Source organism: Molothrus ater, chromosome Z (assembly GCF_012460135.2).
Source record: "Molothrus ater isolate BHLD 08-10-18 breed brown headed cowbird chromosome Z, BPBGC_Mater_1.1, whole genome shotgun sequence".
Classification (NCBI taxonomy): Eukaryota; Metazoa; Chordata; class Aves; order Passeriformes; family Icteridae; genus Molothrus; species Molothrus ater.
Window position 1 is genome coordinate 36,070,513 of NC_050511.2, and position 144,179 is coordinate 36,214,691.

At 38.3% G+C, this 144,179-nt stretch overlaps 1 protein-coding gene across 2 annotated transcripts; it reads right to left on the reverse strand.

The window, feature by feature from the left end:
- Positions 1-12,675: 12,675 nt before the first annotated feature.
- LOC118699114 (transducin-like enhancer protein 1) lies at positions 12,676-94,512 on the reverse strand. Of its 2 annotated transcripts, none has more exons than XM_036402840.2 (20): positions 93,210-94,512; positions 92,511-92,611; positions 90,910-90,973; positions 90,771-90,815; positions 72,527-72,589; positions 71,648-71,722; positions 52,518-52,722; positions 51,754-51,770; positions 43,716-43,832; positions 41,062-41,115; positions 39,317-39,469; positions 38,324-38,468; positions 37,436-37,626; positions 35,931-36,007; positions 27,946-28,195; positions 26,334-26,581; positions 24,472-24,619; positions 23,922-24,072; positions 23,423-23,499; positions 12,676-23,238 (listed from the first exon to the last, which is right to left on the reverse strand). In XM_036402840.2, exons 1-20 carry the CDS (start codon positions 93,231-93,233, stop codon positions 23,131-23,133), a joined length of 2,313 nt encoding a protein of 770 aa, XP_036258733.1. In that variant the 5' UTR covers positions 93,234-94,512; the 3' UTR covers positions 12,676-23,130. The 2 variants fall into 2 exon arrangements, with proteins under 2 accessions (XP_036258733.1, XP_036258732.1); XM_036402839.2 differs by having other exon boundaries at positions 71,618-71,722.
- Between the last annotated feature and the right edge of the window lie 49,667 nt (positions 94,513-144,179).

Genomic DNA, 144,179 nt, shown 5'->3' on the forward strand with positions numbered 1-144,179 from the left:
ACCTCTTTATGTCTGACATGTTTTAAGACTACTCAGAAGACTCAGTCCTCTCAGAGAGGACTGCAGCACTAACACTGTTTACACCTGTGTGTGCCTCAGCACCACATACTCTGTCTCAGTGACAACTAAACATTTGCCAGCGTTGGCAAAGGGATCGGTGTTACACACCATAAGTTTTCTGCTGTTTATCCTCTCTTTGTGGATCTTTTTCAACACTTTGAAGAGCGGATTCATGCTACTTCAGCTATATTATATGGTTTAAAAGCAACCAGAATGAGAATAAATTGTAATTTGTGTACCTTGAGTGCAGGACTCAAAACAGAATGAAAAGCACTTTGAGACCTACTTTTGAATTGTTAGACTTGCATGGCAACTTCAAGCTTCAAGAGAGGACTTAGGTTTCCCATTTGATATTATCCAAAGTATTATGAAGAAAGGGGCAAGATGGAGATAAACTTTCAAGGGACAAAAGCAAAGTTTTAAAAATATATTTTATAATCATATTACATGGGGCTCTAATTTGAAGATATCATGTCCATATTTTTCTCATACATAAATCTGCCCAGTTAACCCATGTTTTCTTGGGATGCATTAGTTGTATTCAGAGTGGTTGTATTTCCTCCAGAATTCCCACAATGAAACCTGGTCAGGAATGTTAAGCACTAGGAGAAAGAGGAACCTCAGGACAAAGAAGACTGCAGCATCTAACAACAGAAGGAATTATATTTTCAACAACAAAAATAGATTTTCTATGGAAAAGATAACATGATTCTTGAAAAGAAATCAAATTTTCAATTAGCCTTCATTACAAACAGCAACCCCCCTTTTGATTGGTAGAAGGGCTGCAGATATTTTAACTGAATTTCTGTAGTTAGTCATTACAACAACAAATAAATAATCTCATTAGATAGTGATATAGAAATAATACACACTTCTAAAGGAATTACTTCTCAAATGAGCTGATTAATATTTTTCTTGTACTACAATTTTGAATTTGCTGGCCTCACAAATACTTCACACTGAGAGAAAATGATGAATTTTAATTTCCAAGCAATTCTGTCACAACCTTGATATTTAGTGTATATACACACAAGGGCATGGATGAAATGGAGTCATTCACTAAATCACACTTATATTTGTAGACAGTGCATTATATTAACCAGTAGTTGTAAAAATAGTAAAGATACCTATTCATATTTCTATCTGTGCATTGGTAAGTTTATTCATTTGTTCCTGGGTGAAGGGCTTTTTTGTTTTGATTTAATAATGTAATTTATTTTTTTCAAAATGAAGAAACTGGCAATAATGCTATAGTTTTTGGTTAAGAAAGGAACTCTGTATTGTTTAGAGGAAGAGCTGAAAATAAACTAAAGATAAAAACAAGAATGTGATATTTGAAACCTTTAATGGTAGTTAAGGGGGTACTCAAACCATCCCACTAAACTTTATTTTTTTTTTAAGGGAATGGAAAAAACAACAAAAGTATTCACAAGGACAGTGTAGGATTATTTATTTCAGCAAACATGGGCATTCACAGCCATCTTATTCCCTGAGCCATATTTGGAAAACACTGTATTCTAGAAGCAGTTTCTAAAGCCTCCTGCATCTCAGCAACACAGAAGAGGGTAAGGAAATTTCAGTCAGTATTATGACCTATATAAAAGAAACACAGTAAGTAAAATTACTAAAATGATATCCCAGGGATTACTATACTGAATAGGTGTTAGATTTTTTTGTCTTAGAGGATGATGGTTAAGAAAAAGTGGATTCAAGCTCACAAGGTAGCATTCAAGCTACTCTCTGTTACAAGCTCCATTTTTGTTTCTGTGCCCTAAATCTTGTTCTATAGATATGCTCAATTTCTCATTCCTACTTTCTTCTTTGTAATGTCTAAGCTGCTTTCTTCCTTCTCAATTTTTTTTACCTATCAGGTTCTTCAGATCTTATTACAAATCATCAGAAAGAAATTATTTTTCTGCTGAACTGAAAGTTGGAAACATTGTTCCATAGAGAAATGACAAATTTACTCTTCAACACAAAATTTAAAAAATTAAATTAAAACATAATTATATGCATTTTGGTTGACACAATTAGCTTTTTTCCTCTGCTTTCTTTAAAAAAAAAAATAGTGCATGCTTTCCATTGAAGTCTAGCCTTTCAAAAAATTCAGAAATTTTCTACCAATCCTAAAAATTCTCAATGCACAAGAGACTAAGAAGTTTCAATGCACAAAAGACTAAAAAAAGAGGATAACACAAATCCCACCAAAAAACCCACATGAATCAAAAACTTGCCTTCATGACAACATAACCATCTACAAGAGCAAAGTGGCCAACATCACTCTCCTTCAGTTTCTCCCCACTGCCTGCATAAAGAAACCTAGTCCTCTGCCTAGTGTCTTTCTTCTTCTCTGGCTCTCTTCCCATAGTCTTTCTTGTCCAATGCCATTCAGTTCTAGTTCAACCTGTTTAACCAAAGCTTGGGGCAGGCTGCAGGGAGTCACATCAGGGGTTCACTGCCTCCAGAAACATAGATAAAATAAGGTAACCCTCTTTCATCTTCAAAATTATTTTCAATACTGTAACTTTAAGATGGAAGTGAGGATGGCTGGCAACAATAGGGTGGGTGACCCTTTATTCATATTTTCTCCCTTTTTAAGCCCTTACCTAACCTTGGGAAAGGATGCATATGGGTAAGGAAGCATTGTGGCATTTGCGACACGCCTATGCTCTCTGTGTAGGCAGTGGCTCAAAACCAACACAATCACCAAAGGAAGAAGACATTGTATTTTGGTTTCCTGGCCTCTGGGAAAGGGTGCTCGGCAGGACTCCGGTAATTTCCATGTCACCTACTCCTTGGTCATTTTCAGGCAAGGAGTAGGGGACATGGAAATGTCGCATTTTCCTGTTTGCAGAAGAGCACTTTCTAGATCTGGGAACTCCCTCCTGTTCCTTCATCTCCCACTGTAGCAGTAGTTACATATTGAGTATATTAAAAACAATTTTCAGATTAGGAAGAGTTAATCAAAGTATTTACACAGTCCACACTCCTGTTGATGTGGCACCCTCCTAACTGGCTTTCACATATTACTAAATACAACCCATCAGGTCATTTCTTCATTTGTTGTACCAATGAAATTTTAACATGCATTCTCATTATCTAAAAAGCTTATGTATTTCTGGTGTTGCTTAGCCTTGGTTTTGTCAAATGCACCTAAAATAACATACACAATCCCTATCACATCCTTGTTCCCTAATTATCACACATTTAATTCACAATAACAGTTCTTGCCTTTTGCCTTATGTTATCTTCAAAGAGCAGTAGAGTTGCAATTAGCAAAATCTTGTGAAAGCAGAGCCATAGCCATTCAGCTTTGGAAAAACAGTGCTAAAGTTGTACTGATGTGATTCAGCTTCCATTCTGGAAGCTGACAGCTGTGTAAGATGCCTTTCAGCACAAGGATTTCCCCTCCTCACTTGTACTGGGTAACCTGGAGATGTAATTTATGATGAATTCACACACAAAATGGTCAGTGGTTCAGTACAAATCAAACATAAGCAGACACATTTCTAAACCCATCCATCATACTGCTTACACAATCTGTTGATCCATTGAACAAATATATGTTGAAAGATTAGGCGGGAGTTGACTGCCATTCAGTAAAATAAATGTGGACTGGACTAATTTTCTGCCTGACTTGACACTTAAGGATTTGTATTGAAGGGGAGGTGGAGGGAATTCCAGCCACCTAGATTTTTGGAATGAGATTACCCTTCCAAGAACCTCACACAGAGGTCCCTACCAGCCCTCTTTCACATACCAAATCGTCTGGTTTTTTTTGATTAAAATTGCTAGGCAAGCAATGAAGTGGTACTAAAGGAGCACTAATTCTGGCTATTCAGGTTTTTTTCCTTGGCAGAAGAGAAAAAAAGCAGAGGGATGAAGTTGTATGGTGTACAGCTGTAAGTTAAAAGCGCTAGCTGTGCTGTCATGGTCTTGTGGTCATGGTTCTGTTTTTTCACAATAGAATTGCAGAAAACTGAAGATCATTAACTGAGGAAAAGCACTCATGCTGCCTAGGGCCATCCCCTACCATGCACTAAACCTAGTACTTACTCAGCTTCTTTTTGGTGACAGTTCCTCTAAAAGAAGCAGCTTTCCTAGAGGAGGACTCATTGGGTTTTGTCAGAAAAATCCATCACCAAAAGACATACTGATTTTTGGAAATTGTGTCCAAAAACTGCATTTAAATCATGATTTGTTGAGATTAGAAGTAGTGCCTAGAGGGAAATAAGCTTGTTTTATGATTCAGGTATCCCAGGAAATACTGGCATCCCCAGCAAAAAGGGCTACTGAAAGTTTAGGTGGGTGAGCTGACAAGAGCTCCAACAGGCATAAACCACCTCAGGTAATTCATCATCACAAAGCATTATCTTTTTGAAAAACAAACAAACAAACAAAAGGAAATCCAACAAAAGAAGGAAGTTTCTCATGTGTTTTTATACCACTCTGAAATGCAATTATGAATATTTCCACTAGGTCTTCAACAGACCCCTGAAGAAATATTGAAAATAAAATAGATATAGCTGTTTTGTCAGGCAGACCAGGCTCTTAGAAACATGGCACAGAAAAATGTCATAAAATTCCAGATTCACTGCAATGACAGCATTTCTACAAGCTTAAATGACTGTATATTTTCAAAAGCTTACCCCAAAACCCCTCCATCTTTCCATTGTGAGCCCTAAGTTTGAATCCCACATGCTTCTGGGAATATGTCTTACTGTAATGATTCCAGTAACTTGTACTAGGTGTCTGTCTTGCGGTCCTAAGTCTCCTTGTAGCATCTCAGAATCTTCTATCCCATGATACCTGAAATGCATTTGTAAAGATTTTGGAACGGGTGACAATTTTCTAAGCATCTTGATTCCACCTCTAACTCTTTCTGCATTCTCGCACAAGACAAAATTTGCCAGGCTGGATATGAATATCATTGCACAACGCCTTGTTGTGCAGTACTGTCTTGGACCAACACTGAATGTGTTGTTCCCTTGAATGTTTTGCTACTTCACAAATAAAAACACCTTGCAAGCATCAGTGCTTGTTTCTCTTGTGTTATAAAAAAGCTACCCCTTCCATTTATTTCTTTTGTTTTCCAGTAAAAAACCTCAAAACCTTACAGTGCTTAACATGGTCTACCACTCCACTTTTTCTGCCAGTTTGTTTAGTTTACTCTAAAGCAGACCCTATAGTCTTTAGCACAAGATGCCTTTTTGGTTTGCTTGTTTCAATGAGTGGAACCTAATGAAATGCTGATTTCAACTGGACAATACTTCAATACTGAAAGCAGCATTTCAGCAAAATAAGTAAGCCCCTTGTTCCAGGTACAGCAAACACTGTCCAAACATTACTATGGTTGATTGCATCTCACTGGCTCATGTGCAAGCACCGGTCTCTGAATATTAAAGATCAAGTTCACTGCAGGGATGGAAGCATCTTAGAAAACAGAAGAGGCTTCACTTGAAAATTACCTAATACATATGATGAAAACCCCAGGCATACTCATTCATTGGTGCTAGTAGTTTGGTATTTTCTTGGGGTCTTTTATTCAGATGGAATTTTTTCCCTCCACTAGTAACAGGTATTAGAGTGTCTTTAAAGATTTAATTCTACCAGAATCAATTCACATAAAAACATTTTATTTAGTTTCTCAGAATTACTTCAGCTTTAGCCTTCTTTAATTAAACAAGATTAAATAGGATTAAATTTAAATTGAATTATTAAATAAGAGCCTCTGTCCCAAATTTTGGGTATTTCTGGGAAATCTTTGAAATAAGTTAAGAAGAAAATCCAAAATAACAAAAAATTATAGGAAGAAGAGTCTGGAAGCATGGGTAAAGACATCTATCTTATTTAGGACCAATGATTCTTATTCCATAAACTGATCCAGACATAGGTAGGAACAAGGCAGAAGAATTGGCTGAATACATTACAATTACCACTCCACAGTATTCAAACATCTACATTAATTCCAGACAAAACACAATGTATTAGCTATCTCTAGATACCCTAAGTCAATAATTCAGTGTTGTACCCTGGTGTACTTAAAAAAAAAAATAGAAAAGGGAAAGAAAAACTAGATGAGAAAAAGTGGGGGGGGGGGGGAAAGAGGGGGAAAGAAAAAGATTAGTTGAATAGTTTAAATCCTTCAAAAATAAAATAATTGGGCACTTGAGATTAGTTTGGCAGACCAAGGCTTTTTAACCTAGCTGCTAAAATTATACTAGAAAAGAAAGCTACAATATGGTTCTAATGAATTCACTGGAGACAGTTTGCATTTTAAAGAAAACATAAACTTGACCATCTGGATTAAGTTATGGCAGATTGCTGAGTATTTTTCTTCCTCCAGTCCTACGTATATGACTAGCAACATCATATTTGGCACAGCAGTAATCTGTGATAGGCTCCATGGCTCTTTTGAAAGCCTGCTGGTACCTGCTCCAAAATTATGTAATTGAATAGGAATCATCATGACAAATGACAAATAAGGAAAACCTCATTTGATAGCTTCTTTTCCTTCAGACAGCCACTATTATTGCTCTTCCTTTTCAGCAAGTACTATCTACAGACACCCAAGTCAATGTATGAGGCCATTAGTGTCTAAAATGAGTATTTTGCACACACATGAGCACACACACACAAGATTAGCACCTGCCCATAAGATATATGTTATTTATGAGCTCCTAGGAGAGTGCAAAATGTGCCTAGTTCAGAATAACTTCTTTGAATTTATCACTCTTTCTCCATTCTCCTCAAGAGAGATGGATGTTCCACTTTTTCTCCCTACTCAACTGAAAGGAGGAACACACAAGCTATACTTGTTATATTAGGGTTAGCAAACAACAATGCAGAAACCAACAATTAAAGTACACAGACAGCTCGTATGAAATCCTGAACTAGGAGAAAGTGTTCAACAGCTACTGAAGCAGCCCAGTTCTCCATTTAGCACAATATACTTGCCCTTCACAAAGCACAACAAAATTATATACAACTGATACCCAGGTCATGCTCATCTCTAAAAACTTTTAAACTTTCTTCCCTGGAGATGAATTTGCTGGCTGCTAAAACCAAGAATTTTACAACCCTTTTCTTAAACAAAGATTGAAGTTTCAAACACACTTAAATTAAAATTTGCAAGGATAACAAAATGAAATCCTGTTTGAAAGACAGGAAGTTGAGCCTTGGAGTTTTTCTCAAAGAGAAAAATCCCATAGCGTATTAAAATACCTGACCCTGCAAAAGGTAAGCAGTGGCAAGAAGGATGTATTTACTATGTCTTGAGAACACAGAACAGGTCGCCCCTGATTTCTGTTTGCACTGCAGTGTACCTTGAATCTCCTGGAGCAATTTTTTCACCTGTGGCTGCAAGCTACATTATTCACTGTGTTTCATCTTGTAGGGCACATTTTGCATTAGCACCAATATCCTCACACAGTTTTTGTTCTGTGCTTATTACACTGGGAAAACAGTATTTCTGCATCACAGGAACTTTAGCTTACACTTGGCAACTAGCAAACACAATCTGTACAGCTCAATGCCATTGTAGAGTACATAGTGTCTAAGTGGACAAGAACACAATGGATTTTAGAAAAGCTGAAGCTACAAATAGCTGAATAAGGAACAGAAAAGATCTCTTAGTATCTCCTCTGGTCCATCATACTGTGTCCTGAATACATGTGCATATCTGAGCACCAACAGGAGTGCTGAGTACTCCCAGCCCATCTCCATTAAGCATGCCCAGAGGAAGATCACCATGAAAAGACTGCTGTCCTTTTGAATCCACAGTTTGCATTAGTATCACTAGCCAAGCTCATTCCAGTGTTCCACGTTAATTTTAATGTTCCTGTGACTGCTCAAGTTATACAAAGATCTTTTGTGACAAATTGAGCACAATAAGAGCTTTCTAGTGCTTTTGCAGTTCACCTGCAAAAGAATAAGTCTTTCTCCATAAAGTCAATGCCGCATGAAAGTGCTGCATTTGAAGTTAAGGTAGAGTCATCTCAGATGCTTCATGGGAGGGAGTGATTTAGAAACAGAAGAGTTTTAACAGTTCTCAAGGATGGAAACCACAATGGCATTTTTAAGATAAAAATTCCTTCTTCATATAACGAAAGGGGAAAAAAACACGACATAATTTTACAGCCCACTCAAGATTGAATCACAACCATGGAGGAGTTAAAAATTACCGTTTTTTCCCCTACTCAAGAGAAAGAATGATCCACAAATCATTTTTCTCATCAAGCTATTTCTGCCGGACAGGATAAGGCACATCTCTTTGATCTGCACAGCAAATGGAAAAGAGGCAGCAGTCCTTACTCCCAATAGCATTTTGAAAAAATCCCAAAAAAACCCCAAGCAAAAAATCCTCCCCAAAAAGCAGAGAAGCCATAATGTGAATATGTAGGCACTGAAACACGTTGTCCAGAAAACATTTGGTATCTCTATTCTCATAATTAAGCAAAATCCAACTGGACAAGTCTTAAGCATCTCAGCTTTGAAAAGGAGCTGGCAGAAGGTGAGAAGTCTTTAAGACAGACATCAGCATAAGAATTATCTTTCCTCCTTGGTTTTATTCAAGTAATGAATAGATACTAGGGAGCAAGAACAATATATGGAGATAGGGGCCTACACTAAGTAAATGAAGTTGTTTTATGGGACAAAAACAAGAGAATTGGCTGAAAATTAACTACATTTTAGCAAAGACTGGCATTGATGTATAATATAGGAGACCTACAGTGGCTGTGAAACGTGTCATTCTCCCCTTGGTGGAGCAAGTAGGTCTAGGGAGAAAGGCTTTTTTTCGAGTCAGTTGTTTGGTTTGGCTGTGGTGGTTTTGTTGTGGTTTTTTCCCAACAAATTTCCTGCTGGATGCCTGAATTGTTAGTTATGAGACAACCTCCCTCCACCCACAGCAGGAAATAAACCACATATTGATTGCGCAAAATGACATTCATTGCAAAGCGAGCAGAAATGACAAGAAAGCTCCTTCGGCCTGTACAAGCAGATACTACCCACTGTTGCCTCCCAAGTTGCCAACATCCAGCAGACTGAGATTTAAAACCATTTTTAACTAGTTTCATCTAAAGAGGTTAGTCCTAATTTACCCATTCATGCAGAATAGTCCAGCAGCCCAACCCAACACACTCACCACATGTATTCCTCAGAACTGGATATTTTGCTTATGTGCAACTCCAAGGCAAACAAACACCGAGGAGAAAAAAAGAGTAGAAGAGTTACAGATGTTAGAGAGATCCTTCAAATCTCCAATTAGAGACACTGGAAAAAGGAAACACTTCCTTTTAAAAGCTCAAAACTGAAGCAGAAAATAAATCAATGAAAGTAAGATCAAATTAAAGCTGTTCTTCTAGAAGGGAAAAGTTGATTGCTGTGGAATACTCAGAGAATTGCTCAGAGCTGAAGCTGCTCTTATTGTTTAATTTCTGTTTTCTTTCATTTTGCTTTTGTAATATGAATTTCTTCACAATGGTGTAGCAGCAAACTACCTCCCAAGGAGCTGGACAGACAGTCAAATAGCTGGCAATGTTTTCCTTTTGATTTAATGTCTTGCTCAAGGCATATTTTCAGACTTTGGATGAAAGCATGGGAAATTGCTATTATAAGTCTTTGACCTCTAAAAGCAGTGTAGTGGGGAAGACACTGCTATAGTACATATTGTGAAACATTCCAAAGCAACATGGCAGAACAGTATTCTGTCAGTACACATGAGCATAACAACTCACATAAATATAAAACCCACTTTCAAGGATTTCTATGGTAGCAGATCTAGAAAAGCTACAATAATTTTGAACAATACCTGTGGTTTTCTGTATTATTTGCCAGATTTCAAAAAGTTAAAGAGTAAAAAATTTTCAGTAAGATTACCAAAGGATTTTTTTTTTTTTTATTCTTGGAGGTAAATGGCATACAATGTTCAGCACCTAGTGACATGGGCCTGTATTACATCAAAACAGGAGCTTGTAATGTCATACTATAGTTATGTCATGCTAAAAAAGGCAGAGCCTTCATCTGGGCAAATACCTGATCTGTTTCTCACTGTATATATCCAGGTTTTACAGTCTCCAGCTTGACTGATCAAGAGTTAATAACCAACATACTTGTGCTGGGTGTTTTCAGTATTTTTTGGATATTGTGCTCCTGAACAGGAAGGTGAAATTCCTTACAAGTAAGATGCTTTCCTGGTAACAGAGAGGACCTCTGAGGGTACTTACCTACAGCTTGTTTTAATTAGAACAATTGCAAGCAAGCTGTCTCAATCAAGAATGCTGAAATCTCTGCCAAAAGCACACTATACTTTAACCTGGTTGGTAGCCATTACCTGGTTGGATAAGACCATTCTTCAGGAACTTATCAAACACACAGATAAACATTTGCTTGGTTATTTGCTCTTCCACTGCCTTCTTTCCTGAGGGTACTAAGAAAACCAATAGTGTGTTCCAGCTTTCCCGTACTTGGTTAAATGCAAACATAATAATCCACCTGAATATCTTTAATCAAGTAAAAAGTCTTGGCTTACCTTCTTGATGTTGCATCTTCATTGCTGCTCAAGTGTGCTATTTCTAATGTATCTCCATTTCTTCTGTTAATGGAAGTCTTCCCTGCTGGCAGAAAAACAATGTTTTTTTCCAATCCAGTCCACAGTTACCTTCTTTTCCAGTAAACAAGGCCCAGATAAAGGCCTTTTCCCTGGCTGGAGAAATGCAGCAGAGCCAGGGTGTGCAATTCCTTCCCCCTCAGGTGCTTCAAATCTACTGCACAGCAGCTTGCTGCAGGGAGGTGAGGGAGATGAGAAGTTCACTATTAAATTAGTGGACATGCCCCAGGTGGAAGTTGCCATGACCAACCAAAGACGGTGTCACCGCACAAACCCCTTCACTCCTGGGCTTTTTCTTCACTTGTCCCTGGATCATCTTGGACAAACCCAGACCCCCCAAAATACTTGATGATGGGACTGTAAATTATTTATTTAGATATTTTGGGGCTTATCCTCATCCAAGAGATTTATGCACAGTCTTTTTATCCCAATTTCCCACTGCTGACAGTCTCCTCCCTTTTTTCTCCCAGCAGCCCTTCTCCCAGCAGTCCTCAACAATTGGTTCCTCTCCAGCGCCTCCCGATTCCTCAGTTTCTTGCCCAGCATTTCAGCCCCAGCCCTATCTCTAACAGCACTGGGGCTGCCTGAGCAAAACTGAGGCCAAAATACAGATACCACTCTGCATGCACACTGTTGTTTACATTTCTCTGTGACCAACTTTATGAGGGGTCCACCAGAACATGGCACCTCTGCTCCTCCAAACCTTTGCTAGCTCTATCTTGGAGGCCACTGGTATCTCCCAGCTTATGGTCCAGTTGATTCAAAAGGGGGGCTTTGCTCTTCATCTTCATTCCCTCCACCCTATTTCAACTACCCCCACACCATCCCAGCATGAAAAGCCTTTAGAAGGGCTGTAGTTATGCTATATGATTTCTTAGTGCCTTTTTATAGCAGAAAATTTAATCTTTGACAGAATATAAAATAAAAATGTTGGGAGAGTTCAAAGAAATAAAAGCTTTTTTGCTAAATGGACCAAGCAATTTTGGATTTTTTTTCACAGTGTCAGATTCTTCAGAGAAAATGGAATTAAACACCCAATAAATGCCATTGATAAAGAACTTGAAAAAAAATCTGAATTGTTTCAATGAATAACCATGAATATGATGTCTTGGTACAATGAAAAGTTGCAAAACAAACAGGTAAAAATTTCTGCTGAGGCTAGAAAAAAATGACACTAGCAAAAAAAAAAAAAGTTCACCAGCATACAGCAGTAAATTAGGACCATTCCATGGTTCTGCACTTGGAATATTGGAAATTTGAACAGAGATGGTTAAGAAAAAGCTACATTTCCATACTGTGGCAAGTGAGAAGCATTACGTAGGAAGGCATTATTTAAAAAGTAAAATCAGACTAATTAAAGAACTTGGATTTTGTTTTTCTGATGTGTTATTGGTTGTAATAATGCATTCTGAAAAACACGGTCTGACAAAAGTTGGACTGATCAGAACTTAGACTGGCAACAAACTCTCTTTGAACTAAGTTTAGTGTGCTGTCTTTTGCTGGAGCTCATCAACTGTTACAGGATAAAGGGTGCTATTTATGGTTTGCACATCTTTTCCAGTCATTAAGTGTTGGCCAAGAACTGGTTTGTCAGGAGCTGGTTTTTCCCCTCTGCCAGTCCTCTTTTATACCAACCAAGTGTCCAGAGCAGCTTTTGGTGCACTCCAAATTCCTCACAGCCCAGTCTAATTTTGGTTCTTTCCATAGGAAAGTAAGAGCTTGCAGCTTTGAATTTATGGAAAGAAAGCTTCTGCCTTTCATACAGAATGATTAGTTCTCTTTGCTCTGTGTAGAATAGCACGCTTGGCCTCAGAGTATGCATGCAGGTATCAGTGTGCATAGTGCAGCCAGAAGAAATGAAATCCTGAATACTGTATCACCCAATTTATTTTGTCTGCTTGTTACAAGAAAAGGCAAATTCAGTGATTAGCCAGGAAAGATTTTCTGTGTCCTTGAAATGTTCTTTGCTCATCCAATATATGTATTGAACTATACAAAAAACCCAGTTTGTTACTAAATGGCAAGGTTTATTTTGAGAATGCAATTAATATGTAATACCTTGGAAGATGAACAGCTATTGTAAATACAGAATAAAGGCTCAAGCACCACAGCTCTTCTGTTTCTGTATTTGTGTTTTACAAGAAAAGACACACAGCACTAAACTGCATAACTTACTTCCATAAAAGGTGCTATAACTAATTTAGAAAATCAATGCCTCAACGAATTAGCATTTCAGACTGACATATGTGTGCATTCATGATCATAAGAATTCAAAGCAGCAGTCCAGAGAGCCCCATGACATGAAGTTCTCTTGATCCCCTTCAGCTGTGCTTTGAACTATGTGCAATACCTTTTTTACCCTGCTGCCTCTGCCTCAGCTCCATAAGGCAGGCCACTAATTTTCTCTAATCAGCAGTGTGAGTGTTTGTAAGCCCTGCTAGCTCATTTACAACAGTGGACACTAATACAACAGGAAATGAACCCACTGGTTTCACTTAGATCCCTGTGCAGCTGCCAGTTACCAAGAGATCTCGTCTGAGTTTGAAAACAGCAATGCTCTTGATTGCAAAATGATTTTTTCCCTGCTGCTGCTGCCCTCCTCATATTCGCTTCTGATCAATACACCATTCTGATTTACAACCACATCTTCCTCAGGAGGCTTTGAATCAACTAAGTACAATTGCAAGCTCAAAGAAAATACTGACATTTATTTTTATGTTGCAAAAAAACCTAACTGTACATACCCCCTCTCTCAGAATTCACAGAAAAGTTGAGTCTTTTATTGAAAGGCCCTATAAAACTGAGGTAAAGTACAAAATTAGAAAGGTAGCTGTAGTAGAAATGACAGAGGATGAAACTCATTGTATATTACACCATAAAGAACACATGGGAATTGGTTTAAACATAACAGAAGTGAGCTTCCTAGCAGCAAGGAATTTAATGCTAAAATCGTTGATAAGTAATGTGTATTCCATGGCTTTTTACAGTTCACAGTTACAGGACAAATCAGTTCCTTTTCATTGTAACTGCTCCAAAATCAAATGTATATTATGTATATACAAATAGAATTAAATAGCCAAAAAATTGTTCCTAGTCTGACCAAGACTCACCTGAGCAGAGATACCTATTAATATTTTTGCAATTAGCTTCATAAATTACCTTTTAGCTTTGCCACTAAACCTTTGAATTTGATATGTACTAACATAATTTAAATACATAATGGGTTTTTTTCCCATCTGTACAATGAAATTTGTGTATAAGGCTGCAAAATGTCCTCTTCCACCTTCCAATGGGAATGAGAGGCAGCAGAACCTGCTGCTCATACTTAAGCTTCCTGGAACAGGCTGACTACAAGCATAGCTAGGATAATAATTCCTTCCCTCCTTCAACCACACATAATACAGTCTTTATTCAGCAAAGTCGTTTCACGCCATGCCAAAGGTCAGCTTTTGCTGTATTAATAGCTGCTCTGGGAGGATCAGTGTTGTGCTATCCTACATTTTTTCCCAGGTCTGGAGATGCAATTTCCTACAATCTGCAGGCAATTTCCCACCAATTTTCTTGGGGAGCTAATAGGCTGTGACAGGAGATGGAGCTAGCTAGCAGCAGGCGGCTTCACAAAAGACAAATTGCATCTCTGCCACCTAACTGGGCAATCTAGAAAGACAGAGTTTATAGCTTTGTAGTGTTATTGGGCCCCATGCTAACAGTAAATTGTTCAAGCTGCTATCTGAATTTCATATTCTTTTCCTTCTGAGTTGTTACCACCACATATCACTTTGTAGCACTTTTTCTACAAATGACAGTTAGACACAGATCATGTGTGATTACTATTTTAACTGCCTTTTAACTAGACAGGCCCTGCTAAACAATATCCACATCAGAAACAGAGAAATAAACAGGCTCTCTATCAAATAGTGATATTTTGATTATTTTTATATTTGTTAAGGTTCAAAGCAGACACCTATGGGAAGGGATTAATTTTTAAGCTAAATTCAAAGGAAACAGATGGAGCAAACTATGGCAACATTAAAACTGAGCACACCTACAGTGGTAAGAAAGTCCCACTGATATATATAGTACAAAATGAAAGCAATAAAAAACCCCCAAATATAACTGGCAATTTCTCCCTCTACTCTAGCAGGTTTTGAAACCTAAGAAGTTAACCTGAACATTCAAATCAGTTCAAAACAATCCATACATTTACCGTCCAGATTTAAATTTAAGTAAGACTAGTAAAGCTCTAAGAATGTATTGTCATATCCACTTTGATAGAAATGAAACGGATTTAAAACTGCTCACCTCACCTAAGATTACAAGAAAATTTAATAACTAAAGAAAATGATTCAAAGGCACATTGCACTAGCAACTATTGCAAGTGGTATCTGTTACTGTACTTCCCCTTACTGTTATAGCTAACCCAGGGGATAAATACTGTAAACACATTCTGTTACAGAACCCTGTATATCTGTATGTTTTCTTCAAAATATAGAAGAATACATTTCTGAAGGCATGGACGTTATTAAAAACAATTAACAATAGCAATGAAATTATTATAATTAGCAAAATTTGCAAGGTTAATATTTTTCCCCTTCCCCCCTGCCCAAGAATAAATTAGGTAGAGTAAAAACAATCCGATCTAAATTATTGCTGTCCACTGGGAGACAAAATTAGTACTGAGATGTATAAAATTTTACTATAATTCAACCCTAAGGATTTTTTTTAATTACTTAAGTAATGAAAAAATGTAAAATTACAGTGAACAAAGTGTTGAAATATTCTAACATGCATTTTGAAACTCTCACATTTAAACCACTTGTCATTAATATCCCCATTTCATATTTGTGGTTTTTAATAAGTTACAGCTAGATAAGATACTGAAGAACCAGGAAGAATTATAAATAGAATACCAGGTCAATAACTTGTACTCAACAAAGAAGAGTATCTACATAAACAAATTAAAAAAGCAATGAAAACCATTCAAAATCCAGAAGTATTTCCTTTAACAGATTCACTGATAAAAATACAGGAGTATCAGGACTTGAAAATCTTGAATTTGACAAATGAAAATCAATGATTTATCTACACAAGTCTATAAATTTCTTGAAGTACACATTCAAAAATTCAATTATATCATATATTTGTGAATATTCACTCAACTGCTGTCAGAAATACACATCTCACATATCTAACAATCAGAAAGACAAAGAAAAATTAGAAGCATTATGTATGTATAACTCATTAAAACATCTCTAGAGATCTAATGTGTATCCAGGAGGAAACACAAAGGAGCACAGTAGTAAACTGATTTCTGTATGAAAAAGGAAACTTATTCCAGTAAGTAAACTTAATGTGGCCACAAAAGTTGAATCACTCCAAAGTTTTGTTGCATGCATGGCATGCTAAGCAAAAACCAGGCTGACATTAAGAACATTTACATACTTAACAGCAGTGTTTGGCTGATTCATCAACAAATAGAAAATACTTTGAATTTTCAAAACCATTAGATTGTATATTTATTTGAAAACCAATTTTAAAAAATTCATTTCCAACTGCAGAAAAACCCCAATAGCTGATTATGTTTTAAGAATAAAGGGCATCTTCACTGGTTTGCAAAACTTTTTGCTACAGCAAACCACAAAAAAAGAGTTATTAGCTTATCATAATTGCAGACAGGTTTTAAAGTAAGGGGGTAATCCACTGTGGATCGCTGAAGGAAGTGTGACAAAGACTGTGAAATGAGCAGATGGATTTTATTTTAAACAAATTAGGCTCACTACCAGGAAAGTAACAAGGATTTCTCAGTTTCCAACTGCTGTGGGTTAACTTTCATTTATGACCCCTTCATTCTGCTTGTTAACTTTTTTAAACTGCCATTAAAATCAGTGCTCAAAGGAAAAACAGCATTTATTGTTTGCAGTTACAGGCTATCATCTCCATTTTCTATGTTAATGACAGAGTATACAAAAGGGATAATGATAACAGTATGTTTGATTGCTTAGTCTCCAGACTATGTGTTATTTTACCTCAAACTCATTTTTGGCAGAAAACAGGGTTTTGAAACAGGGTTTGAGAGATACCTTTATGCTGTGAATATAGCAAAGGCAATCCTTGCCAAGCTGAACACAATAGAAATGTTGAGTTCCTTGCAGCATCTCTTCTATAAATCAACATAACCTTAAAAATATGGGCAAAATCACATGTGAAATTATAGGACAGGAAAAATCTCATAATTTTATGTTTTACCTCAGAAGCCATCACAGAATTTTTTCTATGAAGAGTCAACTATGCCAAACCAGGAATTCATAAACAATGAAAGTATGATTATAGAATAATGCAGCTATCCTATATCTGAGTGCTTCCTTTAGTAAGGGAAATCATTACAGCAGACATTGCCCAATATAATTATGCAGCTATCCACTAAAATATTCAATCAGATTTTCCTGTATACTGTATATCATTAACAGGCAACTAAATTCTTACTAATGCATAGTAGAGCATAGAGCCAGAAAGAACATGGACTGTTGTTCAGCTTCCCAGAGGGAACTGTGAGACCCAGATCTAATAAATATGGGGGGGGGGGGGGGGGGGGCAAACCCCAAACCCCACAAAAAACCCTGCTCAGATTTGAAAATGATAACTAACATTTGTCACCACAACAGACATTTTTTGGTATTCAGTTTTCTGAGCAGCACTTTTAGCCTCAAGGAAATAGAAATCCAGCTCTCCCAAGAATTAATGTACCATAGAAGCAGTAAGTTCTTGCACCTTCAACAACATTCTGCCCTCTGAAGACTATTATTCATTCTTCTGATTTCCCTTCATGTTTTCTTGTTATATTCAATTCATACTTTTTAAAGTAATGTCAGAAGAAAAAAAAAAAATCAATCAACAGAAAATAGTGAAAACCACAAACCAAACCAAAAAACCCCCAAGCCCACCCATGTGCTTATATATGTTCAAAACACACTTTTTACTGATTTAGAAAATGTTTCCGTGAGTGTTTGAGCTCTCCTATATAGCTAAGCAGAAATCCTGGGTAAATTTCTCAGAAATGTCAGTAAGATAGACCCATAGGACAGATTTTTCAAGCACCCAGTTCTCACATGTCTGATTTCCCTAGCAAAATCTACCACACAGCACTAAGCACTTAAGTTGCAGTGGGACATTTGGGAGCATGTTGCTGAAAATGGGATTATCAAGTGCTTGGAAGCGGATCTTGAGCTACAGAAATAAAAGGTAATGGTAAATTTTGAGAACTGGCTGGGAGTTAATTCCCTTTTCCTCTCAGGATGAGATGACTAGCTGTTTATGGATATCAAAAAAATGTCCACTTCCAGTTCAAACACACAACTGAAGGGTCCTTGAATAACTGCAGAAATATTTGAACAACTTTACACAGAAACAGATGTCAGTGAACTCTCTGACTGAAATCTCATTCTAGGTGAATTGCGTAGATTGCATGTTAGATTACACCTAAAATTATGTGCTTCTATGTTCTCATTTCCCCTTGTCCTGCAGTGTGACTAGGTGTCCAAGGTGACTAATGGCGTCCTCGTTTGTGTCAGCAATAGTGTGGCTAGCAGGACTAGGGCTGGGATTTTCCCTGTCCCTGGAAGGGCTTCACCTCAAATCCCATGTTCTGTTTTAGGCCACTCACGACAATGACATTGAGGTGTGTTCAGAGAAGGGCAAAGAAACTGGTGAAGGCTCTGGAGCACAAGTCTTTTAAGGAGTGGCCTAGGGAGCTGGGATTGTTTAGACTGGAGAAAAGGCTCAGGAGAGGCTTCATCACTCTACAGCTCTCTGAAATGAAGTTGTAGCAAGTTGGGTGTCACTTGGTCTCTTCTCTCAGCCATAGGACAAGAGGACAGCTTCAAGCTGAGCCAGGGGAGGTTCAGGTTGGACTTCAGAAAGAATTTTCTCATGGATGAAGTTGTCAAGCATTGGAGCAGGCTGCCCAGGGAGGTGGTAGAGTCATCCATCCCACAGGTATTCAAGAAATGACTGGATGCAGCACACAATGCTATGGTTTAGTTTACACATAATGTTCAGTCAGAGGTTGGACTAGATCATCTTGGAGGGCTTTTTTAACTGAAGTGGTTCTGTCCATGAATTTCTGTGCCATAACTCACCTGCATTCTGGTGTTTGTCAGGTTTAACTCTGAGTTACTTCACCTTCCCCATTATGTAATGATGTCTGTCTGGCCAGATAGAATGAATTGGCTGGACTCTTACATGAACCTACATTCTCAAATTCTTTCTGTGTGCTTGTGGTAAGAGAAAACCAAAATCCTTCAAAGAGACAGCAGAGTTGGAGTCAGTCCAGATTATCCAGTGAAGGGATTTAAGGAGTAAACACTTTATCAGTAGTGTGAAATCAGAAGTCTGTACTCCTCCTTAGCCAAAAAACTTCAAAATCCACCTTTCTTAATTAATAGAATGGTGGAATTTCCCCATCAACTCAAAATTGCACCAATATAATAGAAAATATGAAAGACTATTTTAACTAGACTACATAATCCCATGGGATCCTAAGTGGGCCAGCCATTCCACAAAATTACAAACAAACAAAAAACTTTATCAGGAATTAAACACCAAACAAAAAATCAGTTTGTCAATCCGAGTTAAAGCTACTTGAGTAACTTAGAAGCTTCTGAAATTCTACTTGTATCACCAATGCAAAAATGTGACCCAAAAATTATGGTCAATCATTCATACATAGATTCTACATTGATGTTTACATTAAAAAAATTACACTTGTTTTAACAGTCTGTGAAAATGATGCTCATTTAGTGGTCTCTCTTTCCTTTAAAAGAACAAAGGCCTTTGAAATGCCAAATGAGTTAGAAGGAACTAATGTAGATGAAAATTCTCTCTCAAGACACCAGTAGCATGTAGGCTAACATGGGGAACTACCATTGCTTGGATTTATAATCAAAAAGAAAATCTGACACACTGACAAATACATTGTGTGGAATGATATCATGACTTTCTGCGCAATTGATTTATGAAGGGTTATACCAAGTGTACATATACAAAATATACATATTAAAGCTGACAAAGGATTTTGTTCAGTTGAATTGGTATTACCACAAATCCCCTCTTCATCAGTTATTGTTTGCACTGACATCCAAAATGTCTTTTGTAAGGACTCACTGCTTCTATCCAGAACTGGCATTTGCCAGAGTGCCATTGAGACATCTCTGAATACTGAAGGCCACCCAGCACACAAAGACTGTCCCAAAAGGCGCTAACCAAAGGAATCTTTTAGGACTGTATTTAGGTTGACCCCCCACAAAAAAAAGGAATTACCTATACAATAGTTACTGGTGCACTTCTCTTCCCCACATGGTTTCCCCAGTGCCTTTTCTGTTACTGCTGATCTTGGTTAGACTGTTTCTTCATTCAAGGAGCAATTATTTCCACCCACTACTTTATACAGGGCTACAAGAACTTACAGAAGTTTTAAGCTTCACAAGTTTTACATCTTTTAGGTGATTGCGTAGACAGATATGCTAGAAGTTCAGCAAATATATCTTTTCATTAAAAATTACATCTGCAAGTAGAATATGCTTTACTCTCTGACAAATGAAAAGGCTCACAAGTTTATAAACATTAAGTGAAATCTGAAACAACAAATGGAGAGAACTATTCATCCACAAGTATGGATGATGCATCCAGAAGCTTTCAGATGTATCCACTAATTTTCAGACCCAAGGCTTATGATGGGGGGAAAAAAGGAATTAATTTCTTAATTACAATCAAGAAATACATGTTACAAATATGATTAAATTCATGTACATAAATTTCTGATTCCATAACTGCTCTGACACACTGTACATTCTAGAAGCCAAGAAAACAAGGTATTTTATGATTCTCCTGACACTATGATTTTGAACGTCCTGATTGACAAGTGTGATGTTGCCAGCAAGCCCTATGCCACAACATATAGCAGACCAATTACACTTGTGGGGTCTTTTTTAATTGATATAGATGCATAAGAATACTTGCATTCTTGGCTCCTCTGATGTTGACTTCAGAGAACAGCAAAAGGATACCTATAAAGTAAAAGCTAAGGTGACAGCAGTCTGGCAAAAATCCAAAAGATCCTAATTAAAGCAATTTGCCAGTGCTGCTAAAGTTAATGATCACTGCCAGAACCAGATGTTCAGAGAAATTTCAATATGAAAAGTGTAAAAATCAAGTAATCTTGTAAATACTCTTGTTTTAAAACTTTTCATTTTAAAATGGCATAGCACTTCCCAGTATTTCAGCGTAGCAAATACAGTTAATTCTCTGAAAAGCCTGATGATTCTGCTTTTTGCCCCACCATGTCTGAAAGCAACATGACCAGCATCTAAACTTGTCTATCATTTTCATACAGATACAAATTAACAACTAAACAATCAACAAAGAAATATATGGATACATATCGATACAATGCTAATTTTAAATTTCTAGGAGACAGGATTATCCTGAATGGGTAATATTTTACATTCTGGATGGAATGTTAATACGTTAAGGCTATTACAGTTTTAGATGCTATAATTTGGTTTCAATAGAATGGTCATGTAGATCAAAAGGAAAACCTGTGTCTATTCAGACTAGAAACTTAGATAAAATTTGCCCCCAGATGAAAAATTCTTTTTCCAATCAACGCACCTGTCAGTCAAGCTTGTTTCTTCCTAGCTACATGTCTTTGAAAGAGCAGGGACATAGGCCATCGTCAAATGCTAGCAAAATGAGAAAGCAGCTCTTCTTCTGTCTGCTGGTTTGTGTAATCTAAATTAATTGTTTAAAGATATCCTTCTGTTCATCTGTACTCTCCATTAGCAACAGAAATTATAAACAAATTACAGAATGTAGGAAATATATGGCTCCCACCAGTGCGACAGCAAAGTTTGTTGTCTAGCACGCAGTGGTAGAACACATTAGACTGAAAAAATAATAGTTAAATAAAGTGAACACATTCTCTCCTCATCCATTGCTCTTGAGTACACCAAGAAAACTTGAAGATGCATAGCTTTGGTAACTGGCTGCTTATCATGGCTCTTCACAGATGTCACACAGTGATGCAACAATGGAAAGGACTCACAGATTGCTCAGCATGAATACATAGAGCCTACAGGCCTGCATAACATGGGACACTCAGGAAAATTAATTCTAATTAATTTGTAGAGTGGATTAGTTAAAAATCAAAATATTCCTTTGTCAATATTCGCACAAGAAATTAAGAAGCGATTTTAACTTAGTTCAGATTAATTCACTTCACTTGCAACCCTGCAAGTATTTAACATCTTTAAGCAATCCCCTGTAAACTCACACTTTTGGTAATTTAGTTAAATTTACCTGAGTATCTAAGTATAGACAAAACTTTAAAAAGGAAATGGTCATTAACTACCACTTCTCTGTAACACATGAAGGATGCAACTTCTCTAATCACAGACATCCTCATATAACAAATAGAGGCTCTGATGTACTTAGTTGAAATGTAGTCTCACATGAATTCTGTTCAGCTGGGGGGGGGGGAAAAAAGGACAGGGAAGTCACTCCTCTTCAAGAGAAATGACCAAATGTATTATGATCAGGCACATATTACATGTATCTGCCAAAGAACATATATATGGGACATCAGAATAAACTTAAACTGCACAGCTTTATGAAATGTTCAATTTTTATATTTACACTATAATTAGTACAAAACTGCCTTTAAGTTTTCTTTAGAACAAGACAATATCTACTGGACTTGATATCCTAGTATGTCAAATCAACTACTTTGAAGTATGATAAAGGAATCTAAGAACAGTTATAAAGAATAAGACACCATTTTCAAACTATACATAGTGTTTGCTCTTGCTTCTAAAAAGGTACTTATATCCCCAAAAGGTTTTTAATTTTAAATAAGCAGGGCAAGCAGGGAGGGGGCAAGGGGGAAGACTGGTTGTTGGTACTAAAGCCTTTACTGTAGTAAACTAAATATATTTACAATTTATACAAATGTTTGACCTTCAACAAAAATACAAAAACATATCACAAGATGCAAAACCAGGAAACAAGTTCATCTGAGACACTGCTGCTCTACCCAGGACAGAATGCAACTTGAACTGCAAGGAACAGAAAGGTATTTATCCCCCATATTCAGGCAATGAGAAAAAATTGCATGAGGTCACAAAAAGAAAAAAATAAAAGGCTCCAACGTTCTTCAGTAGACTTGGCTTTTAAAAATTATGTCAAAAACCTAGGCTACATTTGTCCATCTTGCCTCTGTGTTCCATCTGGTCCACGTAGTCAATACTTAGTTGCTGGACGTTGCCTTCTATTTTGAAAAATCGGAGTAGTTTCATGGCAAGTTCTGGAACCTCAACACTTTTGTTCCTTTCAAAAATTCAAAACCTTTCTACTTCTACAAACAATTTTGGCCCAGTTCAACCTCTAAAAGAATATCCCCATCATATTTTTCAGTAGATAACTTCATAGACTGTAGCTTTTTTGTCTCCAGAGCCAGTGACTATATACTTATCATCCACAGAGATGTCACAGCTAAGCACTGATGAAGATTCTTTGGACTAGAAGAAAAATAGAAATATATCACATCATTAAAAAAAAGTCTGTGTACCCTTATTCCATCATCTCATTTTAGGTAGATCACATATGTGAAGATAATTGAATCCATTCCTAGAACTCTGCGTGTTTTTTTGTTTGGTTTTTTTTTTTTTTTTTTTTTTTTATTAAAAGCAACATCATCCTCACCTGGAAGATACTGGCTCCATATGGAGTTCTCCATGCATTAAGAAGGTTATCTTTCCCAGTACTCACAAACCATTTACCTAAAATATAAACCAGAAGGATTACAGAAACATGAAAGAGCCATGTGACAAATTTTAGGTTTTCAATTCACATCAATGAAATCTGTTAACTAACTGCCCTTATAAAAGCTCTTACTACAAATCAACGCAGTACTTTCGGTTACAATCAGTGTGGATGCTCAGCACGTTTGCAGTGTGTTACATACTAGGAAATCCCTAAACTTCACAACAGAAATAGCTTTTTACACATGAATCAATCCTCACAGCAGCCTCTAGACAAACAGATGGCTGTTTGTAGATAAGTGCATTTGAATTCATAGAGCAGAGCTATTTATGCATTACTTAAGAAACTGAGATGTAATAGCTAATGACTATGAAATAACTAATCAGCAAAACATGAATTAAGTGCCCTGACCTCCAGTTCTATGTTCAGGGCAACTTACCACAGTAAGCAAACTTGAGTGACAATACACAGCTCTCATGAAGGTGCAGTTGATACTTGTCTGGTTTATTTACATGTAGCACTTCGACATTGCTGCTCTCCATTCCCACAGCTAGCCATTCACCAGTAGGACAATAACCAAGGGAAAATATCTGAAAATTATATCATATTTACACCTTTTAATTATTTTCCTAGGGATAATTTTTTCTGCAGTTAAAATTATGTGGGAAAGGGGGGTGGGGAAGAGAGAGTGAGAGAGATAAGGTTAAATTTACATAGTTCAATATCAAAACTGCAGTTCAGAATTCAAGTAACTAAATAACCCGTTTTTACATATTAACTTAGAAAAATAGGAAAAGAGTAGTGTCAGTCTATCATTTTCTTCTGTAATCTAAGCACATAAAAAAGCTTCAAAATATTGAAGTTGAGTGCAGCCAAAAAGGAAGCGAGGGAGCAATCTGCTAGTTCTACTGGGCTCAGTCTTACCTTTGATCCTATGGGTTTCCTTCCCACCCCACGTATTGCCACAAGCTGTAGGAAAATCCAGTTACCTGTGATGTGAAGTCGTGCTGTTGTAGCTGTCTCCCTTCTCGCAAGTCCCAGGATCTGACAGTGTTATCCAAACCCCCTGTCCAGAGCTTGGTACCATCATTAGAAATGTCAATACAGCTGGCTCCATCTGTGTGGCCCTGGAATTGCCTGATAAAACAAACCAGATTGAATAATGATTTCCTGCCAGAGCTCAAGGTAAACACTGTTGTGGTGTTAGTTTTGGACTCTGTACATGTGTTATCTGTTCTGTGTCTGATGATGAGCAAGAAACAGCCTCTCACTGAGCATTAAATACCAGTATTAAAAAAAACATTTTCCATGTGCTAGAGAAATTATCTGCATCATAACTAGCTGAATAAAGTAAAATATTTCCTATCAGGTTTTGAAAAAAGAAAACACAACAACAAAACCCCCAAAAAGCCCATACCCACTTGTAAGAATATTAAAGTCCAGTAACTACAGTTAAAAACCATTTAGGATAACTCAGATAAAATTGAAGCAGTCAGACAATTAAACCTCCAATTTCAGAAAACAGCTTCTGTATTTTTCTTTGGCTGCAAGTCAAGAAGATAAATAACAAGCAGATATACTAATAGAAAGGGATCCAGATAGAGATTCAGATAGTTAAACACAAGCATTGCTGAGTCACAAAGTTGCATTCTCTGTGGCAGGAGATTAAAAAAATCTAAATGGAGCAGTTTTATAACCTTCTCATTAGCAAATCTCAGCTTTCAGCAACCAGAAGGTCATCTCAACTTTTTCTTAATCCTTTGGCAAAAGCATTCTGAAGCTCCTGCATTTTTCATCAGCAATTAGCTTTAGCAAAGTCCTGTGCCTCAGTGTGAAAGGTGGAGGGCGGGTGGGGAAAAGACAACTAGCTTGTGAAGGAAGGGTATGAATCACCAAGAGCTGCCACAGAAAGGTCACACGGCATGTTTTGTTTAGTAGCTCTGGTCTCAAAATTCCATGTGCTATCAACCAGCAAGATCAGCGTGCAAGTGGTGGGAACACATACAGCAAACATTTAAAAAGCAAGACATTCACAGATGTGTATAGATGTTGCACAGTGCAACGTTACAGGCACTAAGCATGCACATGATAAAGTGAAAACTTTATGTAACTAAAATTGTATTCATTGACCTAAAGTTCAACAGAAAGTAAAATTTACATGCACATTAACATGACTCTCTGTATGTAATTTTCAGCTAATTATGGATATACAGGAAGTTTAACTGAAACACAGCGGACTAAGCATATTCTTTAGTTTTTGTGTTCAGAGCTTTCAAGGTATCATGGCCTTTCCAAATTAGACTCACTCTTCTCAAAATATTGTAAGCCATCACTACTTTGATAAGCCTAAACTAAATTTATCTTATAATAAGCCCCTCTGCTTTCCTAAAGAACTGAGAGGATCCACCCTTTCAACCACTTTCGTAAGATTAATTTTACTACTTATCCTTGCTAAATAGGAATTGAAAATACTCTTTTTCTACTTAACATGGCTTAAGACAAAGGAAAAGAGCAAACCTCAAACCTTCCCTAGAAGGCATGTTCAGTCCATACCAGTAACAAACCAGCAAGAACGCTGCTTGTAGAAACCTGCAGACCAATCCCAAATAATAGAGACCTGCAGGAGCTTTTACATTGACTACAGCAGGTTATGGACAAACCCTAAAAGATATCTTCCGAGACTAGGCTGAAACTACCAAAACTAGTTTCTGCCTGACTTGGGTGTAAACCACTCCCCTGAATAAGAGACACTATTTACTTTGCTGTTATAAACTCTATTCAGGGAGATAAATACTTATGTAGCTGTCCAAAGAGTAACTTCTATTAAAATTTTCTGTAAACAACAACTCACCTGACCAATGTCTGGTTATGCAGATCCCACACTGCAATGTTCCCATCACTGCAGCAGGAAAAGCACACCTTGGAGTCAGGGCTGATAGCCAGAGCATAGCAGGCAGGTGCTGAGGATGTCAGCTCTGCTTTTATACGAGGAGTTGGAGCTGCCAGGTCCCATATGGATAATGTGCTGGCTTCCCCGCCAACGATGAGGGTGCATCCATCGGGCAGCAATTTACAGGAGCGGATGTAGTTATCTCTGTTCTGTACAACACAAATCACCTCAGTTATGTGCCTGCCAGTAATGACCACTAATATAATTCTGACTGCATCAAAGTTTCAAGCAGTGTGGTACTTTTTCCATTACCAAAGCACTGAAGAGGAGCCAGCAGATCTTAAAAGGTTGGAAACACCTACTTCTCATCACTAATTAGAAACTGCAGCTGCAGAAATTAAAACTGCAGACTCCTGTTGCCACAGTCTACTCTCTTTCAAACGTGACAAATGGCAAGTTTTCTATCTCATTACGCAAAAATAGAGCCAAAGTAAGCTTGCTTTTCTGCAAATGTACTCCATCAGTGAAGGTACCAACAATAGAAATATTAAAGCAAATGACCTTTCATCTGGCATTTAACAGCCCTATATGAAAATGTCGTTCTAGTCTCATGCGCTTCAGGTTTTTGAATTTTTCTTTCAAATACTATTTTTCATTCACAGTATTAAAGTTGAAAGATTAAGGATTCCTGTATTGGTCCTGTATTTATGTTGGTCCTTTGTTGTTCAACATTATTCTTATTGTACATATTGATCTCTCCTTCATGATGTTATTGTTAATTTGAGAGGTACTGTGGGGGAGTTAGTGACAGAAGACCTTTCTACCTTTCCTTATTACAGCCTTGCTTGACTGGCAACAGTTTTTTTACAAAATTGATGATAAAGATCTGTAACTCAAGACAGAAAAAAACACTGCAAGAATTAGTTAACAGAATTCCTACTATGATATATTGTTTTAATTTGCAGCAAAGGAGCAGGAAGTAGGGAAGTGAAAATGTTGACTTAATCAGTCATTACTGCTTCCCGACTTAAATGAAGGCTCTTCATCCAGACAGATATACATGCCACAGAACAGAATACCTATTCAACTTCACTATTACTACTCAGCAATTACAAAATGATAGCAGTAAAGAAAGGATAAAAGGTAAAAAACCCCACCACATTTAATTAGATCTACACTGAAGCTAGAATTTTCATTCACAATACATATTGCTGTGCTTGACAACATTGTCTTCTCAGTTAACACTGCACAGACCTCGATGCTGCTTCTAGTGAGAAGCATCTCTTATTGAGCCATTACTTTTTTTGAGTTACCTTTTCAGCTACCTATACTATTGCACCCAGTCCTTTTTGTACCCTGCACATGTGAAAATAACCATGCTATATATATATAACTAGTGGATCATGAACAAAAATCATAGCAAAACTTTAAGTGACCTTTGGTACTGTGTCACATTATTCCAGTATGTAGCTGCTGCCATCTTACAGAAATGAGGTTTTTGCTCCTTGCGTGCGCTTTTTTTTTGAGTCTCTGAGGAGAAGCTACCCTTGTGCATAAATTCCTGTTCACCTACCAGGCAGTCCAGCTGAGAGACAGGGCTCTTGTTGCCAGGCTGACTGATGTCCCAAACCTTGACACACCCCTTCCCACCCGTGTACACGTGTCTCGTGGGGTTGCTGATGGTAACTGCACACACAACTTCCCCGTGGTTCAGGGTGTTGATCTGACGGGCATGGCGAGGGATTCCTGGACCGATGAGGGCATCAGGAGGGAAAGGAACTGGCTGCATCTGACCATCTGCAGTAACGTGAAAGGAGTAGGCTCTTTTGGGGAAGGGAAAGAGAGAAGACAAAACAATTTTAAAAATCAGCCATTACAGAACTACAATGCAAGAAAAACACAGTATTTTTAATTTTAGTTCTTTGCCAATCATCTCGCAAAAATCAGAGCTACAGTGCCAAGTAATGCAGGCAGGTGAAACCTCAGATGGAGACAAAGATTCACAATAGAAATTTTCAGCTTGACTCAGCTGAAATATTTGTGTAATGGGAAAACAGGGTAAATTCCACCCTTAACTCTACAGACCAAGGTCATGGTTGCTATCCCTCAGCCACTTGGATAATAATCTAAAGACCTTTCAGCCCCTGGTTTCTAGCTAGCAGTTGCAAGTCTCATCACCACAAATACTACAGCAGCAGGCAGTAGTACCAGGCAGTACTCATCCTTCCATGAGGCTTGCACCTGTTGCCTTGTGGTACCACAAGACCAAGTTTTGCTTGATTCCTGCACCTCATTTGTAACATCACCACTGCCTGTGCTCATATACCCCTCTTTCCAGCTGGTAAGTAGTGCTTTAGAAAATAGAAACACTGAAAATAGAAACACAGAGTGGTTGCACACAGATTTCATCAGAAAGCTGGTATCATCTTCTCATAATTATGTTTTCTTGAATACGTACATTGAAAAACCTGAAAGGCTCAGTTTTCCAGATACTTTTGGCACTTCAGAAATACCTTTTATTTGTAGTCATTGCATGATTTCCAGTTTGTGAGGGTTGAGGACGTGACATTCTAGCACTGAATAAAAACACTCCTCAGGGAAAGTACATGAAATTATTTTTTCATGGTCACTGAAACGTAAGTCAGCTCTGCTCAAGGGCAAGGACACAAATCCCAAGTAATAAAGGTTTCACGTGCAGGGGGGGGTTTCTTTGTTTGCTTATTTTAACTACTAATGAAAATGCTACTGTAAAAGTCTGGCTTTTGCTGTACTAGTTAGTTCCTTTTCTGTTACTTTGATTGTAAGTGCATCTATAATGCATGCTTTTGATGCTGTTGTTACATCAACAACATCCTTCAAGAGGCCGAAGTGGATAAAAAACACTGAGAGATGAGTACTTTTTTTTTTGTTTTTCCACTAATAAGATGCCATCTCCCTACTGAAACATTTATTTTTCTAATATATTCTTTTGTTTAGAACTTCCTTTTATTTTCCAAATCTTCTTTCTTCCTCGGAAATCTTCAATCACTGTAATTCAACTATTAATACTCCATCCATCTTCCAAGAACCCAACAATAGATATTTCTATTAAATATTCTCTCTTGAATAATAAGCTAGTATTTTCAAGGTATTTTATTACATGTTCCCAAGTATCACATAGTTTGAAATGAAGGATCAAGGAAGAGGCCTGGTTCTCGAACAGACATCACAAAGCAACTGAATCTGCTCTGCTCCTGGGCATAAGATATTCCTTTGAAAAACCATGAGGAGAGATGAAGGAACTCGATAGCTCTTTCATACAGAAACTAAGACTGGAAACAGTCAATCTATGCAATATCCCAGTCTTTTCTTAAGTGAAGGGCAAAGAATGGTTAACAGTAACTGCTCTTTAACAGAGGAGAAATGAGTAGTACATATGTATGCAATTCCTGTACTCATTCATGTTTCATGGTTGGGCATATAAGCAGAAAGCTTACTAAGAGAGTACACAGAAATAGAGAACGGGCAAGTGCAAAAGATGACATCTTTTTTTGGCACAGAAATGACAGGAATGGGAAATGTAAGGTAAGACAGGAAGTGCAATGTTCACTCCCTTACATGTACACAAAGCGTACAGTATATCGAATGCATTTTGTCCCATAGGAACCTTTTTGTCTTTTTCTATGAAGAATTACAGTAATTATAAAGGCTTAACTGGAGACCCATTCCTTTCTGCAAAGAAGAAGAGAGACAAGATTGCAGGTAGGTCCTACAATAGGTCCTACAAATCCCTCCTTTGAATCCCAAAGTAGGTATTCACTAAACAGATCAGACACGGGACAGGAGAGAAAGCAGAACAGGAGTGGCAACAAGGCTGCTTGAGGCTGAACTGTGCAGGTTCATCTACAGAATCCAACAAAAGAGTCACAGCATTAAAACACTGAAAAGCTTTACCCTATCCTGGGCTCCAGATCAAAGTCAGTTGCAGAGTATTTATTAGCAGTAAGAGTACACAGAACCATATAACTTTGAAGTTTTAGCCCACCCTTGCTTTTATCATGGACTGAAGCAAAACAATTAAGCACGTATTAGGCAATTTTTTCCAGCATGTCCAAGATTAATAATCTACTTGTCCATGACTTTTTTTTTTTTTTTTAATTTGAAGGTTACAGCTTAAATGTTCTGTTCAATTCAAAATACCTAAATAGTGTTTTGAAATGCTTAGGTGCACACACAGAGCTCCTCAGTTCTTGCTGAGATGGTGTGTGAGGAAGACAATAGAAACATTTTTCAAGTACTTCCTGTTTACTGTAGAACTGTAGTGATTCTTATGCTTTGAAACATCAGAGGCCTACCTACTGTATTTTTTAATCATGTAGAATTTTACCACTATGTCTATTTTTAAAGAGGGGCTATACTAATCATAGAAGCAGTCCCTCTTTTTTAGCATTTGCTTAGTTTGATGGCCTAACAACCAGACCATTCCTTACAAGCCAAGACAGCTTTTTCTACTGTGCAACTTATCTGCAATCCACTGTAGAAAGAAATGGCTACACTTTGCCAAATTCCTCTGCCAAGACAAGCACAAAAAACAGTAAATGTTCCTGTTTGCTTTGAAATACGTCGCATGTAATGCTGACATCACCACTGCCAGCATACTTATGGTATGGTAGTCTAGTGACTCATCTCTGCTAGGTATTATGGTATAACTTTTGTTACACAATACCTTTTAACCTTGAAAAGGCTTGCATGGTTTGCCAGACTGACACTCCAGACACTCCTGGACAAGGAAAAGTGTCTGTCTCCAGAAGAACACAGGACTGGAGACAGCAGGAGTGCAAATGATTATTTGCAGCTCAAACACTGCAGTCTTTGGCTTCCTCTTCATCATGAAAGAGATCCTGCTACTTCTGGGGAGGACTGTACTTACAGGTCCACACCTACCGAAGATTCAATTTTTAGTGTGCGAGACATATTCACAGGCCTCAATTCCCAAAAATTACAAGAATTTTCATTATCTAACCTCATAGGAGTCAGCAACTAGCAAAATCTGGCAAATTCTTGAGTTCCCTAAATCTCAGGACTTAACGGGCATGACTCAACCACCCAATTTCTTTTAGAACTGACCATGTAAGCCAGAAACTGCTGTTTAGTCTCAAGACTAGCACAGTTTTCTGTCTCACTCAGAGCATTCTGTCTGTATGAAAGATGGCTATCCTATCATTTATTCCATGATTATCCCTCTTTGGTCAAAGGAGAGTCCTTCCTTGTGCTGGGCTAACAACAAACAAAGAAAATTATGTTCTAAAAATGCAATTAAAATATGCAATATAAAAATAAACTAAGTACATATCAACTAATACATATTAACAGAATATTACGACAAGAACAATTATAGGACAAACATCTGTGCCTTTTGCTTCGAAGAGTTCTGAGAAATAGTATACTTATATTATTTCTGAATAATGGAAATAGTCTTCTGAATTACTGCATCCAGGGACTTCTCTCACGTGTGGCAAAGCAGTACTGAGAACCCTCAGAATTCCTATGCACAGCAACATGGTTAAGTGATACTAATACAAACCAGTTTCTCAGCTTAACTTTCAAATTTCCAAATAAGTATACAGCAAGTAAGTATCATCTGACATACTGAGGAGAGTTCAGGATAATTAATTCACTACCCAAGAATATAGGAAATTAACTAAACCACCTGCCGGCTACTCTAAGTATTCAGATTGATGTACAAATGCACACAATTCCTGCCTACTAAAGTAAGGTCTTTAAAAAAACCCTCAAAAACTTCCACTTCATCCGTTCAATTCAAGCAGACTTCTTTTACTAGCAGAACAGTACCCCCCACAGCAAAACACAAAGGCAAAAAGTTCCTTCCATTCACAACTGCATTTTCCTTTCAGCTTTTCTTTGTACTCCAGCTCATTTTTAATTGTAGTTATTACAAAAAAACATGAATATCTGAGTGTGTTGTTTCATCATATAGAACAAAATGCCAAGAAACAAGGATAGACATGTTTGTACAGAAATGACTGAATTTTCATCTTCAAACGTCACCAAATGATTCTATTTAGAGATAAATGGCAGGGATGCACACAGCCCTTAATCTCCTATAATACAGTAAAATTAGCCGTCCTTTACAATATCCGTCATGGTACATTCACTGTAAAAGTATGAAGATCTGAAGAACAGAACAGAACTGAAATCATGCAATTCCAAAAGAGTATAGTATACCTCTCCACAAACACAGTGAAAAGTCAACTTATAAGTAGAAGGAGGAAGATTTAACATTTACCATGTAAAGTTTTCCTTTGCTACTAAAATTAGAAACATATATTTTCAGCTGCTTTCACTGCCCGGGAAAACATGCTGAGAAATACATTTGTTCTCAATACTAACATTAATTCAGAATTTTATACACCAAGGAAGCAGTACTGTGGACATAAATCTGACCACGAATCTTGAAACTCTGTATTTAGTCCAAAATCCAGCTATTAGAAGGCATGGTTCACATAGACCAGAAATCCATAAGAATGTTATTTCAGCAGCTATAGAATACTAAAAGCCTAGTATTTGTTAGAAAGACTATGCAAAGCAAAAAAAAAAAAAAAAAACAAAACAAAAAAAACTTACAGTCCAGGGCAAATTTAAAAGCATCAAAACAAAAGCATTCAGGACTTGGACACCACACGTTCATGTCCAAGTGGGTTTTTAACAGGCTACACATTTTTCTAACAAGAAGGTCATTAACAGACCTCAGAATATACAAGACTTAAAAAAACCTGGGTGCTATCAGAAGTGTCTGTCCTTTAGAAAGAAGGGAACACAATTTTCTCTTGGGTGAAAAAACAGTATAATCATCACCATTGATAAAAAATGTGCAGCCTAAAGCATACACATGAGTGGGGATTCAATAGTTCAATTCAAAAATTCTCTGTAGCACTTGCAACAAGACTCACTATAACTTCATATCTAATAAAAAAAATCCAATGTGTCAGCATATTGGCAATCAAGAAAAAGGCTGACTTTGAAAATAAACAAAGCATACTCCACCAGTTTGCATGATTATATCTGCTCTCTACAGAAACTACAGGAGAAAAACCTGAAGTAGGTGAGATACTTGCAAATGCTGCAGGTAGCAGACAGCATCTAGGCAATCAAGACTAGAACATGAGATTGTTTTATAGCTGTCAATGGAAAGACAATTCCACAAGTTTATAGAAATTTTAGACTTGCTTCACTAAGATAAGCAAAGAAGTAATTTTAGAAGAAATGTACAAGTAACATGACCACAAAAACCCCCAAACATTGCAGAACACATTAAATGAAGTTGTGACTAGGGAGTATGTATCAAAGTAGGCAATATATGAAGCAGTGTGAATAAAGTGGTAAAAACATTAAAAAAACCCAAGCAACCCCCACAGTTTCCCCCCACTCCTGATTAATTCAGCTAAATTACCAGCATACAAAGTAGAGCAGTATACATAGTGTTTTGAAATGGAAGTGCAATGTTCACTCCCTTACATGTACACAAAGCACACAGTATATCAAATGTATTTTGTCCCATGGGAACCTTTTTGTCTTTTTCTATGAAGAATTACAGTAATGATAAAGGCTTAACTAGAAACATTGCAGAACATATTAAATGAAGTGGTGACTAGGGAGTATGTATCAAAGTAGGCAATATATGAAGCAGTGTGAATAAAGTGGTAAAAACATTAATGTTTTTAACATGCTGTCCTTGAACAGTGTAACAAGTAGAACTCAGCCACAGAAAACTTCTGTGAACAAAATTTCTGAACAAAAATAGGTTTCACTAGATTACAATATAAAATATTGCAAGGCAATGAAATATGTTATTGAAAGCTTATGAACACACTTGTTTAGAAGTAAAAACATAGAGCCACTCAATTATGTGATTTTCAAAAGCATTTAAGTATGCCAAATTGTATGACAGTCAGCAAGACTATGTCTGAGTTTTAAATACAAAGCCTGATCCTTACTGCATTAAATTTAAATACACCACATTTGATACACAACACCAACTCATTGAGCCCTCACTTCACTAATCTTGTCAACACACCACCAACTCTAAGTACAACCAAGATTTAACAGGTTTCTCACACTGTCAACAGATAGCTAAGCCTGTTCCCAGAAGCATGGTGGATAACCACAAAAACACATTCAGGATGGCTTTCCAAACTAAGTCTGCTGCTTCCCTATTGTTATAGGAAAAAATCAGAAGAAAACATACTTTTGTTTTGGCCTGTTATCTGGTATTCTGTCAAGGATGTTTGCAAGACTGACATTAGAAGGTATCACTAGTCCAAAATCAAAGCAAACAGAAATGCGTGAGTATATAATTTTTACCGCAGCCTGTCTGACAACTTAGCATCCTAAAAGTAATAGTTTCTAAATGTTTCCTGAAACTGCAAAAGGAAAAATTAAATATAGATTGGTAAATAGACATTATGAAACATGAACATCCTGCACAGAAAGTCCAATGTGTTAAATAAGTTTCAAAATTATGTAAGTAGCTAGGTAGAGAAAAACTACTCTAATTGCAAGCTCCTGTTGAATGAGAAGTCAGGACTGACTGCCAAGTGTGAACAAAGAACAGGTTCTAAAAGAGTGCTGAAAAAACTGTTAGGAGTTCTCTCTGCCTCATTCTCTCCAGAAAAACAGCTGAGTCAAATTTGCTCTTTTAGTACCTACATAGACTACTTGTTCAGAAATATGTAAACATTAATTGTGTATTTTCAGAGGTCATACATGCTCATGAGTCTACTGCACTGGTTAAGTTCAGGGCCAATGGTCTAGCAAAGCCAAATTACTGAAACATTTCATGTATGCTGCTGAACTTATTTTATTGAGACACTAATAAGTCACAGCATCACAGAACCATTTAATTTAATAACTGCTTCACCAATAACCAAAACTTTTAAATAAAAATTCTTATTGTGGAACCTCTTCTACATCTATGCACCACCTGCTCCACAACTGCTTCATCATCCTTTTGCTCTCCAGCTGCACTCACACAAAAGTTCTAAATAGCTTGCTCCATTATGCAAAGTGTGTGTAATCTGTTGCTAAAGTAACTGCTCCAGATACCTCCTGTCATCAGTTGCAGACTCCCATGCCTGATAAAACAAGTGCCAGACAAGGAGTCTGCAAGTTTGCAATACACATTTATCCTGATGTAGTGCAAATTTTAGTTTCAACATATTTTTATCTAACACATTTTACCACTATTTACCATTTAGTTTGTCATCCCCTTAACTTCCCCCAGAAAGAATGAAATTAAAAAAAACTTAACATATACCTTCAACAACTTGGAAATAAGTATATACATACCTGTTTTGGGTATAAATAAGTATATACATACCTGTTTTGGGGTATGACAACTACCATTTGAGAACTTTTATGCTGCAGGTTTTACCTAGAGAAGTCTAAAACATCCTCTTAAAAACAACCAGACACCATCCCCTTTGAAAACCCTGTTCACTGACAAATATAACATTCCCTCTAAATATTGCAGAAGTTACCAAAATGTTAAAAGTTACTTACGGTTTTCCCCCAGGAATCCCTGCTAGATTTGGAGGGATTCCAGGTACTCTCATGTGAGGAGGAGGATCAAACCCAACCTGACAACAAAAAGTGAATTAATCTTACACTTGGAATTTCTCATCCATTTCTCAGCAAGCCTCTTTTCTCCACTCCCAAGATACTATGCATTTAACCAAAAGGTGGCTTTTACCCACAGTATCAGATAACTGCATGACCCTCAACTGGGGGGCAAAACCCTGACCTTTTCCCTGAGCATTCTTTTGATAGAAGCACTCATACGAAAGCAGAAAATAATTTATCATGCATTCACACACTGAGCGTTACCCAGCAGTCCGGGTTAGCAGGGAGAGTCCTGTGTTAGCCCTGGAATCAGAGTCCATGTCAGCAACAAGCTATGCCAGTGCTTTTCACTCCTGAGAGAGCCAGCACGTACTCAGGCTGGCACAGTGTGGTGCTGGAAAGTAGCTCTGGGCCCCAGCTACAATCTCAATGCCTCCACAGCATTCTGTGTGGGCACAGCAGCTGAGAGATCTCTCAGACACATTGTGGGGTGCAAACAAGCTCATCCACAGCTTAAAAAAAAACAACATTCTCTTTATATACTGCAATTTCACTGAATTTTTATATCTTGACTATGTTTATCAAATAATCCAAGCAGAAAAAGTTGACCAAAAAGACTTAGTTTTTCTTCTGAACATTATACTCAAATAAACATTGTTATTGCTTTAAAATGAGGGTGTAAACTATTTAGAATTTGTACATTTTCACACAAAAGCCCTGTTTACCAGTTTGAAAAAAATGGTCATAGAAACAGTAATGAGAAGTTGACAAGCATAAATCCAACTTTGCAAATTTACAAGTAGGTAAGTTTAGGCAACTTTCTGCATAGACAAAGCTCATGTTTACAGAGTCAGGACCCTAGGTTATTCTGTGTGACAGCCACCATAACTAGCTACCAGGTTCCATTTACTTACTACACCCACAACTGCAACTATTCTAAACACACCTGATCTCAGAGCTCCAAAATAGGTACTGACCAATTTCTCAGGTTGATTTCCACAAAAAAACCCAAAAAACAGGTACAGAGACCCAGATAAAAAAAACTTTTACATGCTTCAAGATTAATGTGTTATGTCTATATGGAATACAAATGTGGTTCAGCAACCAAAAAGCAGATGTTCCCAGCTACAGTGAAATACTTTGTGTGTACCAAAACTCCTTTTCCATTTACAGCAGCACAAAATAATTTTTCGGTCTTTATTCATCAGTTAAAGCCCTGATGAAGGTGAAGGACAAAGAAAACATACATTAATACACTGAAATTCTTTGTTTTCAAGGTGCAAATTTGTTTCTTCAGCCACACAGCAAAGTGAAGCATGCAGTGAAGCTGTCAAGCCTCTGGCACTGTTATGAGTTGGGAATTCTGCAGTGCTAAATGAAGCATGCATCTTTTCTTAGTGAACCACAACTCACAGGACTGAGATTGCATGCAACGTATGGCCTACCATAGGAGATCTTCCATAGGCAACCACGGCAGCTGCAGCAGCAGCAGCACTCATCTGGGGTGACATATTGTGCAGACTGGCATAGGCTGCCCCTGGACTGGTTAACTCTCCATTCATGCCAGCGTGAGGTACCATTCCAAATGGAGCAGGGTATGGTCCTGGTACTGCCAATGGTGTCCGCAAACCTGCAGCTACAGAATCATGAAATTAAGTGGGTTTATTTATGTATTCCTGCATACAGGAAAGAAGCTCCTTTTTTTTCTCCCCTAAAATACTTTACCTTCCTCCCTCACATGCTGTCAAGAAACATTGCCATAATTTGTCAGTACCACCAGCTCTTTTCAGTGTAAATAAGATCTACTGAAGTCTGAACTTGTTGATTACTTCTAGCAATCTCTTCTAGCATTACCTATTTCCATTTCTGTAATATTCCCCTGTTTACATTAATCTCTTCTTTGCCAAATTAAGCAGTAAAGCTGACAGACATGGTTTACACAGCTCATGTCTGAAGCAACTGTGTGTACCAGCCTGAATAACAAAAGTAAACTTCCCCCGGCATTTGTCAAGCTGTGCACTGCAGCAAATATTAGTAGATTCAGACAAAGACTGTAGAAGAGATTGCATGCAGAATAAGTACCAGAAACTTCTGAGAAGTCTTTTTATATTACATTCAGTCTCTGGATTATTTGCAAAAAAAGATAAAGACAAAAGTAAACAAAGAAGACTAAGAGACAGAAAGATATTCAAACTCCTGATAATCCAAACATCTGCTTCTCATCAAGCCCTCTCTTGATATCAAGAACAAAGCAATATATTTAGTTAGCAGTCACATGTGTAAAAAAAAGATTAATTCTGGAACCATAAAAAACCATGAGGTAATGCATTTACCAGCTTGGTTAACCAGAGGGTCCATTGTTGGAGGTTTGCCAAGGCCTGGACGGAGTCCTGGAGTTGCACTAGTGCCTGGGGTTGGCACATCACCTCGAGGAGTTGGTGTGCTGGATTTCAGAACAGGCGTGCTGGCTTTTTCATGCTGGTATCATTAAACAAATTAAATGAGTATTATTTTTAATCCAAGCCATATTATACAATTTATCACAACAGCAGCTGGGATGCTGGGCACCTACTACCTAGTCCCTCAGCCAATTTTCATAAATCCACACAATGCTGACAACATTAACTCGTGAGAGAGAAATGTTGACCTTTTTGATTGCTGCCAAAATTAAAATAAGAAACGTAGAAAGTTATTTTCCCTCTTCTACTGAGATATAAAAAGGAATGCCTGAGCTAATTTTTTTCTTCAGGAAAATACAGTATGCATTACCAAACCACTTTAGTTTGAAATCATTAATATCTCAATTATTATTTGACACAGAAAATCTAACTGCAAAAACCAAAATACCACCATAGTTGAGAGTATAAAAAAAAAAAAAACAAACATGACACAGAGAATCAGATCAAATTATTAGGGATACTACAAGAAAAAGTCTCCAAGGAATAACAGCCTATTTAGAAGAGTTTAACAAAAAAGCCTGAAGAATTCTTAGTGATTTTTACATGCCATGGTGGTTTTACGTGCCATGTAAAACCATAAGTTATTGCTTTCAAAAAAACCACCAAACCAATTCTTAAGCAACTCTTGCTTCTTGCAATAAATTTGCAACTCATTTGACAGAAATGTAGGAAATAGAAGAAATCAAAACAAGGCAGAAAACACTGCTGAGGAAGAAAGCTCAATAATACTTTAAAGATCGGGAAAAACAGAAGGCAATTGCAGCCTTAAATGTTTAATGAGGGGTAATTTGTGCCACAAGTAGTTGCAGAAAAGTGGAGAGTCAGATTTTACAAGAAAGACTAGCTGTACCACTGACTGCTACCTACCAGACCCATTTCCTTGGATTTGAGGGAAGTGGAACTTCCTGAAGAAGCTGTAGATGCTGGGCTGCTGGAGGCATCCTTCTTCAGTAGGCGGGCTTTATCGATACCGTTTTCACGTGGTGAATGAGTGGGACTTGCCCTTGGGGAAGAAGGATCCTAGAAACAATGGGAAGGGAAGAACAGCACAGTACTGTGTCATAAACTGGTACACAAACACCACTAAAGAGTCTATGGGAGAAAAAAAAACAAAAAAACTCCACCAAACTAGAAGAATTTAAACAGTAAGTGCAAATGACAAGACGTTTTGTTATCTTTGTAGAAAAAAAACTGAAATCCCTTCATCAACCTAGAGAAGTACATGAAGTCATATTATAAGCAATCTGTTTTTATTGTATGCTACATGTAATCATAAATTGTTTTCAAGCACAGAGCTTGCAAAGCGTACCTATGAACAAACTAAAGCAAGTGCAGCAAATGTGGTAAGAGTAAGGAAGACCAACATGAACTGCAGTAACTTGACACAGGTTTTATCATGTAGTTCTCCATGCTCTGCTAGTTGCAATAAACATTTCAAAAATCTCTTAGAGGTGATAAAGACCTTGCTTATCTCTACCTTCAGAAGAAGAGGCAGACTCATGCCTTCACAGATTTTCACAGAGTATTTTGAGTTGGAAGAGACCCACAAGGATCATTGAGTCCAGCTCTTAAGTGGAATGGCTCATACAAGGATCTTTATATGCCATAATAGCTGCCACATTTTTGCTAAACACCATCTGTAATTGCCTTGCCACTTACATCAACAGAAAATCTGAAATCACCTCTCAGGTGATTATTTTTCTCTGTTCCAGAGGCACTCTCTGCATTTACTTAAACTTGAAATAGCCAGCCCCATGAGTTACAATGCTATCAGAGCTCTGCAGGTTCTCCACGCTCCTCTGGCTCATAAGAATAGCACCAGGGAGAAATCACACCTCACAAAAGGGCAATAAGTCTACTGACTGATTATTAAGCAGTTTCATTGTAAGCCAACCTTCTGAAAGGATTACTAAAATCACTAGTTGGACACCCCTTTTTCTACTTGGCTGACATTGTTTGGGCACCTTGGGCTACTGAGGGCACTTCTCTCCCTACCAGCTTCTCTCAGTTTCATAGACCTGAAGAACCTCACTACCATATTCAGGCTTCCTAAATCTGTGTGTTATATGAAATAAAAGATGAAGAAAAGGGAGCACCCAGCCCTTTACCTTGATGCCATTACCAAATCTCAGCCCTAGATTAAAAAAAAGCGTCTATAATCTTGTAAAATAACTTCATTCTAGAAAAATGGCATTTCTGGAAAATGTCTTTAACATAGGAGATTAAAATACAAGCAATTTTTAAGGTAATCTTTTAAATAACAACCCTACTATGAAATACAACATTAGATAATGTCTTCCTTTTTCATTCAAAGACAGGAGTTTGAAAACCTCAGCCTTCCACATGCAGCTCACCACAACCCTCTACACTACAGGGCAGCTGTGAAGTGTCAGATTGTTAACTGCAGAGAGAATAGACCTGGACAAAGCAGCAGAAGAAAAAACTGAGAAGGCAACCAGATAAATCTCAGAGGAAGACATAGTACTAATAAAAAGGAGAAGTTGTGAATATTTCAACATATCCACAGAGGATTATTTTTCTTTTAACAACTAAATGTACTTTTCCTTTCAGCTTTGGGCAAACATCAAAACTACAAAAATGAAAAAAGTTACCTCATTGGATACATCTACAACCAAGTTATCGTCACTCTTGTCCCCATCACTGTCCTATTAAAAATAAATAAATATAGTGTTCATTTCAATTAGTACAATAAGAGTCCAGACAGAAACATTATGTATCTACTCAGACATTTTTTGTTTTTCCTAAACAAAAAACAAACAGCCTTTCATTAAGTTATTAGCAGTAGGGACAATAATTAAAAAAGAAACACAACACCTTATTTCTGCTATAATAGTAAAACCCAAGTAAGGTAGAACTAGTTGAAGAATGGGGATCTCATCATCAGTCAGCAAGATGGTCCAAAACCCCTCCTTTAATACCACCATAAAGAGTGTTATTACTCCTCCTAAAAGAGAAAGGTACTCTGTTCATACTCTAAACTTGTGTTAATTTAGAGAAAGTACTGTTTGTGCATGCCTGGAAAAACACAAAAAAAACCCCAGATCTCAGGAAAATAGAGCTTTTTGCCATGTTTGATGAATCATCTTCCTTAAAGTGATAGTACCATTTTCCCCCTTTTTTCAGAAAGGCAAGTTTTGAAATCAAATGTTCTGGGAAGAAAAAACTTCAGAAATTCAAAGGAATTTCAACATTTCTGCCCAAGAAAAGCAAAATACTTGGATGTTCCTAAACAGATATGTTCTACTGCAGCTTGTCAAACTGCATTTTGACTGTTTCACTTAGACTGATATTCACCTGAGCTGGTCTACTAATGATTGCTGTTACTGTAGTGCTTCCTGGTCCCTCTCTCCAACAGAGGCCAGGATGCCCCAGTAGACACATTCAGATACCGAGATCTAGTGATTTCCACAGCACCCTAGAGTGTTTCAGTCAGAAGGCAAGTCTTGACTCAAAATCAAACAAAGAAATGAAGCGAATGTCAAAACTTCAAATTTTTGTGGGAAGAAGTTTGACATTTCCAATAAAAGTACTTTTAGTTAAAAAGCTTCTACCCAAACAAACCAGACATACAAGATTGCTCAACTGTCCTCCATCTCTTGCTTTCAAAGTGTCTGAGCTTTCACACATAAAACTAAATACTTTCTCTCACTTCAGGCCACAATGCTTTAAAAAAACAAAACCAAGCCACCCAAAACCAACCAACCAACCAAAAGAAACACCCACAAAAACTGAACTGAAAAATGCTCCCTAATCAACAAGTAGTTTCAACACTTCCCTTCTGTTAACAGCTGAATCTTGCTCCAAGAAATAACATATGAGGGATATTAGGGATCCAAAAGCTACAGGTCCTATAACTCATTTATGTCCCTTTTGACAAAAGCAGTATTTCCTTGTCACTACAAGAGATTAATCTAAAATGAGCTCAAAATCAGCAGATCTGTATTTGCTTAATTGGTGGACCTTCAAAAAACACGTATCTTCAAGATTAGAATAAATCTGGAACTTTCCAATATCCTTGGATATTTTTTAACTTGATGCTGCCTTTAGCTGTAAAAATCCATTTCAAACGAACAGAGGGCAGAAACATTTAAAATGTGGATTAAAAACTGCTTCTACTGTGCAATAGCACCCTTCACATATCTTTATGGTAGAAACACAAGAAAAACAAGTAAGTTAAGCTTTTTTATATCAAGCATAGCTTAAGAATGCTTAGTCTCCAAATATTAAAAATGAAAAATGCCAATAGAGTATCAAACCCTTAAAGTTGAGGGAGTAAGATGGGGAAGTTTGCCAAACCCTTCTGTAATCAAAACATTGTTATTAGAAAGGAAATACAACTTGTAAAGCCATTAGCAGCACTAAAATATCTAATAGCTGCTCAAAGACATTATCCAAGTGGAGAGAAATTAAAATTGCCCTACCAAATACTGAGAAAATAAAATGGCACCTAATTTTCTCTTGGGTTTCAGTAACCAAGAACTAATTAGTGATCTGAATCACATAAACCAGACAATTTGCCACATTATTGCTGTATCAAAGTGAAGTATGTTCTAATAGATTTGAATTTTGCATTTCAGTACTCTCTCACACCAGTCCTAGTTTCTTAGGCCTGTTTAAGTACCATTCTGTGTTTTGGCTGAGAATTTAGACTTCAAGTCAAAAGCCTATGTGAACCTTCTGATGTTCACTCACATTGTTGCACTGAAGTGTCTCTTTAAAACCAAGCAACAAGCAAGCTAGTTAAAAATGCAGAACACAAAACTCTGAACTTTCAACATTTCCATTTGCTTTCTGCTGAAATTGCCTTATCAGCCAGAAGTAAAATTCAGTAAGTTGGTATAACTTGACAGCACATGCAATTTGTAATGGTAATTATAACTCAGCATGGTAATAACTACTTATCATTAAAATTTACCAACTCCTCTCAATAACAAAATTCTCCATTTCTTACAAACCTGAAGTTTCTAGTGGAGTCCAGAAAGAATGTCACTCAAACTCTGAAAAATGCCCCAGAGCATAGTGAATCCCAAACAGCTACTCCTATTGAGGACTATTACTTCACAATATCCTAAACTACTGAGTCACTACTCTTCCCAAGATTTGAATCTGTGCCTCTCTGGCACATATATTCATGTACTATTTAATCTATAGGAAAGTTGCCTTGGTCTTCACAGCTCTTTTTCTCCTCATACAAGCACAGTATGTGCAAGTAAATTAATCATTTCCTTGACACAGATTTGCTTACATAGTGGCTGGAATCCTTATCATCCACCTTTCTCTTTTTGATGTCATTGGCATATTCAGGGCCATTCCTGCGTTTATCTGTGCTTCGTAGACTGTCAGGGACCAACAGAGAATTACTCTGTAAAGACAAAAAACAAGGTCAATCAACGATTCCTTTTAGGATTCCTCCTTATATTCCTAAAAATTCAAATTGATGTGATAGAAGTTTTAGAAACATAGTACCCACTTAAGTCTTTTAATTCAATTTAATTCAAAACAGAGTCCTCCAGGCAAACATATACAGCTCCACACATTCTAAGAAGCTTGGCTTGTCATTGTTCAACTTATCAAAAGTTTAGTTCACTTGTCAGTCACCATCTATTTAACTAATTAATTCAACTGAATTTATTGTTTAGGAGAAGAAGAAGGCTTGCGGTTTATTCATGAGCAAGTAACAACAATTTTATTATATTTTTAATGTTCAGATTACATCTAATAAAAGAGATTTACTACACAAGATCAGTCACTTTTAGAACATCATAAATAGATGAGGCTTTGATACCTACACCTGCAGGTATGGACAGATAAACAGCAGCTTGCCTTTAATGCCTGAAATAACAACTATGCGCTGAATACGGTTATGCAGTAATCAATTGTTAGCTGGAGTTAACTCCAGTTTGATTCCTTCAACAAATGGATTGCAAACAAAGATCAAATATTTTTACTTCCAGCATAACATTCACTACTAGTGTGAAATTAAGGCTAAAGTGTTGCTTAATCAGACTTGATCTGAAAAACTGAGGCCAACACAGGCACACAAAAGACAAAAGCAAAGACTAATCTTTTCCTCAAACTACATAGACTGCTTTCATTCATGCTAAGTTATGCTAAGTACAAACTGTTGACCCAAAGAGCATTTTAGACATTTTTTAGTCACATGACAATTTGATATGCCTGTGATTCCCGATTCCCATCTCCATCTCAGTTCCAGCTAAAGCATTAAAATGTGTTACAATGAGTTCTTTTAAGTGCAGGATTAGCATATGCAAGAGGGCAATTTGTTCACTGATGTGTTAATGCTGTGAACAATACTGAATGGGTTGAGAAAAAAATCTCCTTTCACAAAGACCTGGTAAGCCTAGATCCTAAAAGCCAAGTACATGCTTAGATAAATAAATATAGGCTCACATAAATATATAAGTAAACAGGCGTTTACATCCATACACGTATCTCTCTCAAGAGAGAAGTCTAATACCAACATGAACTTCGGTGTAAGCCCTCAAAGGACATATTTAGATCTACCCAAGAGACAGAGATATTTACTTTAATATATCATCAACTTATACAAATAGCCAGTGAACTGTGCATTGAATAGCTTCCCCTCTAAAACTTGAAGACATCAAGATAGTTTTGCTCAGACACAAATGTTTAGCCCCAAGAAGAAGGACAAGGAAACAGGGTACATAAGGCAATCTGAATCGTCTTTTTCCTAATTCAGAAGCTGCACTTTAAAGCCAACTCTAAGCTCTTTTATTCATGACTATTCAAGCTAAACAAATGCCAAAGGGCTTACATAAAGCATATAGGAGGGTCTATTGAAATTCAGTATAAAGAAGCTCAAAATAATGTCTTTACCAAAATGTTTTGTGGCTAAAAGGTGGTCTTGTTGGATCATTGAACTAATTGCCTTGACAAATACATTCGGAATTTAACCCCTTATCTCCTCCCAGATGCACACTAACTCAGGGATTCACTAGTCTGAAAACCATTAAAACTAATTTTCAACATTTTAATGTTAAATCCATCATGCTTGTGGCAGTAGAAACATCTCAAGAAGCAGCAGAAACACCTTAAGAAGTAAAAACACCTTAAGAAGTTAAAATTTGACCAGAGGTATTTTCCTCTTAAGGAAGAAAGTCTTTTGGTTAAGAGATACTTTCCTTAATAAAAATAACAAAAATACCTATTTTTCTACTGAAGAATTTAGATTAAAACAATTAAAGCAAATGCAGTAAACAGAAAAAAGTCAGCTCCTCACTTTAATTTTAAAAAAATGTGTGAGTAGCAGAAAGGTGGCAAAGAGGCAACACTTGGAAAAAATTTAGCAAACCTGCCATTTGGAGTTACAGCTTGCAAAATGTGATAACCCATACGGATAACTACTATAGCTGATTTTCTTTTTTAATTTAGACTACCTAGACAATGCTGACAATATTTTATACTGTTTGTCTTGTAGAAATTCAAAATTGTGAAATATAACATAGGAAATCCCAGTTCCCACTGGGTCCTAAACACCAAACAAAGATTATTAGATTTGTTTTTTCTCCAAAAGACTGGTTTCTCACACTAACATACAATTATATCACAAGCTTATTCTGCAAAACATATCCCCTATGATCATAGTTACACCACTTTTCTATAACTTACATTAATTTAAACCACAGTTCTCTGTGATCAGAGCATCCATGATAGGAAGCTGTTGTAGAGCAGCTCATTTCCCAACAGCTACATCAGAAATTGCAAATAAGATTGTGCTCTTTTTATGGCAAAATTTATGAGTAAACTCAAAAATTAAAAATTCCTGCTTTTTTTCCCATAGAAGTTCAAGAAAGTTCTAACAACTTTGAGTAAAACCAGGTAAAGAAAAAACAGCTTGCTACTGTAAACTACCACTATAATTCAAACTACCAAATAGATAAGATTTCATTCAACAATGTGAAAATATGAATATTTTACAATAGTGTAAATAGTAAATCCAGAACACTGAAGAACAAATTAAAAAAATGAAAATACAGGAACTGGTAAAGAGATGATCATATATGCCTTGGGCTATTAATATCTCTTACCTTTGTAATGATAAGGTTCAGAGAACAGCGAGAACATACTAAAAGCCACCTTTCCTCATTTTAGCTCTGGTAGAGTTTATACTTGCTGTACGTCCACTGTCAAACAGGGCCAGCAGAAGGCAGCAGCAACAGCCTCACAACATTAGAGTTTCCTTATTTTCTCTTTTGAAGAGTGATCTGTTTAGTTCTCCTAACTAGTTGTCTACTAACTTAGTTGTCTACTAACAACTGAATTATTTTCAAAAGTGGGACAAGAATTTTTAATTTGGTTGTAATTTTTTAAAATAACTCTACAGAAATTTTCAGCTGGGATAGCTCTTCAATAATGATTCAGCTTATGCAAAAAGGACAATAATGTGTATATATATATACATATATATATATATATATATATATATATATATATATATATATATAAACACATGTAGTTTATATCCTAAAGAGAAACTGCATAGCATCAAATTTTATTTTGTCTTAATTTCAACAGATTAGATACATGACTGAGGATACTCCTTTCATACTTAAGAGTTCAGTTCATTAAGGATTACCAATGCAATATTTACAAATCATGAAGCTCAGATCAGAGGAAGTGGTCAAAATCAGTTTCATGTGTTTTCCTATCAGAATTACCAGATTGTATAAATGCTGTACAACAGGCAACTTGTGATCTGGAAGCAACTCTGCTGCCAGCAAAAGTTAAATACTGAAACCACCAGAAGGCAAATGTGAAACAAAAACCTAGTCCTGATGCACAGTAAGAATGTAGGTTCCCTACAAGGAATATAATGCACAGTATTCAAAGGCACCTCTTTGACTGCCACACTGCTCCCCACAGGAACCACTTCCCAACCTCAACTATGTGTGCCAGAGGTACAGGCAGAGAGTACCTCATTTATCCCATTACCCCACTTAAATACAGCACAGACAATTCATACAGAATAGCACATACAGAACTGACAAATGACTTCATGCTGATCATTACATCAATTAAATAACAGTATTTACATTACATCTGTGCACATGGTTCAACTGCACCTGATCCCAATTAAGATGTTCTCTAGTGCTGGGCTCCTCAGTCCTCTCGCTTCCCTTTTCCCCAAAGATGTGTGTGTGATGGCTTGCTCTGTGCCTGGCGATTCCCTGACTCACTGTACATCCATCAGCCATCACAGCCAGTTACCACAGCTAACAACTTGGCTTGCCTGCTGTGCTCACTAGAGCCTCTGTGTTTATTTTATTTAACCATGCATGGGACCTCTGCCCTGCCACTGCACCACACACAAGTGCTATCTACAGATATGCACAAATGGACAGGAACAGGTACAATTCCTTGCTGAGCAGGCAAAACAGGATCAAGTCTAACAACTACACCCAAAACGCCAATTGCTCCTTGTTAGGACTTACTGACAGGAATAGAGTAGATGCTGGAAGATGGACTTTAATATCCCCCAGACAGGCAAAAGAAGATTGCACTCAAAGCTATTCTGTTCCAGAATTATTAACTTCAATTTGTTCAATATGCTTACTGCAAACACGCATGTCAAAAACCCAAAAGCTGCCTTATGAAGTCAGTAAGTTTTTTGTCCAATTACTCCTGATGGAAAGCTACTTGACCTCTCCTTTTTTTCAAATACCATTTTAATTTATATTGAGTTCACAATCAGAAGACATTAACAAGGAATAAGTTGATTTCAGTATTTTCAAGCTATTGTTTGTCAAAATCAAGGTATCTATAAAAACTTTTACCAGACCATCTCAACCCCATTGCCCTTTGTCATCTACCTTATACTCCCTTCTATCAGCTACAAACTAAACTGCAACATAGCAACCCAGAGCTCTTATATATGAGCAATCTCTGGAGCCATTCTTTCTTCAAAAAGTCCAAGAAACATACTTGTGGTATGCTGATCAGTATGATAGACTTCCATATAACAACTTTTATGAATTTCTTTCCCCCATTAAAAGAATTAAAACACTAAACAAAACCAGCTTGCACATAATATCTTCAATAAAGGAGCACTCAGTTCTTCATGCCCGACTTCTCAAAGACTGGGAGATGAAGAATAGGATACAGAGCTCAGGGCACAGAATATTTTTCAACTGTAGGAAAAGAGCATTTGCTTTACAAAACAATAGCAATATTTACGCTTAACAATGAAGGCAAAAAAAAAATGTCTGGGAAAATTTATGAATATGTCCTAGGCCTTAGAAAATAAGCTCAGTATTTTTCATGAGGACAAAAGATAAATACCAACTAATGTAAATCCTAAGCACACAATGAAGTAAGATTTCACTGTCTGAAAATTACTACTGTTACAACAGAGTGCATCAAAACATTTGCATTTCTGTGCTGTCCAAACAGGATACTAGAATAGCGGGAAGACAAGTGATAAATGAAAACATGCAACGAGTTTGAAAACTGCTGCAAGCACGTTTCCTAAAGAAAAAATGTGGATATCGAAGTTCTTTTATATTGATATCTCCCAAAGCCTTCAGATTCAGCTGCAAAACTTGCTTCCTTTGTCTGGCTTCACTACCTGTAGCCAGAATTTGCCACATTAGAAGGGATGCCTGCATTTGCACAATAACACGACCCAGTTTGGGACAGTTAAGAGATAAATCAGCCAAAACCCACCAGCCATTACCCACCAAGGCACACAATTTAAACCTGACAACACAGTTTTAGCATTCATGTAGGAAGTATACTATTATTACTAACTTACATGTTACTCATTACACAAATGAGTGCAATTTACCAAAAAACTTTTCTTCATTTTACTTTCTGGAACTTGAGCTAATATATAAAATAAAAATGTCTTGCTAATTTAGATATAACAGAAGTAGTTAAAATGGTCAAAATAAAAAATAATGAAACCATGTCTGTATATTAATTTATAAATACAAGAATTTCACTCATTTTGGTGTATTTTTACGCATACAATACATAAAAGCTCGTTACTGCTTATCTAAGGAGACTTTAAAATAATAAATCCACATCTAATTTAAAAATTAATATGCTCCAATCTGTCACAGTACACATTAACCCAAAGTTATGTCACAAACCCTCAATTTAAAACCCCATAGACAGGACCTAAATTTTAACTTTTTGAACTGACATTTCAAGCTTTTAGCTTTTACTGATAGCACAGTAATACCAAACATCATGGTGGATTTAGGTAACTTACAAACTGCCTGGGGTTTGGTGTCTTGGATGATGAAAGCATGCCTGTCAGGATTTTTAGCAGCACCATTACTTTTAAAATGCTGTTCTGAAAATCAAATTGATTTTATCTTGATGATCGAGATGTTATAAAGTGATTTCAACCACACATAACAACCAAACACACCTGTTGCTATGCCTTGTGTGCTTGGGACCCATATTCTATTATCCTTAAAACTATATTGTACATTAAAAGAAAATTCCATTAAAAATATAAGATAATTAGAGAAGTTTGAAGAGCCCATAATTCCCAGCTGATCATTTTAGTCATAGAGTTGAACTTAACTATCTCTTGAGTTATTCTTTCTTTGAAGGTGTCCTTTACTGTTAAGATTTTGATGTAACAATGTATTTAAGCAATTTTAAATCTCAAGTTCACCTGTATCCAGCTACTAAAGTTTAAGTTAGCTATGCAGTATTATCCTCTACTGAGGCCAAAAAGAAACCAGAATGACCATAGTGTATTATCCAAAACTCAGTGTATCCACATGGCAAAATTCCTTTATGATATAAAGACTCAGATTATTTAAAAGTTAATTACTGATAAAACCAGCATAAAAACACTCTGCTTCAGGTAATAAGCAAGCAATCAATCATCAGTTAGACATATGGATACAGAAGCAACTGCAGCAACAATTTTACATAGTTTAAGTAAAATTTACATCTATAATAAACTAAGCAAGTGATCCTGCAACTCTCCCACAACCTAAAAGTGAGGTTTAATTTTTGACAGTTTTCCTTCCCTAGGCAAAAACTATTCTCAGCTACAAGATTAAGTCAGAGTCCAAATTTCACAATGCTAAGAACTTGATTTTAAATTCAAACCCTCGATCAAGATTACTTAAAATTAAAATTAATTAAACCAAACTACATGACGGACAGGGCAGGAAGCTGGAACCAGGGCAAGGACATGAAACATAACAATAAAATCAAAACATAGAGCCATCACTAGCTGGGGATTTCTGCAGTCAACTAACAGCACTCAAAGAAGTATGTCCCACATTGAGCAAAAAGCCCTGAATAAGTCAGAGACTTAATAAAAAGCCAGCTTAAAATTATTTCTGCAGATACACTGTCATTAATAACATTAAGAAAGCTGAAATGAATGGTTCTTGCTTAGTAATCTAAAACTAAAAGACTGCTGCACAAAGATATGCAGATAGTTTTCAGTAAATAATTGTCAAGCAAGCCTTTTATATATATTAAATAAGCAGCAATAAAAGTCAGAAGTTTAGTACTGTACAACTATCTGTCAAATAATTTTTCCTTGTTCTTGTCTTTTGTAATTGAGAAAAGGAACAAAATAGAGCCCAAATTCACCTCTGATGTGAACAAACAGAATGAGCTCTGTCACTTGAATTAAGTTGCACATGACCATCTCTAACAGATTAATACAGCAATAGCACTTAAAACAGCATGAAAAGCAGCAAGTAGTTCTTTAGAGGGATTTTCAGAGAAGGCCAAATCTATTACAGCTTCTGTCTATAGGGAAAAAAGTATCACTGTAGGAGTTATACCTGAAGCATAAATTAAACATCAGTGACATTAGTATGGCTTCAACAGATGCAGTTAAAAAACCTCCTAGGGCCAAACACCATCATGACACATTTAAAATTCTCACAATTAAATTTCTCACCTGTTCTCCAACTCTAATTCCTGAAAATCCTAGAGACTAAAAATCTTAACTCTGGACTAAAAATGCTGTATTTGCAATGTCCTTTTTGATTTGCAGCTTTGTGCCCCCTTTCTGCCTTCAACAAGCAAACTAAAGTTCAAGTTTACCTAAAAGCATTCTGCTCAGAAACAAGACTCCTTCATACAGTCCATCAAACAGATGATCTGGTGTTCCGCAAAACCAAGACATATCTTAACAGAAAATACATACACCTTGTATCATAAAAATAACTAAAAGGAAGACAAAACAGACAAACAGCACATGATCCGATTATCACATTATTGGAAATGGAAACATTAGCAGGAATGTTGGTACTTACTGTGCCTGGCTCTCTGTCTGCTCCCGCAGTAACCAAGAAATGGACAGACATGCCCGTTCAGACACAGAGGCAAGAACAGAAATAAAAAAGGGGGGAAAAAAATTAGAACACAAGCCACAAACAGTTTTAAAATGGCTTTTATTTATATAAGTCATTGCACATTCCTAATACAGTGATTTCCTGAAAATTACAGTATTTTGTAAACATGATTTACAGTTTAACCATACACAAAGCCTAGATTTATTTAATGACAGAATAAATTATTTTCTTTTCAAAAATTAGTCAAGTGCAATTTTGCCCAATATTTAACTGAGTACTAGAATTTAAGCTTATGAAACTAAAGTAACAGATGCAAGTATCTAAATCTTTTGTTTGAACACATTCACTTCAAAATTTAACTTCTTGTTCCCCCTACCTTCCCACCCACCCATTTAACAACATTACTTTGTTTGAAAAAAATCACCATTATGCAGTTTAACAATTTTCCACAATATGGTGCAGGCCACTGCTATTACAACTAAGCATTTACCAGGATGTCAAAAGGCCCTGCAAAGTATAGAGCAGGTGACACCTAGTGATCCCCTTTAAAATACTGAAAAATTCCAAGTTGAATTTTTCTTCAGTGGTTTATATGCAGACATTTTAAAGTTTGCCAACAGTTTTTTTTTTTCGTTCTATATAACTTGAATTCTTTAGAGATGCATATAATTTGCAGCAATGCGCAAATTTGACAATGTCCTAATCAGGCCTGCCATGCCTCTCACCTCTGTGGTGGTCTGCATCGTGATGCTTCTTGTCATCTTTTATTGCCAAGTGAGACTGCCCACCCAAAGCACTGGAGAGGGCAAGAAGGCCAGCACTGCTTCCAAGTGGAGGGATTCCTGGAGGCTGAAGTCCTGATGGATGCGGTGTTAGAGGCACTGGAGGTCCATGGCCATGGGAGAGATGCTGAGCCTGCAACTGCTGCTGCTGTTCCCAGTGGTATCATCATCCCCAGAAGAACAACGTACAGCAGACAGTTTGGGAAGGATAAGGCAGAAGTTTGGTTAATTATTGAGAATCTATAGTGAATTTTGACATTTATCTATTTCGTCTTAATCTAGCCCCTCCCCTTTAACCCACTGCACTATATACACTGCATTGTATCATGCTGTCTGAGGACAACTCTGCTCACATCCCAGAAAAACTTATTTTGCAGCCTGACGCATAAGTTCAGCAATTATAGGTTGTTTTGGGCAGCTGCTGCCCACCACAGCCTCTCTGACAACAAAGAACAGCAGCAGAAGAATCAAACACCTTTCCCTTTCTAGAGAAAGCCCTATCAGTGCTCTGAAAAAAAAAATGTTCCAGCAGCAAGATTGGTTTAAACTCACATCCCTCTCTTTCCCCAGTTTGGAAACAGCAAGTATCTTTCTATCCTAAATATTAAAGAATGTAAAAGACACGATGAATTCCATGTTTAGTAAAGTTTAATTTGTATTTTATTCTAGCCAAGGTTTTTAAGGGAAAGAAGGGAAATTATTCATGACTTAACGCTCTGTTTAGGAGCCAGCTTTGAGCTGAAAATCCAGGTACTTTAGATAGCATGGAATTCTCAACAAGAAACATGGTATTAATGAATACATCCACCTCTTTTAAAAGGAGCTTGCAAGATCAAAATCATAATGAGTGGACACACAACCCTGTAACCAATCTGCTAAAATAATCCGTAAGTAATTTTAGAAACAGAGTTTTTACATTAGAATGTCTTCCCCATAGTTTAAATATTAAGATATTTTCTAGTTAAAGTTTCCATGGTTTTATTAATGTTTACCAAGTTCAGCTATCCATTTAATTTGCCTAAAATGCTTAGCACAGAGTTTTTTTTAGAAAATGAAGCTTCAAAAACACCTTTAGCTTAGTCATAGCTCCCATAATCTGCTCCAGATTAACAGGTATTCTGCCTCTCTCTCCTGCTTCCTTGTGTCTGGACATATGAATAGAAGATAGAACAATCCTCTCCACCTTGGCCACTCTCCACTGTCCGTCTGCTCAAGGCAGATACCAGGAAAAAGCTAGAGTGCCATCCAATTCATGGGATCAAAAAGGAGACAAATAAAAATATGTCTGAACAGGATGAACTCAAGTTTGACCAGGTGAATGCTGTGGTCCTGTAATAGCATGTAAAATTTTTACAGTACTGGTGGTAGCTACCAGAAATCATTCCAGGACTGCAGCTTACAATATTTCACGCCAAAAAAAACCTCAACTCAAAATAATGCAGAAATATTTAATCTGTTTCTTTACGTGTGAAGTCCTTTCAAGACAACCAGTCAACAATACCTGTGTAACATCTACTGGCACAAGGATGAATTTATTTATCACTATTTATATATATTACTACTGAACTCCTACACTTTTACTTCTCATAACCCCATCCTAAGACATGCCTTGAGCTGTTTATAAAATTATGCAGACACAGGGTCTGACATTCAAGAACTCTGCACTGCACTTGCTAATTTTTCACTTTTCTGCTGTCCCAACTGTCATGCATTTACTTATTTTAAATTACAAGACAATCTTCAATTGTCTTGTAGTCTCTAAATTACAATCTTTAAATTTACCACACTCCATTTAGTCAATTCTGTAAAGCCACATATTTATCAAATCTTTCTCACACACATATCAGGAATTTATTTTTGAATGCTGCATAAAAAGCCATGCTAGTATACACTTCAAAATATACATCTGATCATCACCCTTCTCAGTTTGTTTAGAAACAAGGTAAAAGAGAACTTATTATTCTTCTTCTTCTAATTTAATGTGTTTACAAAAGGCAACATTTTGAAGGAAGCATTAGGAATCATTTTGATTTTAAAGTAGTTAACACAGTAGACCACTTTCTACAATATCAAACAGTTTTTGCTAGAGAAGCTTCACTGAAGAACTATCAGTAAGGAGCACTGTAAGGTCTGACAGGTCTGTAGAGGCTTGGTTTGGAGGTTTTGCCTGTTTTGTGAATCCAGCCTCTAAAGAGCAATATGACATCCCTCTCCACACTGACTTTAACAAGACTTCAGTAGTTTCTAGCATATTTCCTCAAAACAGGTGATAATGTGATATTTTGGCTCTCTCAGAGATGGTAACTTAGTCACCTCCTTCCTCACTGACCACTTCAGCCAGGTCAGTCATCTGCACTCTAGCTCTGAGGCAACTTCAATGAGCAGTACTGTGCAGCATTGTTGGCATCAGTCTAACTTGTCCCCAGCTGCACTATCACCCCACATTACCTAGTTTATGTGCAACTGCCTAAGAATAAAAATTGATTTATTCCTTCCAAACTCGTTTCATGGCAAAAAGGCTCCTCCCTTCTCCAGCAATAAACCCAAACTAGCTTCTTTTGCAGAGTGACTATGGGAAGGTTGAAACTGGGAACAGGAGTTAAATTGTTTCCATTCTTGCCCCTACGATTTGGAAAGTGTAGGAGGATAACCCTTATTCATCTCTATCCCGCTTGGGTTTAATTAGCAAACAAGTTAACACACTTGATTTCAACAAGCACAAGTTAACATTTTAAGAAATGTCAGGGGCATGTTACCTATCATTTCTCTGGCTCTGGTTTGTAGCCTACATACCACACATTATGAAAGTCTGAGAAATGAGGAACAGATAAATGCTCTATAAAAGGTTCTTAAGCTGAGAGTGGAAGGGTTGCGTCCTGTGCTCTCTGGTGGTGTTGCACACAGATAGGGGGGAGCAATGGGCAAGGTGTGGTGTGAGAGCTGCAAGTGCATTGCAGAGCTGCCCTGCACATTTTTGTAGCTTTGCAAATGTTTAGTTACAGGCATGGTACACAAAGATCTGTAAATATGGCACTATATGCAACTGACTTAAAACTGAAATCCTGATCATGGTCTTTTAAGCCACCACAGTTATGATCTGATTTCATGTTTATTATCTGATGTTCATCGCTGTTCAGGCCTTTAATATACTGATTTATTGCTTATGTGTTATTTATTCATAACAGGTTTGAAGTTCTCCCTAAGAGTTGAAGGATCATTCATAAAGATGATCCTTTCCAGAAATTCATATTATTTTTATTTAAAAATCTTAATTTTTAAAAGCATATTGTATTATCTTTGTAGAAGGGATAAGAGGAATATGTGCTGCACACAAAGGAAGAAAATAAAGAATAGGGAGAGGGATAACAGCAATGTTCACCAGATGCATTTAGTAACTAAACATTTGCCATAGTAGATCCTACAAATAATTATGTTATGCATATAATCACTTTCCCATCACTTCAAAGACACTAATGCCTGCTCTGTAACCTTTTAAAGCTTAGCAGCAGTAAGATATAAAACGGAGTAGGCTGGCAGCAGTATCATGGTCTACTAGGCATGTTCATTAGCAGTTAATTAAAAACTAGACATCTGCCATAAGAAATGTGCTCAAAAAAGGATGAGTAACAGGTCTGTCTTAGTACCAATTATTATCATTACTTGCAGAGCAAAGGCTGTGTCCACTTTCAGAGGAAAGTGGGAAGGTAGAGAAGAGTGCAATGATGCATACTTAAGTGACTGCACTTAAGATAATTAGACACAGCAGTGATTTTAAAAATATCTGTAGTTCACCCACCATTTTGTTACAAACCCAGAAGTTCTTCATATTTGCAAAGGGAGAAAAGGAATTACAAACTCATATTACTGTACTGTTTAGATGTAGGTTCTATTGCCTCAGTTTTTTATTTCCCAGTGTCTCCATAACTAAATGGTAAAGACCCAAAACTCGGCATATAAAACCAGCATTTTTGTCTCTGAGCAAGCACCTCCTAACAATTTTAAAGGTAGTACAGCTTTTTATCTCCCACATTTTAGGCAAAGTCCAGCTATGAAGAGATCTTTAATCAAGACTTAAAATGTGGAATTAGATTTTCAATATCCGACAAAGACTTCCAAAGACAGAGTTAGTATGTCTTTTTGAAACAGAGCTCCTATAATTAAACAGTGATAGGTCTCCCTTAGGCTCCTTGCTCATAAAGAGAACAAGCTCTTACAATCCCACTCCTCATTTTAAAGCAGCTCTGGTGAGGTCTCAAACACCTGATTTTACTTTGACACCTTTTTCACTTAAATATATGGTTTTTAATCCTTATCATTAAGCACTTAGAGCATTCTTCTGTTCTTAAACAGATGTATAATGTACTCTTCTGTATCTCTTGAAAAGCATTGAATTAAAAATTCAGATGTTACTGAAAATGAATGGTGGAAAAAAGGCTATGTTTTGTCCCAGACTACAAGAGCTGTCTTCTCTTGTGCTTTTTCTAAATAAACACTTGAAAAATAAACACTTGAAAAATAAACACTTGAAAAATTTTTCCAAAATCTTATCAGCACTAGCATCAGTAATACTATCAACAGGTGCCTCCAATTTCCATAGAGGTGTTCTGAAAAAATATCTGGAAAACACAAGACATTTAGAGACCTAAAATGTAAAGGATGCTATTTCATGTCAGCTTTTGTAAAATGGAAGAAATGTGATTTTGTTCAACTCAAGCAGACAAAAAGACATGAGAGAAAAACACATATTACTGGGTTCAGTTTCATTATCATATTCACTTCTTTTCCAAAGGAACATCTTCCAGTCTTTCATTTGCTTCCTTCAATTTCTTAGGGAAATGAGTGCCTGCATCAAATATCTGCAGCCACTAATCACAAGAGGGACACTGTCTGAGCACGTACAGGTAGTTGATCAAGGAATAACCTTTTCCCTCACTGTTTAGAAATATTCTTAAAACCAATATTTCAAATAAGGAAGTAACTCAAGACTATGCTCCTTTCACATCCCATCCCTCATCCTAAAAAAGCCAAAAGCTCTGTATGTACAATCCACTGTATGAGCAGTCAAATTTGGCAGGAGGAAACTCAACAGAGTTTCCAACTCTAAGCTGTTAAATAATACTTACATTTAAATTTCTGTAAGGACTTTCTAAAGAGTATTTCAGCTATAGGGAAGAACATGTTTCAGGACAACAAACAAGCACTTGGAAGAATATATTCACATTCTTCTACAGAAGTGGACATGGGAAGAGTAAAAGATACCATCTACTTAAGGCTTCTGGCGTGTCTTTGATATGGCCCCTCACAAAATTCTTGCCACTCAAAGAAATTGTGCATTGAGGGATGGATTATTACATGGATGAGGAACTGGATGGATGACTGCATCTGAAGAGTCAACGAAACTTAACCCAAAGAGTCAATGGCTTCACACCTCTGTGGAAAATAGTAATGAGCTGAGTCCCTCAGGAGCCCAAAATGTGACCAACACTACTCAATACCTTCATCAATAACACAGGAAATGGGACTGAAAAAACTGTGCCTTCTGCAAGTTTGCAGATGACACCAAGCCATGCAGTGCAATTGATTCACTTAAGGGAAGGGGCGACATCAGGAAGGACTTTGACAGGCCCAAGAAGTGGGACCATCTTATGAGGTTCTCAAGAGGTTCCACAAGGCCAAATACAATGTCTGGCACTGACCTGTGACAATTCCTAGACTGGGGGGATGAAGGGCTTGGGAATGGCCCTGCTGAAAAGGATTGGTGGGGGCTAGAAGATAAATCATTGGATTACTGCGTCTACAGCTCAGAAAGCAAACTGTATCCTGGGCTGCATCAAAAGAATTTGGCCAGCAGGTCAAAGGAAGTGGTTCTGTTCCTCTTTTTCCCTCTACATCATGAGATGCTTACTGGAGTACCATGCCCTGCTCTGGGGTCTATAGTGCAAGAAAGACATTAATGGGCTACAGCAGGTTCAAAGAAGGCCCACAAAAATGATCTGAGAGGGCTGGAACACCTTTCCTAAGAAAAAAATACAAAGTTGGGCTTGTTCAGCCTGAAGGCTCCAGGAACACCTTACTGAGATCTTTAGATACAAAGCGTGTCTGTAAGAAAACGGAAAGAGACTTTTTTCCAGAGCCTGTAGCTACAGAACAAGAGGCTGTGGTTTTACACTGAAAGGTGGTAAGTTTACATTGGACACAATCACAAAACTTTTATGTTGTGGGTGGTGAGCCACTGGATACCCCATCCCTGGAAGTGCTCATAGTCAAGTTTAGATGGGATTTTGAGCAACCTGTCTTGCGAAAGGTGTTCCTGTCCCAATAGCAGAGGGGTTTGGTTTGATCCTTGAACGTTTCTTCCAATCCAAACCTTTCTATCATAAGTAAACAGATTTATTTATGAAACACCAAATATGCATCGCTTACTGCTCCATTTCCCAATTTTGCTTTGGCAGCAGCTGTCATGTTTCCTTCTTGATGCTTCTACATGTTTATTTTTCCGTGATAATATCACAAACAAAGTATGTTAATAGTCCCCACAAGACACTTCCTTCTGACCTATTTCAGCCCTAATCTTCAGTACCACTGCAGCAATTTACAAAACTAAGGTCTGAGTTTGCTTTCTTTTGCTGACTGTACACAACTGTGAAGAGTGGCTGATACACCAGACAGCTGAGATCACATTCACAGACAACTCAACAGGCTGGAAAAATGGACTCACAGGAATCTCACAGTATTCAACAAGGGCAAGTGCAATATCCTACACCAGGAGGAACAATACCATAAATTCACTTATGTTGGGATCCACACAGCTAGAAAGCAGCTTTGCAGAAAAAGTCCTTCCATACCAAATTTTGCATGAGTCAGCAGCAATGTTCCCCTGTGGAAAAGCAGGTGAATCTTGGGCTGCATCAGACAAAGTATTGCAGCAGGTCTAGAGAGGGGATCCTTCTTTACTTTTCACTGTGGAAACTACAGCTGGATTACCATGTCCTGTTCTGGGTTTCTCCTTACATGAGATATGAACAAAACAGAGAGCATCCAACAATCTAAGTAGTCCCGGGTCTCTCAGCCCCTCCTCATATGACATACCCCAGTCCCTTACCTTTATAGCCCATCACCAATGATGACCTGATGAAAGGCAAGAGGCAAGACTAACACATGGGAGTTCTTCTTGAACATTAGAACACACTCATTTTTGACTGAGCCCTTGCACAGGCTACCCAGGGAGCTTTGGAGTTTCCATCTTTCAACATATTCAAAAGCTGTATGGACACGGTCCTGAATAACTGGTCCTTGGTGGTCCTGTTTGAGCAGGGGCAAGTAGGTCAGATGACTTCCAGTGGTCTCTTCCAACCTTACCAATTTTATGATTTGCAGACTGCAGAATCACAGAACACCTGAGGCTTCAAGGGACCACAGGGGGACATCTGGTCCAGCCTCCCTACTCAAGCCAGGTCATCCCAGAACATGTGGCAAAGGATTGTGTCCATGTAGTCCATGTAGCTCTCCAGTGAGAGAGACTCCAAAACCTCTCTGGACAATCTTTTCCAGCATTAGGTCACCCACAAAGTAAAAAAGTTCTTCCTCATATTCAAATTGAACTTCCATGGCATCAGTTTGTGACAGTGGCCTCTTGTCCTATTGCTCAGCACCACCGAGCAGAGCCTGGATCCATCCACAGACACTCTCCCTTCAGATACGAATAGACTATGATAAGGACATCACGGTCATCTCATCTCTTCCCAAGGCTGAACAGGCCCAAGTTTGTAAGCCTTTCTTCATAAGTGAGATGGTTCAGTTCCTTAATCAACTTTGTAGCCCCCTGCTAGTGACAGGCCTGCCACTAGACCATGTGCCAATTCTCACTGCTTACTGTTGTCTCCCTGTTTAAACAAGTCTTATAAAAGTGAGTCAGATACTACTATAATTTCTTAATTTTCCAACTACTTCCTTTGAAATATTTGTTTATTTTGGTCAATCTGGTTTCCTTGCTTCCTTGTATTCTAAATCCTTTATTCTCACAGGAAGAAAGCCACACTCTACAACAGTAAACAAACTCTAAAGTGCCCACCATTGCATGTCTAGCTCATGAACCAAGAATGTGAGTTAGTAGAAGTTGTTTGAAAACTATCCTTATGTGTACAAGCCACAGTGCCTAATGTGGGAAGAGAATGTCCCTTCAGAAACAAAGAATAGTGTCTTCAGCAAGTCTCTTCCATCTATAAACCACATGAAATGTCATTGTGCTACAGAAATTTAAGTCCATAAAAGGACAACATTGGCAAAAGCTAGTCAAAGCCGTATATTTCACACATATAGAATTTGTGTGTCAGTGGCATGATTATTTAAAAGCCCAACTATCTCATGGGTAAAATCCTGTCCATTTTTCATGCTTTATTACAGGAAATGTACAGGTTAGTGTCTTGGGGTCTTCACACTGATTTTCCACTCCCACAGAAAAGCCAAATGACACCCACAATTTAGTGGGAAGAGAATTTATGTCAGAAAGCAAATATCCAAGTCAGAAAGAAGATGTAAGTTAACTCAAGTCTTAAATTTCTGAACAGAAAGCTCTTCAAAATTTTTCCTATTTCCTGTTTTCACTTGTTCAGACAATGCAAACCACACTAATAAGTATCAATTCCACAACATTTTTAAGCAGTAAAGGGTTGCATAAATTGCCTCTCATAAAACTGAAAACTGATGTTATACAGGGATAAAGGCAGCGTGCACATACATTCCCCAAACAGCCATTTTCCCACAAATAATTTCAGTTCTAAGGTAAGAAATAAGACAGATAAGCTGTATTTCAGTGCTCCACTGTAAGTACAGTAAGCTCTTGTGTCACTTTAACTATTAAAATAAAAAAATAAGATGCAGAAGGTCCAGCAAAACGCTCAAAGTAGTTCATGAACCAACTTCAAAACAACATGAAGCCTGACTGGAAGCATGTACCCCAAGGTTCAAAATGACTCCACTATTGTTTAACTTGCTTATCAGTGACTCAGACAAAGGGACAGATGCCTCCTCAGCAAATGTGTCACTGATGACACAGAGCTGGAGCAGTGGCCATACCCCAGAGTAGAGTCTTTCAGAAGGGCATCAAAAGGGTGGAGACACGGGCAGAGAGGAATCTTCTGAAACTCAACAAGGGCAAATACAGGGTTCTGCACCGGGGAGGAATCACCCCAAGCACCAGCACAGTGCCGGGAAGCAGCTCTGTGGAGAAGGACCTGGGGGTTTGCTGTCCATGAGCCAGCAGTGTGTCCTGGTAGCCAAGAAGGCCAATGGTGTCCTGGGGCGCTTTGGGAAGAGCAGTGCCAGCAGGACAAGGGAAGTAATCCAGCCCCTCTATTCAGCCCTAGTGAAGCCTTCACCTGGCAAAGTTATTAAGGTGATTAGGGAAATGGAACACTTCTCATATGAGGAAAGGCTGAGAGAGGCCTCAAGAAGAGGTGACAGATGGGTACTTATCAGTGTCTGGCAGTATCTCACGGGAGGGTGTCAGTGGATGGATCCAGGCTCTGCTCAGAGGTGCTGAGCAATAGGACAAAAGGCAATGGGCACAAACTGATGCACATGAAGCTCTACTTGAACACAAGGAAGAACTTCTTTACTGTGCAGGTGACTGAGCACTGGCACAGATTGCCAAGAAAGGTTTTGGAGTCTCCCTCAAGGGAGAGATTCAAGAACCATCTGGACACAGTACTGTGCCATGTGCTCTAGGATGACCTGGCTTGAGTAGGGAGGTTGGACCAGATGTCCCCCTGTGGTCCCTTCCAACCTTACCCATTCTTGGATTCTGATTCTGTATATATGTATTCTTTGGCTTGCATTCTGAAATATTTTCTACTTTTATGAGAAATTTTGAATTTTTTCAACATAAAGAGAATAAAATTCTTTCAACACCAGAAAGGCTTGGGCTGCTCTTAATTACATGCTCTTAATTACCTGCTCTTACATGGCCAGTACCAGTATATACACAGTACTTTTGCTGAATCACAGGATCCCACTCTTAAATTTTAATTATGTAGTTAGTTTTACACCTACAGAACTAGGAAACAGGTCCTCAGCGCTTCCCAATGTAATTCAAAAAGCATTTTGAAATTAATATTCAAGGGTAATTTATTTATCATTGATTCTTTTCCACATTACCACTATATATCGCAAGGGAGAAATGACTCTTATCTTTCCCTTTGTTGCTCAAATCTGAGCCACAGCTCTTATCTCTGGGCCTTCCTGTCTTACTATAAACAGCTAGGTTTCACTGCCTTTTCCTCCTGGCATCTTCAAGGGCAAGCCCAGGCACCAGAATTAGAAAGATAAGAGATAATACACTTCAGATCACTTTTGTAAACAGTAAATGACAGGTGTGGGTGGCCTCACCCAAATGATTCTCCACCACACCCACTGAATAAGCCCGTTGGCTATTCTTCCACTAAAGTGACCAGCAATGAACTATTTAACAGATTTTTAGTGATAATTCTTAAATGGCAGGATTTCCCATGATCATAGAGGGAATAATCATATAGCACTGCCAGCAGGACTGGCGTTTTCACCTGAGTAGGTCTGCACTAGCAGCCTCACTAGGCTGGGGAGCCTCTGTGGATCATCCCACTGCATACAGGGAGAGCCCTGCAGCAAGGATGCAGGGCATTGCCAGCAGATGGAATTCTTCCAGTCCAGTGACATCTTCTCCCCAAGGTGCATTAACACTCCCCTACCATAGCTGCACCCACACAAAGGCTTTTGCCGATAGAAAAGGGTTTTCTTCCTTCCCTTGGGCTTTTAGGCAATGCAAGTCAACCTAAAACTGTAGGTTGTACCACGGGCAGTGCAGACCCACTGAAGCATGAGTAGAGCAATACAACAAGCATCCCACAAACTAAAGAAGCCCTTTTTTTATGTATGTACAAACACACCATACTTTATATGACATATACACAATATTTTACATCTTAATGTATCACTACATACATCTTTTATTATATATTACATGTACTGTTCTGTGTATGTTACATACATATATTGAGTGTTTATACTTCTATGTAAAAATGTAGCTCTTCAGTGCGTTTGAACATATAAAAAAATGTGTATTGCAGGGCTCATTTAAGATTAATAGCTGTCTCAAATACTTCATAGCAAAAGAAACCTCAAAAAACCAAACAGAACTGAATCAGAAGACCATGTTTTTAAGGCTCCTTGTATTAATTATGTTATTTACCTTGTTTTTAACTTAGTTAAAATCTTGTTGTTGGGGTTTTTTTTTCATTTCTTAGGCTAAATTCTGAAGAAATAAGGGATAAACAGCAAAGCCAAAGGCAACCAGGAGAGAAGGACTGCCACAATGGAAGAGCCAGACAAGCCTTTGTAAAAAACAGATGCCACAGGACAGGAAGTGTAGAGTCAGAGTCACCACAGAAAAAAATGATCCTTGCTTGGGAAAACATGTCTCCACCAAAGGACTTCCCAGACTCTAAGAGAAAGTAATAAATTCAGAACCGCAGTCTAAAAGTGGCAGAAATGACCTTAAAATCTCCTGGTCCAGACAAGACAAAGGCTGGTTTTCTGAAAACATTCATGTTCCTGTATCACTGTCAGTGTAAGTCAGTTCAAGAACAAAGCTCTTCTTTAATTTTAGACAAGTACATGTTGCCTTCTCTGAAGGCTCAGATGCAAGCCTGAAGTCTCTAGAATGAAGCTGTCAGCACCACTGCTTCTGCTCTGCAGAAACTGCCAGCACATTTCACTTCTGCGGCAATCATAAATTCCTGCTATTACTCACCTTCTAACCTCAAATCTAGTATTTGCCTTTTTAGCTACTGTTAGCATACCACCACCATCCAACAACACTTCAAAGGCATGCTCCTACTGCACAGTTGCCAAAAACAACTAGTTCAAGCATGCACCAATTTGGAAATTACTTACAGATATTGCTCTAGAGGGTTTTATTACTGACGTATGATTATCTTAAAAAGTATTTATTTTCCTTTCAGGCACTTTTAGTCTCCAGAAATTTAACTCTTCCTGAACATGACAGAAATTATTAAGTAGCAAGACTTTTTGTAAATTAAAATCCACAAGGTAAATAGAGGATTTGAAATTATATTTACTATCCTTTTGTCCCAGCTACTACTAACTACAAAAACAGAGACAATAACAAATTAAAAATATGACAGTTATGAGAAAAGTAGCACACCAATCTTTGTTTAGTGTTCCAAGCCAAGACCAGAAACTTGTATGTTTTCTCTTCATTCCACAACAACTTTGACACACAAAACAATTACTTCTGAACAGGCATTTAAGCACTTCTGCTAATTCTTACTTTTACTTACTAACTATTGCTGCTTGTAAGTACTCAGTCTGAAAAGCCAGTTAGTCAGCACCTTTATAAATAGTATGAGGTACTGTTTCAGGCAGTTGAGTATTAATTTCATGCAATTAACTGTTATACAAGATAATGACCTTGGTAGTTCAGCAAGTACTCTGAAAATTCCAAAATAATGCAGTTACTAGATAGCCGAAATTCTGGAATTGAAACAAACTCTTATGCATATTGAAGAGTTACTGTGGAAAAATCGTATCTTTGTCATGCCTTTACTATCTCCTAAAGTTATCCTAACTGCCTATGCTAGCCTCTCTGTAATCAAGAATAAGGAAAGCAAGCTTCTTGTCTAGTCCTCCCACAGCCCCTATCTCAAGTCTGTCTTGCTCTTCTTCCATGAAAAACACTGCAAGCAGGTTGCTATTTTCTTGTACAATTCCAATGTCTAACATTTACAGTACTTGTGTCCCCCTGTTCTTCCTCCACCTGCATCTTTGTCTGCACCTTCCTGCTCTCAAGTGACTCCACTGTTGACACTGACACCTAGTCAGAGGTGTATTTTGCCTGTGCAGTCAACATCACTCCCATCCACGCAGTGGCAATTAGTTCACCTCAGTTTATCAGTGTTTTCTTCTCAAAATCTGTATGTTTCATTCTTAGCACCACTTTTACTGCAAAGCAGGTCAACCTGCAGCTCTACATTGTTCAACAGACTAAGTCCCAACAACTTTCTCTACTCCTACTCACGCTGGGATGGGACAGCTCCACGAACAGAACCATCCTTTGTCCTTACTCAACTAACTTCTTTCTTTACATTTCATTTCTCCTCATGCACAGTCCAAGCTGAATTTTTCTTTTGTCTGCACCAATCAGAGTTCAGCTCTCCCACCCAACTCCTTCCTCCTCCCAACATATCACATTTCCAACTACTTTCCAAACAAGTACTAAAGGTTACATCATATTTTATCTCAGCCTACTGACTCTTTATCTACTCCAATTCCCCCACATATCTCACTAAGTATGAAAGCAAAGCAGACATTTTTAAGAGAGAAAAATAACATACATCTCTTAATTTTGTCTCCTTTGACTTAAAAACTTCATTTTTATGAATATTATCCACTTTAACACTATTTTCAAAGCACGTAAGCTATTCTGCTTATACACTTGAATCAAGAGAGGTGAGTTAAATCACTTTCTAGAGGAAGTAATACTTTCCTCTAGGATTATATAACTTACCCTCTGTGCCAATTACATTTATGAATACATACGCATAGTGCTCCAACAACATTCTGCAAATTCTTTCAACTGCACTATTCCAGCACTTGTATACAACTTCAGTCCCTTATATTTCGCCAAAACCATTCTTTCTAAACCAGCCTAAACAGAATCATTTGGAGCCAAGTACACAAAATGAATCAATCAACTCTTCAATATCAAATCCTTCTATCTAACCCTTCCTGAAACCACATGTTCCAATTAGACTTTCTTTTTTTCACTATTATCACACACATTTTACCACCAAAATTACTTAACCTCTGCTGAGAAACAGACCAGTTTTGAGATCTACAGCATTCAAAGTGTACACAACACCCACTCAATAAGAAGGAATCTAGCAAGTGGTACCAACGCACATTTGGTACCCCCTATGTTATCTCATAAGAATCTGCCTTCTCTCGGCATTCACATTTGCAGCTGCATATCTTCAGGTTTTAGCACTAGTTAACAATATTTTTGTTCAGCTGTCACACTTTCACTCTTTTTCTGAAAGCTCTTAGGCTTCACAAATTTGCAACTGTATATTTGGTCTCACCTTTGACTTGCAGTTTAGATACTAGATCTTACGAGAGCCACCTGAAGTTCTTTTGTTTTTGTTTCTGGGCAAGAACCAAGGTGAAGCTTTTTCCATACAACCCACATGAAGCCTTACAAGACAAGGGAGGTCTGGCCTGCAACTCAATTCCATTTGACTTTTGGATGAAATTTTGCTTTCTTCAGAATGACTGAGAATACCTTCTTCTGCAGAAAATTGTCCTGTTTAGATACTACCTTCCTCTATATTGCTGCTCCAAGATTCTTCATTTCCCGTCTGTCCACAGAGAGTGGGTGTGTGGGGGTGAGGTGCCAAGAGGAAACCAAGTTTGATTAATACTATTCTTTCATATTTTACACACCTTCTACCAGATTTTTTCTTTTGAGTAGGCAAAGCTACCAATACACATCAATACCACTTCCATATTTTTCCTCCAAGCTTAGTGGCACCAACAGTAAAAATCTGACCATTGTTTGGGGACTGGTATTTTGAGAACACTCAGTATCATGCTAGCAGGTACCTTCCTCCTGTGCTTTCTACTCTAAACTGGTAAACTAAGTTGGGTAGTTACTAAAAGTACCATGAATCCTAGGATTAAATTAAGGTTTCTATGTGTTCTCAAGTATGAAGAATAACCCAGGATGTTGCTACACAATAGAGCTCCTATTGCCAGAGTTCAGTAATTTAGATTTGCGGTTATGGAGTTTAAGTTAAAAGTGAGGAGAGTGTCTTGTGCTCACTAGATCTCATTTTATTTAATTTAAAAGAACTAGGCAATTTCCCCTCCCTCAGCACATAATGCAGATCATGCCTGAGAAGGATCTAAAGTAATGCTACAGCTGCTTAGCTCTTCCCTTGCACTAAATTCTGCATTCATTTCTGCTCTAGTCTGTATTTCTATTTTATAATGAAACATACAGCCTAGTTATTTATAGGCTTTCTAAGGATTAACTACACACTCATAAGAATAAACCCTCAAGAGGTTAACCTCATCCTCTTAAGCTTCACACACTACAATCCCAGAGATAGCTGGCAACCACAGCCAAGAGAGAAAAAATAATCCCACATCTTGCTAATCCTTTAGCCAATCACCTCATGCAACAGTGGAGAGGCCTCTCGGAGGCCAACAACTCAATCTGTCTCAGGAGAACTGTCAGTCCAAATGATACATATTTCACTAAATCATCAGCAACACACCTCAACAGGAAAAATAAGACATACCTGGCTTCTCAGTGGTATGCTGAAATCATGCATCAAAAACACTGCGCTGAAGAAAGTGTCCTGTTTGCTGCTTGTATTTCTCATTCAGATATTTGCATATGTGACTCATAAAACTAGTTTATTGATTGGAAAGTAAATCTAATCTTCCATTGTTCACACCTAGACATACCAATTTAACTGTCACTTATACTCCCTTACATGAACCTGTTATTTTCTAGACATATCTCACAAAAACAACCCCATAAAAAAGCAAGCAGTCAGTGAAACAAAACACAAAAAACCCCAAACTACCCACAAAAAAGCCAAAACAAGCCTTCAAGTTACACCATAATAGTCTACCTAATTCTTTCATACCATGATCTACAGTCTTCCTTAACTGCAGAAGTGGACACTGCTGGCAGCTGCAGCAAGGCCAAGGAGTTAATGGGGGCACTTATCCTTTTAGTTAGGGTTTCTGCTTTGTTCATTATTTATCTAGCAAAATTGCTACTTCATTCTACTCTAATGTAATAAATATTAAATGGTTCTATCTTTAAAAAAAATTGAAAGGACATTGTTTAGCCACACTGCTAACCCACGGCTGACAGTAAAAGCCTTCAAGAACATGTAGGATAAGTGTAAGGCCAGAAGTATGACTGTTAATAACCAAACATCATCCAGGATTTTTTCCTGAAGTAAGAATTTTTAATCAACACAGAGGATTAGCACTGCTTGCAAGCTCACTGAGTCCAACTATATTACTTTCTTTAAAAAAGTGTCAATTTATTCATTCTGTTTTGTACGTGCTTAATATACACCTATTCCAAAGCCTTGCTTTTGATTTTGTAGTCAAATTCTCTGAAAAATCCTGGTCCTGTGAGACTATAAGTCTCTATCCTCATAGTCTGTCCTCTAATAGGCTTCCATCTTTTCAACTGGAAATAAAAAGTATAAAATAAATATAGTTCAAAATAATTTTGTATTTCAAAACATTTTTCCCAGTAATTTAAAAGCCTTTGTTCCCTTCCAGAATTCATACATTGCACAGGAGTAACATGAACTTCTCTATCTGAAGGAAGTCAACTGGGAAACCCTTGAATCATCTGGTGTCAGGAAACAATGGCCCTTAAGGACATAAAGGAAGAGGGGAAAAAAGGCAAATCCTAGCAGAAATGCAGAATTTTATTTAGTAAAGAGAAACCAGGCAAGTTAGTACCAGCTAGCAAAATAAACTTCCCTCCTATCCTCAAGAATTATCATATGCATGTATTTTAGGTAGTGTGACACCAGAAGCCCCTCGATTGCATCTTCTACTGTTACAGATTGGTCCAGCCTATTTGCACCCTGAAAAGAAGTTTGATGATCTTTCATGCCCATAATAGGTGTCTAAACCGTTAAATTACTATATCTTTTCTTATCTTGAAAGACACTGCACTTCAGCAGCATGGCCCTTCCATTGTTCTTTACACTAAGTTGGGCCCCTGAACAATACTGACAGCTGCTATCAAACTGTGCCGTGCTCACCCTCGGTGCAGCTGCCGCTTGTAGGAACAGACAGGCTTCTGATGTGTCCTCCCCTCTGGGGAAAGGCCTTGACACCCTGAGTGCTCAGTGAGGGGGAGCAAAGGTCCACTGAATTGTCAGCCTGATTTTATGCTACTCAGATTTTCCAGGACATACACCGTCCCTTTCAAACAAAACCAAGCATATGTCAGAGCATGAAACTTATTGTGCAGCACAAGATAACTATTGATTAATAAGACTGTAAAAGATCACTGGGACATACATCTAATTTTGGCATTATGTAAATGCATGCACCTACGTGGTCAAACGAGTTTTGTGCCCAGCATGTTAATTTCCTCACTCACAGTTTTGGATTTGTATGGCATCATTAGGGAGTCTTTCAAAAGACACGGGAACAGTATTTCTTCAGGTGAATCTTAGATGATTATAAAACTAAAATGTAAGAGCCTACTATTCCTGCTCCTAAAGAGCTTCCCTTCCTGCTCCCCAAAAACCCTAAAGTTCTTATTTGCATGTGGTGCTTGTAGATCCTATGGCTTTTAAGACTTTTGTGCAGACTGCACAAAAAAGCAAAAAACTGGTTTTTAAAAAAAGCAGTTGACATGCTTGAGATAGCAAAATTTGGTTTGTCTAAGTAGCACTATTTTAAGGCAAAAAAGAATCTTTAAAAGTATGTTTTAATATGTTTCCTTTTACTGCATAAACTCTTCTTTAAAACTAGTTCATAACGAAGGGTTTTCCATTCTGTTTTCATCCTTAAGAAGCGATTTGTTTTAAAAATTTAAGAAAGTACAGTTCTCTAATCTTTGCTAATCAAATACCACAAATGGACATGTGGCGTATTTCAAAGACGAAATCAGGTATTCGTAAACTAATTCATTACACAAGCAAAGCATAGAGGAGATTCTGACAAATACAGATGTAATTGTGTGGGTTTCTAAGATGTGATTAGAAATCAACTAAGTAACAGTCAAAATTTGATACGAAGGAAAAACAGCACAGATTTGAAGGGGGGGTATGTTTATGCAAAGCTAATCTGTCAAGTGTAATAAAGCAGCTTGAATAAAATTTAAGCTGAAAATCCACTGAAGCTCCCCATTTCAGGGAGGAAAAGCTATTAAAAGGAAATGAAGGTCACCCTCCCAGTTTATTTCACCTAATTGACTGCCAATAGCTTACCACAGGCAAACTGACTGCATATCTGCAATTGAGAAACTGATGAAAGGAGCATTTTCAAGCTGAGGCTCATTCTTTTAATCCTCCCTCTCTCCTATTTTTTTTTCCATCTCCAGTTGGGATGTAATTTTAAGCACAGATGGATTAACTGGTTCCATTGTCTGTAGACGTCATTGGACTATGGCACTGTTAATCCGTACAGCAGCATGTCTAATTATCATTACAAAGTGTCTGAGGGAACTATAAAGACCAGCAGGGCATCTTCTCACAAGCAATTAACATAAATTGATAAATGAGTAATTTGAATCCGCTCAAGGCGCTCACATATGAATAAAATCAGAAAGGACAGGTTCTTGTTTCGGCTACTTCTTTCACTTAGTCGGAAGGGCAGAAAACATGAGAAATATTCCAGACTTAGTGGCAGGGGAAATGAACTCATACAGTGGAAGGAATGTATGGTTCAAAAAGTTCATTAATACAAAGCAAATGACTTGTGATTGACAACCAGTCACAAGCAAGTAGTATTAACTTTTTTAGCATATTTAAAAGCACATTCTTGGTGAAAGGCTATTAGAACACTGTGTCAGACAATTAATACTACTTCAAAAGGAAGTGAAGTTTCTATTCAGTAGCTTGCTAATTTAAAATTCATGAAAGATTCACAAGAAAGGGAAAGAAAGAAGAATGAATAGTTGTACGAGCTCCAAGAACTGAAGTGTCACAAAAAGCATGAGGAAAAAGTATCTAGCTCAACTGACATACAATCCCCATAAATAAACAAGCAACTCTCCTAAAACTCTTATTTCTTGCAGGAAAAGTTTTGGCCAGCACCGCTGGCCAAAATTATGTTCTGACAAAGTAAATTACTACCTTTATCTCTGCTAAAATCTGTGTAAAGCAAAAACACTTCAGCAACACTGGGCATCAAAACAATGTCAGAAATCAAAACATTACGTTTGTTTTAAAAAAATAGCAAAGCAGTAAGATATGAAAGCAAGTTATACACACTGTAGGAGGTAGACCTGGAAGGCCACGTACCCCGATGATGGCATTCAATTCAGCCATGGTCACTTGTTTGGCACGTTCTACAGCTTGGGCCACTTGTTGCTGATGCTGTTGAAAGAAGAAGAGGTATAAGGAGGAATTTGTGTTAAGGTATTACCACACCATATCAAACCAGGATCACAAATACTTGAATAACCAGTTTGTCTGCAGAAGCCCACAATACCCATTGCAAGACATCTCATGCAGGTAAAAGGTAACAATGCCCTATTTTTGACCTGCTCAAAAGGAAAGAAGAGATCTGAAGGTAGCCAGCTTATCTCTTCCCCTAAGTCCCTTCATTATTTGCTGTCTGGCAGATGAATAATCATTTTTAATTGAGCCAACAGGACAATGTCAACTTTACATTAGTTTCAATTTTAACATTTATAGACTCTGTGCCTACATAGCAAAACCAACTGAAGTTTCAAACAAGGAAAAGCTGCCCTAGCTGAAATCATAGTCATTCAGACTAAATGTAGGTATAAAAATTTAAATAGTGTTTTACATAGTAGCTAAACATTCACCTTTGATATAAATTATGTAGAGAACATAAGCATGCTTATTTCACTAGATCTACACTTGACAGCTGAATATCTAATAAACAATCACCATGATTAGAAACAAAAGCATTTTCTTGTATTGCTACTATTTTATAGACTCCCACTCTCCTCAGGCAATGAATGAGGCTGAGCCATTGTCACTAGTTTGAACTCAGATTTGTTAGATCAAATTAGCAGGGGGTTTGCACACTTCAGCTATAACAGATGTTCCTTACACTTGTGTATTGTGATAAAATTAACGTCTTAAAACTAGCTAATTTGCAAACAGAAAAACAACATAATCGCACTTTAACAGCTGAACAGTTTTACTTACTTCCTGAGACAAAAATGGGATGACTTGTGCACAAATTGTATTCAATCTCTTCGCAATTTCTGTCTACAGAGTAAAAGTATTTTGATTAAAAATTGCATTTTAGGGGTTTGACATATTAACTTGTATAAAGGATTATATTAAGTTTAGACAGTGAAGAAAGTAACAAAATATTATCCATTTTTCATACTACTGCAAATATAAATACTTAACATACAAGCCCAGACATAGAAAGAGATTTTGTTAGCTACTCTAGGACATCTGCCATGTCTAAAGCACCTAATCTGTACACACATTTAGGCACGAATCAGGTCCTTGTATATAGTTCATTAATAAGCAGAGCATTTTTGAAATCCATTAACTCCAAGATAAAGCCTTTTAAAAGGTAGATTTATTATTACTCAAATTATCAAGCAGCATAATATGCAGGCAGCAGGAGTAGAAGAAAAATGCTTCTTTCCTGATCAATTTTATCTGCCTATTAGAAGGTAAAACGACAGAAATGCACCATTGGGAATACAAAAGAAATACTAAAACAGAAGTGAAATAAGAATGGAGACAAAAAGTACAGACTTCTAAAATCCATATTGAAAGAGAATTAAAATAATGCAAACAAAGAAAAAAGAAATAGATCAGAAAATGTGATCTTGTGAGCAGCGAATTTGTGAAACCATGAACAGCAGGAGAACAAGGTTAGGAACCAGTATAGAACAGAACAATCCTTCAGGGAAATCAACAGAGATTACAGCAGGACAAAGAGTTTGAGTCCCACTTTCAACAACCTCATATATCTTGTACTTCTGTATGTCCCATTTTGTCATGTCAACCTAAACCCTGGATTCCTGGTGGGGTAAAGGGATCTTTTTCTCTCATTACTCAGTGTTATCTGTGTTTACAGCCTTTCAGACCCATACATCTGCCCATAATTCAGAACCACTATTATAATTAACTCTCAAGCTACTTATACAATTTCCTCAGTCTTCCTTAGAAACAGCAGTTTCAGTCACTGTAGCACAGTTGCACAAAACCAAAATCAGCACCTAGACAAGAACACAGCTTATGTGTAAGAGACAATGAAAAGCTCCTGTCCATCCCTGTCATATAATCAACCCATAAAGACATTTCTTGGTTAGTTGGGTTTTTTTTAAAGTTTCAAGACAGAAGAAACAAGCAGTCACTACTATGAATCATTAGGCCTTCTATGAAATCACATGTATTAAAGCTGAGCAAAGATAAACTCAGTTAAGTCAGACTAAAACTGTTAACTCTCTGCCAAGCCTTTTCCTGAACCTTTCCATAATTCTGAGGTTTTTAAGAAGATGCTGTGATATGTTGTTATTTATAAATCAGTCACATCCTAATTAGGATACAAAATCAAACCTCTAGCTTTATGTCTCAGGAGACAGGTGATTTGGGATCTAAGCATAATTAGCAACTTCATCACCTCCTTCCAAACCTCTGACAGACACAGGGAAAATACATGATGGCATCTAGACCTGTAAAATACCTCATCTCTCTTGACATGAAGCACTCCACCTGACCAAAACCTGATATTTGACACACCCAAAACTATATAGTTTTGCAGAAGCTTCCAAAGAAGTTCTGGGATGGCTTCTTCCTAGGATCAAAAGGTTTCCCTTAACTAAGGGCCATGAAGTGACAGTTGCTTTACAGGAAATCTTTGCCCCCTGCAAGAAGGTGAACATATCTCAATTATTCTCAACTGAAACAGCTATCATTTCACAGAGTACCACAGTGGTCTTCTCCATTCTGTCTGGGCCATAACCATAAAACATCTATAATTCCATATTCAGCCTTTAGTACTCGGACTACATACATAATAGCAAAGTCAACCCTTGGAAGTTACCAGCTTATCTATTACTGGTTATCAGTCTTAACTGTTAACAAATCTGTTGGCATTTCTATGTTAAAGAAAAAAAAAACCAAACACATGTACTAATGGGCATTTTTCCACATACCTAGTATATCTCTCCAGAAAGCAGGGTACATCAGCTGTGGAAAGGTAGTCTGTTGCATAGCAATCTGTTTGGCTGATGTTTAGCTAAGATGTTTAGGATCCAAGGATTTAATTGCCCTAGACCAAGGGGATTAATTTTGTTTTTCAGGCAGGAACAAGTATGAATCATAGCAGGTGACAAGAGGGGATAGAGAAGGAATAAAGTAAGAAACTCACTTGGTGCCTACTGCAAAGTTATTTGGCCTGTATGGGCCACACAAATGGCCTATATATTTACCCTGTTCTAAGGTAAATGTCATTATTGTTGCTATAACGAAAAAAAATGCAATCCTATTTTTAGTAGAGTCTGTAAAACATGCAAGTTGTCCATATTATTGGATTTTTCTGCTCCGAATCCCAAACATCTGAGCTACACTGTAATAACATATTATACATAACATCAAACAGTAAGACTAAAATGCAGTATCATGTGCATCAGGTTATAATTGCCTCCCAATGAAAGTCAGTTAGATATTTAATTTATTTTCTAAAAATGAAGGCATAATCAACTTTCCCACTTTCCACACCAATCTTCTGTTAAAGTATTATCACACCTGATTTAGCATCAGAACAGGAAAAAAAAAAGTGTATTCTTCTTAGTTTGTCTTTACCAAACCTGGGCATCATTGATGACCATATGTGAACAGCAACCTTAATTCAACAACAGTGCTAGATAAACTTAAATGTACATGCCTAAAATAAACTATTTTGAGATTCCTTGCTGTTGTTACAAGTGCCAGTTAAGAGACATCTACACTGAAAATTGAAATGACTGTTCTGTTAATCATAAAAAGTCTGCTTGCCTTTAAAAGGCAGTTTGTCTAAGAGAGTTTTCACACATGTTTTAAGTACTTAAAACTATTTATCTACTATGCAATTTCATGCAGCTCCTGTTTGCTGCCCTCTAATATTAAGTAAAAGTCATCCACAAACACATTAAAAAAAATTTTTGTTGTCTAGCAATTTGTCAAAGTTAAGTTTTAATCCACAATTTATGTAATTTTGCTGATCAAGAGTTGCAAGAGGTTGTCTTCAGAATTGAGAAATAATGAACATTTGTAACTTTAAATGTAAATGCAACAGTTCAATAGACAATGCACGTTTGCTTTTTAAGATGAAATACCCTTGAGTATGCATGCACGCGTGCCTGTACGTGTGTACACATTCATTCTGGAAAGCAAAACCCCTTTCTGAAAGAGTCAAGGACAGTTTCCTTAACCAAGACTAGACATCAGTAACTGGTGTCATTAGAGTAAGCCCCCAGACTGGCGCTCAGAATTTGAAAGTCTTAAAATAAAGGTACTTATCTCCTGTTTCTAGAGGCCTTCGAATATAACGTAACTATTACCTAACTGCTCATCTTGAGACATATAAAGAGGTCCTAAGGATGAATAAACAAAGGAAACTTTGCAGAAAGCTGCTCAAACATAGACAAACATGACTAATTGCTCATGTTCAGTGGCTCCTTGGTAAAGCAGGCTACAGAAGTCTGCATCTCTCATGAAAGTCCTCTGAGCTCTACGGCAGCTCTTAGCAAAGCATCTGAAGTGCCCTTAATTGTTTGTGTTCTTAATGCAGAGCCTCTTGAATACATTCATTTTTAATAGAGAACTTGAGTGTGAGGCCCATCAAAGAATAAGAAAACTACATCATTCACTGGTTCTTGCTGCTGTAATGATTGTCTTTTGATTTATTTGCAAATGACTAGCTTGTCAGACCCCTGACTGAAGTGCTACCCTCCTTTCTGAAGTATCATTAAAAATTAACATGAAGGAATTCAGCTGCATTTTGTAAAATTAACTTTAGCTGATGGATTTTTTTCTCTTCACTTGTATAATTTTTTTGCCTCTGTTCCATTTAGTTAAGGACTTGCGTGTTTTGACCTAACCATTGCCAAACTCAAGTGTTTGTACTTAAGTTTGTCTTGCACACTTGTTAAGTGAATTCTTAACATAATGACAAAGAACAAAGCAGCCAGACTAGTTACTAAATACAACAATCATTTAAATAAGGCTTTTTACTATGGACTTAAGTTTGTTTGTAGAATTGAATTTTGTTTTCCTTCTGTATTGTTAGAAAAAAGTATTGACCTGTTTTCCTTTACAGTGGTCTGCTCCAGATAATTTTGCACTTTGATAGCCTGTACTTTCCAAAGCTCCACATAAGGTATCATACCCAAATCACCACAATTTCTTGAAAAGGACAGATTTTTGCAATGAAATTAAAAGGAAGTATAATACAAGCATTCAAGTTCTATTTCATGGCATAACAAACACCCATGTGTATTTTAGCTCTAGGTAAGAAGCCCTAGCTTATGGGAACCAGCAGTTTAACTTCTGAGTAAAGAACACAGACTTTCTCTGAGGAGAATTAGTTAATCCCCTTTCAGCTTCAGAGGTTTCAAGGGGAGTAATTGTGGGTTTGCTCCAACCAGTGTCTACCAATGCATATCCCAGTACTAACTTCAGCTATAGGATCTGTGGTGATTTAAGACAAAAATTAAATCTTACAATTCTTCAGTTTTAGCAATCACTTGCCCTGCAACAGCTGCTCCATTATTATGGCTTAGGCTCATCAAAGCTGCCCAGATTCTATTTTACAAAGCAAAGCTTAGCTAAAAATGTCCATTTTATGTCAGAAGATTGTTATTAATTCCTGCACTGAACTTCCAGTATCACAAAGTTAGAGCAGTGCTTTTAGATCTGATCTATCACCAGTTCTGAAGTATTCTTATTTTTTACATTTTTATTTATGACATTATTTTGATCCAATTTTGCAAGTAAAATTTGTAATAAATTCAGAAAAATACAGTTTAGGAACAACAATTAAAAATAAAGCAAAAACCATCAATGTTCTGATAATACCAAAGAAGCATGTCCTAATTCATTCCCTTCAAGCAAAAGAATCAGAGAATCGGCTTTTAATGCACACAAAGGAATAAACTGTTAAAACACATTCACAAAAGCTTTAGAAGGTAATTCTTAAGCATTCTGCCTCTGCTTACACTTTAAGGAATTAGAAAGCCAAGTACAACACTGAACTCCTCCTGGAAGGACAAAATGGACTTCCTGCCATTTACAGCATGTAACACAGTAATCCACTGGGGAGGAAAGGTCAACGTTGCACTTTTGGTCATTACTGAATCATTTGAGATTATCTGTGGTGGGGATGAGAAGAAAATCGAAGCCTATGAGAATGCTGGAAATGACTTGACCTCAGCCCAGTTTTCTTCTCCATCTGTCTATAAGGCATGTGAATAAAACTCCTCTTTCTGGGACATGCTTGACCATTTTTTTTTAATTCCTGCTGCAAGGCAGAACTCATTCAAATACCCAAAGACCCGTGAAATGCAGTAAGAAACTGTATATTTTAGTCTTGTGTTGAAGCTTAATATCTATTTAGTGTTTTAATTTTTCCAACAGAATCATTGAAACAAGCAGTGCACTTAAATAACAAAGCCTTTATTCTTTTTGTGATCAAAATCTTCAAAGACAAGAGAAAGCAGACACATTCAGAGAGCAATTACAGAAAAAAAATGTATTTCACTGTGCTTAGCTTTCTGTATTTCACTGTACTTAGCTTTCTGCATGCTTTGTTAGTACTTGCTATAGCAAGACTCCAGCACCTCCAAAAATTAGTTGCTAAGAATTCAGGGCATGAGGGGATGTTGGAATTATAATTAGATCTCAAAACCTAAACACTCAAAAGTTTCAAATGATTAAGGCTAGCATTCTGTGAACTTTGCTGTTCATGTTATTGAATCCAGGTTGAGCACAGAGATATGCAGATATTATGAATGCCCTTTTATTTAAAATTAATACACTACATTCCATTTTGGCGATGGCTGCAAAAGAAAAAAAATAAAAATAAAGGCAACATGCCATTTAAAAGTTTAGGCCCCACAGTATATCAATGTCAAACAACAGCGTGTCAAGCTAAGATTCAATTCAGGTAAGTGCCACTGCCAAATTTTCTTGTTCCCAGACGTGCTTTAAGATTATTTTATTGCTTAAAATTTAATTTGTTCCAACTTGCGTTTCCATGACAACGTTGGCTAACCCTGCAAATCATTTGGGTAATTGGATATCTTATCTTTCTATTGCTCTCAAATCCAATGATTCTGGAAGAACTGCAGCAGCCAATCAAATTTACAGGCCTCCTGAGTAATAGACTTGCACAAGTAGCCACATCCATCTCCCCTTTTACTGCTGTATTAACCAACCTGTGACAAATTGCGGAAGTCGGCCTTCCAACTGTATTTAAAATTATAAACACTGTCATCACTAATACTCTCACCAATAGGAGGGAGTGAGAAGGTTTACTCTCAACAGATACTTGATATTCAATCTGACAAGAAGCAATGGGTAGCATTCATTTCAGCAACAAAAATAATCTCTATATTTTGGACGTAAACTTCAGTTTAGCATGACATGTAATTAATAAATACAGTTTCCTTCTGCCCTATATTAGTACTACTCATTTTAATTGTGAGATCAGTCACCCACAAAATGATATTAAAATCCCAGAAGACTGGGATGAAAAATCTTTAGCAATAAAAAAACCAAAAGACCACTTTTGTAGTAGTCTTTGCAAGTAGGAACGGGGAAAAGAAGTAGCAGAAATATTAACAGAATAAAAATTCAAAATTATAAAGATACTGAATGCTACATAGTTTCCAAAATGAAATTAGAGAGCTTTAATTCAGTACCTAAACTACTTTTATCTGAATCCTCTTAGATGTTCATTTAAATTACAGAAAGGTCACAATAATTTAAACATAAGCTACATATGATGCATAAGACAACAGCTACACTTGCCAAATATCTACTACAGATTTGGATCCCATTCAAGTGTAAAGTGACTGGATATATTTCAGATGTCTAATTTCAATGCTTTATAAAAATAGAGAGAGGCTGAGTGTAACTCAATGAACCACTGTACACAACTGCCCATCCCATTTACAGCTGTAAGTCCTGTTGAAACAGAGCCAACGGGCAACAAAGAGTCTGTTGTCAGGATGTCGAAGTGCTCCTTTCACATATCTTCACTATGTCAAGACTCTTCTTAAACTTGGCTAAAGAGGGCAGTTACCACATTTCTCCTTTAATCTAACTTCAACCCATCTTGCTTAAGCACTCACAACTACAAAGAGTGTGTTTATCTAAATTTTAGTTCCATTGTTTAGTTTCCAAGCCTAAGCTAACCTTAAATACACACAGAAGTATTTAAATCTCTTAAGTGAGCACACAGCTTTGTTTTACTTTCAAGCTGTTTTCCAGGACACAGAGTTCCCACTTTTATTTAGATTACAAGAGATGCTGAGAGAATCAATGGCTGACTCCAATCCAGAAGAGGTCTTGGCCACCTTTGCCTCCTGGGACACAATTTCTTTGAACCATACCGCAGACATCTAGAGACCTGCCAAACATCTCAACAACTAATCAGGCAGAAAACATTGCTATAATACAAACTGGGAAAGGACCAGCTTGGTAGACCACTTTATCAGGTAGCTAAATAAACTCACAGGAGACATCCATCCAGTAGGAGAATAGCCCAAAGTATCAGGAGAACCAAGAGGTTTTTGGGAGAAACATAAGCTATCAATGAGTTCCCCTCTTCTCATCTAACGAGTTGTTATGGTGCTCTATAAGCAGCATGGTCTCCAAAATTATCCAGCACACTTTACAGTATTACTTTTAAGGTCACTAAGAACTTGATTTACTCTGGACAACTGAGCAACACTGCACTACACAGTAACAAGGAGGAGACAAAGAGCACAGAAAGATAAAAGAACATAAAAAGTATAACCCTAACTGCTACCCTCTTACCAGGTAAGAGCACCAGCAGCTCTTAATTTAGTTTAGGATGCTATTTTAAAACTACTTCCTATTTCTGCAAATATCTTTTCAGTACTTGTTACACTGAGCCACTTGATTGGGATGGCAGTAGAAAGTCAAAGCTCTTAAACAGCTGGAGAAGTACCAGGAATCAGTTTCTAAAAAATCAGAGTATAAAGTTCCTCAAACCAAGCACATACATTTACAGTATGCAAGTCAATAACAAAGCTGTAGTCAGGATTCTGTCCTTATCAATATTCAAGTAAGACTGTAACAGCAGTAAGACAAGAATTTATTTACTAGAACAATAAGTATGCCATCCAACAAAAGAGAAATATTAAGACAAGGGTCTGAATTATTGGTGGGGGGGAATCTAATAGTTATGCAACAATCAGACTTTAGAAATAACTACCAAAGTAAGCATATCAACTAAGTCACATGTACTACTCTAAATGTTTCACCATTTTAAAATACTTAGTATAGTCACAGTTCAGTTTCAAAAATCTATCAAGTCAGAAAAACAATTTAAACACTTATTCATATCAATGCTTGAGGTGCCATCAGGTGACTCACTAATGAATAACAAGTTAAAAGGATTGACAACTCCTTTGATAGTAACTAGTGGAACTACCCACCACGTAGGATTTGCAAGAAAGGTGAACATAATGGATATTTTCACTGCATAGGGAAAAAGGTTCACAAATCTTTCAGCAAACCTTTGGGCACATGACACTAAATTCCTTACCCATTTTATTATTTTTATTTATATTCTGTTACTTACAGAATAGAAACAATAGTAAAAAGACTATCTAAATTGCATTCTAATAGACAAGAGTGCCATAAAAAACCACAGGTCCGAAATATTTTTCAGCAAAAAACATCAGAATTATGCAAAGTCCAAAAAGGTAAAGTAATTACAGATAAGAGAGAAGATGATGTTAACATCTTTGCTAAGAATATGACAGCCATAGCACTATTAGGAACACTAGCAGCATACCAAAAATTTCATGGGAACAAGGACAAAACTGCTTGATTACTAAACCAGGTATGGATAAAATAATTTGGGGTTTTTTGAAACTAAGAAGTCCTGCATTCATGATAAGTCCAGTATTTTTTAGTGTTTCCCACTAACAAGCATAAAGATCTCTTCATTTACCCTAATCCTCAATTTGCAAAGAGTTTCAAGCTGAGAAAGACAGAATATGCTAGAGAATAGCTTCAGAACTCACTTTACAGTGAATGGAAAAACGGACTGAAAAGTAAAAAGGACAGGGATAAAGGCCCATAGCATGCCTAGACAGGAACATAAAAGAAAAGGAAATAATGGGCCTTAGGAATGAAACTCTCGGTCACAGAGGATCAGAAGTTGAACATAAGTCAATAGCAGGCTGTTGCAGAAAAGGCTGCCACCTCAGTAAGCCGTATTCTGAGTAAGCCTTCTGTGCCACTCAGCAAGGCATTTCCTCCCCTGGAGTACTGTACTTCAGCTGGGCAACACCATTCAGAGAATGAACACTCGACTTTAGAGGTATGCAGCACGGTTCTGGAAGGCAGGCGAATGATTTGCTCTCCTTATCCAGGGTGAAGAAAATGCATAGTAAAGAGCTGAAGTTACAACAGAAAAGACGAAACTGTAACTCAAGAAGCACTTCAACAGCAAGGACATAAAAGCAAGCTGTTACCTGAAGAGCTTGAGGGTTGCCACTACTGTTGAAGTCTTTGCTAACAGATGGAACAAGCATCCTATCAGTAATGACATTGGTATAGCTGATCCTGCTAGGAGGACACAGGGAGGCACTAGGTCCCTGCTAATGACGTGATTCTAGAGTTCATATTTCAGTTTGAATAAACAACCTAAAAGCTTTCTATGGGTATTGTTGAAAATTTTGCTTTTGTTTAACTGACAATTTATAGTCACCATTTGAGGCCACAGACAGCTAGACTAGTTTACTGTCTGAAAAGTAATGGCTGGAAATCTTATAACCAGCCATTTTACAACAATAGAAATTTTACAACAATATTTTACAACAATAGAAAGTCAGAATGACCTTACATCCTTGCACCTTAAAGAAAGATGAATGTTTTACCTTTTTTTTAGCGAAATAAAAAACTTTTTTGTAAATAGGAACTGTTGGAGCAAAATAATGATCTTTTTGTAAGTATTTTTTCCCAAGAAAGTGTAGGGTTTTCATCCTTTCTCCCCAGCTTAATTCAAATTTCTGTACTTGACATAATCATGTCTTGAAGCAGAGAGCATGGCATCTCAAGGGGTTTAGAACACTTAAAAAAAAATTCATAAATAGGCAGATTTCCACAGATCATAAAACCCACCCAGTTTCAGACATCCTTTCTTTTTCTTGAGCTAACAAAAGCAGATTCTCATAGACTTAATGTCTTATCAAGATGCAGGTCAGCAAGCATACCCATTCCTGTTCCCATTCTCCAAAATGAAAGCTATCCTTTGTTTTTGCTTGCTAATCCATAGAAGACTTTAAAATGGCACAAGTAGAGATGGCAGCATTTTGTTCTCTAAATCAATTTTATCCTCAGCCATCAACTAGATGTTTCAGCACACAGAAAGATCAGTCCTTCCCTTCTAATTCAAAAATCTATACTACCATTGCCCTTGCAAACTGCTAAACAAGCAGTATTGGCAATGCACTTGTGTTCTGTAATATATTTACTGCAAATCCCAACGGCTTGCCTCCTAATGCAGTTTTCTATTGTGTCTGTTCTTGTGCCAATACAGTGACTGGTCACCTTACAAGTAAGTTGCTTGGACCAACTGTTTACACAAACATCAAAAAGCTTCAAGACAAAGAAAAAAAAAAAAGACCAAACAGAAACAAGAGAACATCCATGTTGCTGAGGGAGGGGGACAAAAAAATCCAAAAACCTAAACAAACTAAGAAGTCTTAAATCAAAACACAATTTAACCTCAGTCTTCTGTTTTATTATCATATAGCCAAAAAGGCTAGTTAGCTGTTCAGATCATGTATGAAGTACAAAATACTTTCAGACAGACAGCCCTGACACAAAGTTTACCTAACACCCCTCACAGAACTTAAATCTGTAATTTAATCATCAGTGCTACTTTGTTCACAAAGAACAAATGTTCTGAAGAACATAGAGAAAAGGTGGGAGCAACTTCACCAATCTCCACTTAGTGACTAGACACTTCTAATACACTCTGCAATTTCTCATTAGACAGAGTATTAGCATTATAAAAAAATTCAAGGACACTCACCAAACACAATAATTTCCTGAACTGATTTCCCCATACTAGAAAGTGTATTTTATAAGTAGGCTTGCTAACAACTGAAATAAGACTCAACACTCAAAACAAAAGAAACACAAACAGCCCACCTGGATGCTGTCAAGATTCATATAAACCTATGGAAACAATATTAAAATCTCTAACTTGAAAATATAATCAAAATACTTTCAAGGGAAATTGGAATCAAAAAAGGCTTACAGCATTATTTCACAAGGTTGTAGCACTTAAAATTTTTGTTTTGTTGGAGGTTTTCATTTGTTTGTGCAGCACTAGGGCTTCTTTCTTAAAAGAGACAACCTCAGGAAATAACCGATTTTTAAGTCTAACCTGATTTAACTAGAGTTCGGTTAAGATTAAACTCAATTTCAGCAAGCTCTAATCCACTTTTCAATCACCTCCAGCACTATGCCAGAAACAGTTCTCTAGTGGAGTTTCACAGGGGCCTTTGCTGCAATCTGTCTTACTAACATGATCGGCAGCACAGCGTGGAAAAGACAGCAAGTGGCGAGTAAGAAAACTTGCTCCATAAAAAGAATTGCTCCATAAAAGAATTAGAAAAAAAGTAAACACAAAGGCTTCAAGGAAATAGAAACACATTATTTTTTCCATAAGAAAGTAAAAGCAATGGGTAAAGAATTGCAAAGAGACCTTACAAGAGTAAATGGGCAATGAAACAATTGTACATAAACAAGTTTTACATACACTAGGAGTAGACATCCCTAGCCATGTAAAATGATGGTCCCTGAGCTTACAATTATCATTCACGAGCAAGAACTCAAATGTGAAACGAGTCTCCAGCAATTAAGAATTTCATGGCAGTGAAAAGGAAAAACTTGGAAATTTAACTGAAAAAGAAATAAAAATTAAAATAAAACCCAAACAAAAACCATCCAGAAAACAGAAAAAGGTGATAATACAAATCTCTCATTCATCAGCGTCCTGAGAGCTGCATATAGTTCTAGTTCCCCTTTTCAAAAGTCTAAGTTAAAAATTCAAAAAGGTTGAGTGAAAAGAAAGTGATCAAAGAAAGCTTCACAACTGTTTAAGCTGAGACTGCCCAACCTTAAAAGGAGTCAACACAGATGGGCTGCAAGAGAGATACAACACTTTGGCTCCATTGAAAACACAGCTAGGCATCAACAGCTTCTGTCCTGAAAAGCAGTGACCATCTAATAAAGTGGAAACCAGGCTCAAAGCAAACAAAGGTGGGGGGTTGTCCTAAATCTGGAACAACTTTCTCCCCACAACAGCTCAGCAATAGTGTAAACACACTAGAAAGCGGTTTTGCAGAGAAGGGCACTGGAGAACAAGTTGAATATGTATCAGCCCCACACTCATGTGCTGATGGAGGCTACACCTCATGTGAAGACACAGGAGAATGACTGTAACCAGCTGACTGATTGAAACAATTCTCCTTTCTGTTCCCCTTGTTTGGCAAGAAGGAAGATGCTGGTAAACTGGAGCAAGTCTCTAAGTGCCACCAGTAAGATGATCAGGCAATAAGAACACACATCATACTAGGAAGAAAACATATTTGGTCAGCTTCAGGAAGAAGGGGATTAATGGGTAGACAAGACCTCATTGCTGAAAAAGAAGTGATTATGGAGAGGACTATGTCAGCTCCTTCTCAGAGGTGCACAATAGAAGAACAAAAGGCACACAATGGTTAGCAGTGCGGAAAGGTAAACTCCCCGTTGGTGGAGGACAAAATTCTTCACAATAAGGGCAGGTCAAACACTAGAAAGTGTTGCCCTGACATGTCATGCAATATTACCTCCAAAAAAAACTGTTTAGGTAGAAATTTGATACTTACAAGAACACAGGTTGCAAATTCAGCTTGACTATGGGATCAACTTGCAAGAACTTCAAAAGTCGTAGCTTCCAAGTAATCATAAGGACTAATCTGTTAAACTAGTTGTTTTGACAATTAAATGCGGACAAAACTATGAATTCTCCCTGCCTTTGTTTTCCCCCTTTCTGGGAGGAACTATGTAAGCAACTATTGTTCAAATACCTACACTTAAGAATCCAACTAAGTGTGATGCTGAAAGTAACAATAGTAGTGTTTGACATAATTGCCATAGATGTCCCTAAATCATACCCCAAGTTGAAAATTTCATTAGTTCCATTCAAAGCTGTTATCATGTTTAAAGTAGGTACTGTGCAGTCTTCTGGTAAGTGCCAGTTGATCCAAAATTGGTTTTAAAGGCTTTTACTGTATGCCAGTGGTGATCTATCAAGTCTAAAGGATCCTAATTTTCCATTTTGCATAGGAGATGCTGCAATTTTAGCATTTTGCTGCAAACACTCAGGTAGAGAGGGACAAAAGGCAATTCAGATGCTCAGCTTGATTTTGTATAACAACCAGCAGAAGGAGGAAAACCATTAAGCTTTCCCCACATAATCTGTTGTGACAAAAGGATATCGCACGTTCAGAAAGCATTTCCCCTCCTACTCTTCCCCCAGCCCCGAAAGTTACCAGCACCTTTTTTCCTTCCCTCCAACTGAACAGACACACAAACTACAGCAACAGACATTGCAATGCAAGCTCCAGCAATGCAAGGGAAATGTAACGATATAGCTGGTAGGAATAGTGTTCCTCACTCTGGCTCCATGAAGAACCTGTAGTCTGGTAGACTAAGTCTAAAATGAGAGATGATCAGGCCCTATTTAACATATGTACAGTGTTTACACTCTGACACGCTTTCGAATTAAGTTCTATATGGAGCTGACATAATAGATGGTATCTGACAATATGGTTATGTGAAAGCCACATGCAGATGTATTTCACAGTGCCCCGAATCTGTCAGATAACTCCTTCACAATAATGTTGGCCTCAAGCTTGAAACATGGTTCAAAAGTCACGAAAGTTGAGGTAATTACTTGAGTCTTTTCTCCTCTTTAAAACTGGCAACTCTATTTGTGGTTGAAATACCTAGGCTGCTGACACAACTGTACTCATTTAGAAACCAAATATTTGTAGAATAAGTACAATTTTTTCAGAGAAAAATACTGTCACAATCAAGCCTACCATTTTCTCTTTTAAATAAAAACAGTTTTTGCAAGTCTTTTGTGGCTGTGCCAACTGTAAAATGTTCTTGAAACATTCATTGCACACCACCAAAACCTTAAGGAGTTTTTCATTCCAATAATTAAAATGTAGGAAAAAAAGAGGAAAATTAATTTATCTTTAAATCCCTTTCAACAGCAAAGCCATCCTACTCAAGAGCTGCAGAGAGCTAACTAAGCTCCTTAATTCCCTCCTGTTTAACCCTCTCCTGAAGACTGATGTTCTAATGAGATATCATTAGAAGACTTTGTCCTTTGCCATGAAGCATTAGAAATGATTCCACAGAACAGTCCAGGATAAAACAGACATGTAACTCCTGTACAACTGGTTAACACAATGCAGCTTTGGAGTTTGTGTACTTTTCTACAACAGGCAAGCTACTGAATGACAGGTCTGCCTCCAGGCAGGTCACAGAAATCAAAAAGACCCACCCAAAGAGAAGGAAACCTCGCTCTAACTGTTGGGATATCAGAAACCCAGACGCTGCAGTAGTTTATAAGTCTAGCACTTGGTTCAGCACTGCTGAATTTTTTTTTCCTGTGGCTGCCTGCCAATGAACAAAAGATAATCTTGCACCTAACCAATCCAGACATTAAATGCACAGGAAACCTTATCTTCTGACTTATGACAGAAGATGACAAGCAGAGCTGGCGAAAATAAAGACACAGTGCCCTAGGAGCCAAGGGCAGCAACTCTAAGTACAGCAGGATTTTTAACACCCAACCAACTATTCATCTTGGCACTAGCAGTTGATTCATCTGCTTTGCCAGCCACAGATGTCACATTGGGGAAAATCTCACTTGGACAGCATAACACAGAAAAGAAACTGAAGACCACACAATGTTCTTATTCATTCTATCGTGACACATATGAACACAACATCTAAATCAAACCACATCCTAAACAAATCCTCAGGTGGTTGTTTCTGTTTCAGATATGCAAAACTTATCAGTAGTAGGTCAGTAACTATTCACCTTAAAATAATTTCTACAAACACAGTGTAGGTGTGTACATAAAACATGCTCTTAATAAAAAAAAATCTCTGGAATTCTTAAATTAAATTTTAAAAACCTATGTAGAAAAAGAAAGAAACAAACAAAACCAAATCTAAACCAGATACAAATGTGGCAAAAAGATTATTTCCTGACCACTTTTCAGCCACCAGGTTGAAACACAGCAGCACCTTGATTTAAGCACACATCACGCAGTTAAGCACTGCAAAGGGCCAAAGCTAGATTTGAGAGGGAAGCCCTTCCGTGGCCATTTCTGGATTTAAATACAACATATTCAAGTGAAAAGCTCTGCTGTTTGTGTATGCAAAGTTCACATCAGTTAAGTCCATTTATAACAACATTCAAGTCTTGATTAACTTTATTTTAGTTAAATTATAACAGATTATTAAATTAAACAAAAACAGAACTGCTGACACATATCCATCAGTACAAGAACTCAAACTCATTTACATGCAGGCTAACTGCAAGTCCTTCATTTTATCTAAGTGACTGTACCTTAACAGTGATGTACACACCACACTCCATAAATAAGCTCAGCTGCAGTGTAATTTTGTTTTTCAAACAGCAGCCCAAGCAGTCTGAAGAGCTTCACACAGAGCAAGTACAGCATCCAAACAGGAGGAAGACCTTAAAAACGTTAAAGCTTGTTCACTGGAAAGTTTCCCCATCACTGCATTTTCCAGTAACAAAGATGTTGTCAGAAATGACAATTTTTCGTGTCCCCTGATGATGCCTTGCTAGCATTTGGTTATAAGCCATAAAGCAGGAATAATTTCAGCCTGTCAGGAGTCTAGCTAATGCCCAGTTTCCCCCTAGAGAGAATTCCTGTCAAACGTAATGAGAGCTCCAAAGGCCCTTTCTACAACATAATGAGCACTTAGGCCATGCTGGTGATCAGCCAGCAAAAAGCATCAATTTGAGCCTGGCTACACCCTTGGGGGTAGACGTCACCATTTAATAAGAATTATGATTACTATCTGTCAAAAGCCTCCTCAGAACTTATCGTTAGCAGTGGAAATTCAGAGAAGAATGTCATTGTTAGTTTTTTGGTGGGTTTTTTTTTTGTTTGTTTTTGGTTTTTTGTTTGGTTTTTTTGGTTGGGTTTTTTTTGTTTTGTTTTTTTGGTTTTTTTTTCTTCCTGTAATCTAAGGCCACCTACATACTGAACTGCAACACCATTTGGCATCCTCACTGCAGGAATCTAAATCAATAGCCTTTAACATGAAGGTGCTACTTTTACCAGAAATTAGAATTACTTAACATGTAAAAGCATAGTATCTGAGACTCACGTCCAGAGAAATGTATTTATACCTTCAAAAGCCTATTATTTTCTTAACAGCATGCACAGAGTAAGTGTGCACTGCTCTCCCCAGCTACAACTAACATAGATATAATGCTCTGTCATAAATCTTAAAAGCTTCCGAAGTATCACCGCCTACTGGGTACATAATTCTAATTACCGTACATATAGGACATTAAACCTTTATACATATGTTAAGGTCAAAGTGGGAACCTTAGTTCTCACCCACTTTAATCCTGTGGGTTTAATTGATTTTACCTAAAGTTAATTCCTAGTACACTAACTGAAATCACACATTCTCTTCAAAGAGCTCCTGAAAATGACATCCATTTTGCAGCAAATGATCTTCCTATACAGATACTGGCTTCCTCATAGGTTACAGTATGCCAAGAAATTGCTGAAGAGAAAAAATGCAAAAAAAAAATCTCAAAATCACAAAGCTGTGAAAAGTCACCTCACAGAAAAACCGACATTCTTCTAAAACACAAGATAAAAGAAAATTTGTTAGGCTACAGTACAGAACCAATTCAAATACTAAGCTTGCTGTTCCATCTGGTTATTTGATTCATTATTAAAAAAAAAAAAAAGGTTGTCATAATACAACTTCTTTAATGGCATTTTGAATTGAAACAAGCAAACACCCTCCATAACCCTAAAGAATACCTACCCAGATTTGAAGATAGAAAGCTATCATGGAATTACAATGCCACCCTACCAAATATGGCATTTTCAGGGGAAAACAAAACAAACAACAAAAAAAAATTCAAAGAGTTCAGAGTTACAAAAGCTAAACTCAACTCTGTAATTCACTTGCTTAATGAATGTCTTTGAATATACTGAAGATCTGAAGCCTGAACTAATCAATTTCTTCGCTGCGCCCTAGCCGGTCAGCCATGCTCTTTAATTTAATGAAACAAGAGTTTTAGATGAAATAGCACATACACATCAAGAAAGAATTGTATTGTTGCACTTTGAAATGTGTCCAACTGTGCAACTTCATCTAATGATAATTTTTTTAAGAGGCCATCGATTTCTGAAAGACTTATTGTACTAGCATCTTGATGAAAAAGTGAATGTCAGCATATCTACAGAATACTTACACCCTGCCATTAATGCTTTATTTGGCAGACAATGACTACTCAATTGAGGGTCCTCTGGGCTGTGCAATCATTTAGCTTTTCTTCTCTTATGAGGTCCTTAGTGTCTTGTTCCAGTTCAATACTCTTTTTATTCACCATTATAGTGGCCATAAGTGTGAATTTTATGGGAACTTGCAAACTCAGTCATAACTAGAGCTTTCCAAGTCACTAATCTCTTCATACCTTTACAAGGCAGGGATTTGAGTAACTATGACTACATATGCTACACAGACACAGGATCAGTTCTACATGTCAGCACCTCTACCAGTAACAAAACAAACAAACAAAAAAAAAAAAAAACCCCAACCCAAAAAACCCTCAAATTTATAAAGTACTGAACTGCATTTTTACAACCACAGATACAAGCCTTTCCTATTTATGCCAAAGTCTTTCAGAACCAATACCAAAAAAGGTATTGCTGCTCAACCTAATCTACACCTCATCTGACAGGAGGTAGGCAAAGGTCTACTAATCAGGCTACAAATCAGGCGATTGATTCAGATGATACCATCATCTGAGCACAAACAGCACAGCTACACTTAAATGCACCAGACAGACTCCAGATTTTGCAGCTTAGAAAACAAAATGTCTTACCTGTTTGTGCATTTCAATGTTTAATCCATACGACATTTCATAGTACTGCAAATAAATGAACATACATTATTTTCTTATACTGACTTACATTGTATTAGGAGATATTTTCTGAAACAGAGATAAAAACAAATATACTTACCATCACATAATGCCTCTGCATTTCCGTCTTTTCGCTTGCCAGTTTCTCACATTCCAATTTAAGGCTACAAAATAGATCACGCTTTAATGTAACACGTCGTTTTTTTGGCATCTACCCTCCCTATTTGTATTTTGACAGAAGCTGCTAATTAAAAAAAAACTCAAACTGATTTTCAACATAGAAAGACTTAATCATATTTGAAATAAAAAGGCCAAAGAAGAAATTTAAAGAACATTTCATGGGTGCTGTATGAGGCCTGAACTGTCTACAGAACCTAAACATATCCACTCTTCATACTTTGACAAAGAGTTGCTATTAAGTGCTGCAACTTACAAGTTAGAATAGGGTCTGAATTTCCCGTAAGTACTTCTCAGGAGTAAAAAGATAAAAATAGAGGCATTTTTTTCTATACAGCATTTAGTAAATGACTGTCAAGTAACACCACTCACATTTACAATTATAACTTCAGTATAATTCTTACCTTAAATACATTCTAGCAAATGTTACCTTGCCCAGTTCTTGAAAACTGGTAAGTCTGACTATCATTTACTAGCAAGTTTCTTTTCATAAACAAAAGTTAAGTTGCATTTGCATGTCTCATCACAAACTGTGATATGATTCTGACTACTTTCACTGAGCCTCAACGTTTCCTTTTCTATCAAACCGATTTTTTTTAATGATACTTGCGAGCATCCTGTGGAACAGTTAGTGTGCAAGCAGCACGTTTCACTCACAACTACAAAGCCAGATGTTTAGAGTTTACATTGTATTTCTTAAGCAATAAATGGCTTAAGCAAGTTAAGACTACAGTATCATAGGTAAAGGAAGAGGAAGCATAACTAAAACGAAGCAATTTCTGACTGGAAAACCTGTAAAGCTTTTACTTCTCTCCAAATGTTCCAGGTGCACATAAGTACAAAATCAGCGAAGATTAATGATCCTTGACACCAGATGACCAGGATCAAAAACAACCTGTACCCTAAATCTCTGAAAGGACCTCAGCAGCAAGCACACACCCACAAAGAATTTCGGAAGGGCAGAGCAGCAACGAGGAGTGCATGCCGCAACTTCCACGGGTTATGGTAAACTTTGTGTTACTACACTGAGTACTTGTGTGTTTTAAGCGTCCTCCCTGGCTCTTAACCACAGGACGCTGGCATTTTTGCATTAACACCACACACAAATGAACAAACATAAGAAGTAACCGCCTTAACGCGCTGTGCCACAGAACTGGCGCAGGTCTTCCCGGGATATACTGAAGTGACCCCTCCACATACGGGTTCCCATGACACACTACATTTTTTCAACGCGCAGAGGTGCCGAACGCTCCAGTTTCGACAGTTCAGCTTCCGCAGCTGCCCGGGGAGCACGGGCCCGTCCAGGGCAGGGCTGTCTCCCCGTTGGCGCCCCGTGCACCCGGAAGCCCGCGGGCCGGGGCTGCCCGCGCTCCCTCCCGGCCCGCCGGGGTCCCTCGGCGGGGCTCTGCCGCGACGCCGCACGCCACCGCCTGGACGCGCCCGTTCGCTGCAGCCCCCCGCGCCCGGCCGGGGCTACTCCGGGTCCCGCAGTCCCTGGTCCCGGGGCGGCCCGCCGGCGCTCACCTGTGGTACTGCGCCTGGAGGAACTGGAACTCTTCTTTGATGCGGTCCAGCGACTCCGGGATGGTGAATTTGAAAGGCTGGCCCGCAGCCTGGTGCGGGGTCTGGCGCCGTGGCGGCACGGGAGAAAGATGCACTTCAGACACTGCGCGGCCGCCCCGCGGGCAAGAGGAGGCGGCGCTGTCCATCGCGGCCGGGCCAGAGGGATGGAGAGAGCGCCCGGCCCGGCCCGCCCCCACCCCCGCCCCGGGCGCTGCGCACTTGTTACCCACCTTCCCGTCCCTCATCTGCGGTGGGGCCGAGGTTAACCGCGCTCCGGCTCCGACCCACCCGCTCCTGCCGCCGCCGTCTACACGAAAGCGGGAAGTGCCGGCTCCTCCCCGCCGACCCCCGCCGCGGAGCCACAGCCAGCCCCATTCCGGGCGCTGTGTTCGGCAGATGCTGCCTGGCCCGGCGGCGACTCCCCGCCGTCCTGCCCAAGGCGAGTAAGTTGCCCACGCAACAAAAGTATTGGGGGCCGCTCCGGCAGGCAGGATGAGCCTGCCGACCCCGGATAGAATTAACTTGTGAGGGCGCCTTCCTCTCCCTCCCCCCCTCACCCCCCAGCTCCAGCCGAGCAAGCGAGCTGGAGGTGCGCTCCGGACCGCCCGGCCCTCGCCCCGCGCCCCGGACCCGCGGAGCGGCCGTCCAAGCCGTACTTACGGGGTGCCGGCTCTGGGGGAACATGGCTCCAGCCGCGGCGGGTCTCCCTCGAAGCGCGGCTCTCTCGGCGAGACTCCCCGCCCTGCCCCGGCTTCACACCCGGTGCGCCAAGGGGACAGGAGCGGCGACACCCGCCGACCGCCTTCCCTCCGCCGCCGCGGACAGCAGCGGGGCGAGGCGCGACTCAGTGCCCCCGCCGCGGGGACATTCCCCAGCCGCGGCGTCCTTTGTTGCTGTTGTTCCAAGGAGGGCTGAAGGTGGCCGGGAAAGGCGTACGGGCCGCGCCTGGGACGGTCACCAGCGCCGGGCGCTCTTTCGGCCGCGCTTCGACCGGCGGGCGGCGCCCGCAACGCCCGGGCGCGGCGGGACGCGACTCGACGGGGCGCAGGGGCAGGCTACAGCCGCCCCTCAGAGGCGGCGAATAATCCCCTTCACGGGCTCGCAAGTGGTCGATGCGATTGTAAAGCCGGAAATCCCAGGCGGAGGCGACTCCTCTCTCCTCTTCTGCCCCTTGTCAAAAGGGGAAAATCCAGCTGGAGGGAGCGGATCGCAGTGTCCGCGGCGGGACCGTCGCAAGCCGAGGGGGGCGAAAGAAAGTCTCCAGGCAGGGACGCGTTGCTCGCAGGCGTCGGCGCAGGGGACAAACCACCCGCAAGACACAGAGCGATGAACAAGAGAGGAAGGCAGGAGGAGGAGGAAGGAGGCGGGCGGGGGGGCTCTTGCACAGCCGTCGCCGATCGGAGCAGCTCCAATAGCACATGCACGAAACGCTGGAGGGCAGAGGAAAGGGTACCACACACGCAGCACAGACTCTTCCGTTAGTTGCAGAGAAGTCCCTAGGACAAAAGGAAAGCAACCCCCTCAAGATGCTCGCTGGCCTTAGCGTCCAGGCAACCAGCCCCGTTGGGGAAGATTAAAAAAAAATAAAATAGAGATGAAAGCGTCCGTTTGAGGTTTAAATCAGACGGGAAGCTCCTTCGTGCAACAGCACCACTACAGCCTCTTACAGGCGGGCGCGGATCTGGGAGCTGCGCGTCTCACCAGAGCCCTCCAAGCGCGATACATCGCGGCGACATCAGCAGCATCATCCTCATCCTCGCTCTCCTCCGCGGTGGCCCGCCGCTTCCTCGTCGACCCGGGATATAAAGTTCCCCCTAGCTGAAAAATCCGAACCCGACCGTACGGGAACACCACCGGCTTCCTTTGCCCCGTCCCCTCCGTGCCGGCCAAGGGCAAGGGGAAGCCGAGGCGGCGGCCTGGCGGGCGGCGCTCGGCGGGACCTGAGCGCGGCTGCGGCCGAGCTGGACACGCCGCGCTCGCCCGCGCCGCTTACATTAGCACGCGGTTTCACACTCCGCCGGCTAACCAGCCGCGCGGCCCCGCCCACGCCGCCGCGAGGGGGGGCGGCCGCCCAATCACCGGCCCCGCCGCCAACGTGGGCCCGTGACGCGCCGCGGCCCCGCGGCCCAATGGCACGGGCCGGAGTCGCGCCGCCTCTCGGCTTTGGCTGGGAAGCGTTTGTGTGGCGGAGCGGCGCGAGCGCTCGGAGCCGGCCAATGGGAGCGCGCGGTGCACGCGGCGCCGCGGGGGGGCGGGGAAGGTCGGCGGGAAGGAGAGCGGGCGGCCGAGCTGTCCATCAAAGTAACGTGGGGTCCGCGCGGGCGGGCGGGCGGGGCTGCGGCGGCGGGCGCGCGGCGCCTGCGCGCGGCGCCTCTGCCTCCGCCGGAGCCGCCGGGCGGCCCCGGCCGGCACAGGCAGCGCCTGCACACCGCACCGGGCACACCGCACACCGCACCGGGCACACCGCACACCGCACCGGGCACACCGCACCGGGCACACCGCACCGAGCACACCGCACCGGGCACACCGCACACCGCACCGGGCACACCGCACCGGGCACACCGCACCGAGCACACCGCACCGGGCACACCGCACACCGCACCGGGCACACCGCACACCGCACCGGGCACACCGCACCGAGCACACCGCACCGGGCACACCGCACCGGGCACACCGCACCGGGTACACCGCACCGAGCACACCGCACCGGGCACACCGCACACCGCACCGGGCACACCGCACACCGCACCGGGCACACCGCACCGGGCACACCGCACCGGGCACACCGCACACCGCACCGGGCACACCGCACCGGGCACACCGCACACCGCACCGGGCACACCGCACCGGGCACACCGCACCGAGCACACCGCACCGGGCACACCGCACACCGCACCGGGCACACCGCACCGAGCACACCGCACCGGGCACACCGCACACCGCACCGGGCACACCGCACCGGGCACACCGCACCGAGCACACCGCACACCGCACCGGGCACACCGCACCGGGCACACCGCACCGAGCACACCGCACCGGGCACACCGCACACCGCACCGGGCACACCGCACCGGGCACACCGCACCGGGCACACCGCACACCGCACCGGGCACACCGCACCGAGCACACCGCACCGGGCACACCGCACCGGGCACACCGCACACCGCACCGGGCACACCGCACCGGGCACACCGCACCGGGCACACTGCACCGCACACCGCATCGGGCAAACCGCACCGGGCAAACCGCACCGGGCACACCGCACCGGGCACACCGCACACCGCACCGGGCACACCCCACACCGCACCGGGCACACCGCACCGGGCACACCGCACAGAGCACACTGCACCGCACACCGCACACCGCACCGGGCACACCGCACAGAGCACACTGCACCGCACACCGCACACCGCACCGGGCACACCGCACCGGGCACACCGCACACCGCACACCGCACCGGGCACACCGCACAGGGCACACCGCACAGGGCACACTGCACCGCGCACACCGCACAGAGCACACTGCACCGCACACCGCACACCGCACCGGGCACACGCACAGGGCACACCGCACACTGCACCGCACACCGCACCTGGCACACCGCACAGGGCACACCGCACCGCACAGGGCACACCGCACCGGGCACACCGCACACCGCACCGGGCACACCGTACCGCACACCGTACCGCACACTGCACCGGGCACACCGCACAGGGCACAGCGCACCACACAGCACACTACACACTGCACCGCACACCGCACCGTGCACAGCGCACCGCACACCGCACAGGGCACACCGCCCGCCCCGCGCACTGTCCGCAGCGCTCCCCGGCCCCGCACAGCACGGCGACGCGCGCTCAAAGTGCGGCGGGCGGGTCGGGCGCACGGTCCCGCCTCGTTCGCCAGACGACGGCGGCGGGGCCATGGCACCTGCTAACAGTGCGCCACGGAAACGCCGAGGTTCGGAAAGATAAGCCCTCCCACGTGCTTGTGCGGCTCAGGGCACGCCAATCGCTGAGCTGGTTGGAATGACCCTCTGATAAGACGGAAGTTGTCCTTTGGAGAAAACTGGCTTCTTTTTAAGAGGGGCTTGATAGAGGAAAACTGTCAATAACTTTAGTTTATAGGCCCACTTGAGATAGATGAGGGTCAAACAAATTCCACAGGCTGTGTGTGCTTGCTGAGGAGATGACAAATGGTGACATAGCTTGCAGTGGGAAGTACACTTCAAAACATATCCTCTATTAACAAGCACCTTATTCATAGCAGAATTCCACAATGAAGTGTGAAATACCTTTTGACTTAAAACAGTCCCTTAATACACACTTTTGCTGTTGGTAAATACTTGTGTGCTACCTAAAAAGAGGTCTTAGAATGTTGAACCGCATCATTTAAACATGGTAAGGGTAATGTTACAGTTTGCATTTTCTTATAATTCCTCACTAGTCTTTACTAGATACAGATTACTTCCTTAGAATTGTATTGCATTTCATCTTGTATCCTAAAGAAAGAGCAGTCTTTGTTTTATATTTGATAGGAAATTTAATGTTTTGCAATATCAAAGCTTTACTCATTCAGAGTGATAATTTTCCATTATTATTCCCAAAATATTCTGTATTTTTTACTTTAAAACATCCAACACAAAAGGGAGTGAAACTCTCTCTGTCTTCTGCAGTGAAAAGTTTGGACTTCATTCCAGGACTGCAGAGTTTTGTCAATGAGCAATGATACATCTGTGTCTCTGTGCACATCTGTATATGTGTATATGTCTGTGTGTAATGGGGTCTGTACCTATAGGTGTACATATACACCTATAGGTACACATAGGTGTATAGAAACACATGTGTATTTCTGTTTATGTATATGGTGCATATGTGCGTGCATCCTGGTGAACATATAAATAAATGTGGCCTTTTACCGGTTTCTAAGAGATGAGACAAAATACCCTTGGTAGTGAGCTTTGATAGATTGTGGTTCCCAGGACAGGAATGTAAACTTGTCTGGTGTTCCACCTGCATAAGCAAACCTTAAAATCTTGCATTCTGTTCCCAGCTCTTCCCTTGTTGCCTTGGACTAGCCAACTTGTGCTCTGTTCATGGCAATGGAAAGCTTAATTACTTAATGCTTATTAAAGTACTTAGATCTTCAGATGAAAGGTGCCATAAAAATGCAAACCATGATTATATACTTTGTGTGTGTACCTAGTAGCTATGGAGTCTATATAATGTAACACTTACCTAACTTTTGTTGTACTTTGCCTAACCTGCTGGCACAAGTTGTTCATGAGATATTGACAGATATGACATTAAAACAACACTGTGTTTTGGAACATAAACAAAAGGGGTTTGGTTTTTTCTTAATTGCTCACCTACATGAAACTTGAAATGTCTCGTTACCTGTATTTGTCAACACTAAAATGTCCAAGGCATGTTTTAACAGAGAGAGAAAAGCTCTGTTTTCCTGGTTCTTATTAGTAAGTGCTTTTAACCTACTTTGATTCTGGAATCAGACACTTAAGGGCATTTTGGATCTTACTCATTGTATTTGAGATAGAAGAGCTGTACAAGCAGAAGTAGAATCAAATGCGCTGGGGTTTTTTTCAAATGAGAGCTACTGACATTACATAGCAGGAATAACAACCAACATGATCTGATGTTTAACTAATTATAATGCATCATCACTAGCTCATTAATGCATAAAAATATTATTTTTGTTGGATGGGTATAAATCTGGATGAATACCAGGAAACTGAACATTCTCATTCCATAGCAATATTCACTATTTACACCATAGAAAGACAGCAAAATATGGCTAGGCATGTTGTATTCAAGTAGGTAGCATTTTATACCAGATCATTCTGCCACAATGCTTTATATACTCTACACAATTCTCCAACTGGATTAAAAATACTTGTTTTAAATGTCTGTCTCATGTTTCAAAAATAAAAATATCTCCTTCAGTATTAACCCCCCCCAACCAATCTGTCCAGTCACCCATTTTACTCTGTTGCTTGAAATCAGTTGTTTTTTACTGTAAAAATTTTAGTGTTATCTTCCTACCTCATAAAGCAAAGGGCTTAATCCTAAACTGACTACTGAAAATTCACACTGGAAGCAGTTGGAGCTTTGGGTGAAAAAAAAGCGCACTTGGATCCAAAATGTAGGTTAAATGTACTGAAAAGGTTTCAGAGGTAGCATCCATTCTTTAGTGAAACCATAATGTTCTGTTTAATGCACTGTTTATTATTTTTTTCTTCACTGTTCACAGTACTTTTTATGAGCAATATTTTTTAACTTTGTGCAAACTGGCACATAAAACAAAGATGTTGATGATGTTAATCACTAGGTGCTAGCTGCAGGTGGGCAGTAAACAATTTAGTGTGATTTGTCCCACTCTTCTACTCTCTATGTCGTGAGAGCAAGCCAATAGAGGAAGCAATTCTAGAATTCAGTGGAGTTTATGCTTTCGAAGTTTTAGATAGATCACTGGATTTTCAACTGAAAGAGAAACATGCATGTGTTAATGAGCATGGGGATTGTTCTATTTGGTTTGTATGTTTTAGGGTTTGGTTTGGTTTTTTGGGGGTTTGGTTTGTTTGTTTTTTAATGTGGTGCAGGTGAAATAGAAAAAAACCCTGAATCATACAATACATGTGGTATAGTAGTGACTGTCTATACAGTTGAAAGAATAGTAATTATTATAAGGACATGAAAAACAGTATCACTTTTTAAATATTCATTTATTTGTGAAGTGCAAATGATGTGAACAGGGTAAAGCAATTACATTTCTAATTATTTGCTGTCTTTTGGCTAATAGCCATTGCATGCCCTCTTGGTAATTTGATTTCTTTTTAATTAGTAGCTTTCCTTGTAGGCAAGAATGTTCAAAAAGTTGCACTAGGTCATTTTACCATTATGACTGTATTCACTTCCCCCATTCCTTCACCCTTAAAAAATCCCTGAGCTGAATTAAAAAAAAAACCAAGTCAGTAGCAGATCATGCAGCAGTAAAACCTCAAATAGAATCAGATCCAAAGAATCCCTTTTGGCTTCACACAATATGGTAAAATTAGAGATTGCAGGAAACCAAAAAAATTAAACTGGGAACATTTGAAAAGAAATGACCGGGCTTTATGAAAATGACACATTGACTGGCCAGTGTGTTTTTTTTATCGACAGTTTCTTTGTTGAGGCATAGATCAAAGAAACCTGCATATGTTTTCATTTTGTTCTAAGTCTAACTAGAAAATTGCATCCAGATGTTTAATAGGCATTCTGTTGGTTTTCTGCATTGATTAGATATGTTGGTACTGTTTGCTTACAAGTGTAGCCGGATCATTAGCTAATGCAAAGAAATGTTTGTAGCGAGTTGCTAATTAGGTCTTTTGGAAACTCTCCATACTAAGGAACAATTTGTACAGTGGCCAGAAAAACTTGCGGTACTTGAGAAGTCGCTTTCCCTTCTGTGTCTGGGAAAAAACAGTCAGTCGCTTTCCCTAATCTTCTTTTGCCTACAGGGATTGCAGCTTGATCCCAGCGGGTTGAAGTGCAAATAAATTAGGAAGAGACCACACACACACACACACACACACACACACGCGCGTGCGCGCGCACATGCACACACACACACACATGCACACACATGCACTCACCCCCCCACACACTCCCCCCTCCACCCCCAATCTGCTCCTTTAGTCAAAAGTCAGTTGTACAATCTTACAAAAAGCTAGCCAAAATGGAGTGTTTAAAACTAAAATGTGTTAAATTCTCAACATTCATGTTATCAAATACACAGCATTTTTGAGCATACTTAAGAGACAGATGGGGAAGCCCTTTATGATAAATGAGTGCACTTGAATTCATTACTGTGGTACTTATAATTAAAGTAGCTCTTTCTCAACTTCACTACTTCTGCAGGGTACTTCAAGACAAAGCTTGGGGAAAGTGTATACATGGATGACAGAATAGTGAAACAGGAGCAGAAGAACTTTAATCATCTGTGTTTTGTTAAGTATGAAAAGAGGTCAGATGTATTACCTGTTTACAATATTGACAGAGAAATTGTTGTAGACTTCATGACTCTGGCCTGATAACCTTCTAGGTGCAATGTCACCTTTCAAAGGCTGCTTGACAGTGTCAATGACCTTTCTAATAAAGACCACTTGCCAGTGTACCACACTTCAGTCCATAGCAGAATGAGGCCTTCATTGCAGGAGGTGACAACTAAAGGAGCAAGTTGTGTCTATTTTGTACAGTAAATGAGAGTGCATGATCATACCAGCTCCCTGATCCTGTCATCACACACACGGACAACGTTTTACTCCTGGAAGTAGTCCCTTTGAACTCCATGACAATACTTGCTTGAATAAAGATGTCTTTGTGTCAGACTTTACCAGATCAGGGCCATGCATACAGAATAGTAGGTTGGGTGTGACATACATATGCAAAACACATGTGTTTTTACCAATGCCGCCATGCAAGTGTGGAAGTTTTATCACCCTTTTCAGGAGCTACCTAAAAGGGAAGGTTGCCACAGAAGTACAGTTAATCATTGCACTTCAGTGGACTAGTTGTGGTATACTATTTTTCCTTGCCTGGCAAAATATGAAAACTTTTTCATCCTGTTTTGGTTCCATATACATAGTCTTTTGACAGGATTAATAGGAGGTTTTTCCCCCTAAACTGTCAATAACATTAGTAAAAGTCACAGATCACCAAAGACTCTTAGACTTAAAACCACAGGGGAAATAGCGTTGAGGCAAATGGTCTTGTGGAAATGATGCTTTCAAAACATTTGTGGAAATGGCTGATGGAACTTTCATTGTACAAAGAAAGGGATTGTCTGAGAGGGGGAGATGGCTCCAAGTGCACTGGCATTTCAGGATTAGGAACAGCAACTAGCTTGCCACTGCTAAGGTATATGAAGGTACTATCCTCCTACCTAGTACTACCCTAGTATCTGTTCTCTACCTATAAAAACAACAGCCTTTAGGAATCTTTAAAGAACAGATGTAGTACAGAAATATTGTGTGGAATCATGGGTCTCTGTCAGCCAATAGGAAGCAGCTTCAGCTGAAAGTTGGCTAGAGTTTGGCAGCTGTTTCCTATTATACCTCTGCCTCTCAGTCCTTCAGAAGAGGTTCTTGCCTACTGAGGTTATAAATGCTGTATGAGCTGCCCTTATACCAAGCTTCTAGTCCAGACCTCAGACTTCAGTCTGGTAGAGTCTAGATGAGAGCAGATTGTCCTGTCCTGCTGTCTCTTCATAATGCAGATGCTGTAATTGGCTGGCGTGCTACAGTTGCAACATCTGTGGAAATGCTCTTCCAGTACTGGTGGCAAAAAGACATTAAGTCTGTTTCCAACATCTCCCACCCCTCAAAAGCTCTGGGCTCCCATATTCTTGTTGAAATGGAATTAACGAAAGTATTTTTTAGGACTCAATGAAAAGTGGAGAAATTATGTGAAAGAAGTATCCTTGCTGCACAAGTGTTGTGATGGTAGTGATAGGGAGGAGAACTGTGGAGAGGAATTAAATCAGGAGGCAACATATCAGTACCAGTGTGATGCAGTTCTTAACAAATATGGAAATTTCCTTAGTAAAACGCCATTGAACTTCAGGCAAAATTGTAAACAGTAACAGTTGCTCACAGTAGAAAAGGGAATAATTAACTGAGTCATCCAGCACTATCCACCTCTCTGTTTTTCTACTTACACTGTCCTTCCACTACCTTCAGTGCAGGAGTCTCAGTTTATATCCTGAGGGGCTAACATGTAATGGCAACTGTGATTATTAATAGAGTATATCCATTTTCCAAAATGCAAAATGATAAATTCCACCATTTGACATACACATAGAATTGTCACTAATATGTATCATCTACTCAGTTATCAAGTGAATGTCTACATGAAGTATCCAATCAAAAAGGCATGTCTTGCAACTATCCATCTGTTCTGATACTCTGGTATGCTCATAATCATTGGCATCACCCAATAAGAAGTTCGTATGAAGGTAAGGAAAAATAGACACATCCCATTCAATTCCACTTACATATTACTGCCTCTAAAATATTGATACACCTTCTGTTGAAGAAAACCACATCATGATTACACAGACAATAGAATAATCATGGTTAGCAGTGCAAATATATGAATATTTATCAGTAAGAAAGCATGATGAAGAGTTAATACTGCTTGTTGAGGAGAGAGCAGCCAAAGTCACTGATAGGATAGCTTTTGAAAACAAGAGAGCAATGAGTACAGTATAGGTGAGGCGTTGAACATTGCTTGGGTGTGGAGGGAATGGTGGGGGCAAGGAGGGGTTGTGTTTCATTGTTTTGGGTCTCTATTGGCCTTTTTGTTTGTTTGTTTGTTTGTTTGTTTGGATGGGTTTGTGTGTGTGTGTCTTTTGAAAAAGAAGAATTTTCCATCTATCTGCCTGAGTTCAAAAGCAATGAAAAGTATGCATATATTCATAATTTACTATTATAAATTCAATAGTTGGTAGTAAGACATTTTCTACCCAGCCTCTCACATTTTCTGCTGTAGTTTTACTGTCTGTTAATGTGCTTATGCATGCTCAGGTGCTCAGCTGTCCAAGTTAAGAAGCATCCATGACGAAGAAAATCTCAATGCAACATGACCATAGAGCATAACTCAGGAGAATGTCTATGCCCTAAAACTGGCAGGAGATTCTACTTTGGGAACAGACTGAGTCTCATAAGTGAAACCATTATATCTTCATTAGTTTTGCAATAAAATAGTTTGAAAATCTCACCCATGTAAACCCCGAAAAGCAGAGTAAGCAACACAAGGGATACAGGAATAGAGGCGCACATGAAGCATTTAGCATTATTATACACTGAAGTAAGTATTTTTATATTGCCCATATTTTGGTTTTGAATAAGGTGTTTCACTTGATACATTATTAGTCCTCTGAAGGTGGGACAATACAGGAGAACTTTTATCAATTCTTTTTACATCTGCAAGTGAAATCTCTCCTCTCCTCTCCTCTCCTCTCCTCTCCTCTCCTCTCCTCTCCTCTCCTCTCCTCTCCTCTCCTCTCCTCTCCTCTCCTCTCCTCTCCTCTCCTCTCCTCTCCTCTCCTCTCCTCTCCTCTCCTCTCCTCTCCTCTCCTCTCCTCTCCTCTCCTCTCCTCTCCTCTCCTCTCCTCTCCTCTCCTCTCCTCTCCTCTCCTCTCCTCTCCTCTCCTCTCCTCTCCATTTCACTGGGAGGAAAAAGAAAGCAAATAAATGTAGGGAGGAAAAAACATCACAGATTGCTGAACTTTGGTCAGTCTTAGTCTGAGATGTAATGGGAAATGAAGAGACTGTGTTCTAAAGGATTTTTCTTTAAGTGGTTCACATAGGACTCCTGCTGAACTGGTCAGATGGTGCAGACAAGGTCCCACATGTCTTTAAATAAGTTTTGAGTATTGGTTGTTTCTCTTTGAACTAGTCAGCCAAACCGCAAGACAACTTCTGAATTCTCAGTTGAGTGAAATTCCCCACAAGCAAATTGCTCAACAAAGTCTGGTGTATTTTGCCCCTGTGTTTGAAAATAATAGGGGCTAGAGAGAAGTATGTTTACTTCTGTCCCAATTTACTTCTATCCCAGGGTGTCGGACATTTCACAGAAGGTCCTAGGAGTGCAACAGGTCATTTATGGAATATTGCACTGGGATGGTTGTCTTCTAATGATTTCCCTTGAATGTGGGCAGCCAGCAATAAACCTCATCACCTTAAACCTAACCCTAACCCTAGCCCTAACCTCTGCCTCACACATTATCCTACCTTGTTTAATAGCATAAGTCAAGCTGATGTGTGTCCCCATCCCCTGAGTCATAAAGCATGAAAGACTTTCAATGAATGAGGTACAGGCCTAACTGTAGGGCTCTATGCATTTAACAGGTCCCATTCATTTCAGACGAGGTAGGATTTCATCCTAGGTGTCTGACATGTTTAGTAAAATACATTGAATGCCCTAAGATATACTGAGAATTTTCCTTTGTCTCAGAGAAAAAAGCGACTGTCCAGAATTACCTATGTTGATGTAATTGTCCAGCACAGCTTTCTTTTCAAGGAACCTGGGCAATTGCAGAAATATTGCTGGGTGCAGAATTTTACCATGGGGAGTACTTGTCTCTCTTTGTCCACTCTTTCTCATCTCAAGGTCTTTCATAATTTTGCTGCTCTGCATTAAGATCTTCTTCTTTTGTCTATGAAGAACATCTGGGATTAGTTTACTTACTTGCACAAAGAAGTACTAGAATATGGTTTATCTGGAATACAGTACTAAAAATATTTATAAGCAGCTCTTGAGTTCACAAAGAACTAATTCTCAAGGTATCCTTCTGTCACTTGCTTTTGCTTGGATGGGGTTTTTTGGGGTTTTTTTGGGGGTTTTGGTTTGTTGTTTTTGGAGGAATTTTGGGGGGGTGGTATGGGGTTTTTTGTTTGGTTTGGTTTGGTTTGGTTTGGTTTCTCAATCATTTATTTGGATTTTTTATTTAACAGAGCTTTCTAATAGGAATGTAACAGAACTTTAAAAATAGAAATCTTCAAATCAATGAGTTGATTATATTGATAATGCCCTGAACTTTTTTATATCATTGCAAGATATCTACAGTAAATCTCCAGTAAAAATGAAGAAAACATTTATTGGCCTAGTAAGTATTTGAAAAGCATGAGAGAGTAGAAAATAGAGTTTAATTGAGATGCTGCTTTAGATATTTGCTTTGTTGAATTTTTTTCCATTGAAAACATTTGAGAAACCATTTCATGATGTCTTGGGCCTAGTTAGATATTTTCTCACTGAGTGAGAGATTATTACAGGAAACTGGGCTACTAGCATCTGGCCCAATCCAAGAAGATTTTTCCTTTATAGAATGCAGAATGTACTACCTTGAACCTCTGATTGAACTCCATCTTCCATCTAGTATGTGACAATTAGTTTCCCACATAGGAATAAGATATATCGCTTGAATGAAAAAGTGAATATTGATGCTTTCCCAAATTTTCTGGAAAAGTATATTTTATAAATATCCTGAACATATGAAATAATAGAAAAATGTTTAAATACTATTCCCAGCTTTATCTTGCATTAGCTGAGCAAGAAGCTCAACTCACAGGTACTGTTTAGGGCACTAAGCGTCATATATATAAAATTATGGCTAAGACATAAAATATTATATGATACAGGGTATAATTTTGTTTCTTGATTGTTTTTAAAAAGCAATTTACTGTTCTTCAGTAAATAAGAAAGTTGTTTATGTTTATATGTATATATATACACACACACACACACACATATATACATATATATATATATATATACATGTAATTACATCCATGTAGACATAGACATGAACATGAGATAAGAAATACTGATCTGTTTAATTCCCAGGGAGGGCATTCAGTGAACCTGAAGGGTTGGGAAGAAAACCTGATCCAGATCCAGAGGTGTTAAACTTTCAGTTTATGCCATGAAGTCAAACCAAAGCAACCTCTTTTTTTTTTTTTTTTCCCCCCTTTCTTTTCCCATTCCAAATGATTATTCAAAATGCATGTTAACATTCTGGTTAAAAACATTCCTTTTACGAACATCAGATGCTAGGAAATGTTGTTGTCTTCTGTTTTCAGCATTTTAGATCTTCTGTTCCTTAGTATAAACGGCAAACTGAATTGGCACCTGAAAAATAGTGTTAAAATGCATTGAAAGTATTGGCATGACATCGATAAATGCAAACAGCCTGCTGGAAGGCATATCACCTTCATTTAGATCATCTGTTTGAAAACGTGTGTATCTGGGAAAACAGACATATTAATGTAGCTTTTACTACAAAATAAATACATGGACAATAATTTAAATTAAATCATATATATCTGTGGATACCTTGAGAGGAAAAAAGCTCTTGGAGATAGTTCTGTAATTAAGAGTCCAAAAGACCTTAACATAAGGAAATGGTGGAATATTCTTGCAGATTGAGTTCCTGTTTCTTTTTTTTTTTCCAAAGTTTTATACAAAAATAAGGCAACATATATTGCTTCTTTTTATTAAACAATTTGATTTTATTAAATGAAAATCAGTGGTAAAAGTGACACCATATTAACCAATTCAAAGTTGTGCTTTAGACATTTTGTGGATTTTTTTCTTACAAGTCACTCTGTCCATTTCTGGGGCTACATGATTCAGTCAGATGGGTTTTGACACCCATGTTTTTAAATATGAGACTCTGTTGTTCCGCCTTTTCTCTTCCTTTGTTTACACAAGTCTGTACACTCACTTGTATTCTCACAAACAAATACATCAAAAATCAAAAGATGCTTAATGAATATGGAGATGCAAAGCCACTGGGATTTGTGATTAATTTATGCAGAATAAAAGAAATGACAAAAATATTTTGGTAATATTTTGGTGAAAAGGATGTTCTAGTCGATATATATACTTGGTCCTTTAGCTTATTAGATGAGAGGCTGACATGATGTTTTACTTTTATAGGTAGGAAGAAACAAGCTGTGAACTTACCTTCATACTTGAGTCTGGTTAAAGGAGAGTATAAGAATAGATTGTACCTTTGTCTAGGTACAAAGGACAAACTGTGAGACCATGTAGAAATCTTACATGGGGCTCACACTGGGTCTGGTCACCAAGAAAAAAGCTGTATTCAGTACCAGACAAAGATTTTTGTACCATGAAGATTTTGTATATACCAGACTAAGATTTTTGAAGAGTGTTGGTGCTCATATAGAATTGTGATATGTCTGTATTTTATATTTTAATTAAATAAAAATAAAGCTCTCCATTACTGTTTTTAGAATATATTATATTCTTTTCCACACACCATTCTCTCTTTTCCCATTTGAATTATCCCTGCTGCCTACTTACTGGTGAGGGGGGAAAAGATGTGTCATTCAAGGATGCAGAAAATCCTGTAAGGACACATTCAGAAATTACATCTTGCTCTTCAGCTGATATACAGCAAAATGAAAGAGTCAGTGGTTTACTAGGGGAATCCAAAAACTTCCGCTGTTATGTAGTCCTAAGGTTTTATGAAAGAACATTGTAGCCAATAAATTCAGACATTCCTACACCACTATAGTGATGTTGGTTTGGTCCCACAAAATAATCACTGGTTGGCTTCTTTTTTTAACATACCAAGTAACACCCTCAGGTTTCAGGGTAAAAACAACCACAAATATGAAACCCTGTTTCATCCAGTCTTGTAATTCCAGATTGGAAAAAATAAAAGTCTGGCTTGATGTCTATCCCATTTACTTTAAAGGGAAGTCAGAATGTTTCCGTAAAGCAAAGAATAAATTAGTCAAATAACATTTTTTGTTATATTAAAAATATTCAAATTCAAAATTTTGTTTTAATCAGTCTAGATCAAAGTGTCTGTTGTTTTGTTGCCACTTAAAACTAATCTTTTACATAAATCAGCTGAATATTCATGTGTTAGAAGTATTTCAAGAAAAAGGATTTAGTCAAGTGGAGTTGTGGAGTTGTTATTTTGTTGCAAGTAGATTGGGCTCAGACGTTTCTGTGCTATTTGTAAACCCAACCTTTTATCCATGGGTATCTGAAGGACATGGTGGGGGGTTCTATCACTGAGGATATGGCTGGTTATGTGTCCAGTGATTCTTTCCAGTTTAGTAACAACTTAAAGATCCAGCTACAGCTTCCTGCTAAAAGACCTCTCCTTTTAGTTCAAAAATAAGCTTGTAGGTTGTAGATTAAGTATCAGGATTCCATAGGTGTTGAAGGTTATCAGAGGGAAGCAGTTACAATAAGAAGGTTGGGGTTTATCCCTTTTGCTTTTTTTTTTTTTTTCCCTAAAAGGAACCTCATAGAATTTTATTCTAGGGCTGTATCTCTTTTAACTAGAATGCAATAAAAATTTTGGCTAAAAAATCCCGAGTACTTTTAAATAATTGCTTTGGAGCAGTTTGCTAATTGCCTAGGTTTTAGCTTCAATTACCTGATTGTTGTGTGATCTTTGTAGGGACATATTTATATTTTTTTTCATGTCATCAAAGATGTGCTTTTAAGGGGCAGAAACAAATATTCATTTGACCAAACTATTCTCCACAATTTAAGATTCTTCTCCAAAATATGTGGGTCTATGCCCACATATTGGTTGTGGAAAAGATTTAAGATGAGACTGGAAGCATGCCAAAATACAGTAAAGATACATAAACCTGCTCTTCAATTAGTGGTCACAGCTAGGTCACTTCCAGTGTCCATGCTATCTCATTTAGAGCTTGTTATCAACCATGTGCTGGGTATTTTGGTGGAAACTGGTCCTTGAAGCACTTCTGCAAGGAAAAAATATTCTGTAATTTCTCGTAGTTTTGCAGTACACTGACTTCATTTCTGGAGTAAGGGTGAAGTAGTCCAACCCATTGCAATGGGGAACTTGCTGTAATAACCACAAAACAACCTTGAAGAACTGAAGAAATATAATTGGGTGCTAATGATATATTAATATAACTTTCAAAGACCACACTCAGACCTCCACTGGAAAAAAGCAACTATCAAAACATTGAATTTTTCGTGTAGTCAAATTTTTTATTTGGCATTTACAAGTGCTGAAATACAGGAATAGCAACCATACTTTATTGATCAATGCAAACTGCTGAAATGGCACTAACACGAGATAAAGTGCCAACATGAGAGAGGACCAACACCAGCCATTGGGAACACTGTCTTCGCTTTCCACAAAATATAGGGATAGGAAACAGGTACACCAAGAGGAGAAGCTTACTTTTTCAGAAGACAGTGGTGTTGACATTCCTTGTAAAGGAGCACTGCAAGTAGTTCCCTTCTCTTTGTGTCGGGGGGGATGCTATTATCAGATACTTTCACCTGGTAACTGCATAACAGTGCTTTTGACATGGAACAGTTCTGTGCAGGTTCCTCTGTACTGCCCCAATTTCATCTTCATGAAAAAATTGGGGTGTGTAGTCAGATGTAACCACAAAGATACTTTTTGTTTTGGTTTTTTTTTTTGTCAAATGTTAAGGTTTTAGTTAAAAATTCATGACAGAAAAGAGGTGCAACTGAAAAAATTGTAAGAGGCATCTAGAGTACCCAAAGACTTAGCAACTAAGCCAATATGGGAAGAAAGAACTCCAAGCAACATAAATCACAGCTTAGTGTTCTTAAACATCTAAATCTAATAGAGCTGCAGTAACTCTACAGGGAAGGAGCTACATCCACAGACAGACGGATTTTGTGCTGGCCACCACATGCTACATTGATAATACGTGGTCATAAGGCATGTCTTCTTTCTGGTAGAATTTCTCCTAACCTTTGGCCAAAAACAACTTTAAAACAACCTTTTGCTGGAAGTCAGACATTTCTATACAGATTGTGTGGTTTGGTTTATGTAATAATAAAAAGCTCTGTTTCATCTATACTTAAGTGATAAAAACTATGGAAAGTATGAAAAAATCAATCAACTTACATTTTAAATCAAATGTATGTTCAGCTTTCTCATAAGCAGAAAGTCAGACATTTCTACATTTTTATATGTATGTTTGAAATAATAAAACTCATTAAATGTACTTCTCTTCATGCTGTAGTTCAGGTCCTACATTATTTACAAAAGTAATTTCTGTGATTTTTTTTCATATTAGCCATTTTATAAATCTTAACTCAGTTTTCTTAGACCTGTGATGTATCTTAGTGAGAATTTATAAGCCTTTCTTAAATAAGAAAAAAACCAAGTGAGTTGCTGTTATGTGGTAGAAGTCAGACTAAATTTTCTTTCATTTTGACAATATCTACCATGGACACTCTTTTGAACCTCTACCAGGTGTCCTTCTTCATCTAGCTTCTAATGTCTGAAATGTAGTATACTGAGGAAAAGCAAAGACCTAGTCTGCTCCCAAGAAAGTCTGATTCTTTTTGGTGGGCAAAAAAAAAACCCCTCTGTCAATCACATATGATATTTCCTTAGGACTCAGACTTTTTGTAGTAATCTTGACTGGAATTAGTAGATTGGTCAACAAATGGTCACAGCTTTCAGTGTTCAACAATCTTGATTGTGTTTCCTGCTATATTATTGCTGCTACCTTAATTTACTTCCTGGTCTTTCAGAAGTCAACTACTTTCACTGTCTTTATTAAAAAAAAGAAAAAAAACACAAACAAAAAACCGAACAAAACCTCAACCAACCAATCAAACCAAAACCAAACATAAAACCCCACCAGAACACAACACAGAAGCTTGTCAAAGAAGGGCAAGTTCATCCAAATTGGAAAGAGACATTGAAGTTCTGCGTCTTTGTAATGTCATTGCTTCTTTATAACCTGCCCCCATGATACCTACCAGCAGATATGCACATTATGCATATGTGCATATCTGAAGTTGAAAGCACTTACAAATGAAAAATTGTTTTAAAAATATCTCTTTTCCTAAAGGACAATGTTTTTTTATATTAAAGTGGTCTGGTTAACTTCTCTGAAATTTTTATATTCCCTTGAGTTATCATTGCATGTGAGAACCATTGATGCACATTGATATCAGGAACTACCTGGGAATGACTTAGTAGCACAGAAAAGTTGCAATGTCTGCTATGCAGTAGCCCAAGAAGGACATTAAGTTTTGAAAGATCTACAGCATTTCATGGGCTAAATCTTCTGGAAATAAATACTGTGATTGGAAACACAGGCTACTTCTATGTCTTCCATACATTCTTGAAGATTTTTATGCCATTGTTCAAGGTTTCCAGTTGAAAAGATTCACATACCGTAAACTTGGAAAAAAAAGGTCTCTCTCTCTTTTTTATTTTCTTCTATTATGAGAGGAAGGAAGTATTAAAAAGCAACAAAAGAACAAGTAAGGTATTTCTGAGAAAGCACACCATGCTTCTTTTGTAGCACACCATATTCCTGCCTAGTAAATGAGGGAAAGGCTGTGGCTGTGGTCTACCTGGACTTCAGTAAACCCTTCAGTTCTGTGACCCACAGTATTCTCCTGGAGAACAGGCAGCCTATGTCTTGGATGAGTGCACCCTTTGCTGGATAAAAACCAACTGGATGGCCCACACTGGGCCCAGAGTGTTGTGAATGGAGTTACATCCAGCTGACAGCCAGTCACTAGTGGGGCTCCCCAGGGCTCAGTGTTGAAGCCAGTTCTGTTTAATATCTTTATTGATGATCTGAGCAAGGGGATCAAGGGCACCCTCAGTCAGTGTGCAGATGACACCAAATGGGAGGGTCAGAAGGCTCTGCAGAGGATCTGCACAGGCTAGATCAATGGGCCAGGGCCATCCAACAAAGCCAAGTGCCCAGTTCTTCACTTTGTTCACAAGCATGCCTCCCAATTCCAGTCCCCTGGGGGACAGATCTCTGAAAATTTCAAAGCAGCAGCTGTCAAGAAAGAAGGCCATAAAAATATGGCCTTATAAAAATTAAAAGCATTCCCAAAATCCACAGATAGTTGGCAGCAGAATAGGCAAGGTGAGCCATGTGCCTGTAGGCCTTGCCTATTAGGTGGAAACATCTCTTAGGGAGACTTAGAAGGGTTTATGCAGAGAGGGCAGGTAAGTTCTAAAAAGAAACTGGAGACTGTGTAGGCAGGTCTCAAAAAGTAGAAATACAACAGGAAAATGTCAGGTCCTTCATCTAAATAAAAAATAATCCATACATTTCTCAGAGTGCTGGAGAATATTTAGGAGCAGTATATACTCAGGCACAGAGCTGGCAGAAAAACAGCCTTGGTTTCTCATGCTAGATCTGTCAGAGTGCAACTATTGACCAAAGTGATGAAGTGGCCTCTCATTCAGTTTGCAGATGACTCCAAGTCAGGCAGAGCGTGTTGATCTGCTGGAGAAAGGAAAGCTCTAGGCCAGAATAGATGTATGGACTGAGGCCAAAGATATGAGGCTCCTAGCTAGCATCCAGCAGAGTGTGACCATCAGGACTAGGTAAGGGTTCATCCCCCTGTATGTGGCACTGGTGAGGCACACCTTGAGTCCTGTGCTCAGTCCTGGTTCCGTCATGATAAGAGACATTGATTGAGGGGATGGAGCATGTCTATGAAAGGGCAATGGAGCTGGTGAAGGGTCTGGAGAACAAGTCTTGTGACTAGGAAAAATTGCTTATTTGGAGGTTATGTACCTGAAAATTCTGGCCCAAACTGTTTGTTAGTGCAAGGAAAATAATTATATCTCAATTAAAGAGAAATGTCCACAAATAGGCAAACAGGCAAATGATTGCTACTGGAAAACCTGGAACATGGACTGCATTCCTTTTTAACCAGTAGCATACCTATAAGAATATGGTTTATTATCTAGATTGTTAGCTTTTATCCTTTGTTTGTGGAACATGTGATTTGATGTTTAAATGGAGTATTTTCTTTCAGATTTTCAGATGGTGATAACTAGGGTATAATTTATCTTATTAATCCTTTCAGGTTGCCTTGTTTACATGACTAGTATTCCTGCATCATGCATGTCTGATGTCAACCCATGGCTCTGTTGTCTCTTTTTCTTCTCAACTAAGCTTAAAATCAACAAAGACCTTTTCTATCTTTTCAATCTTGCATTTCACCTTACATGCCATTCAGATTTTAGAGACTGTGTGAAACTCCTTTGGAAACAAAGTAGTAATTCATGTTTACCACTGAGAGAAACAATTACCTGTCTCTCATTTCCAGTAATCCGCTTCTATGAGTAAACACTGTTTTTAAAAAACTCTGCCTTCGTACAAAAAGAACTAACTTCCTTACTCCTCGAAGCTTTTTAATAGCAATAATATCTCAGTTTCTGTTTGTTATTGAGCCATCCCAGAGGACAAAGGGAGGAGAGGAGAGGAGAGGAGAGGAGAGGAGAGGAGAGGAGAGGAGAGGAGAGGAGAGGAGAGGAGAGGAGAGGAGAGGAGAGGAGAGGAGAGGAGAGGAGAGGAGAGGAGAGGAGAGGAGAGGAGAGGAGAGGAGAGGAGAGGAGAGGAGAGGAGAGGAGAGGAGAGGAGAGGAGAGGAGAGGAGAGGAGAGGAGAGGAGAGGAGAGGAGAGGAGAGGAGAGGAGCAGGAATAAGAAACTTTGATAGTGCTCAGGGAAATGAGAAAAGATTATACATGAGTATAGAAAAGGACTGCCTGGATCACTGAGTCAGTACCCTGCTTCCATATGTACCACACAGTGAAAAAACATTTCATGAATAATAAGATTAAATTGTCTGCCTTGAGAATTCCATATTTATTAGTTAAATAAACTGCCCATGTGCACCTTTAAGTTCTGAGTATCACTTTTACAGCTTGGGATTTCATTATCTTATATTACAATAGAGTTTTGATTGATACTCAAACTAAGTTCAATTTACTTAAAGAAAAAGAAAGTCTTTGAGACTGGGAGATCATTCAATTTGTAACAAAAAAAATTAATAGATAAAAGTTTCATAACGAACCTTGTATTTACCTAAGATATTTTTCCTAATCAAATTTTTTAAAATACTTCTCTTTTAAATATTACCCCTCAGTTTTTGGTTCCATTTGGAAATAATTACTAAATAATTAACTACTATGCAATCTATTTCGATTGCATAGAACCCATTTTTCATGAGTTTGAAATTGCTTATATTAATTTATATTTTCATATTTAATTAATGAGGTTGTGAAAATTTTGCAACAAATTTTGCAACATTCTTCACCATTGGCTTCTTTTGTTTTCTAAAAATAGAAATTGTTTAATGCTGTAAAAATAATACATTCTTACATGGATGATTGCCATTTTATACTGCAAAATCTATGCTCCCATGATTGTCCTTCTATGTGCTTTTCACAGAAAGTCATTAATGTCTCCTTTTTGTACTGAACTGAGGTGAGGTTTGGGATCCCTTTGTAGTAAACGCAACACCATAAAATAAAACTAAGACTCACAGAGACTCACAATCTGAAATTAGATTTTACATTCATCCTTCCTGGAATATTTTCTCTCTTTTGACAAATAAGTAAAATCTGACCAGTGTTAAAGATGCAATGTAGAGGAAGAAAAGGGAGCAGTAGGCTTGCCCTAAGTTCTTTCCATGAACTGCACAAACCAAATGCATGCCAAAATTCCACATCCTGCTGTCATGGACAATTCAGCAATGCACATAATGAAGAAATGCTGGGTAAGCTCTACTTGAATTGACAACATTATTGACATCCAGATCAACCATTATTGTGAAATCCACTGGCAAAACATAAAGTGCATAGTTACAATGTAATTACAAGGTTATTTTTATTAGACTTTATGGAGGAGTACAATTAATTTAAAATGGGAAAGAAGTAGGAGAGGAAGAGACATTCTGAGTTATTCTTATGTCTATTATGACTTTGTCTTTTGATGGTTTCATATTAGTTGGTCAGCTACTGCATGAAGCCTAAAGCTCTGCTGTTCTAAATGTCATTGCTTTTTAATACCAATTTTTACTGCAGCAGATACTGCATGGGAAATTAAAGGTCTATGCAGTCAAACATCTGATGAATAGTATACTCTCTGATGAATAATCTAATACATTGCTCTTTCTATAATTACTTTCTATCTGCACACATATGCTTTTGCATTGTTTGGCCTACAAGAACTAGTTCAAGAATGCTAAGGAGATTTTCCTCCTATGTAATTTTGATTTGTCATACTGCATAGAAGGAAAGTAGTTTCCTAATTTTTTTCCTGTTTAAAACAACTTTTGAAAGTCACTTTATGTCAGGGAAAATGCGAGGGTACTCTCACATACAGAGCAAACCTCTTTGTTTCCTTCCGATAGTAAACACCCAGTCTGAATAGTGTCATTATAAGGGCATTCTGGCAATGAGCAGGACACTGAACATCATAATTTTCATTTCTGTTTGTATGTCAGCCTATCAGGGTCATGTCAGCAACAGTGCTTTTCTAACTGTATGACTTGTTCAGAAGAGGAGTGGCAAATGGAAATACTGCTCTGAATCAGGAAGCTGACACCTGGGAATGAATTTCTGGTGGATACTAGAAAATATATAGATTTTTAAATTATTTTCTGCAGGCAAGGAGTCTTTTGAATAGAGGGACAAAATTTAAATGTCATTGCACACACCTCTTCAGTTTTGTCACCGCCAACTTTCTCATGGAAAAATGTCATTGATCCTCCTAGAGAAAATGACAACAATGAAAGTTATTTTTAAACACAGTAATGGTATTAGATATGAGACTGTTTCTTTTCTGAGTAGAATACTGTTACACTGTACCAGGACTGCCAGATGGTTATTTTTCACTATGACAAGGCCAATCTTGGCTCTGTGCAATGTAATGCTTGGTGCTAAAATGAAGGCCACAGTTACAGAGATTTTGAAGAATGTAGGAAGGAAGATGACTTAAAGGGCCTTTTGATTTTAAAAATTGTTCCAATATTTTTTGGCTACATTTTCCACCATTTCAAGTGAAATTGAATCCTTACTCATACTGCAGTGTGATGCCTTGTTGAATTGTTTGGGGATGTGGCCAGGCCTGAGCTGAGGCCACAGTTCACATGGGGTTTTGGGACTTCTGACAACCCTTGGGCTTATACCATAAGCTTGGTGAATTTGCAGTTTAGTGTTATGCATTCCAGCTACTGGTACAACACAAGTGAAGGGTGACGCCTATGGACGGCCCTAGAGAGAAAACAGAGCTGCCTGAGCTTGGTTATAGGGAAATTTCAGGATAGTTTCATGTCTTAATTTGTATCTAAGTCCACTGCTTTTCTTTTGGATTGAGAGGCTATATCACTTGCAAGGAGCACGTACATACACAGCTAAGGACATTAGCCTTTTCTTTAGACAGCTGGGAAAGCCAGAGTCTCTTAAGTGCATTAGAGGAATAGAGGAGAGAGGGAAAGAGTAGAATTTCATTCCCTGTTTTTCCAGCATAGCACAGTTTCAGTTGAGCACCAGCCATCGGAATTTCAAATTTATTCTCATGTGAGGATACTTTATTTTTCCCTTCTTTGCTTCAGCATATGCAAAAGGTCTGTATGACACTATGTTTGCAGGTTATAGGGCAGGAAGGAGCACCTTTTTTTCCTTGTCGGTCATTAAGTTAGGAGTCTTCACTCAGTGTGTATATTAGGCAATTATAAATAATTAAGACAGTCATGTACTTCAGAAGTAATGAGGGACACCATCAGGCTTTCAGTGAGAAGCTTGACTTGGAGCTTCTTTACTTTTTTGGACAAACCGAATTCCCACTCTAATGTTGCTATAATGCTGCTTTCAAGTATAATTCTTACACATATTTCATTCTATCTTGTCACTCTTGGGGTAGATGTAAAGAGATGCTACCTACATTTCAAACTCTATAAGTATTTCTGCATCTTCTGATGAAATACTATTTCATAACAACAGCAGCATTTCTCTGAAGATGCATCTTACCCTTACACAAATAAGAATATATTTCACAAGACTTTTTTTACTCACATAGGCTCTGGACAACAAAAAAACGGTTGTATCAGAGCTGGTGAGTTCTACCTGTCCACCATATTATTAGCAAACTTTTGAGAATGCATTTTGTTATAAGCCTACTCATAAAACTTTGATGAGGAATCCTGTGTAATGTCTCCATTTTCTGGGTAGAAACTGGTGCCTCAGATCTCCCAGGATTTCACTAACACTAAATGTGGAGGTCCAATAACAAAGGTAATGATGGAAATACTCTCCTCCAAAAAAAACATTGTTCAGCTTTCTTACTGTGCTTGTTTATATTTTTCATGACTGCAGTATGAACCAAGCAGTTGTTAAAACAAGGAAGTATATCCTGTAATCAAATTTCTGTGGGGTTGTACTAGGGCTGCATTTACCCTTAGTATGCAAACTTCATGTAAATCATTCAGGTACTGAAGGACTGTGGATGGTTTTAAATCAGCTTTGTCCTATGAGCTGCATTTAAGCAATAGCTTTTCAATCAGTCAAAAATAGTTCCTCCTTTTTCCCCTTGAAAGCATATTTCCAGCACTATAAAACTTAATTTTGTGAGCTTTTACACACTCTAAGTATTTTATAATGTTTTCTTAGAACAAGAAGCTGAAATGCCACCTGGTTTCACCAGTCTTTGTTAAATATCAATGATTAAGAGGTTTTGTGACATTTCTTTATAAATTATATACTGATAAAACACTTCCAACAAAAGTGATCATGAAGGACTTCTGATCCCATGACTGTCTTTTTCCACACTTCAACTTTAGATTGGCTGAGTATTTGTTGTATTACAACAGCCCTGAACTATGCAGTCCCTTGCAATTGATACATCTTATTTGTCTCTGTAGTGGTTTACAAATGTTGTTCCTACATCTCTTTCCCCCTTAATCTTTCTTCCCTTCGCTCTCTCCCCCACCCCTTTTCCCCTTCTCTCTGTGGCATGCTGAAGAGGAGAACTGGTGACACAAAAGGTAAAGATCATGGCTTGAGATAATACTAATTTACTGGAAACAGCAATGAGATAAGAAAGGGAGCAGTAACAGGAACACAATCAATAATGAAATCTACAGGACAGGGGAATGATTTGCAAATGATTGCTTGGAAGTGGGGTCCTCCTGTGCTCCCTTTGCCCCATTTACTTTACCAGAGGAACCCTTCTCCCTGGAAGAGATTCCCTTTTCCCCATCCCTGGCAATAATATGAGGTGGTATAGAATAACCTCCTGGTCCTGACTCCTCCAGGGGAAAAGGAGCTATGAAAGCTGCCTACCAACAAGAGATTCTTTATCTGAGGGGTGAGGAAGGGAATGGTGAGGAGTCCCCTCAGTAATATCAGAGATGGAATTGATGCTGAGAACACTAATCCAGAATGAAAATTTTGTCCTGGAAATTTCCATTTGCAAGGCAACCTCTCGGGTTTCTCTCAGAAACCTGTAAACCTTTACAGTTTTCCCTCAGAAACGTGTAAATTCAGTTTGCGTGCCACTTTATGCCAAAGTGGTGCCAAGACTGGTGTGGCTCTTTTTTCTATTGTTGGTTTGCAAGTACAGTCCTGAAAACAAGAATTCAAAGAAGTAATAAAAGGAAAGAGCTTTGTTTCCAGCAAAATTCTAGATAATTCCATGAAAGAATAAAGATTTTTAATCAGAGGTTGTTAAACTGCCAATGAGCTCCTAGCTAAAATCCAGACAGAAATACTGTCAGCATTGACCCTGGATCAGAAGATTAACTTTAATGGCAAACTATTGTTCTGAATTGGTGCTTTTACTGGCCAATCCTATTAAAAAGCATGATATTGCAAAGTCCATGTTTGCTTAGACCAGCCTCTTTTATTATGTTGGATTTGTCTATTTTTCTCTTAGATAATTTTTTGCGGCAAATCTTTTTAATTATTTTTAATGTGTGTGCTTGTACAGAGTCCATGAGTACACATTTCTAATTGTATCCTGCCTTACAAGTTACTTAAAGTTAATGCTAAATTTCTGTGTCTTTTGAAATGGAGATCCTGTTTCTTTGGTTATCACTGTAAAGTCTAGGGCATACATAACTGTACTAGGATACAAAGGAGGAATTTTAGTAAGTTTTAAAAATGATGTTATTTTTCAATTATACTATTATGCTTCCAGTACCTCTATTGTTTCGCATGCAAGATTTTGCTGAAGTAATCTAATATTATGACAGTTTCATCCCACCTCCCATCTCTTTAGGTCACAACACACTGAAAGAAGTACCAGGCCCATTTTCAAAGAAATAAGAGCCGTGTGGACATCTGAAAAACATTTTTAGTGTTCCAAGTCTGAACTGAACAAGTTCCTTTAAATGCTTCATTATAGTTATTCTGACAATCATTCACCAAAATACCATATGTTGCCAATAAATAAGCCTTTACTAGATAGTCATAGTCCCCTACAACAGACATAAGCACTTGTTAATTAAACCTAATTAAGCCAATAGCATACATAGTAGAAACACATGCTGACTAATTTGCTAGCCAAAGTCAGCTTGGGCAAATCTTCAGCTTTTGGCAGATAGCTGACATCTCAAAGCCATGTGCATTAAGGAGAAAAAAAGTCAAGCTATTTGGGAAGAAAGATGTGAAAAAGGTTTGTGTACACAGACAAAACCCTTATGTCTGTACAGATGTAAGCCTAATTTTTTCTGTGGCCTGAGAGCCAGCAACACGTCCAATTGAGAGAATTCAGTCATAGAAAGTGTCTCAGAGAAAAGAGAAATCATTCTTCACCACTTTTTTGATTGCTATGGGGAAGAAACACCAATGGGTATATGACCAGAAGTATTGTGCCATTGCAAAACTCACAGACAGCCATGTTGCACCTCCCAGTGAGATATCAAAGGCTGGTTCACTAAAGTACCTACTCACCAAATACTGTGACCCATTCAGAGGATACAGAGAGCTTTTATAAAACCATATGCTCTTAGTTCACAGGTGAGCTTTCAAGATCACTAGCAGGTCTCTCTAGAAATTTTTCATAATTACATAAATATTGTAGGATCTGTATCAGCAGTCAACACATTAGCAGGCTACTTTGACATGAGAAACAACATGCATGGGAAACATGCATAAAACTGTGCCACAGTTGTCATTTTGCTTTAGAGTTAACATTACTGACAAAAATATGACTCCACTTTATACTTATTTTAGTTCCTCCACCCCATTCAACATTTCAGCTGTTTGGTTAATGTCTTATTCACCCAGGTATTTCAGCTAGTAAGTTTGCAGAAGCTCTGGCTGAGCTCTGTCACCTGGGTCTGTCAGACACCTTCAGTTACAACTGCCTGCGCACAGTAGTGGAAAGGCTGTCTTAAGCAACAGGACACATTTGTGCTAGGAGTGTTAGTGGCTTTTTCTGCTTATTGGTAAAGCTGCCTTATGGTTCCCACAAAACAGTGTTTCTTCCTAAGCACCCAGTACATAAAAGAGCGCAGTGGATTTACAGTTTCATGGGGTTATGTTCCTAATTTTAAATAATTCTAACTTTGACAAGTGAATTTACTGGTCCCATGCCATACCTGCTACCTTTTGGAAGCTGTGAGCAGCAATATACCATGGGCAAGCTGAGAATATAACTTTGAATGCAAGAGATAGCCATGAAACAGAGACAAAATTAGAAACATTGACATGAAAAACATGATTCTGTTTTGCCACCACCAATCATTGCAGTTTCTTATCCAGAGGCAAATTTTATCGTATAAATTATTAATAAGACTGAAGAATAGCTAAATGATTATGCATCTTCTGATATTATAGTTGTCTTAATCTTTCTGTGTGAATTCACTCACTTTTCCAATGTCTAGTATGATATTTTAAGCCTAATTCAATAAAATGAAGGCTTTTTTTTAATTCAAAGCAAAATTTAATTCAGATGTCTCATATGCGGCCAAATATTTGTATGAAATATCCTGGGTTTATGAATATTATATTAGGAACATTTATTAGTTGGAAATGTCAATTAGCCTATATTTACATATGCAATATTAAGCCACAAAATTGCATAAGTTTCCAATTACTGTAAAAGAACAAAAATTATTTACAATGTTTAAAGTAACAGCAGGGAAGTTATTGCACTGGAATAATGGGACAAAAGAACTTCTGCAATAGCTATGGATTCCTTAGAGAGCTGATTTACACATGATTCCCTTCACTCAGAAATCAAAAAAACATTGCAGTCATTTAAAGTTTAGAATATGGTGCCAAGAGATGCTGAAGTTATGATGAATTTGATCACAATACCATCTCATACAGAGTGATGGCAGTTTGCAGAAAAATGTGCAAGCAATCCTTCTGCTGAAAGTAATTTGAATTATTTCCCTTCACATACAAAAGGGACATTACAACAGATCCAGGAGTTTCTGCTGCAGTTCTACCGTCTAGAAGTTTCTGAGGCACTAATTGCATGAATATACTGGAGAAAAAATTAATTACTAATATTTCTTGTACCTCTCCTGATTTTTGCAAAGCAGCAAATGAAATAACTTTTCCAAAGCACATTTTTCCCCTCTGGTGCAATTTCAATAGACATAAGGACAAGCTTAAGATGACAGAATATGTATTTAGGGTTATAGGAAAAACATTAGTACTCGTTTTCTGATTTTTTTTTTTCTCAGAAGGGTAACTGCACAATAAATCCTTAGCTTGGTGTTCTGCAGATTATAGCTAATCAGCATTTGACATGGATGATCTAAAATAGACTCTTGTTTATAGAATTAGTAGCTAGTTACAGAAGATTGTAATTTGTAGTGTTTTAGAACCAGGTGTTCAAGAACGTTGTGCTCCTCAGTTTTTCTAATGAATCTTCCCTGAAAGGTTCTCTCATTTACTTCATCACTTAACTGTACATCATATGCTTACAAAACTATTTTAAAACAAACCTTTTTTGAAATTATTTTTAAAATAGGCTGCATTAGCTTGTGTAAAGGCTCTGTGTATCTTGTGCAAGCTATGTATAGGACTAAGTTCATGGATACAGAAACTCTGCTTGGAAAAGACCAGGTTTTGTTTTGGGGGGTTTCAGGTACAAGATATGCTTAAAACTATAAGAATTTTACTAACCTCTGAAGAATTTAAATAATATGTGCTCACACAAAATAATTTCTTGCAAGCAGGTGCAGGTTGAATCTAGTGGCCTTTATTGCGCCATTAATGTAATGTTCATTGCAAATCTCTGATGGATAAAATTGCATTGGCATTAAAATAGAGGCTTCTTCCTCCTCACTGTATCATTTTCATTTTGAATCAGAAGATTTTTCATAGAAACTTGACCACAGATTTCATCAAAAATGTCCTTGTTTCAGGTCAACATGACCATTCAATAGAAATCATTGTAAAGACAACACACATAGCATATGGTCGGATAACCAGAGGAATAGAGCCTAATTTGAATATTTTGGCAGAGCAGATCCTCATCTTTTTTTTTTTTCCTTCAGATTTTCAGTTCATAAATGTTTATATAATTTCTGGGTTTTATTCCAAGATGAAGGCAAAAATAAGTTAAAACCTTAAAATTCTTGTGGGAATTGTCTTCCCAGCATCACACAGAAATTTTACTGTTCTTCATAAGCATTTTCATTTTTCTTGAAAAATAAGATAAATATTCTAAGATTGGTTATTACAATTTTTCGGATTTTCATACTCAAGAATGCTATACCAGCCTTTTTCATAATAATCTACCTGAAGATGGTAAACGGAACACTGCTGTCTGATTAAATTTAGCTTGAGTAAAAGAGCTTGATCTCCCTGCTTGTCAGCAGTTTCATCCTTAAAATAGGGTAGTTGTCTTTATTTAATAGATGCTTGTAAAAATCTGGTTTGGTCACTAACTCTTTGAAGATTTTTTAGAATTGCTAATAGATCTTTGTACCATGCATGTGAAAACTATTCACCTAGTAAAGTCCAGTCTTTCAAATTCCTGCCTATGAGAGCTTATTTAGTTCTGTAAGAATGCTCCTTTGAGAAGAAATTTAAAAGGCCTGGTTATAGAATCATGCACAATAATTTTTAAAGTACAGTTAGTCTTTAATTATTTCTTTCCCAAGATGAAAATATAATCACCCACAAAGTCTGTGCTTTCTAAATGATTAAGTCAGTATAGAAAAAGGCAGATTTTGTGTGTTAGGGTTGTGAAGGAAGGCGGGGCTAGAGGCATGAATTATCCAATAAAACTAATTTTGCTTAAGAAAACCATTTTATCATCAATTTGTTTTTGTACCTGTGATGATGCATAAAATTATACAAGGATAATCAAGAACTTGATTTGACATGACAACCTTGATTACTGGGGCTAGAATAGCAAACAGCTTTCTGAAGATCATCTTAAATGTAGACTTTCTGTTACCAGTCACTTTCAACAAATCTGTAATCATTTTGAAGTCTTCCTTAGGTAGGAAGGTCAACATTCTGACTGCCAGGAACAGGAATTTTACTAGGAGGTGAATAGTGAGATCAGTTTCCTGTCAATGAGGAATATGTTACTGTCTGATTGTCCTCCTGAAGCTGACCAAGGAAAGACAGATACAGTGTTTAACGTAATACCATCCTTTAATCATTACAGTTTGGGTACTGGAAGCAATCCTTGCACCAAACTGCTAAAAGGCTTATCTATTGCAAAGCAGTATTTTTAAGAAGTTTTTTCCTAGTATCACTGCACTGAAGAAAACCAGAATCCTTTTGAGTGTGACATATTGTATGACACGTAGTAACAATTGCTGATAAAAGTAATGCAACTGGATTATAGAGAGAAATTATCTGAATGCATTCACAGAATGCCACGTAACTGCTTCAGTTTGTATGGGTCTGGCTGGGATGGAGTCAATTTTTGTGTTGGCAAGCATTATGGTGCTGTATTTTGGATCTAGGACAAAAACACTGTTGAAAATACACCATTCTTTTGTTTATTACAAAGTAGTCCTTGCACAGTGTAAAGGCTTTCTCTTTTTTTTTCTTTCTCTAACTCCACAACGAGTAGGCTGAGGTCAAGCAAGATATTAGAAATGGTCACAGTCAGACCAGCTGACCCAAACTGGCCAAAGGGGTATTCCATACCATATATTGTCTTGCTCAGCAATAAAGCTGGCGTAGCAGAAGAAAGTGTTGTTTGGGGGTCTTATGTTTTCTGGAATACTTGGTACTCAGACAGTGGCTGTGCATCAGTATGCTTGTGGGAGCTGGTGATTGATTACCTTTGCATCACTTGTTTTTTGTCTTTCCTTGATTTATTAAACTGTTTTTTCTTCTTCAACCCATGAGTTTTCTTGATTTTGGTCTTTGTACTGTGTCTCTTGGCCTGCTGGGCAGGGAGCAGTGAGCAAGTGTGAGTGCTTGGCTACTTGCCCGGGTCAGCCCAACACGGTTATACCTGCAAAATAGTTTTCTTGCACTCTCAGTGACATGTGTTTTTATTGGAGAAATAGCAAATGCTTGTCTTTTGAAAATGTGTATTTCTGTTATAAGTCATGGCACATGAAGATTACCTGATTCCTTTCTCAAGTGTGAGCCTGGTGCCTTCTCCCTAAACATCACGTACACAAATATATGTATTTGGTTAAAAAATTATTTAGTCAAGCTGCTTATAATTCCTATATCCTTGCCTCCAAGTTTAATCAGAAAAGAAGGAGATTCTGGGCCTACAAGAGTAAACCTTAATTCCATGAGTACCTTGAGTGATGCAAAAAACCCTGATTTTTACCCGCTAAAATCTACAAAGCTGGATAAAAAATTACATGGCCTTTCTGGTTTTTGATCTTGAATTTTGACTTTTTTTTTTTTTTACTAAGAAATTGACACCATAACACTTGCCCATATCTCTGAAAACTCATATATATTTTCCCTGGAATCAGGAAGTGTTTTAAGCATGAAGAACATTTATTTGATTTAGAGATTTTATTGACCATAACTAGTTTGCTGTGTTTTGTTTGGCACAACAGCCTTGGTGTGGTGGCTTTGTGGTTGAATTTTGCAGGCTTTGTGCAACCAGATCCGCAGTTAATGATTTAGTCTGGCAATATTTCAAAAACAGACAAAATGTATCCACTTTTATTTTAAAGTCTTCTTTTCCAATTTGTGGCTTTCATTTGGGAAGCATTTTTTAATAACACAGTACGAATATTTATATTCATTTTTTACATATGAATAGCAGCAGCCTGCTAGGAATGAAGGCTTTTTTGCAGTATTTGACGTCAAGAATATGTTTACATGTTGTAATAATTTTTGAACTTTGAGAGTACTCTAACCTGGGACAATGCAGAGTAGCAACAATTTTTACTCGGTGTAAGAAGACTCAGAATTTGAGAATGTGTAAGCACAGTGGCATACATAAACAGCTATTTGTACATTTTCTTTTACATCAAGTGATGCAAGCAAGCACCAAGGGCAGTTCACCCTAGATGGTTTTTGGTGCAAATGTTGGAGTCTTATATGGGAACCTCCAAGGGACAATGGAGTGAAGTTGCAACTTTTAACAGATAAGTCATCTGAATTATTGCCAAAATAAAAAGCCTTATAGTGAAAGGGATGACAACCTTGAGTTGCCTTTCTGTACTGTCTAGATGGAAAGTATAGGAAGCTAACATCTGTAGACATGTTGGACAGAGTAATTCCATCACTACATATCCTTGTAGGATATGATTCTTTCTATCACATTTTTAGGTATCTAGACACCTTTAAAAATATCTGGCCTACAACTCCCAAAGAATTTGCTTAGATAACAGGCATTAGACTAACACCCAAGTACCATGATTTCTGTCCTTGTAAAGACTAAAGAAGTTTGGATTTACTGACCAGGTAAATGCCTCAGTTGAGAACATTGGAGCTCATTGCTGTCAGCAGTGGAATACAGTTAATAAAAAGGAAACTATAAACAAACATAACATAGTACTCTGGGTGTCCAAGCCTGGCCTAGAGAAAAAGATTTCAAAAGTAGTGGCACAATTCATAGTATTCTCAAATACTCAGTGCTAAGTCCTAAGTCCAATTCACTACCATTTCTTATATGAACAGACCTGCTTCTTTGAATTTAAGTTTTAGGTACTCATTGCATAATTATAATGAGTGCTCTTTGCAAGTGCCTATTTAGTGACCTTGAAAGGAGTAAATATCTTACAATGCCGGTGCTGTATTTTTAAAACTGAAGCAATTGACAAAGAAGACTGGAGTTCTGTTTTGAAGAAAGTCTGATTTCATGATACTTTGCATTATAAAAATGTATTTTTATTGATACAGAACATGAAATATTGTGTTTTATTCCCTATTACTTTCATATGGAGAGATAGTAAGCTATGCAAGGAGAAGATGTGCCATCAAAGATGCATTGTGCCAACACGACACAATGTGGTATCTTGCAAGATAACCTGCTTACTGACAAGCTGTGCTGCAAGAAGTGACATCACTGCAACAATTCAGTTCCAGCTATGATATTGCTATATGTCACTGCTTCATGCTTTGCAGTTCATGATTTGCCCTATCCATCCCAATACACTGATGTGCAGCTGTAGGTGAAGGTCAGAAAATTTCTGGATAAAGACAGTACAACTGGATAAATACCTAGAACTTTTGCACTTATTTCTCCTAAATTTTTCATTCTTAGATATCTTAATTGCCTTAAACAGGCATGACTGATATCTGCTATCTGTGGTTTTCTCTTAGCCTTACATATCAAAAATACAGTATTTGGTTTTGTTAGGGTTCTGTTTGTTTTTAATAAACCCATATAAAGTTTGTTTTGTTAGTGCAATCAAAGCACTTGGTCTTGGAAGTAGGAACAGATAACGGTAAAAATTGTGAAGACCTTTAGTTTTCTTTTTTACTCTTAAACTACTTTGTACAAAGAGGATTTCTATAATGACTAATAGGCTTTAAAGTTACTTTGTTTCAGAGTACTGGCTGTCAGTCATGGTCTTTATCCTGGCATATTTCTTTTAGGTACAGAGAGACTGTGCAATGAACATGATGATAAAGGTCTAAACATTTATCTTTTCTCCACATTCTCTGATAAATCAGCTTTATGAGTAGAGTGTGTTTTTTGATCTTTATGTCAGCCTGTGCAGCTAAGTACACAGATTTACCCATAGACTGATGTCTTTAAACTTGGTATAATTTTGGAGTGTAATGCTCCAAGTAACATTTGGCTTTCACACTAAGGCAAAATTCTGGATCTTCCTTCATCTCATTTGTAGTAAGCCAAGAGGGAAACCAGCTACAGGCAAGCATCCATTCCCATTACTGTCTTTCATGGGAATACCAAACAAGATCTGATTACTATGATTCTGAAAGACATTAAAGTGACATATCCATGGAGTCACACTGCATCGAACAGCTACAAACATGGTGTTGAAAATCAGCATTTCTCTCTCCCTGGAATTTTTGAAAAATAAAAGCTAACCCCCAAAATGGCTACATAGAGTTCAATTTCTGGAATGTAAAATAGATGGGTGAATTTTTAAAAAATAAAAAAAAAAAATAAAACCAAAACATGGATGGGAAAATAACCCATGAAGTTATACTATTTCTGAATTAGTCAAAATATTTTGTGTAGAAAATGTGAATGCAGAAGAGGTTTGTGGTTCATTTCATCAAAGAAGCATGAAAGTCATGTGAACAACAGTTCAAGCTTTCATTCTTGAGGTCTCCAGTTTCTGCTGAGCTGCTGGCCTTTCCTAGGCTTCCAGGCTCTGGTTTCACAATGCTACAAGGTTCACAAACCAAGCTCTCTACAGAACCACAGTCCAGCACCTTAGGGGAAAACGGTACAACAGGTATGCTACCCAATCTTGTTGAGCTTTAGGCTTTAAAGAACCACACCGGCTGTGATGGCAGGTGAAGAAATAGCTTTGCAAAGGCATGCTGACTATTACATCAGAAGTTCATTAAAATTAACTTTTGTGCTTCCCGTGACAAAATAATGCCTCAATCAAACAAGTTTTTTTCTGAAAAAACTTTTGTTGGAAAATGTTAAGCCAGTGTCATGAAAGCCTAAAACTGGTAGTCATGCAACAATATTTTCCAGAATTATTTTCCAAGTTTAGTGGCCTTTTTGTGGTTATTTGGATGAAGAAAGACAATGAAAATAATTTTTCATATGGTCACATACACAAGTCAGCCCTGTTAATTGCTGAATTTTGAGCAGTCCAGTTGTCAAATGAAACAACATTTCTGGAAAATTTTTAGGAGTAAATGGTATAAGTGAACATTAAATCCCAGTGAACTTCAAGCGCAATAGCAACAGAATTAACCTTCCTATTGGAGCACCTGCATAGTACATAAGTTCTAGAAATATTGCTGAATTGCTAGGAAAATATTTCTATCTAAATTAATCTAAGAAGGTACATTGGATTTCGTTTCTTCCTTGTACTGGTTTCCAGAAATTGTCCATGAAAAGCCCACAATGTTTCTGAATTACTGTGGTTGGTTTTGAAATGATCAACACAAAATAACTCTCACCAAAATTGTCCATGACTTTTCCATCATCATTGCTTAATATGAAAGTTGAATAAATACAGAGTAAAGAAGTCTCTGGTGGCTGGTGGTTACTACTGACCAAGAAAGAAAAGTTAAAGGCCGCTTACATGCTAGTCCCATGGCATTAACCAGACAAGAAGCATTGTTCATAGGGGGAAAGTGATTCCATATGTATCAAAGAAAGATACATCAAAGATTTTTATTATCAAAGATTTTTCTATTTATTGCCATAATTTTAAAGATTCAGATTAATTCAGCTAGACATATGTAGCCTTCAAGCCTTCCTCAATGTTTCTTGATTGAACTATAGATAAAAGAATTTGCAATTGACCTTAAATCCTTTATGGAGATACTTTGAGTGTTCTTTATAAGTAAGGTACTTTATAAAGTAAGAGAATAATTGAATTGTATTTGAAGATCATAATTATATTTGAATTTAAAAATTGAATTTCAAATATGTTAGATGAAAATGAACTGCATCTTCAATAACGTTGGAATTTCTAATTGGTCTAAGATCTGAGCAATATGAGATACTCTGGTGAGACATCCATCCTCATTTATAGCCATACTGTAGAATGCCCTGAAGTGTTAAGAAATCCAGCAAGGAACTTTCTGACAGTAAATTACTGCTTTCCAGAGAAACTATGAAATTAATGGCTACATTTACTGTTGGTACTATTTAGAACCTGTACTACTGAGCCAGGTTTTGATATAATCCAATAAATATGTTGGCAGAAATAATTGGGTTGAATTATCAAACACCTTCTGTGTCTTCTTAAAACTGTAATAAAACTGTTGAAATCAGGTTTATATATGTTTCAGGTGAATCTAATTTGATGTGTATGTTTGTGTTGTTAATACTTTTTATTTACTAGGGAGGACTCTTCACAACTGTGTAAAAAGACTTAATGAACTCAATTTTGAAATATTGGGTAATTGCTAAACTTTCTCAATGGAATTCCAAAGGCATTGGCCACATAAGTAGGCTGTACAGCAATACTGCCAGATTTTTGAAGGTGTTCTTCATGGGTCTAAAAGGCCTGGTGCTGATCTCTGACTAGTGAACTTTCACTGCTTCAGCTGAATCCCTACGCATCTATGGGGCATGATGGAATTCATGCAGGCATCCTCAAAGAGGTAGCTGGTGTCATCACAAAATCTCTCAATAATTTTTGAACAGTCCTGGGAATCTGGAGAGATCCCAGCTGAATGGAAGCTGGGGAATGTTGTCCCAATTTTCAAGAAGGGCAAAAAGGAAGGCTCCAGAAATGACAGGCCAGTCAGTCTCACTTCAATGCCTGGTAGAGTTTTTCATTAGATTTTTTCTTTAGATTTTTTTAGCTTTTCTTTGGATTCTTCTTTAGAGAAGATTTTTCTTTGAAATAGTGAAAATGCTAAAAGACAACACAGTCATCAGTCACAGCCAGCAGAACAGGACTGGAAGAAATACTGAGCAAGTCCACAGACCATACAAAACTCAGAGGAGCTGTTGACTCCCTCCAGGGCAGGGAGAGGCCCTGCAGAGAGACCTCCACAAATTGGGGGTCTAGGCAATCACCAGCCATATTAACCTCAACAGGGGAAAGTGCTGGAATCTGCATCTGGGATGGGGCAACCCCAGATGTATGGACAGACTGGGAATGAGGTGCTGTAAGCAGAGCCATGGGAAGGGACCTGGGGGTCCTGGCAAGTTGAACATGGGTCAGCAGTGCCCTGGCAGCCAGGAGGGCCAACCCTGTCCTGGGGTGCATCAGGCACAGCATCACAGCTGGGCAAGGGAGGGGATTGTCCTGCTCTGCTCTGAGCTGGGGCAGCCTCACCTCGAGTACTGGGGGCTGGATGGGAGAAAGACATTAAACTGTTGGAGAGCATCCAAATGAGGGCAACAAAGATCATAAAGCGTCTTCAGGAGAAACCTCACTTGGTCTGTTCAGCCTGGAGAAAAAGAGATTGAGAGGAAGTCTCATCATGGTTCCATCTTCAAGAGGGAAAGAGGAGCAGCAGGCACTGATCTCTCCTCTGTGGTGACCAGTGACAGGACCTAAGGAGAGTCCTGAAGGAGGAACTGAAGCAGGTTTAGGCTGGGTGTTAGAAAAAGGTTCTTCACTCAGAGGTTGTTTAGGCACGCAACAACTTCCCAGGGAAGTGGTCACAGCATCAGGCTGACAGAGTCATAGTTTGGTCAGTGCTCCCAGGTGCATGGTGTGACTCTTGAGGATGGTGCTATGCAGGGCAAGGAGCTGTTGCTTGTTGTCAATGATTCTTTTGAGTGCCTTCTGACTCAGCTTATTCTCTGATTCTTTTTAGAGTTAGACAGCCCAAATGTTAATGGCTGTGATTCTCCTTCTGGTACATGGAAAATATAAATAAAACTCTATTTGTCTGGAGGACTGTGATAGGAAAAGGTATAAGGGCTAAACAAATCTCACACTGGATCCATTTTGGATATGCTACTGCTCTTGAATTTCAAAATAGTAACCTGCCAGCATCTAGGCATCCCATCTGCTCATCTATTCACTGTTAGTAGCCACCTGCAATGGGGAGTTAAAATACTGTGCCAGTCTGTGCTGTGTTGCTACCTGCCTAATTTCATGCCAATGGCAAACTCAGGGATTTTTACAGGGACAAAATAATGCAACTGCTGCAGCAAACACATGTTTTCCATCATACAGTGGAAAAAAATAAGGTCAGTGTGGGCTTGAAGGGTTGTAAAGCTTTAGTCTGCCTGAATTATTTTATGCTTGTGAAAGTTAAGCAGATGAGAAACACATTAAATAAGATGACAGAATTTAGATTATACCTCCTCCCCTCGTCGTGCCCCTTCCAAGTCCCTAGCTCAGTGGATGAATTCCTCCCCCCATTCCTTTTTTCCTCTTTTTTTTTTTTTTTCAATTTGTTAAGATGCTGAAATCTGCTTTGTGTGATTTATGAAGGAACTTGAAGCGATTAGTTTCACAGTGCATGAAAATTCCTCAGGTTCAGAGGGATGTCCAATCTGTTACACCGCAAGCCGTTGACTGGATGAGAACATGAGCAGCTCGGAGCCATAAGGAGATTGTGTTGAGTTATTAAACACTTGTGGTAAAGCTGCTTATTGTTAATTCCCCAATGTCCTGCTGAAGTGATCGGATAAGATCAGATCGGATTAGATCAAAGAGCCTGGGAACCAGCCTTTCAAGCAGATTCATTTAATCAATAAAGAGGGTCTCCAAAGAGAGAGAGAGGCAGTACCAGGATGACGAGAGATTAGAGCAGGGAAAATAAGAAACAACAGATTATTTTCCTCTGATTTTTAAAATGTGATTCTGTAAGCCAAAGCATGCTTTTATGCACGTATGTGTGTGTGTGTATGTGTAAAAAACAGCCAAAAAGGATATAAGTGCTTCCTTAAAACTTCATTACCAAACAGAGTTTTAAATGAAGTATTTTTCAATACAGTGATACTTAATAAGTCAAGAGACTGTAAAAGTATTATTAAAGCAATCAGTACCATGAAATACCTACTGTGAAAAAAAGAACCATTAACAGCATTTCAGCAGAAGCAATTTTTGTTTTAATGATTCCTTAAGAATAGGGGATTCTGGGTGGGTTAATGAGCACAATTTCTGATCTTGCTTTCATCTAAAAGAAAAAAATGGGAGCAAACCCAATAACACCTCCAACAACAACCCCCACCCACCAGTATCACATCAAGATCAGAATGTATTAAATTAATAACACTGGCAGATGTTGTGGAATGTGCATTGTTATAATACATGTAATTACAGTACAACTGCTGCCGTTAACGCTTGTACAGTGAATAGACTTGTGTATAATTACTTGCAAAACCTTGCTAAATCTGTACTAAAAGCTAGAAGCTGTTAGTAAATGTTTAGAAAGTTAACTCATGGAAAAGGGAAAAAAAAAAGGAAAATATGAAGAACAAGGAATCATTCATTCTAACAAAGCAATGTTAGATGCAATGTTTCAATTTCTAGAGTAGCAGAATTTGGCCCAAAATAATTTGGAGAGAGGGACACACTTCTTTCAAAGATTATTAGCCCTAATTGCTTAATAAAAAAATTACATCTACTTTTACAGGTTGTAATTTATATTCAGAGTCAGATAAGGATACATATCTACAAATCCCTTGTATAAAATGTAATTTTCTATCTAGATAGGCTGATGACTTTAGGCCCTGCACACCTTAAGCAATTGTTAATTACTATGGGATGGTTTAACACTATTTTCCAAATCAGCATGCATGCATAAAATGACTGCAATCTAATTTGACATATTATTAGTGATGATTATTGTCAGAGATAAATTAGATTGAACAGAAAATAACCTTCATCCTTAGCATGTTTTAGCTCTCAGAATTAATGTGATTTGGTGAACACATATAAATAAAAGTCTGATGAGTCCCTGCTGACTGCAGGGCCTGCTGGTACTGAAGTGTATCAATTTCATGCAGATGATGAATTCCTTAAGCATTCAATGATAATCATGCTTGATTTGACAAGACTTTCTCATGCTATTTTAGGGCCTTAATTTTCTGTGAAGTTCTGTCAAGTGTTCATCAAGCACCCACTTATCTCCCTATCTTAACCTGACAGCCAATCCAAAGGTTGCCTACCAGTGCCGCTACCAGTCCCAGTCCATTAATATTCCTGCCATGTGACTGTCCACGGAGAGAAGCAAATCAATGGCTGATTAACATTCAGGTCACATGATGCCCAAGGAGAGTAAATGAGTTACACAGTAAGACATCAAACAAATTTTCATCTTGAAAGAGTGATTGCTTTTTCTGCTGCTGTGATGTTTGTCAAATTCACTCTAGCCTTGTCCAATTAAGCTCCATGAGCTGAATGACTAATGAAGAAAAGGGAACACTGTGCCAGCATGACAGCTATGAGATGTACCACTGAATAAGAGCTGCTGAAGAAATTTTTTAAAATTAAAAAAAAAAAGCCAAAATGATTGAAAAATCACGTCTTGATAAGTGGTGTAATTGCTTTCAAATTTCAGATGCTGTTTAGAAGTCTCTTGTGAAAATGATAAATTGCATCACGCTGTATAGGACATTTGTTTTCCGCCTAAGTTTGCAATGGAAAATGAGCTTGCATTGCCTGATAATAAAGTTATTTTTGAGATTTTGAACAAATATACATTAACTGGATTATTGCCAGCAAATGTGCTAATGAACTTTCACAGTCTGCTAGAGACATACTGATAACAGAAGATCCCACTTTTAAGCATCAGCCAGTATGGGTAAAAAAATCCTTATTTCATGCAACTGAAAGAAAAAAGGGAAAAAGGAAGATATTTAGCAGATGGAGGAGGGAAGCAAGTGCTCTGGATTTTAGAAGGAAGTAGCATTTCAGGACATTGATTGAAATACTATGTGAGATTCTAAAATAATGTGGTACAACTCGGTGCATTGTTTGAGGAGCTGATCCAGTATGGAGTCTTTATTTTATTTATTTTATTTTATTTTATTTTATTTTATTTTATTTTGTCACTGCTACTTATTTGTTGTTAAATTAAAACTGCTCAAGGAAACAAAAATAAATGTTTGAATAGAATTATAATCCTGTTTAGCAGAAAGCTTTCAAAATGAATATCTGAAACTACATTCTGGGACATCACTGAAAGTCTATTTAGTCAGAAAGTCAGAAATTGCATTTTAGTGCTGATACTGTACTAAATTCCAGTGATGAGTTTGGAGTAGAGACCCTATGACTAATAAAGCTTTCAGTCACTGAAAGAAGTTGCAGTCACCTAATGGATTACTGAAGATATGAAAGAGTGTTAGATCCTACTTATTAGGTTCTAGCATGAAATTAGTTATATTCCCAAGGCATTCTGAAGCAATATTTTCAAGTTGGCTTAATAAGGGTGTTAGAACATGCCAATTAACTGGCAGCTGAAATAAACAGTAGTTGGAGGCATAAGACAGTATTTATATCTGCAAAGCTAATAACATTTTAAATAGGACTTCTTGGTACGGTGGCTCAAGGTGCTGGAAGGAGGCAAGATGTGGAGCATACTGTATTCAAAAGACTGTAAGTCAATTCTCAGCGCCACTAGTCAAGGATGGAGACTGCAAATAGAGCAGCAATGAATTTCTGAGAGTCAGTGAGAAGGAAGACAAGGAGGCAGGGGACTAGCAGTTCATTGATGGTAGGAAGGGGGTGTCAAGTGGATACTGCTGAAGCAACCTGTGGTGAGTGATTTGACCAAGTGCCTGCCTTTAAGGCATCACCACAAAGGCACATGATGGAAAAGACTGTGTAAAGGGATCAGGGTAGAAAAGGGAGAAATACATGGAAATAGCAATTTGGCATACTGCTTTTGTGAGGCACTGCTCCTAGGAAAGTAGTGCTGTAAACTTCAGAGATCAGTGCTGCCTCGACATGAAATATTAGCTGTTAGATTACTGTTTTACTTGTTCCTGTTGCAGCCATACCACAGAGAATTCATAGGCTCTGAACCATTAGGTGCTGAAATGCTAACAAAGCAAAAAATGGTGAATATTGTTATAAACAGCACCACTTGCTGAAACATTTAAATCAACAGTGGAGAAGGTGTCTAACTTTCTGTCAGTCACATTAGGTGGTTATGAATAAAAGAGTATTCTACTTTCTGCATAACTTTGCATAATTAATAGTTTTTCATGCAAAGTATTGTTTGCCTTAATTGTTGTTTCAACAGCTGTTTTCATTAAATTGTAAAGCTCTTTGTGTCTAATCCTTTGAGCTGCACTATTGATAACAAGAACACACTGGAGCTAGCTTTAGAGGAAGAGAGTCCCTGCCAAGCTGGAAAGCAGTCATGAAGTTACTTGAGAAATAAGGCCCTACAGTGGGACTGGTTGTGTAGCTAATCCATTAGTCTTTTCAAAAGGACTTTGCTCTACGCCCTTATGACTAAATTGACCCAACAACCTATCAATGCTTTTATTTGCTGAGTGGTTGTCCATGAAAGGTCTCCGTGCTGGATCCAAGCTGTAATCAAAGCCTCCATCAGTACCAGGGCCCTGATGACACAAATGGCCAAACTTTCAACGAGGCTGGCTGGTTTCCAGCCACGCCATTTTAAAGATACAAAGAGGCTGTGTTGTGCTGTGGAATTCATTTTCTTGTTTACTTCCTACAGAAACAAGAGCATAATCAGCACTCAGTGCATCGGATCAGACCGCTGAGTTGTTGACAGAAGCTTGGAGAGGCTTGCCAGCTTTCCACATGAAACACTGGCTTTCTTCTAATACACCCCCCACCGTCTGTGGCCCTGCCAATTGTAGCACATCAGAGCAACCATTGAGATAATGACCGTGAAGTCTCATGATACACTTTGATGAAGTGTAACATTTTTTAAAGGATTTTTGTCTGTGCCAAAATGATAGAGACAGCTGACTAAAAATCACCCCATCAAAATCAAGGCTGATGAACAGCAGGCAAGGACATGTGCTTCCACAGAGAAAAGGGAGGAGAATTTACAGCCAAAGACTCTCAATGACTATGTGCACCACAGATTCCTTTATTTTGCTTTTAAATGATCCTTTGTTTCAAATGAATGTACGTAACTTTGCCAAGAGAGCAATTTCCCCAAATATTTTTTTAATTCTGCATCAAAAAATGATTCAGCATTTAGCATTTATAATGTTGAATAAATACCTTTTCTATACAAGCAAACTTTGTTTCTTCACATTAATTTTTTGCAACTTTGTAATATTTTGAAATAGCTGGGACATAAAACCTTCTCAGCCATTTAAAAATTGCCTAGTGGCAACTCATTGAACCAACTTAGCTTATGGTAAAACAATTGGAGATGTGTTTTCCAAGCAAACCACAGGGAAAAAAACCAGCAAGACGGTCACTTAGGCTTTTACCGTGCTTGCTTCAGCAGTCCAATATTTTTTGTAACAGGAAATTCATTACCAGCAATGGATTCATTGATATACACCAGTGCTAAGTAGCCTGGTTTAGGAGGTTAGAGAAAGTCTGCAGAATTTCTTGAACTGGCCATTTACTATGGATCTAGACCACCCCACTGTGCTGATGAAAGTGTGGTTAGGAGGTCTTTGAGCTGAATCAATTTGAGTTGGAATTTTCCCAGTGTATCACAGTTACATAAACACCTGTGCAAAATATCTTTGAGCTGAATTAATAGCATTGGGGTGCGGGGTTGGGGGGCAGGGTGAGGGGAAGAGAGGAGAGAAATGGAGTGGGAAAGGGAAAGCTGTTTTCAGTAGTTTTCAACATTTCTTGCTTGTAAAAAGTGGGTCTGGAGGACTGTGTTTTAAACTGTCTTTAGTGTAACCAATGCAAGAGCTCATGTATGGCTATTTTTGTCTCCTCAGTACTGTAAGCCTAGGAAAATGCTTTTAAAGTTTCTTTTTCTCTCTCTTCTATACTCAAATTATATTTTTTTCAAAGCTCAAATATACACAGCATGCTGGAGATATACAGTGGCAAAGAAGGATGCAGTAGTCTTCTGGAATAGATCAAAAGTATTGGCAAGAGAACAAAAGTAAAAACTTCACTTTGAACCCAGGTACACAGCATGCTGCAACCAACAGTGTTACAAGTGTGCAGAATTCAGCACTTTCCACAAGATAGATGTAGAATACATGTAGGTTTTTTTGCTTCATTTTACATCCCATGTCTGGCTTTGAAGAAAGAGGAAAAATTTGGAAGAGAAAATAAGTGGAGAGGGGATCTATTTTGAAGTGGGGATTTGTGGATGTTTCAGCATCTACTTTCTGAGTAGATGAGTAGATGAGACACTTTCTGAGTGTCTACTTTCTGAGAAATGCTTCGTTAAAGAGGAGACAGTGCAAAACACTTCAGTGCAAAAGGATACTGCTTCCCATTACGATTCAGCCTTTGTAGTAGTGTAAAAAACTATTGGCACCTTGTTTTCTTGGGAGATAGCTCTTTGCTCTGCAGTCTTGATATAAAATAAGATAGGCAGTACGTGGTTGCTTTCCGTATCTTGGGAAAAAATGGATCAAACTTGAGCAGATTTCATGTGGTTTGTATATAACAAAAACAGGTAGAAGTCTCACTTTGTTAGCCTTCCTCCCAACAAATACAAAGGAGTTCAAATTTGCCAAGTAGTGGCACAGACTCGATTGGTGCACTTGCAGGATTGAGCTTCTCTTCTTTAAGTTTCAATAAACCAGTTTTTCATACCTCTATTTCATTTACAAGCAGGGCCTAGGTTGTTCCTCACAGCAGGGATATGCATTGTCCTTCTGTGAACACACAGAATCATAGAATAGTTTGGGTTGGAAAGAACCTTTAAACATCACCAAGTCTGACCCTCCTGCAGTGAGCAGGGACGTCTAAAATTTGGTCAGGTTGCTCAAAGCCCTGTCCAGCCCAGCTGTGAATGTTTTCAGGGGTGGAGTATCCACTACCTCTCTGGGAAACCTGTGCCAGTTTCACCACTGTCATTGTTAAAAACTTCTTCCTTATATCTAGCCTGAATTTACCCTCTTCTAGTTTAAATGCATTACCCTAGTCCTATCAAACAGGCCCTGCTAAAAATTCAGTTCCCATCTTTCTTTTAAGTTCCTTTAGAGGCAGCACTGCAGGTGGAGTGTCACCAGAGCAGAGCAGAGGGGCAGAATCCCCTCCCTCACCTGGCTGGCCACGCTGCTCTGGATGCAGCCTGGGATACAACTGGCTTTGCAGGCTGCAAGTGCACATTTCTGGGTCATGTCCAGCTATTAATCCACCTGTATGACCAAGTCCTTGGCAGGGCTGCTCTCAATACCTTTCTCCCACAGCCTTTATTGATAGCAGGGGGTTGCCCCAACGCTGGTGAAAGATTTTGCACATGTTATTGTTCAAGTGTCTACTTCTTGAGCTGTTTCGAGTCTCCCTCTTGAACAGTATCCTGTTCTTCATGAGCTTGATGTCATTTGTAAACTGCTGAGGGTACACTCAGTCCCATTCTTTATATCACTGATCAAGATATTAAGCAGATATTAAGATATTCCCAGTACAGACCCCTGTGGGACACCACTTGACGCTGATCTCCATGTGGATCTGGAGATCAGTGGGATATTGAGCCATTAAACTCTACTCTCTGGATGTGACAATCCAACCAATTAACATCCAGCAAGCAGTTCACCAATCAAATGCATCTGTCTCCAATTTAGAGAGAAGGTTGTGGTAGGGGACCATACCAAAGGTCATGCATCAGTGAATACTGGGAAGACTGCCTGAAACCCTTTCCAGTTATTGAGTGTTTTATCATGAATAACTGTTTAAGAAGTCCATCTAGTCATGTTTGCTGATGGCTTGGTGAATGTTCTATATGCCCAGTGCAGGCATCCAAGCACAATCCATGGTCATAAATGAGCAGAGTGCAAAGGTAAATCCACCCTCTTGATTCCTCAGAGGCAGAAGTCATGTGCAAGCTTTCACCAGCACATCCCAAATGCCTTGCCATCTGCTAATAGCAACAGGTCTTTTGACATTACAAGTATCACACTTGAAACACTGCATCTGTGGTGTGATGGCCAAATTTTCAATAATGTGGTTTAGTGACGCTAACAGTAGAAGCACTTTCCTATCTTATATAAAAAGCTAGAGGAGGCAAAGAAATGAATCCCTCTCTAGAGAAAGTGCTGGGGTTGCACAGGGTGTGTGGGGGTGTGTGTGTGTGTGAATACAAGTGAAACAAGAACTATTCATACACTTTGAGAGTGTTATTTCCCATCTCCTTCCTGTTTTTTGAAAGAATGTCCTGAGAGTATAAATTTTGGGAAGCAGTTCAAACAATGAGGTTATTCAAGCTGGCCTTATTTTTGCTGGCTGGGGAATGCCAGCACACATGAAATAGGTAAACTTCCAGCAGCCTGGATGGGAATCAAAATAATTAGAACACTTAAGAGATTTGTACCTTAGAGGCAAAGGTTGTCATCCTCCCACATCCATTTTCATTCACATATCACAAAACTGTGTGGGAAAGGGAGGACTGAGTTAGGCAGTTTTGCATCTCTGAGTGGGCATCTGTCAGTGATAAGCAATTTTGATGGAACTTTGCTGCAGGGAATATTCAACAGTAATATATTCCTAGCTGTACCAGTGAATTTATTCATTATGAATGCCAGAATGAGAAAGCTGAATGAAGTCAAGGGAAATGAAGGAAAGGTTGTGGGGAGAAGATAATGAAAGGAAGAGGCGGAGGGTGGGGGGAAAAACAGTTAGCAGTGTAGGCACATATGTTTCAAAGCTTCTCAGATTTCCTGAAACTGAGCCTGACTGAAATGAGTAATAGTTAGAATTCAAACACAGCATCATGACAATCCAGGCAATTTTGGAAACCACTTCCCCACAGAGTCTTTAAGGACTACTTGATGTTGAGGATTATGGTTGGAGGAACTAACATCTGCTGTGTTCACCCAAAGCCATGTATATGACTTCATATTTCCTCCTGTCTTCTAACAATGAAGATTTTACTATTTCTTTTTTTTTTTTTTTTTTTTTGTTTCATTTTATAATGTTTTGATTTGTGGAATCAGAGTAGAGCAAATAAAAACCCAAAAAATTGAATTCATTTGCTTGTTTTTAATATAGTTTTCTTTGTATGAATAAACTCTTAAATTAGAAGAAATTGAAATTCTTGAAGGGAAAATAATTAAGCAAGTAATGTTAAGTGCTTCCTACAGAAAAGACTGGCATCCTAACATAGGATCTAAAATTAATTGTGAAATCTATTGTATTCTGTGCCTATGAGTATAGGCCTAAACCATGAAAATCTTAACGTGAAATGAAACAGAAATACTCATCTGAAAAATTTCAAATTTTTAATATTTATTGTTATTTATATTTTTTATTAGTTAAATTTTATTCATGGCAGAAATAAGTAATTGCAAAGAATTTAAACAAGTCAAGCGTAAAATTCATTTTTATTGCATGAAAATAAAAATTATTTTAAAAAAACAGGAAAATCTATGCTACCATATTCAAAGAGGGGAGCAAAATTTCCTACCTTTCCAATCCCACTGCATGAAATTATTTGCCAAACAAAATACTGGGCTATTAAAAATACAGTTTTGTAGAAAACAGTATGGTTTCAGGGATAAGTTCATTGCATGTACCCTGTAATGTACTCAAAAGCTATGATGTAAAATACAGGCAACCTAGAGTAATGAAGAAAAGTTTACTGCTCTTTTTTCTGCCTTAGAGGCAGAACCTGGTAGATTAAAGTTGTAGTAGCTTGACCTTTTCTCATGCTCTAAATTCTTATAAACTTATATAGAACATTTTAAAGTTAAGTAATGGATGATATTATATCTTTAATATTAAAAAAACCCATACAGCCCAACATATGGAGGTCTGCAATATCAAATTGTTTTGTTCATGGATGATATAGTGATATTTGAAGAAGAAAAAGGAGGAAGTGTTTAGTCATCTTTTGAATGAATTCCATTTACATATAAAAATTCACATCAAAGTATATCGCTAAAGTTCCAATTGGCCAATCCCTTCTGCATCATCTAAAAGTAAAAAATTTGCTGAGATATATGTTCATACCTCTTTCTCCAGACTATCAGCATCTATAATCATTCTAAATAGTCATCACAGGACCTACTAGAGACTGTCAGTGTCTTGGATCTAGTATTTTGTGACAGTGGGAGGGATGTATATATTAATTTGTTCACTCAGTCTCACCTCACTATTGATAGTTTTAATATTTTTCATAGTTAAAATGAAAGTGTTAGCAAAGGCAAAGGCACTTTCACTAAAGGAGAATAAAAAACTTCATCTCCCTGATTGAAGGAAGTTTTACTGGTGGAAAGTGGAACTATCAGCAGCATCAGACTCCAAGACAACATTTAGAACAAATCATCCAATTGCATACGTAGGAATAGTGGCTCTTGGCTGAATGCAATGAACAGGTTGTTGTGATCCAAAGAGAGATTACATTTCATATACACTAAAAACTCCCTTGAGGTACAGTGAGAAAGATTATTTGCTCTTGTACTCATTGCACTGAAAGATTTTTAGCTTCTAGGAAAGAAATGTATTTTTCCTTCTTGTTTTATATTTTTCAAAAAATTATTTTTCTCTGAAGGACTGTTGGCCTCTGGCAAATTCTGAGTTTTAAAATACAGAGTCAGTAAATTAAATTCTGAGCCCACTGAAGGCAGCTGAGTTTTGCCATTGAAATCTGCAGAGGCAGGATTTTGCCTACTGTTTAGAAAACATAGCTTGCAGCAATCAGATAGCAACCGTTGCTGACATCTAGCAGAGAAAACACTAACTACTCAGCTGTCACTAGCACTCAACTGTTGCTTCTTCTGCCTGTGCAGACACAAGGGTTTTGTGACCAAAACCAGGCAAGTGCTCAGAAATAATCTGTGCTCAAATTAGCAGAAATCATATGGCCAAGCCATTTCTCAGCTTCAAGTTAAGACCCATTACATCCTTATATTTTCTCCTTCAGTGAGATGCAGTAAACTCGACAAGGACAGAATCTGCTCAGCACAGGCTTAACCCAGGACAGACTTCAAATACATACTGGTATGGTGAAAATCATGAATATTCTTGTGCAAAGTTATATAGACATGGTCCTGGCTTTGGGACACATAGCTAGATGGACAAGCCTTATCTATCTATAGGATAGCTCAAACACTTGCTAAGTGCTAAACACTTCACTCACTAAGAAATCTATCTTAGTGAGATTCCTTTATTGCCATTAAAGGAAAAACACAAAATCCAGATAATTTAATTTTACTTTATAGTACCAGAACTGGAAAATACAAGAAGTTGTTCATCAGAGATTCAGACTCAGGAAGATGTGAAAACTGAGGCCTGTTTATGCTTTTTTACCATCTTGCTTTGTACTTTGTCTACTCTTCTTCTTAGGCAAAACATCTGTTTCTACTGCTTTGTGGCCTCTTGGGTATTATAGCAGTTATTTTAAAGTACATTCTGTGTATTGAAAGCATTCTGTGAGAGAATGGTTGAAAAATTTTAGAGAGGTCGTTTAAACTTAGTGAATATAGGGGTCCTTATCCGTAACCCTCAGATTAACAATGGTGCTGTTCTTTACATCATTTGTCCTTGAGGTATCTATCTTGTGTAAACTTTGGTTGCTGTGAGAGCTAATGATGCACAGAAACACTACTGCAAAGACAGAGCCCATTTTTATGAGGTAGGTCTCTGTTTTAGAGAGTACTATGTGTTGTGTGAGGTGATTATTTAAAGATTCTATGAACCCTGAATTAAAATGATGAAAACTTGATTTTCCTTTGAGAAACTGTTTTAAAATTCCAGTGGTTACATCTGAATGTGGGACCTTCACTAAAAAACTGGATATGGTTTCAGTGAAAGAAAATAATATTCAAAACTTTAAATCAATATTCAAACTTGATTTATGAAAATATGTTTTTCTTCACACCTCTGGGACCCTAATCCTATTGTCAGGTATTCATTTTTCTTAGTTTTTTCCCCCCATTTATTTTCTAATTAAAAACCTAACAGAATTAAGAAAAGTTATATTGGTCCATGTGTGCAAATATGTATCTGTGTGAGTATGGGGACAGATAAATCACTCTGACAATGGGCATGGCTTTAAAACAAAGAGACTTTTGAGTTAATCAAACTTTGGAAGTCCTGAATCCTCAGCTCATAGTTGCTTTGACAGTGGAAATGTAATTCCTTAATATGGGCTGCCCTGTTTGTATGAACTGTGCAAGAGACATCTGTGTCTGTGAAACAACTCACCTCTTGGTTAGATTTTCACAGGATTTAATGTATCTAGCAGAGCTAGACGGATCTTTTCAGCTGTGGATTAACTTCACAGCTGGCCAGTATGCTAAAATTTAGTAAAGGCACCTGTCCTGCTGCCATTCAGTTAATGGCAAAACTGTGGTATTTTTTCACAGGAACTGGATAATAATTTTACTCTTTATATTGTAATTAATCTGATGCTAGGTACTCTGCTCAGAGAAAAATCAACTATTTATTTACTCTAGAATTAATTTTCCAGTGTTTCACAACCTTTCATTAAACCCCGTGCATTTCTCTCATATTTTGCCTTGTCCTAATCACGTATAAATTGGTACAGTGCAGTGTTTATCTTGCTAACAGCTACTCACTCAACAGAAATTAAGTGATTGCTTTTCTTTGTGATTTGTAAGCTCTTCCAGGCGTAATTTTGCTTTCTGCCAGCCACCCAAATTCATTTGTTAACATAGCTCCTTTTGCAGAATAACTATTGATTTAGAAATTCCCAATTAGAAAATGTGTATCCCCACTTTATCTTGAATGTGAATGTAGAGTGACTAATGTACTGAAATCATAGCATCAGGTCATATAATTTATTAACCTATAATGGTACTATTCATCTAGATCAGGAGAGAGGTAGAGAATATTTCTGTTGACTCAGACCTTCAACCACTGGCAAACAGTATTCCATAGATTGTCTTCCATCACAGCATCACATTTAGCAATGTCGTTCAGCATCTTGTGTCTGGAAATCTAATTTTTTTTGCCAGAGACTCAACAAATCCTATTCTTTCCTTGAATATGTACTCTACTGATAGATCACAGTTTAGCAGAAAAATCTTGGGGGGAATAGATCAATAGTCTATGAATATATGTCAGGCAGGATGGAATGATAGCCAATCAGCTTGATCCATCTAAAAGGTTATTAATTCACATCTCCATTAAAAAAAGTTGGCCCATGATACCAACTGTGTAAAGGACTGAGGACAGGGTAAAAAATGAAAGAACTAAGAGAAC

What these genes read in the sequence shown, in the direction of transcription:
- LOC118699114 (XM_036402839.2), bottom strand. Translation starts at nt 93,233, where the DNA reads ATGTTCCCCCAGAGCCGGCACCCC. An exon ending in TTGTAGATGTATCCAATGAG is followed by an intron (nt 39,470 to 41,061) that starts GTAACTTTTTTC and finishes CATTGTTTCTAG; the next exon opens with GATCCTTCTTCCCCAAGGGC. An exon ending in GGGATTCCTGGGGGAAAACC is followed by an intron (nt 28,196 to 35,930) that starts GTAAGTAACTTT and finishes CTTCCCCAAAAG; the next exon opens with AGCCTACTCCTTTCACGTTA.